We start from the raw sequence: 144,179 nt of genomic DNA, 5'->3' as shown, positions 1-144,179 counted from the left end.
GCTGAAAAACAAATCCCATGATTCATTTCAATTGTGATGTTTTGTGTTTCCTAATGAGCGATGGATCATTAACTACATCATTACTTCCATACACGAAATCCATTATATCAGCAATCATGTTTCTGCAACTGCTGAAATACCTGAAATGTTCTGCCGGTGATTTCGATCTAATATCATTTCAGGGTGTCCGTCATATCTCTCCCGTGTGGCTTAGGATAAATCTATTGTATTGCATATGCATTGTGTTTTTCACACTGCATCTGTTTTTGTTTTTTTCATGCACGACACAAAAGCCCATTTTGCAGTGCAGATCCTGCTAAGCTCACCTCACGTGGTTTCCCCCTCTCTTTTAAATGACCCCTCGTCGCCAAAACACATCCAGCTGGAAGCTGATCAATCCACAACGCTGAAGACGAGATGACATTACGGGTAAGGGAAACGCAACCTGCTTACCTGCAAACAAACTCAGGTTTGATTACTGTGTCAAGTGGGAGGCAAGTATTTCAAGATTTACCGATGCTGACATGTGCTTGAGCACTTAGCGAAAAGGTGCTGATGCAATTAAGCCACTTTGTGGTGTGGCATGATCTTTAGTTTGAATAATTTAAGCCAGAGGCAGGTTCAGATGATAAATATTTGATTTAAAGCTGCTCACCTTTTACACTTATAAGATGGCAACAGGATTTTACTCTTCTGCATAGCTCACTCTGCAAGCTAAACTAATGATGCTTTAATTATTTTCCATGCTGCCGCACTCAGAGTAATGAGCACATTGAAATAGCTTCAGTTTTGATCTAAAGAGCACTACATCACTACCTGTGAAGCAGCAGAATTCAGCTTGCTTTCCTTCCCGATGTCATTCAGACGCCTTTAAACAACCAGAGACTTTTGGTGCAGCTCCAAATACACAATTTTATAGCAGAAACTTCACAGATTGGTTGCCGCTCCGAGTGTGCATATATGCTGCATGAAATCTCATGCGTATCTCGAGCGCTGATGAGAATGGGAAGCGTGACGAGTTTTGCAATTCCTTTGAGTTACCCAAGTGGTCCTCACCATGTGGCACCAACCTTTTATGAAAATGGCTCATAATCCAGATAGCAAAGCCTGTGGAACATGGAACAGCAGAGCAGCACATCAAAGTCTCAGATAAAACAGAGACTGGCCAATGGAGCTGCACTGAAACTGCGGATACAAGCCACGGCTCACCTCTTGCTCAGTGGAGACCAATTTTCTCATGTTTTTTATATGTTTATTTTCAATTCTCTATGTCTGGCTGATTTTCGGCAAATATCCCTGTCTATATTACCTATGCCTGAACTGCAAAAAGCAGGATATTGTTAGAGATGTCAGATGGTCTTTATTTGACGACAAAAAAAAAAAAATAGAATGATTTTTGGTGATCTTATTGGGCAATGCATTTTTGCCAAGCATTTTAAGAGCAACAACAAAAAGGATTTCATTCATCAGTAATGGATTTGATCAGTTACTCACAATTCCTGTAAGTTATAGATTAGAAATACAGCTGCATGTTAGATTGTAGCTTCAGGCTCCACGTCTTCATTTCTTTCTTAAATGGCAACAGCCATGCAGTAAACCAAAGGTCTATTAATCCCTGATGAATTCGGAGATGAGATTCCAGAAAGAGAAGCCTGTTATAACTGGACGATTGCAGCTCCCAAGCACCTTGGGTTTCCTGTAAATGCTTTTCATTAGTGTCAGACCGATGCTGATTTTAAATCATTTTGGACATTGTTGGCATTTGCTTTGTAGGGGTTTTAAATTCTACCAACAGGCTCAGGCATTTGCATTATACATGCTTTTTTATAAATATTGAATCAATTGTGCATATTTATAGAATATGCTAAATACCTCAAATATTTCAAAGCACTTAGTGTGACTACTGAGCTATTTTTTTGGGTATATATTCTCATCATAATTGTTTGTAAATCGCTGATCAGTTTTCAATATCCTATTATATAATGCATTCCAACAAAAAGCCTGTTCACATCAACTATGATAACAATGGTTACAATAAATAAATAGTTATAAAAACCTGTTAAACTATTAAAACAGCTTCTTCGTGTAAAAGTATTAACAGCCAGACATTAAAGAGCTCAAAAATTTAAAGTGGCAAATAACAAAAGTGCAGTAAATTTAATATGAAGAGAACAATATTATTATTATAATATTATATGTTAAAGCTAATTTATCTTCAGAATTATCATTCGTACTGTGCACTGGCCTTAACTAATGAACATTTTCAGAACTTTGGTAAAAGTTTGCTTTAAGCATATTTTGAGGTTATGAAGAAATGGTCTCTAATTCAGTTCACAATGCAATTTTTGCCCAGATTTTCACTATAGCCGACAAGTTTTTATAATCACATCTTGTTCTTTCACATGAGTGATGATCAGTTCACAGATGCCCTTGAAACATTAAGGCATGCTTAATGGATGAGCTGGCAATTACAAATCCTGCAATGTAACATGTCCAGCGAGTCAGTAGGCTAAGTGAAAATCTGGCCCAAAATAATGCAGTGTTTTCTTTTTTTTTTTAAATACTGCCATTAATTTGCAGACCACATAGAGCAGTTGGCAATTCTTCCTATTGTAAAGAGACACAGGTTGTTACCTCCAATAGCTGATTTATCATGCAGTAATAAGACAGTCGTGCAGTGTGAATTCTGCATTTGTGACATTAACACAACATTTGCTCTCTTAAGTTGTTAAATGTTTGTCTTAAAATGTTAATGTAAAAATATTATATATTGCTAATTGAAATATAAAATGTTAAATAATGTTTAGTTACAAGTTCATCTTATGCTTCTATTAAATGAGCTGTTTTTTGTTTAGTTTTTTTGCTGAATTTACCTTAAAAATTGCATATCCATAATATTAATAATAATAGCAACAATTTGACATTTAAAATGGGTAATTAAGAGAACATTCATTAAAATAATTTAATTGCAACATTCACAAAACATTCTCTATATATATATATATATATATATATATATATATATATATATATATATATATATATATATATATATATATATATATGTATATATAGTTGAACATATGTATAGAGTTGAAGTCAGAATTATGAGCCCCTTTTAAGCTATATATTTTTCCATAGTCTACAGAGCAAACCATCATTATAAAATAACTTGCCTAATTTCCCTAACCTGCATAGTTAACCTAATGAACTTAGTTAAACCTTTAAATGTCACTTTAAACTGTATAGATGTGTCTTAAAAATATTTAGTAAAATATTATTTACCGCCATCATGACAAAGATAAAGTAAATCAGTTATTAGTGATGAGTTATTAAAACTATTTATTATTATGTTTGCAAATGTGTTGAAAAAAAAATCTGCTCTCCGTTAAACAGAAAACGGGGAAAAAAGTAAAAAGGGGGCTTTGTTTTTTGCTTGCTATGATCAGCTTTAAAGTGAATGTGACAATGTTTGTATTTTTTGTGTATTTAATTAGTTTGAGGCTTCCTGTCCTGATGGCCTATGTCCAGGATGGAGTGTCATCCTAAAAGGAGAAACCCCACCTGAGGCCAGCAAGTAAGTTGAAGTTCTTACCATGTAAAAATAAATAAATAGATGAATAAGATTTGTTAACGTAATATTTAAAATGACAGTTACAGCTACAAAACTACAAGATATTTTGTTTCACTACAACATAGCTAAGAAAGAAAATTGTGGACCTTGGTAATTCAAAAATATAAATAAACATCATTTTTGGAGTAAAAAAAAAAAACATATACAGGCAACACAAATTTAATTTATGCTCGCAAATAATTACAGCTGTCAATGATAAATAAACGTCTTATGAAATGAAACCATTGGCCTTTGGTGCCAAGGTGGCTTTGATTATGCACAATGTTTTGTTGACATTGTGGGAGAAAACTCCAGCACTTTAGAGTCACACTGATAGCGATTGAAGATTTATGTAAATTTGGCAAGCTGATCGCATTCTGTACTGTACAGGAGACTTGGCACAAAGGAAATCACAATGCACTGTAGAAAAAAAAGCATGTCAAATTACACGAAATAAATTGAAAGCCCACAAAAGGTAAACCCCTTTATAGCGAGGAATCACTCTACTAGAAAATCAATGGTTCAGTAGGTGAAGGTTGAGTAAATGTTGACATATTTGTTGTCAGTTTTGGCTGAACTAGGTCTTTAATGTCTGAATAAATGTTCAGTTTCTTACCACAGACTTCGATGAAATCTTTCAGTACAAAGACTAATTGTGTTGCTTGTGTCTGTGATTTTGACTTAAAGTGACTGCAACTATTGGTGTGGATTTATTGAATCACCAAAAATCAGTTGAGTTGAAAATCCTTTTCAGCAATTATTTGAAGAAATCGCCTACATACAGTATTGAATGGCCAAAAGGTCAAAAATTAACAACACATTTTCTTTTTTGAGTGAACTATCCCTATAAAATCATTATCTTTACACATTTGTTTGCTTGATTTTGTCAGACGCACTCAATTTAAAATTTGAGAACTAAAAAATCAGTGCCCATTTTCCTCTTTCTTTTAAATAGAATCATCAACAGTTAACTCATATCGATCAATGACTCATTCAAGTTTGTTAGTAAAGAAAACCTACGATGTAAACAATTTCACATCTCTCAGGGAGAAAAAAAATACAATTCATAACAATAATAATGGGTCCATCAGAGAAGATAAACAATGCTACAGTATTTACACACCATTTCACTCAAGACCCACAAACACAACCGATTTCTGATTCCAGACGAGTGGTTGAGTTATTATTCCTACACAGAGACAGACACGAGCTAAAACATTATCTGTTTTCAAGCGTGATCTTCTCCCATTTCTCCTTGTTAAAATGCACTCATATGTGAGTGATGGAAAAACACTGAAATGCAAGTGGCTCATCTTAGCTTAACGATAGCCCTTCAATCTAGCTGTCTTGCTATTGGCCAAAATGATTTGTTCATTACACTGTGTATTTTGCTGTCCTCAAGGTTTGAGATCAATTTCCTGTGTGACCGCGATGACAGAGTAGCATTCCATTTCAACCCGCGCTTCACCGAGTCTGATATCATCTGCAACTCTTACATGGCCAACCGTTGGGGTCAGGAGGAGAGATGCAACCACTTCCCCCTCGGCGTAGAGGAGCCTTTCCAGGTGATCAAGAGTCTTTATTGCTAAAATATCATGAATATAATATGAGCGAGGTTGATTAAATAAGCATGGACTCCTTGTCTCTCGGCAGATTGAGATTTACTCCGACAACGACCACTTCCACGTTTACATCGACAAAGCCAAAGTGATGCAGTATAAGCACCGTGTGGAAGACCTAAAGACCATCACTAAACTGCAAGTGGTGAATGACGTCAAGATCTCCTCTCTGGAGATCACTAAAAAACTTTTTTACTGAGTCTGGGCGGTGCATTCAATTGGAGCTCGCTTTATGTTTGTTGAAAGTGCATCAATGTATTTTCGCATTCCTGTTGAAAACCTTTTATTGGTCAAGAGGATCTTCTTGGGTTGATCTGCTAGTAAAGGTGTGATTATCTGTATTGGCATGCCGTATAACTGAACTCTATATTCATTTGAATCTCTGAATAAATGAGAGGTCAATGACAGACTCGTTTTTGATTTGATGAGAGTGTGTTTGGTGACTCAGTATGTTTAAAATTAAATACAAATAAATAGGCTTCCAGCTGACCTCCTGTTTTTTCAGAAAATCGATTCAAAATTATGCAGAGAAGTCAATTCTGAGGAAAATTATTCCAAGAAATCAATACTAATATGCTCATACAAATAGAGTGCTGAAGTTGTGGGGTCAAAAACTGGAAGACTATTGTTCCTGGTTAATTCAACATTTTTGGGGTACATTTATAATTTTCTTTATTATTATTAATATTATTTGTATATAAACAAATAATGAACAATGATCTGTCACGGGAATTAGAGTCATGCTTTTTCACTAACAAAGTTCTTATTCTTATAAAGATCTTGTTCTCGTTTTGTTTGATTTTTACTGTCTTATAGTTAATACAAACTAATTTTTCTAGTTTTCATGAATTATTTTTAATTACCTGAACTTAAATTTTCACAAATTTTTTTAATTACCTCAACTTAATTTTACTAGTTTTCATGAATTATTTTTAATTACCTTAACTTAATTTTTCTAGTTTTCATGAATTATTTTTAATTACCTCAACTTAATTTTTCTAGTTTTATGGCTAAATTTTTGTAGTTAGTGCAACATATTCTAGTTGCCCTAACAAATTTTTTTCTAGTGAAAACAGCTTAATTTTTCTAAATCACGCAACGTAATTTTACTACTTACAACAACTTAATTTTTCTAAATCATGCAACTATTTTTTTCTGGTTGCCCTAACTTAGTTTTTTTTTTTAGTTATCCTTACTTTTTTTATCTAGCTACCTTAACTTATTTTTTTTTAGCTCTTAGAATTTTTTTTTTTTTTTTTAGATCTAGTAACTTAGTATTGATAGTTGCCTTGATTACATTTTTCTGGTTATAGCAACTAATTTTTCTAATTTTTCTAATTACATTTTTCTGGTTATAGCAACTAATTTTTCTAATTTTTCTTCTGGTAAATTTTTTTGTAGTTAGACAAACTTAATTTGCTTAATTACTCTAACTTATTTTTTCTAGGTAGTGCAACAACATTTTTGCAGTATTTGTACTTTAATCTTATCACTCTTTTACTCTTTAGCCTGAATTTAAAATGATAATTCGCCCACAAATTTACACTCAAGTGGTTCTAAATGCTTATGAATTTATCTTTTAAAAGCCTCTACTGACTTTCATAGTAAGAAAACAAAAACAAAAAAAAACATGAAAGTCAATTGCTGTTTTTTTTTTTTTTTTTTTTCAACAATCTAACGTATATGTACCTTTGTGTTGCACAGAAGAAACTCAATCAGGTGTGAATTTTCATTTTTGTGTGAACAACTGTATCCCTTTAAAGTTACATATAAGTAATATATATATATATATATATATATATATATATATATATATATATATATATATATATATATATATATATATATATATATAAATAGTGAAAATGTAAAATACAAAGTAGATCTAGAAGGTTATAGCCATCTCCGGGAAGGAAAATAGCCTTCAAAAATCTTTGAACAGCATGTACAGTGATAAGTAGTTGAAAAATTTCTTCAATCAGCGATAATGTGTTATGTTCTCTTTTTTTGGCTGTGGCTGCTCATGACGTCACAGATGGGTGAGAGTGCAGGCTTGTAGTCTGACAGCCACAGGCAGGCTAAATTTAGCACAAAAAAGAGCAAAGTAACAAGCCCATAACATCATAAGGACACATAATGTAACCTTTTATGTAACCTGAAAAGCCATTAGTTGAAAATACATCCCGTACAATATGACGACATAAAATATTATTTTTAGACTGTATGGGGTAAAGTTTAGCCTAAGTTGTGCCTATACAAATTAACTTTAAATAAATAAACAAATAAATAAATAGACCTTGATTGTGAGCCTAATTTTGGTAAAGATCTGTCATGATTTGTGTCACTGCTTGTGTGACTTTTTTTTTTTTTTTCAAGTCAGACTCATTAACTTTGGACCAGTGTATTGCACAACATGCTGATCAATACCATCACTCTACTATGCTATATTGACTCCAGCTATATTGATCAAATTGTTTGATCTGCTCAGTTGTTTTAGTTGTACAGCTGCTTTGTAAACAAAAGATTTTTTTATTATTATTAGTAGTAGTAGTGGTGGTGGTAGTGGTAGTAGTAGTAGTTGTAGTAGTGGTGGCAGTGGTTGTAGTAGTAGAAGTTGTAGTAGTGGTGATGGTAGTGGTAGTAGTAGTAGAAGTTGTAGTAGTGGTGATGGTAGTGGTAGTAGTAGTAGAAGTTGTAGTAGTGGTGATGGTAGTGGTAGTAGTAGTAGTAGTTGTAGTAGTGGTGATGGTAGTGGTAGTAGTAGTAGTTGTAGTAGTGGTGATGGTTGTAGTAGTAGAAGTTGTAGTAGTGGTGATGGTAGTGGTAGTAGTAGTAGTTGTAGTAGTGGTGGCAGTGGTTGTAGTAGTAGAAGTTGTAGTAGTGGTGATGGTAGTGGTAGTAGTAGTAGAAGTTGTAGTAGTGGTGATGGTAGTGGTAGTAGTAGTAGTAGTTGTAGTAGTGGTGATGGTAGTGGTAGTAGTAGTAGTAGTTGTAGTAGTGGTGATGGTAGTGGTAGTAGTAGTAGTTGTAGTAGTGGTGGCAGTGGTTGTAGTAGTAGTAGTTGTAGTAGTGGTGATGGTAGTGGTAGTAGTAGTAGAAGTTGTAGTAGTGGTGATGGTAGTGGTAGTAGTAGTAGTAGTTGTAGTAGTGTAGTAGTCCCTTTATTCATCTAGGGTCGCCACAGCAGAATTAACCACCAACTTATCCAGCACGTTTTTACGCAGCTGATGCCCTTCCAGCTGCAACCCATCACTGGGAAATATCTACACAAACTCATTCACACACACACTCATGCACTACAGACAATTTAGCCTACCCAATTCACTGCATCACTTTGGACTGTGGACCCAGTGGACACAAACTCCACACAGAAACACCAACTGAGCCTAGGCTCGAACCAGCGACCTTCTTGCTGTGAGGCGACAGCATTACCTACTGTGCCACTGCGTCACCTTTAAATAATTTTGTTCTTGCATTTATTTTTTGGTTGTATTAGTGATTCCAGAAATAAAGACATAGCAATTCATCTTATGGAGGATGTGTGCAGTCAGTGCCCGTACATGCAATTTTTCGGGTGTCCTCTGAGCATTTTAAAAGGATTGTTCTCCCAAAAAAGAACAATTTCTTTACATTTATCCACACTTGTGAATTTATTTGTTCTGTTGAACACAAAACAAAATATTCCCACCAATGTTGGTGAAAAAAACAGCCATTGACTGCCATCATATTTTTTGTTCCTGCTATGAATGTCAGTGAAACTAAATGATGAGTAAATGATGGCAGAATTTACATTTTTAGGTGAACTATGCCTTTAAGTTCTGATTGAAACCCTTGTTTAATGTTCTTTATGCTCCTACTATCACTGGTATAGTACTTCTTTCACATTTCCAGGTCCTTGTATTTACTGATCTTCTCCCTTTCCTTTAGCAGGATGTTTGTATGATCTGGAAGAGCTATATTGATCAACACACACATTTTCTCTTTATTTATTTGTATTTTCTTGTCATGGAGCACTATGTCAGAAAAATCAGCTAGAATGGCTCTATCTGCGACTATTGAAACATCCCACATAATGACGGTATCATTGATAGTAATGACTTTTCTGCTTCATGATCACAGTAATTTTGAGGCACTTGTATTCCTAGATAGTCTGGTGAACATTGCTTGAACATTACTTTGTTGTGTCTAATGGCTTACTCAGACTGTGTGAAGTACAGCGTTCCACAATATGGCTTTATGAGCTCTTCAGACTTATTGTACATGTTTACTTTCTTCTGTTTGATTGAAGATGTTTTCTGGTACTTGGTGTTATGGCTGCGAAAAAACAAAGCATTGGGTCTCTCCTTTTAAACCAGAGCTTTGTATACACTTACATGAATTGTTTGTGTGCCCTTCAGGAGCCCGATTTAGCTTTTCTCAGTGATGATCTTTAATTGGATTAATAACTTCTGCATAATGAGAGTATTTTGCCTTTCCAACATCACAATGTCTCAATAGTCACATAATTATATCTATGCTCAACATGATAATGCTTAGACCCAATGATAGCAGTCTTAAAAGCAGATTCCACTTCTATTAACCATCTCATCTCATGGAATACTGTCTTTAGACATTAGCTTTAGGTTGATGGATGCCTGCAATGGTCTGTAGTTTCCTTGTCTTGCTATCCATCCTCCTAATGTCTGTTCTCAGTCAGTCAATGAGACCAAATATAAGCCACAACTGGAAGAGCTAGGGCATTGACAGTTGTATTACCCTCATTTTCAAAATTAGAGGGCATTTTAGTATGCAAGGCTTCTGGTGTCATTACCTTCAAGTTATTTTGACAACAAGCTCATCTGATTTGACAATATATGCTTGCCTGAATTTGTTTTAGTTCACTGAAGCCTTCCGTTTGGTGAGCAAATAAAAGATTACAACTCAAATTATTATTTTGTGTACAACTACGTAATTACTCCATCCTGGTATCACTCTCTGTTGTTTTATACAAGCTTAATTTCTAACATATTGCATCTGTGTTTTAGTTATTTATTATATGTATAAAAAATTACCTTATGACTATTAATAATATTAAATTAGGAATATTTTATTAGTAATATTGTTGGGTGTTCATGTTTTGTTTTTGTTTTTTTGCCAAGATTATTTTGTATACTGTAAATTATTCTAAAACAGTAAACAACTAGGATTTTAAAACCATTTCATCTCAAATCAATATCTCTCATACCCATGGTTATTTTTCTTGTGAAAAGCTGTGTAATTATAGGAATGGCTTTACTGTATCCCTTAAAAGAACAAATTATTTAGACAATAAAACTGAAACTCCTGGTTTTAGACCACAATAATTCATTAGTATGGTGAAGGGCTTCCTTTTGCAGCCAATACAACATCAGTTTGTCTTGGGAATGACAGATGCAAGTCCTGCACAGTGGCCAAAGGGATTTTGAGTCATCCATCTAGCAGAATAGTGACAGTCACTACGTGATGTTGGTGGAGGAAAACATTTTCTGACTCGCTCCTCCAAAATACCCCAAAATGATCAATAATATTTAGATCTGGTGACTGTGCAGGCCATGAGGTTCTACTTCACTTACAAGTTTATCAAACCACTCTGTCACCAGTCTTGCTGTGTGTATTGATGCATTATCATCCTGATACACAACACTGCCTTCAAGATACAATTTTTGAACCATTGTCCTCCGAACATGGTTCTCCAGAATGGTCTGGTGATCCTTGGCAGTGCTGCACACATCTAGCATAAGTATTGGGGTTATGGAATACAATGATTTTACAGCTCAAACCATCACTGATCCACCCCATGCTACACACTGAGCATGCAACAGTATGAGTGGTAAACCTCTTTGGGGCTTCTCCACATCATAACTCTCTCGTAAATTGGAAAGACAGTGAAGGTGGACTCATCAGAGAAAAATATACATACAAAAATTCACATTTTCCACAGCCCAAGATTTTCACTGCTGGCACCACTGAAACTGATGTTTGGCATTGGCATGAGTGAGCAAAGGTTTGGCTATAGCAGCCGGGCAATCTATAAATTGACCCTGTCGAGCTCCTGACAATGAGTTTTGGTAGAAACAGGAGAACTGAGGAGCACATTTAATTCCGCAGTGAGTTGGGCAGCTGTGGTTTTATTTATTTTTTTGTATACAATCCGGGTTAGCACTGGACATCCCTTTTAGACAGATTCCTTTTGCATCCACAGGTACACCTGTTGGATGTGGTTCGTCCTTCTCAGTGGTATGCTGACATTACTCTGGATATCATGGCTCTTGATACATCACAGAGAATTGCTGTCTTTGTCACAGATGAGCCAGCGAGACGTGTACCAACTAATTATCCTCTTTTGAAATGTCACCCACATGGTTGTGAGAATTGTAAAAATGTGTTATTAAAAGAAATGAAGACTTCAGATGCAAAAACCCTAAATTCCTACACTTAACTCTAAATTCCGTCTGAAATTATTTCTTCTAAAATGAGCCTTTTTGTCAAGCTGCTGTGTTTAGGTTCACTAATGTCACTTTTGTGGCAAATAATAAGAAATTTATTGTCTTTATATACTTTATCTTTACATTGTCTTTAAAGTGAAATAAATCAACATAAACAAAGGAGGCTTGGGAAAAAAAAGTTTAGTTTTGATAGAAAAAAAATCAGATGGCATTTAGAGGTTTTTGCATCTAAACTCTTCATATACTGTTCCATGAACAGGTTGTGTATATTTATTTCTGAGAAGGGTTTAACTACAAAAACCATAGTTTCCAGTGTTGTGTAGAGCTTACAAAAGCCGTGGTTTTTAATCATTGTTAAATTATGTGCTTTATCATTTTATGAATGTGTTGCTTGTTTCTTAGTTTCTGCTATTAAATTCTTTTTTAAATGTAACCATATGGTTTTATTATATTAAAATGCTAATGTTGCTTACTTTTTGCATATAGCCACGCTAGCCTAATATCAAAGTTAAAGGATGTAACAACCCAAACAATTTTGTGTTTAATAGACATCTAATAGACATCAAAATGTAGACAGCTAGCTTGGCTAAAACAAGGCTAAACTTTCGCTGTCAGAGAAAATCTAATAGAGGTCTAAGAATAAAACTAAACTAGTCCTCAAACAGTCAGATTAGACAGACTTTATATGTGTAGTCATTCATTTTCTGTTTATTTGATGACTAGTCTGTTTTGGCCTATTCCTACGTCTGTCAGATTTTCTCTGACAGCCCAAATTTAACCTTGTTTTAGCCAAGAAGACGAAAATGATGATCAACTTCCTGAAGATTTAACAGACAGAAAAATGCAATTAAATAAATGTGCTATTGCTAGTAGACTAATGCCATTATATTTACATAAAAATGAAGATACCGCCCCTTCAAACATATAAATCGAGATCTTCCTCTTCTGTTTGTTTTTTATTCTTCATTTCAATCAGGTCTACTTTATTTTAATGACACGTACTTAAAAAAAATCCGTTCGTTTTGTTAAAAAGTTCTCAATTATCAAACATCGGCGAGTGCAGCTTTAATTGCGCAGTCTCTGCACCTCAGACGAATGAGCAACTGCTCGTATCACATCAGGGATACACGCTTCACCTTCGCCACATCCGCAGACGCTCATTGGAGATGAAGGAGAAACACTGAACACAGCGCGTCCTCTCACTGCACAAGACGAGCGCGCACCTGCTGCTGATGCACGCATATCCTCGGTATGTAGGCTATTTATATTTCTTTCCATCCTCCGTGATTACAAGTGTGTGTTTTTTACATTGCGGACTGAATAAATATAACGATAAATTGCGGAATTGAATAAGCAAAAAGTGATTAAAGTTGCTGAGGCAAACGCGCGGAAAGCTTATATCAGTACATAAAACATCCAGTGCATATCATTTACTGTTTATTCAGCTTGATAAGAGTATTGTGACTCTACAACCTTGAGGTTGCTTTCACGGTTTAATATTGCATGATTTAGAAAGGAAATAAGCAAAAGATAATTATTTGCGACTCCGTTTGCTGAGAGTTCCGTTTTTAATTTCCACTTATACAAAGGCTTGTTTTGATTTTAATTGATGGTTTCTATTGCCAAACTCAAAACTGTCTGAAATGTGAATAATTTAGCAAAATTGTTACCTTGAGCAACATCACACATTATCACACGCAATTTATTCTGCTTAAGCAGCTAATTTATTGTATCAGCGACTGGCTGTGTCTTGCATAATTCACAATTTTATCTTGCATGACAAATGTGGGGATTGTGAAGAAAATTGAAAACGGAAAATTAAAAGATAAGAATTATTTGAAAATATTCATCACTGTCTGGCAGTGGATTTTAAGGCTTACAGTTTAGCCAGTGCAATTGCTGAGATTTCTTGCTATCTAGTAATTTAATTTTCATCCTAATGTGTGTCATGTTTCCGCAGAGGCCGGTTGGCTAAATGATGGATTTCATTACCTCACTCGTTTTGGCTGAAGATGAAGATGCCTTGAGCTTTAGTAATCGACTCTGGGATGTCTGAAGCAGCGTCCGAAGCCTACTACATATCGAAACATCACATAAACCTGCTGAATCTTTAATGGAAACAACAGGAATTATGAATATCACTGCAGGCTTGCTGAAAAAAGAGCTTCTGCTCTCGAACGCCTTTCTGTCCTTGAATGCCTCTTTCCATGGTCTTGAAGACTTCGCAGGTGATGTCTTTCTCCACCAAAGCGGTGAGCTGGAGAGACTGCTGCTGCTGACGATTAAAGAGCCCACCACCATCGCTCTCACAGTGATGTATTCAATATCATTCGTAGTGGGCTTCATTGGAAACCTAATGGCCATCCGAATGCTCACCTGCCAAAAGAGTAAGAGAATGCAGAGCATCAGTGCCACCCGGAGTTTGCTCATCAACCTGGCCGTGTGTGATCTGATGGTGGTTTGCATCTGCATGCCTATCACGCTCGGCCACACCATTTACACCGCTTGGGTGTACGGAGACCTCCTGTGCCGAGCCGTTCCCTTCATCCAGGCTGTGTCCGTGTCAGCGAGTGTCCTCAGTCTGACCGTCATCAGCATCAACAGATATTACAGTGTTCACAGCCCACTGAACTCCCTCTCGTACTTCACCCAGAAGAAGATCTACATCACTATTGTGTGCGTGTGGGTTTTGTCCTCAGCTATTTGTGCTCCTCTGCTCTTCATGATCAAGTTAGACGAGATCCACTTGATCGATATCATCGTGCCCATTTGCAGGGAGCTGTGGCCACAGGCGAGACTCAAGCAAGTCTACAATGTGCTCCTTTTCGTGGCTCTCTACTGCATACCAGTAACATTTAACCTCATCATCAGTTTTTTGACTGGCAGGAAGCTTTGGAGGACTTCTCAACATTTCTCAGACTTTGATCCACACAGCCAGATTGTGCACGCTTCACAGCTGAAGATGCGCAAGAAGATCGCCAAGGTAGTGGTGACTTTGGTCCTCCTGTTCGCCATTTCCTGGCTCCCGCTCTATGTAGCCGACATCCTCATTGACCGCGAGGTTCATCCTCCACACTGGGTTCTGCAAGCTCGTCCTTTCGCACAGTGGTTGGGTCTCACCAACTCCAGTCTCAACCCCATCTGCTATTGCTTCTTAGGAGATCTGTACCGTTCTGCCCGAGCAGTCAGGTCCAGGTATCAGGAGAGGATGCTCTCCGCCCTCAGATCCTCCAGCACTCTTAAACTATCCAGTTTTCTGTCTCTCAAAAAGCAGAAATCTGGCCAGCGAAAAGCCGCCGTGAGTCAGGTGTCAGTGGAGACTCTTTCAGATTGGTGTTCAAACAACAGCCAGATGGTGTCTCTCCAAAGCCTGTCAGAAAAGATAGCATCTACAAGCAATCCCGAGTTATCAAATTTATAGTCAGGATGTCCTGTGCATTATCTGAAAGGATTCAGGTAACTTTAAAGTGATAGTTCACTCTTAGTCTATAGAAGTGGTTCCCAAACTGGGGGGTTGGAGCCAATGACAGGGGGACGCTTGGTGATTTAAAAAAAAAAGTCAAATAAATGTTATTAAACTGTTAGAATGATCATATTTTATCCATAACCCACAGAAGATAAAAATTGTAAAATAGTAAAAATCAACAACATGCAAATTAAAAGCCATCGACCTTTAAAATATATATTTTTTAGGATCAGTGTGTTTACATTAGATTAACAACACAGCAAAAACGTCAGCTGCCGAGGATTGAATTTATAACACCAGGTTAAACTTTCTGACATCTTTATGGCAATCAAATACATTTAAAATATACAGGCCACAACTGAATATTAAGAATGATCTCTGAGTGGCGGTCTCCAAAATTAAACCAAGAATAAACCAGTCTCATTAGTTGAGGTTAATTCATTCATTCATTTTCTTTTCAGTTTAGTCCCTTTTTTAATCCGGGGTCTCCACCGCTAAATGAACGCCTAGTTGAGGTTAATTTATTCATTCATTTTCTTGTCGGCTTAGTCCCTTTATTAATCTGGGGTCGCCACAGCGGAATGAACCGCCAACTTATCCTGCACATTTTTGCGCAGCGGATGCCCTTTCAGCCGCACACCATTAGTTGAGGTTAATATTAAATTAATAAATGACTATAAAAGTTAAATGGTTGTTGGCCTGTTGCACTTTTTTGTGTTGTCAATATGCTCATGTTTATATTGGCGTACTGTTGTGTGCACATTGCTTGTATATTTATAATCATCTGAGAGGAATTTGGGGGTTGAGAGCCACTGGCATTTTTATTTTAGGGGTCATGGGCTGAAAAGTTTGGAAACCCCATGTTCTATAGAAGAAAAGAAGTCATATAAGTTTTGCGTGAGCAAATAATGACAGAACTGTCTCTTTAATTGTTGTAAATCAATTGAAAATGTACTAACTATTTATTCTCTCTCAAAGGGTTCCAAAGCGTTATGAGTTTCTTTATTCTATTGCACACTAACAAGGATATTTTGAAGGAAACACAAATACTGTGGAAGTCAATAGTTACAGGATTCCAGCATTCTTCAAATTATATTTTTTGTGTGTGTTCAACAGAAGAAAGTCAAACAGGTCTGGAACAAGGAAAGATTGAGTAAATGATAACAGAATCTTTGTTTTGGGGTGAGCTCTCCCCTTTAAGACTGTGACCACCATAGACACTGAAATGTTAAAAATGTGGACAATTTGGACTTTTGACCCAACTTGGAAATGTCCAAATTTTCCATAATTTGAAATGTACTCCATTACAAAAAGATCTATTGAAAGGGTTGCAAAATGTTTAAAAGGTTACACAGTTGAAGTCAGAATTATTGGGCCCCCTTTTAATTATTTTGTCTTTTTTAAATATCTGCCAGATAATGTTTAACAGAGAAAGGAAATTTTCCATGTATGTCTGATAATATTTTTTCTCCTGGAGAAAGTCTTATTGGTTTTATTTAGACTTTAAGGTATATATTTTTTCGATAGTCTACAGAGCAAACCATCATTATACAATAACTTATGAACCTAGTTAAGCCTTTAATTGTCACTTTAAGCTGTATTAAAATGTTTTGAAAAATATCTAGTCAAATATTATTTACTGTCATCATGGCAAAGATAAAATAAATCCGTTATTAAAACTATTATGTTTATAAATGTGTTGAAAAAATATCTGCTCTCTGTTAAACAGAATTAGGGGTAAAAATAAATAGGGGCGGGGGGGGGGGGGGGGGGGGGATGGGGGGGCTAATAATTTTGACTTCAACTGTATAAAAAAAAAAAATTATATATATATATTATAGTATATATATATATTGGTCTGTCAACACATCAGTTAGCCGATCAAATTAATATAGGCAGGGTTTACAATTCACAGAAGCAGAGTGCAAATTCCACTGTAAAGTGTTAAAGCGAGGTAAGATTGGACTATTTAATAATAAAAGTGTTAAAGAAGTGCAGGTAAAGAATCTGGTGAAACAAGGAATGTTTCTCATTTTCAACATATTACTCATGCAAAGTTTGAGTGAATGTGTGCAGAATATTCCCAACCAGAATTCAGTCAAAAATTTTCTTCACCAGTCTACTTTCATGTACTATATAAAAGTAAAACATGTTCAAGATGGTTACATCCTTGGTTCAAATACCATAAAAAGGGCACATGACTGTGTGATTCGATGCAGCATCAGCATAGTGTGTGTTTGTATATAAAACCTGCATTGCATCACATCGCATCACATAAATTGTACATGAAAAAAGTAGCTTGATGTAACATGGGGCTTTCTGTAAATAAAACTGTTTTGTGTAGACGTTACTGATTGTACAAAAAATGCTGGGTTAAGGCCTGTTTTCACACAGTTGCAGAAATTTGGTGCAATAAACATTTGAACTTGAATGAAAATCAAATGCAGTTGTTGATCTAATCTCTAATCAACCGATAAGTTTCATGCTTTTGGCCAAAGAAAATGCTGACTTTGTGGCACTACAAATTATTTTGTGACCTGATACTAAATATAAGATGAATCAAGAACTGATTCTTGTTTCTGTAATATTGTATTAAATATCTGATGATAAAAAGTATAGTAAAAACAAAATGTCTTGTAAATACTGTTCTTTTCTTCACTGTGATTTCTGACAGTTGTTAGCCAGGACAGCCAGAGTAACCAAGGTATTTCTGTTTTTCTATAAGCCTATGTTATTTTCTGTAAACCACAGTGCTTGTCCAGTTACCGTAAATTAGGTTCTGAGACCTAAATTCCTTTAAATGGTAACACTTTAGTTTAAATACCAATTCCCACTATTAACTACTGGCTTATGACTTGCCTATTATTAAGATATTGAGTGTTTATTACTTTTTACCCAATAACTAAGCCCAACTATTACCTTACTAACTATTAATAAGCTAAATAGTAGTTTATTGAGATAAAAGACTTTGTTAATGGTTTATTAATAATGGAATTATTCATTTAAATAAAGTATGACCTTTCATATATATCAAAACTTGTTTGCATTTATTGTTTTTAACTCCAAATAAAGCATGAGATTTGTCAGCGAATATAATGAGTGCAGACTATTTTTGTTATGTTTTTCCATAAGCGCTATACTATCTGATAGTACCTCTGCATATTCTTTAAAGGGAATCATGAAAACCATGAGAAGAAATGTGTAAACAGGCCTTTGCTCATAAAAATGCAGGAAAGATTGTATTTTAAATCAGGGGTTTCAAACTGGGATCAAGGTCACCATAACTGCGAACTGAATAATAACTAATATATCAATGATATGACTTCTATTGTGAAGGATGTGGCTTTTGGTGCATATTATATTTAACAAATTTGAAAAACCTATTTAACATACTTAACTGAGTCCTAAAAACATCAGTCAGAAACATTTTAGAGCTTTTCAAATGAAACTATCTTACAGTTACTGTAGAGTGTTTTTATTATTGTTGTGATTCTGTCAATTTCCCCTGCTCTCGGCCATAATGGAGAACCGAAAGGATCGGACAGAATTCTACAACTGAATTATTTTTTCTCTGCTTATTTATGCTGTCTAAACCATGGTGGGATGACACTAAATCATATAGAGAAGGATGAGGTGTAATATTATGACAAAATGAATTTAATACGCAGTATTCTTCTAGATTTGTTATGATTTTGGCAGACTTTAGTACTCTAAACCTTTTGTTTTCTTTGTTCTGACCAATTAGTACAGGCCAAAACATTATTGGTTATAATTAATCAATAAAACATTTCAAGAACGGCAGTAATCAGCAAAATATGCTCAATTTAGAGACATTGTTTACATTCCAACGTGGCCGACGTGTCATGATACAACACTGTAAACAACACTGTAGTGATTGATGATGAGATTAAACATCAGTAACTTTAAACACATTTAGATTTGGTAACATTTAGTAACACTTCACTTAAAGGAGGGTGTTCATAAGACATTATAATTATGGCATTACACATGAATGATATTTTATACATGCTTATGTTGTGACGTCTAATTAAGTGTAATTAGTTCAGTTATGACATTTTGATTTAAGATTGTCTGAAATGTCTTTTTGACAACTAAATACATCACAATATGTCTTTGTATTTGCTGTGACAACTTAACATTACAATACAGCACAACATGTCATAAATCTGTCATTAACATGTGTGTCATGAGGCCATTATAATTGTTCCTTAAACATTTTTTTAAACAAAATTAATTTGTATTTAATAATTTGCCAGTATAATATAATTTTATAAGAGTTTTATTGATATTTAATGATAATTAATAACCTGTTAATGACTAATTCAATTTGCATCACTGTAGTAAAAATATTAATCACACTGTTAACAATTCATGACACACAACACAATTAAAATGCCATCATACAGTATGTATCATGTTATATATATATCAGGGGCATAGATTTAGCATGGACCGAGGGGAAGTGTCCCCATCCACCGCTTACTAAAATGTCCCCACCAATAATTTAATTTGTGCTATCAGTATTAACATAGACATGCAAAAAGGGTTAAATCACATTCTGTTTTTATTAATACTGATAAATGAGACATGTTTCATTTGCCCTATGGCTAAAATAAGCAGAAATCTTTATTAAACTTTTTATTAGTTTATAAACATTCCTTTAACAATACACTATTTCATTTCATTTAATAAATTGTATGAAGAGATGATTAATTAATAACATTTTATTTTAATAGCATTATTATTATATAATTTGGGGGTCTAATTCATCAATGTCAAGAGCAAACCTACGTCCTTTATATATATATATATATATATATACATTTGATTGTTGTTTGTTTTTATTGAGGATTTTTATTTAAATAAAAACAAACTTGCATTGAGTATTATCAAAATAATCTTCTTTCAAATGCCTTGTTTAAAATGAATGCCACTGTTGCTTTTATCCTGCAACTTCAAAGGCATTATTAGCTCATTTGATCAGATGCTTTATTTTGCGAGTCTTCCCTCGCAATTACCATATCTGCGTGATGAACCTTTTGAATCATGAAAACCCCTGCTTTAAATTATGTTGGACATGGGAAAATTGAGTAATTGTACAGTGTGGTACATTGATTTCCAGTGCTTCTGTGCATTATTGTGCATTGTCATTGAAGAAAATATCCTATTTTTTTTCTAACGTGCATGACTAAAATGAAAAACAGGCAGAATGTACAGGTCCTTAAATGCCTTGTGAAGATTCAAAGCAATTCATCTGAATTAAATGTGCTGTGCTTGATTGTGAATGATCATTTGTGCTTGCCTTTTTCAATGGAAACTGACAAGAATCAGAGATGGTTCACTAAGTAGGTCTGCCCTCAGATCTTCTGAAGAGGAGAATATCATGTACTGTACCACATCAAGCACAAATACAGCCTCTTCAATTCTGTTATCGTCACATATTACAAAAGATGGACAAACTGAGAACATATTAGGTTCATCCTGGGGACATATGTGGAATGACGTAGTGGGAAAACTACCATAAAAATATTTAAATAAACTTCCTAGCAGGCACACTGTTGTCAAAATTATGTCAGATTAACATCCAGCATGATGCCAAAAACACGTCAAATTTTGCTAATTGATCTGATGTCAAAACGTTGACATTCGTTTGACATGCACACATGATGCCCCTTTGACCACTAAAATAATACCACAAAAAGTATTATAAAATACGAATAGTTTCATTAACTGGAAAGCCTTAATTACAAATATACACTGAATTTTGTATGTCCAACAAAGCATGTAACTACACTGTAAAAAAATATAAGCCAGTGCACCAACAAAAAAGCATAACTCTTATTTCCTTTTGCTTTTTCCTGTTCACTAAACTTTTAAAAACATCAGCTGCACTGACCTAAAATTATTGTCAGTAGTACAAAAAAAAAAAAAAAAAAAAAAAACATTTAGTTTGGTTAATATAAGATTATTAGTTTTCTGGAGAGGTAAAGTACTCTGTAACAAAGCTTTTTTCAGTTTTCAGTTGTGCCAACTGAACATGTTTTGTCTGCAGAACTGGAATGCCTGAAATTGAGTGAACAAAAAAACATAATCCTGATTTCCTTTCATTTTTTTCTTGTGTACTCAACTTCTGAAAACTTCAATTGCACTGACCTAAAATGTCTGAAGTTGAATGAACCAAAAATTGGAAATAAAAAATAATACATTATCAGAACAAACAAACCTAGTTCAATTAAAAAAATAAAATAAAACAGAAACAAATGTTAACAAAACATTTACTTGACACAGAATAAAACAGGACAGGAGGCAAAACAACAATAACGATAAACATGACAAGGATTAAAACATGGCGGGACAAACACAGGGAAAAACAAGATTCAGGAAAAAGTCTGTGTACGAGATGTCTTTATAGTCCTAGTAATCAGTCCATCATGAGCCTCCAGCTGTGTGTGTGTAATCGGGAGACAAGAAACTAATTCCTCCTGTTGAATTGTTTGAGCATAAAAATTAAATATCAAATACATTTGATTTCTCATTTGAGAACACATTTTGAGTTATTATTTGACTGTTTGAGCATTTGATTTATCATTTGGTTTGTTGTTTTGAAAGTTTGGTGTATTATTTGATCTTTTTTAGCATTTGAATTTTCATTTTGTAAGGAAAAAACTTCCTTATATACAGTTAGGGTCAGAATTATTAACCCCTCTGTTTATAATTTTTTTCTCCAATTTCTGTTTAAAGGAGAAAAGATTTTTGCAACACATTTCTAAACATAATAGTTTTAATAACTCATTTCTAATAACTGATTTTGTTTCAAGGCGACGCAGTGGCGCAGTAGGTAGTGCAAAAAGGTTGCTGGTTCGAGCCTCGGCTGGGTCAGTTGACGTTTCTGTGTGGAGTTTGCATGTTCGCGTGGGTTTCCTCCAGGTGCTCTGGTTTCCCTCATAGTCCAAAGATATGTAGTACAGGTAAATTGGGTAGTCTAAATTGTCCGTAGTGTATGTGTGTGAATGCAAGAGTTTATGGGTGTTTCCCAGTGTTGGGTTGCATCTGGAAAGGCATCTGCTGCGAAAAACATGTCCTGGATAAGTTGGTGGTTCATTCCACTGTGGCGACCCCTGATAAATAAAAGGACTAAGCTGAAGGAAAAAGAATGAATGAATAATTATGTCAATTTGGCATGAAGGTGCCCGCTGCGTTATATCCTCATTCAGACCTTCATACTCTCAACACAAGCTCCATCTTTGCCTTCCACAGACTTGCAATCAAAACACAAGCAATGCACTTGATATTCATGCTAATTCTGATTAGCAACTGTCACATCACTCGATATATGCAGAATAGGGCTTGATTAGCTGATAATACACAGTGGTTTTTCACTTAGATCGAGCGACTGAGAGCAGATTTGGGAGGATGATGAATGATTCTTCTGTTTGGGAGAGATGGAGACCGCAGGCAGTTATTAGCCCGAGCTCAGTGGCACGTCTTTCACTGGAACGGGGTGTAATAGAGTATGAGAGAGCTCTTGGATAAAAAAAATAAATAACACAGGATCAGTGATTATCTGAAAGATAGGAGATGACTATAATCCCTCTATAGGTGCACTGGCATCAGATCTGTTATATATTTGACCTAAAGAAAAATAAATGAGGGTTACAGCTACAACTAAAAGGATCACCAAAATATTTTTTTACAATACATTTGTTATATTTCAGGAGTCTTTGTTGATGTCAATAAAAATATAGCTCTTTATGTTAATTTGGGCATCATAAAAAATGTTAACAGATAAAATTTTGTATTTTAATTGATGAATTTAGTAAAATACAGTACATTTTAATTAGCATAAAAAAATAAACAAATACATTAGAACTGTTGGTAACACTGTAGTTTAGGTCACAATTCATGGTATTAAACCATTAACTAACATGGTATCACTTTAAAATAACAGTAGATGTGTTAATATGTAAACTAAACATTACTTTATTATGAATTAATGATGAGTTAAGGTGTGCGCCAATCATGAACTAACTTTAACTACAACAAGAGTCACATGAGTCCCTGTTTGAATAACGGCTACTTTAATTACTTGTTAATTCATGTTGTTAATTAATGTATTAATTAACATTTATGTTTTAGCTAAATGTAACCAACATGGACTCATGAGCTGTTAATGCTAATGCTGTTAAAGTGTCATGACTTTACTTGGAGGGGCACATCACCATTAGCCCATCCTTAACATGTTGACAGAACACTTTTCTATTGTTATTCAGTGTTATTGCACTAGACAGATGTGAACAAGGAGTTCATATAGTTAAGAATGGGTTAGTAATGATGTACCCCTCTGAGTAAAGTCATGGCCTAATTATAAATATATACCTCATAAGTCACTACCAGCTAAATGAATTATTAATTAGCTGTTTATTAGTTAGTAAGGTATAATTTGGGTTTAGGTTTTGGGTAGGATTAGGGATCTAGAATAGGATCATACTTAATTACAGATATGTCTACTGAGAACATGCGAGTCTTTTAAAGAGAAATCACACACTTCCGCAGTAAAGTGCGTGAAACCACAACATGGTCTAACACAAGAAATACATGGCCAGCAGGGGGCAGTTATGTAACATTGTGAGCACACTGTACTGATGTACAGTACAGTATGTGTGCATGTGAGCTACCTGTAAACGGTGTGAAAACAGTATTATTTATGCAGCTGTGTGTGTTATATTATATAGTTTAACTTAGGGCTGCACGATAACAGTAAAATTGCTAATCACAATTAATTTGCTCAAAATGTTAATCATGATTATTAATGACGATTATTCCTTTGTTTATATGTGTTAGGGATGCCACGGTTCTCAACATAATATTGAACCATACGGTACGACCTCCACGGTTCAATACGTGCTTGTGAATTAAAGTTTTCTCGGTTTTGCGTTTAAATCATTTATGTGCATTTTATATCTCCCCGAATTGACTGTGTGTGCCTCTAAATCCATGAGCTGAGATGAGGAAACTCCTTCCCGCGAGTAAATATCCAATCACTATGCTCTAAAGTTAGGGGGCGCTTGACCATCATTCCACACTTTAACATTGCGAGCGGCGATGAAATGAGGCTGAGGCAACAGTACAAAGAAGCGCCGGCGAAGTGAGGCAACAGTATGAGGAAGCGCCGGCGTCTTTCAAATCTGCGGTGTGAGGACATTTCAGTTTTGCCGGTAAGCATAATGCCAATAAAAGAAAAAACGGTAAACAAAAATAACTGTGTGCAAACATTGTTTTACACATATAACCATGACTGCACATCTGCAGCGCCATAACCCAGCAATATCACTGTCTGAAGACAGAATAGCAGAGAAGGTAATAAAGTCCTCCAAATAGCAATAATCCCACGCTGAATCATTCAAGCAAACATACCCAACTGGTTAAGAGAGACACATAAACATAACAAAGGCAGTGCGGGTGTTTATTTCTAAAGATTTGCAACCGTTTTCGGTGATTGGAGATGCAGGCTTTTGTCATTTTATAAAAGCACTCGATCCGCATTACAGACTACAGTCTCGCATTTTTCCAGCACCGAGATAATTAAGATGGTTTATTTATGCTTACCTAAGTACAAATATGTTTATTTGAAATGGCCAATTTATCTTTATTTACTTCACATGTATGTTTATTTTCAAAGTATAGAATTTTATGTGTGCCCTAGTTTGTACATGGGCTACCAGCATGGGCTACTACCATTTTTTTTTATACAATACACTAGGAACTAGTGAACTTTTCTTGGTTTTTAAGTAAAACAAAATGAGTATTGCAATAAATCGTTTTTATTTTTTTTTCTCTTTAACCTCTTACTGTTCCTATTGCCTATAGGATAAAAAAAACACACGTGTCAAGCCATAAGAATCGAACCGAACCGAAATCCATGTGTTAAAAACCGAGGTATGAATTGAATTGTGGGCTAACTGTATTGTTACATCACTAGTATATATATATATATATATATATATATATATATATATATATATATATATATATATATATATATATATATATATATATGTACTTCTAATGGACAGTTATGTCCTAATAATAGTCAGTTGGTAAACTAGTACTTAACAGCATGAATTGTGGCCTAAACTAAAGTGTTACCGAACTATTATGTGTGTGTGTGTGTGTGTGTGTTGTGCTCTTTACAATGTAGGGGTCAAATATCCACAAATTTTGTGGGGACTATTTTTTTTATTTATTATTTTTTTTTTTGGTCCTCACAAGAAAACTGCTTGTGAATTACACAGAATGAAGTCTTTTTAATATTAAAGAAAAAAAATTTAAAAAATGCAGAATGCTGCTTGTGAGAGTTCATTTAGGTGGATAGATTATAGTCTGTACAGTATAAAACATGTTGCATTTATGTAAAGTCCCTACAAAGATAGCTGTATGTGTTTGTGTGCGTGTGCATGCATGTGTGTGTGTTTTGACACAATTCAGATTTCATATTAACGGTCACTAATGAACGCAGCAAATGTGTGACAATACTCATCATGTGACTGCACAGAGTGCCAGATACTCAAACTAAAGATTGTGTTAGGATCATCTGAAATCATGCAGCTCTCAAACAAACTAAAGACAGAAAATGTAATACTGAAACATTATAAAACTCCTCGCTGGAACTGTTATGCTGATAATGTCATTTCCATGAACAGAATGTTTTTAATTTAAAAGAAAAAGAGGAAGTCGGGGTGTGAGGTGAGATCTGCTTCTGGAATTATCTATAACAAATCAAGAGTGCCACGATATAAATATTTAATCTCAGCAGAGTCTGTGCCGTGTTGTTGTTGTGTATTATTAGAGAGCAATGACTAATTACCCAGCAAATCCTCTATTCTCTAGTCGCTGTCCAACCCATGTGTTGCATTTGTTTATCTCATTTTAATTATGCAGTCCGCTAATTCCATTTACTCAATCTTAGCATGGCTCAAATTAAAAACACAAACAGGCATTCAAATGCATCCTCTGCACACATTATACCTAAGAATGTTATAGAGTTAAACCTGCTTCACATACAAACAACATGTTAAAAAAATGGTAATCATTAATGCTATTAAAAGATTCTGATCAACTGTTTATGTGTGTAAATAATTGAAATAATGGCTAAAAAGTAACACAGACTATTTTTTTTATCAAGTTTAACTTTTTAATTTTCGAAAATGGGCTATATGCAAGAATTATGCATCAAATAGTTTTATATTGAGGAAAACATTTTTAGTATTTTTCTATTATAAATAACATAACTATAAAAATTGGTAAAATATTTTAAATATTGTGTGGTTTTTAATTATTTGTTTTTCTGAACATTAAATTTAGTCACTAGCAAACCAATGTATGCACAATAATAGTATCCCCCCCCCCCCTCCCCCCCCCTGCAACAATATAATAAATCTAAAAACTATGTAGTAATTTCAATTAACCTTCTCAATTTTCTCAATGGCTGAAACAACAGCTTAGATAAAATGGTTTTGAAATTATAGTATGAGGCAGATGCTATGCATTGAATGGACAGTGGAAGCGAGCTCTTACAGTGAGAATATTGGTAAATCTGCTTAAATTATAGGTGAAAATTATATTTACTTGGGGTACTTTTGTAATGCAATAGTGACTGACAAAACATTCATGTATTGGAGGATTAATTAAGATCTATAAAGTCAACAGTTTTAAATGACGTCTTTGAATTGCAGAGTTTGTTCATTCATCTTCATATATCGTCACCTTGGATTTATAAGGTTCTATCTGCGTTCTGAATGATTTTGAGATACTGAGCTTTAAGCGTTTGTATGTGTGTAACATTTGTTTTTTAAATAAAACGTCTTGAAATGTAAACAACTTATGAAAACATCCCATAATGTAAATAAGTTGTCATTTAATAAGAATATGTTAATAACTCAATTTTGACAGAAGTGTCAGATAGAACCTTATAATTCTAAGATTACAATATATATATCAAACAATTTAATGCAGTTTTTTACCGTTTTTTTCTCAGCAGTCCTCTCATTTTTACTATCTGTTTTGTTTTTTCTTTTGTTATTAAGAGGAAGGAGTACAGCATATACAACCAAGCATTTATTAGTTAATTTTAGCTCAGCATTGAGTTAATTGTTTTCGATTAAATTTAAATGACAAAATTAACCAAATGCTGAGTTTGTCCATATCTGCGACAACAAACCCAGCATTTTTAAAATAATATCTTTATGTATTCATCTAAATGATCATCAGTTTCACCTTTACATTTAACCTGTTTAAATCATGCTAAACTATCTTTAATGGTTATCTCTTGCTATATGTCAGTGGGCTCTGATCTACTGAACTGATCATTTTAAACCTGCGGGTATTAAAAAGCTGATTCTCCCAACTGTTTCTACTTGGCCTTTTTCCACATGATGTCAGATGATGGCTGCAGGGATTTGCTGGCATTCAGACAGTCGGCATCAGTGCACTGATGTTAGCTGATGGGGTCTGGCTCTCTGTCATTCCAATAATTCATCCTAGAGGCCTTCAGAGAGGATCAGGAGGGCGGGGGACAAGTTCCTTAGTTAAGGAATTATTATCAGTTTACGAGGAGTTTATATGCTGTCTGAAATTTTCATCGAAAATGAATTTTTTTTTACTTTTAAGACCAGGATAATGACTTATTCTTTGCCATAACAGTGATATTACTAAACATACACACAGGAGCCTGATAAAAATGCTCATTTTAGAGGAAAATGTCAGATGGCATTTAGGGGGTTTTGCATTTAAATATATATGAATACATTAATAACAATGATTTGTTTCTGTAAACAATTGAAAATAATATTCCTCAAGGGGGGTAAGAATGTTAACCCTAGAAAAAATATATATATATATTTTTTCTAATTATTCCAGCCAATAAAACACATAATATAGGCCTCGTTTGATTTGTTTTTTTCTTCAAATATTTGCCAAATTATATTCAATTCAATTCAATTCAGCTTTATTGTATAGCGCTTTTACAATGTAGATTGTGTCAAAGCATCTTCACATAAATGGTCATAGTAACTGGAACAGTTTAGTTCAGTTTTTAGTGTTTCAGTTCAGTTCAGTTTAGCTCAGTTCAGTGTGATTTAAAGTCATTACTGAGAGTTCAAACACTGAAGAGCAAATTCATCGATGCGCAGCTCTACCAATCCTGAACCATGCGAGCCAGTTGCGACAGCGGAGAGGGAAAAAAAACTTCATCTGATAGGAGTGAAGAAAAAAACCTTGAGAGAACCAGACTCAGTTGGGAACGACCATTTTAATTTCTCCGCTGGCCAAAAGTCTTGTACAGAGCTTCAGTCACCGTGGTGGAGGCTTATATCTTATATGTTTTATTTTGATTGGAATATATATATATATATATATATATATATATATATATATATATATATATATATATATATATATATATATATATATATATATATATATATATATATATATATATTTAATTATTTTAGGATTAATCTTATTACCCCCCTTGAGGATTTTTTTTTTCAGATTGTCTACAGAACAAACCATTGTTATACAATGAACTTGCCTTGCTGGTTCAAGCCCCAGCTGGGCCAGTTAGCGTTTCTGAGTGAAGTTTGTATGCTCTTCCTGTGTTTGTATGGGTTTCCTCCGGGTGCTCCGGTTTTCCCCACATGTCCAAAGATATGCGCTATGAGTGAATTGGGTTATTATTGGGTTGGAAAGCTAAATTGACCCTAGTGTATATGTGAATAAGAGTGTGTGGGTGTTTCCCATTGATGGGTTGCAGCTGGAAGGGTATCCACTGTGAAAGACATGTGCTGGATAAGTTGGTTCATTTTGCTGTAGTGACCCCAGATTAATAAAAGGACCAAACTAAAAAGACAATGAATGAATAGTACGTCCTGTCATAATTTCTGTTATCAAAAATTAGTTATTAAAATTCTTATATTTTAAAATGTGTTGACAAAATCTTCTTTCTGTTAAACAGAAATTGGTGGACAAAATATACATATATAATAATAATAATAACTCAAACTTTAATTTACTTGATATGCTAAATGAAAACATTAAGGATGTTTTCACACCGATAGGTCGTTTGCTTTGCTCTGAAACAGAGATTTATGTTACATTGTTATAATTTCTTCTTGGTTAAGTTCAGGTGATTTTCCAATCAAACCAAAATTTGTCACATACAAGTAAACGTTCACGTCATTTGTCACAGCACTCCAGTTTGTGTTCGGTTCATAGTTCAGTTCAGTTCATAGTCCAGTTCAAATCAGTCACCTGTCATAATGAATAGACATCAGCCATGGGCTTATTGTGGCTTTCTTTGTAATGAGATGGGGGAAATGTTTTCAATGTAAATCTCATTTCCTGCATTTACATCAATTTAAGGACTATGGTGATGCAAAATACAGAACATTATTAAGTTCACCAAATAAACTTTTATTTTAAACTAACTTGAAATGTAATAAATATATATACATTTAAAAAGTTTCTGAACACAGACACATGCAGATTATCTTCGTTGTGCTCAGTTCTGTTCTATACACTCCCATGTGGCAATGATTATTTTTTTTTAAATCATTAAAAACATTTTGACACAAATGAGATTTTGAAAAGTAGAAATTCTGTAGTAAAAGATGTAGAATTTAGTAAAAGTTCCAAAGAGTGCAACACTTGCTCTACAACTTATGAACTTGCATTCATTCCTTTAAAACAATGACATTTTAGCCAACTTTAATGACACAAAGCTTGATCTGCGATGAAGGTATTGAAGCTTTTAAAGGTTCGTGTATGCAGAGCAAGTGTTGAAACCCTTATGCATTTTTTCATGAGCAGAAATCTCAGAAGTTCAAAGAAATCTTTTGATGTGGAAACCTTTTTAACATTATAAATAGCTTTACTGTCCCTTTTGATCAAATTAGAGACAGTTGAAATGTAAAAGGAAAGCTTATTCAAAAATGAACATTTTCTGTCACTCTCAGGTCATTCAGTAGAAGATTACAGATGTTTGACTTTCAAATACTTGGTATCTATTGACTTGCATTTTACCAAGGAACCACACTTTCAAATTAAAATCTTATCTAACATTTTCTATGAAGTCCATGCTTATAACGAATAATAGTTATTTAAATAACGCATTAAGACACAGCAAGACATATACTGTAATGACAGTTAAAGGTAAATTTATAATATTATTAATACTTATTAGGCACATGTTCATAACACATGGATTTATAAGTATTATTCAGTCATGATTGCATGTAAAGTACACATGAACTAGAAGCTGTGACTGTTTTTTGTTTTTGTTTTTTTCGTATTGTGACGCAGTTTTCTTAGAGAAGTGGACTATCAAATGAGAAAACAGTGGGTATGGCTTTTTTTTATTTATTATTATTTATTGCGAGCTGAATAAATGTAAAGTAAGCATTTCATTCAGAAAGATGGAGAAAAGTGTTTGGGAAGAGTTAATACAACCTAACAGACTCCTCCTGCTCACTATTTCTGCTTGTTGTCAAAACTGACAGTTGGAGGCGTGGTTAAATATAGGCCCAAGACCTAAGATATATGTAATCTGACAATTTAACTGAAAAACAAACATTTTCAGATTTCAATTAATGACATGCACAGATGAATTGTTCATCACAAAACTAGCAAGGTGAGCTAACAAAATCATAAGGTTAGTTTTGATTTCATGTGAACTTTGAGTAAATACATGATACAATGTTCCACATGAAGATAAGCTCATTATTGTTTGTTAGTTTGTTTGTTTGTTTACATTTGGGCAATGCACAATAATCAACAGTACTGTAAAATGTGACAGAATTAGAATAAAATAAAAAATAGAAAGTATAACACAAAATAAAAATGATAAAAAAAAAAAAAAAATATATATATATATATATATATATATATATATATATATATATATATATATATATATATATATATATATATATATAAACACAAGAGACAAGGAGGCAGCACAGTGACGCAGTGGGTAGCACAATTGCCTCACAGCAAGAAGGACGCTGGTTTGAGCCTTGGCTGGGTCAGTTGGCATTCCTGTGTGGAGTTTGCATGTTCTCCCCATGTTAGCGTGGGTTTCCTCTAGGTGCTCCATGCCCCCACAGTCCAAACACTTCTGATACAGGTGAATTGAATAAGCTAAATTGTCCGTAGTGTATGTGTGTGAATGAGTGTGTATGGATTCATCCCAGTGATGGGTTGTAGCTGGAAGGGCATCCACTGCGTAAAATATATGCTGGATAAGTTGGCGGTTCATTCCGCTGTGGCGACTCCAAATTACAAAAAAAGGACTAAACTGAAAATGAATAAATTAATGAATGAAGGCACATGGAGATAAAGCTAAAAATGATTATGCATTCATGGTTTATTGCAAATATGACTGATTTTTTTTACTTGTACCTTTAAACCTAAATTCATTCATTCATTTTCTTGTCGGCTTAGTCCCTTTATTAATCTGGTAGAACGAAATGACAACCTACACAGCACGTTTTTTACTCAGCGGAGGCCCTTCCAGCCGTAACCCATCTCTGGGAAACATCCACAAATACTCATTCACACATACTGATACACTACGGACAATTTAGCCTACCCAATTCACCTGTACCGCATGTCTTTGGACTGTGGGGGAGACCGGAGCACCAGGAGAAAACCTACACGAACACAGGGAGAACATGCAAACTCCACACAGAAACGCCAATTGAACCAGCAGAAAGTCATATGAGTTCGGGAACAAGTGGAGACAAAGTAGATGATGACAGAATGTTCATTTTTTGGGGGGTAAACCTTTCCTCTAATGTATCCTTGCTATAAAAAATAAATAATTTCTTTGAACTTATTGAGCTGGTAGCATATATAAGGAATAAAGGGTCACAGCCGCCTGCACTCTCTTCAACATAAGAGTGGAAGAAAGCCCTTGAAAAGCTTTCAGCAGTAGTCATATCAAATACCCTTAAACATGCATTTAGAAACTGCATTAACATTATTCAGATGCATTCAGATGTATTCCTACAAACAACAAAAGAGTTCCAAAGCTATCATTCAATGAAATACATCAAACATGTTGTATAGAAACTCTGATTTTAAATAAATGTATTGAACAAAGACTAGATTGTGGACATAATGGGAGTCTCTAGTGGCTCCATTCTTTACCTCATCATCATCATCATCATCATCATCATGTTGGATTGACCTCTATTGATCCATCCAGCAACAATCAGTTCAACGGATAATAAATCCTCCTCGTTCAATGTGCAAAAGTCACTTCTATGACTCATTTTAACCTTGATTTCACTTCAATTAACCCCACTGAGTCCATACATATAATTATAGACATTCACACGTCATCCATACAATTTCATCCACCAAATTACATTCAATACCATTCATTTGCAAAGAAGATATCTGCCAGAAGTGTAAGCTCATGCATGAACATGCTTTGAAAAAATTATACTTTGAACTATATATCAGCAATATATCAACAAATTATTGTTAACGTGATAATGATAAATGCAATAACTTAATTTTATGTACCAAGCATTTGTTTGCTACATAGGCAGTTTATCTAAATGTGACCAATCAGATAGGACCTTTACAATCTTTATCCCCACCTAGGTGCTGTTAGGTGAACATAAACCTCAAAATAAATATTAATACCAAGAGAATAGAGAGGTAAATGACCAAAATCTGAATTTTCTCCAAGATTTTGAGTCATTCGTGGTGTTTTACAGTCTAAATGTTTGCGCATGGGAAATCATTTTTTAATATATAATTAGCACAGAAAAATATCTATTAAAGGTGCAGTAGGTGATCTGGCAGAATGCTAGCATTAGCATGATAGCTTAGAACACTGAACACTGCTGGGTGAAACAAAGTCTGGAAAGCTGACCAGCCCCAGAGAAGACTTGGAGGCATTCTTAAAAGAAACCCACAATGACATCTTCAGAAACCAGGCCCTGGATGCTAACCCAGACATTGAAATCATTGATACACCTGTAAAGGAGCTCAACATCAGCGAACCCTCCTGGAAGGAAATCCAACAAGTGGTTAAAAGGCCAGGTCAGGTTCTGCCCCCGGACCAAGTTTCATACCCTATAAGGCACAGGTGTCAAACTCAGTTCCAAAAGGGCCGCAGCTCTGCACAGTTTAGTTCCAACCCTAATTAAACAAACCTGATCAAACTAATTGAGTCCTTCAGGCTTGTTTGAAACCTACGGGTAAGTGTGTTGGAGCAGGGTTGGAACTAAACTGTGCAGGACTTCAGCCCTCCAGGAATTAAGTTTGACACCCCTGCTATAAGGTATATAAGAAGTGCCCAATGCTCCTGCGGAGGTTATGGAAGCTGTTCCAGATAATCTGGAGGAAGGGCAACATTGGGAAAGGGCAGAGTGCTTCTTTGTACCAAAAGATGAGAACTCCTCAACCATAGACCAAATTAGAACAATCTTACTGCTAAGTGTAGAATGCAAGATCTTCTTCTAAAAGGGTGACCTCATACATGACTGAGAATGGATGCATTGACACTGCTATACAGAAAGGTGGAATCCCCGGCTTCTCTGGATGTCTGGAACACACTGGTGTTCTTAGCCAGATGATTCAGGAGACCAAGGCCAGCAACGGCAAGCTGACCGTTGTTTGGCTGGACTTGGCTAATGCCTACGGGTCAGTCCCTCACGCCCTCATCCATGTGGCACTAGACCATTACCTTATCCCTCAGCACATCAAGGGGTTGATCATCAGTTACTTTGGCGGAATCCAGCTACGATTCAAGACAAGCCAATTCACCACCAAGTGGCAAAACCTGGAAAAAAGGGATCGTAACTGGATGTACAATCTCCCCCTCCTCTTCATCATGGGAATGTACCTCAAAATAACAGGAAGGAAGCCCGAGGCTCAAAAATGCAATCGGGTATCCAACAACCCCCAATCAGAGGTTACATGGACGACCTAACTACTCTGGACCACATGGCAACGTGGGCCAGAACGAGATTTAAGCCAAATAAATCCAGGTACATAGTGACCAAGAAAGGTAAACTGACAAACAGAGTCATGCTGCATGTGCAAGGGGAAGTGATTCCATCGATAAAGGAAAATTCAATTAGGTGCCTCAGGAAGTGGTTCGATGATTCACTTAATAACAGGAACAACATAAGCAGTACAGAGAAGCAAACAGAGGAATGGTTGAGGAAGTTTAAAAAATCAGGGCTCCCAGGTAAGTTTAAAGCATGGCTTTACCAACATGGATTGCTGCCAAGACTCATGTGGCTTTTCACAGTGTATGAAGTTCCCATGACAAGCGTATAAGGAGTGAAGAAAAAGATCAAGCACCTCTGGAGGTGGCTGGGAATCCCTCCAAGCTTCACTTCAGTAGGCCTTTATATTCCATCAGGGCAGCTCCAACTTCCTCTGTCATCCGTGGTGGAGGCATTTAAGGCAAACTGCATGCTCATAATGACATACAGAGACTCCCAGGATGAACAAGTCAGGCAGGCAGGTATCCTTACAAGATCAGGATGCAAGTAGGCAGCTGACTCATCTATTGCACAAGCTGAAAGTATGTTGAAGCTACGTGAAAACATGGGGACACCATGCACAGGAAGACAGGGTCATGGAACATCCCATATTCAGCATTGAAGGAAGGCGGAATCCAAGGATAGAAGGGCTATGATCCAGGAGAAGGTACGGAACCTGTAGGAGGAAGGGCGAAGGGCAAGGGCAGTGGAGCTAGCATCCCAGGGAGCATGACCAAGTGGGACCTACCCAAGAAGAAGATCACATGGGTAAATCTGTGGAGATTGGAACCTTTCCACATCTCATTCATGTTAAGATCAGTGTATGACACCCTCCCAACCCCCACAAACTTGCACAAGTGGGGCTTAAGAGAAGACCCATTGTGCAAGCTGTGTGGGGAGAGGGGAACCATGGCACACATCCTGTCAGGGTGTAAAATAGCACTCACCCAAGGGAGATACAATTGGCACCATGACAAGGTGCTCATGACACTCGCTAACACCCTGGAGCAAGAGAGACGCAAGAAACACCAACCACACGGGAGAGCAACACCAGAAATCAAGTTTTTAAGAGCTGATCAAAAGCCACCAACCACAGCAACAACATGAACCAATCTGCTACATAAGACCCAATCATGGGAAATGAAGGTAGACCTGAGGAAAAGACTGCAATTTCCCCCGGTTGTCCAGACAACCCAGAGGACAAAATGAAGTACTGTGGTCTGCAGAGGCAAAGAGGATCATTCTCTTTGAACTTACAGTCCCAAGGGAAAAGGGTTGTGAGCAAGCGTTTTTAGAGGAAGAGTGCCAAATACCAGGACCTCTTGCATGACTGCAGGGAGAAAGGTTGGCAGGCAAGGCACTTCCCAGTCGAGGTCAGCTGTAGAGGATTTCCTGCCCAGTCAGTATGGAGGATGTTTACAGCCATTGAGGTGATGGGGAGGGAGAGAAAGATAACTGTTCGCAGTATGGTGGAGGCAGAAGAGAGAGCTTCTTGCTGGTTATGGAGCAGGAGAGAGGAGCTTAGCTGGAAGTCAGGGGGAGTTGATGGGCAGTGATTTGGCTACCACTGCTGACTCACCAATGTTGAGGGTGTTGCAGCTTAGGGTTGAAACATCCAATGATCATTGGGTACCGCCTGATGACATCAGCTCCTCCTGTCCAAGGCTACATTCACCAAAAGTGAATAAAGGAGAAGCATCTTTGGATGCAATTGTAATTAGAAATTTTACAACCATCCCCTGCCATCCAAAGCCACGAAGATGCTGTAAAAAATACTCCATGAACTTGAAAATAGCCGATCTTTTGGCGGACGATTTCAGTGGCTGAACAACACCACCATCCATATAAACCCATTCATAAACAACAACACAATCTACATAAACTTTGTGTGGCTAAAATTGTTTTAAAACATCTAAAGAAAATACTTTAGCCATGGTGTCATCCTTCAGGTCGTTGTTTAAACTGCAAAACGTCATTGCCCTGCAGTGTCCAAAAGTAACTCTGATATTGATTCAGGGTTTAGAAAAGTTGATGCTGCATTTTTGGCAAAAGCCCTTTCAGAAATCTTTTTTTCATGCATTCAAGGCCACATTTGTTTTTCAGAACGAAGTTTAGGTTGATGCAGAGTTTGCCAGATGACGTCTCTCTCTGTGGTAGATGTGTGTTTTACGTGTGTGCGCCAGTGACATATCTGTTTGCTTAAAGAAGCTGCACAGAAATTTTAATTTAAATTCGTTGACAGGCAGTCTGAGATATCTGTCGTAATTGAGTTATTTTTGAATCTGACAATATTTAACTGGATGAACAATTTTTAAGTTTTATGTCTTATCCAGAATATAAAAATACATATAAATACATTTACATCCTTTACTTTAATCATTACTATTGGAATGTGAAAACTTTCAACCAACACAACAAAAAAATGTTTCTGAAGACGATCACCTACTTCACCTTTAACTGTTTCTTTTTGTAGTTACAAAAAAAAAAAAAAAGATTTCTGATAAAACAGCAGTCATATCATAAGAAAGAAAGTAATCACAACACTCAAAAACAATATTGCATGTGACATATTTGCCCAGTATCGTGCTGCCCTTTAAATCAACCTAATAGAAGTAACTGTCATTTATTGCAGCTAAGTATTTTTGCTTTTCTCAAAGTATGATTTAACTTTGGTTCAAAGTTTTAAATTAAATTTAATCTAAATCAAAAAAAATATGTATTGTGGTCAAGAATAAAAAAAAACTTTTCTCTTTTAATATAGAAAAAGAGATTGTACTTTAAAGTTACTTATTATTATTGTTATTATTAATTCAATTATTTTTCTTCGGCTTAGTCTTCGGCTTCTTTCCCATTAGTCCCATGCAACCCATTTCTGGGAAACACTCATTCAAACACATACACTACAGCCAATTTAGTTCATTCAATTCACCTATAACGCATGTCTTTGCTCTTTGGACTGTAGGAGAAACCGGAGCACCTGTAGGAAATCCATGCCAATACGGGGAGAACATGCAAACCCACTAGTATTTTGCAGTATGGCCATAAATGTGAGGTAAGATGGCAATCAAACTCATTATAAACAAAACTGAATGACCCATAAGCAGTATCTTTTTTTTCATGTGGTCATATGACATAAAAATCAGTTTGTTTATTTGTTTGGTTTTTTTTTTTTTGCTTAAAGCGTGATTAAATGAAACAGTTTAAAATCAGAAACCATGATTTTTCCACAATCCAATATAAAAATTTACAAGAAAATGAAATGCACAGCAGTTACACCATATTTCGTGTGGCTTGAATGCATTCTCATTGATGCACTGTAAATAATTCTGGATTCCACACAATTCCTTCATGTTGTACTAACACAAATTGATTAAGTTTGTTTAATTTCTTTTTTACAAATTTAAGTAGATTAAACATAAAACAATTAAGTTAATTTAGTTATATTATGCTATTAAGTTGATTCAGCTCATTTCAAATGAGTAGTTTAAAAAAGCTGCAATTTTATTATTATTTGTTTATTATTATTATTATTTTTTTATTTTTTTTATTTTTTTTTTTTTGAGTGTGATCTGTCCACTCTTTTCCACAAAAATACACAAGATAAATAACGGCAACAACATAGAGCTCATTTGTACTAATTCTGTGCTCCATGTATGCCCTTACAGGACATTGCACTCTATATGCATGAGCTTTTGTATCATATCCATCAGTGGTATCATTATATACAGCTAATACAGATACTCCAGGAGTAGATCCCTAGAGCTCCTCTGCTTTGATCCATTAGTTGTGTCATATCAACTGGTGGCCACAAATCCTCTCAAGATGTCAAAGGAAAGACCGGTGGGAGAATAAATATACTAGGGGATGGAAGCCGCAGGATATATAGTTAGGTAAAGATTGGGCTTCTGGTATATTTGGATTCAGTCAGGTGACTGATGACTTCATCTGACTGAGATGACCTGAATCTCCAGGCTGAATCATATCTGGAGCGATAAATCAGAAGTAATGCAGTTTAAGTGCTGTTGAGTGAGATTTGAAGTTTGGATGAGCTCTTCATGATGAGAGATCAATTAAAGCCCTGCAGTTTTTCTGAAGGATGTCATGTCATGTGTTATAGATGGAGCGTATGTGAAATCCATTTAGAGACGAGACCTTTAGGCTTTGTTATTTTTGGGGTCAATGACAAATGAAAAGGTCAGGGATGAGAGGGATGGGGGAAGGCATCTTTGATTTTTGAAACTTGTGTTGTGAAGAGTTATTTTTTCTTTTTAAATGTTTTGCAAATTATGTTTAACAGAACAAATATATATATATATATATATATATATATATATATATATATATATATAAAGATGTTATTTCTTATATGTTTTCTTCGTGGAGAAAGTCCAATTGAATTGAATTGAATTTTTGTATGACAGATTTTAAACAAATTGTTAAAAATTACAAGTATTGCATACATTTTAAAATAAACCGTCAAGGATAAAAATACAATAAAGCCCTGGGCTTGTTTCCATTGTGGTCCTCTCTGTTAAAAAATAAAAGTATGGCTGCAAAGTAAAGTTAATCCGTAAAACAAACACTACCTACACATTTTAAAACAGGAGCGAAATTATTCACAATACAATAACATAAAAAACATTATCATCCACCATGCAAACTAACCATCATCATCTGGTGTATAAACAACACACTACACTTTTAAATTTAAATAAACAAATATTAAAATTATAACCCCTAATAGTATAAGAATGCTGTTGCCTCACCATTTAATAACCACATTATTAAACGTTTCATATTTCTTTTAGTTTGGCTGAAGAAACATTTTAAAATAATTTACAAGTACACTAAAAATGAACAGTTGCAACTGCTGTAGTTTTACAGCACAATTGCAATTGTTAATTTACAATGCACTTGTAAATTTTACAGTATTACTGGGAACCAAAATTGTCAGTAATACTTTAAATTTTACAGATTTTTTTACAGTGTAATTAAGCCTTTAAATTGCATTTTAAGCTGTATACTAGATCTTACAAAATAGCTAGGTAAATATTACATACTGCCATCATGGCAAAGACAAAAGAAATTATGTTTAAAATTTTGTTTAAAAAATTATTTTCGATAAACATTTGGGAAATATTTGAAAAAGAATAAAAATTTTACTATGTTAATAATAATTTTGCCTTTAATAGGATGATGTTAAAAAATGATACAATACATGATATAAAAAAAACCTCATGGTGTTGTAGCAATTAACAACAACATCTCCTTACATTTTTAATCATGTTTGTTTCATTTATTTGTAATATTTAATGTTTTATTTATTGGAGCATTTTGACATGATTTTTCAGTATATTTGAATATATTATTAATGTTTTGCAAAACATTTCTTTTTTATTGTGTTCAAGTGGAGAAAAGTAATATATTATGGTGCATAATCAGTCATTCATTCATTCATTCATTCATTTTCTTTTCGGCTTAGTCCCTTTATTAATCTGGGGTCGCCACAGCGGAATGAACCGCCAACTTATCCAGCATATGTTTTACACAGCGAATGCCCTTCCAGCTACAACCAATCACTGGGAAACACCCATACACTCTCATTCACATGTCTTTAGACTGTGGGGGAAACCGGAGCACCCAGAGGAAACCCACACGAATGCGGGGAGAACAGGCAAACTCCACACAGAAATGCCAACTAACCCAGCTGAGGCTCAAACCAGCAACCTTCTTGCTGTGAGGTGACAGCACTACCTACTGTGCCACCGCATTGCCGGTGTAATCAAGTAAAATAATTTTCAGATAAACAATTTTAGGAATGATTACATTTTTTTGTAATGTTATGCTAAACTACATTAAACAAAAGCTGTTCTTTATTTTTTACAATATGACAGCTCATTCTGACCTCTGTTTACCTTTTAACCCCTAAAACATCATTATATCCCTTTAACTGCCTGCTCTAGCAAATGGTTGACCATATCTTAACTGTTTCAATTAATGACTGTTAAAGTCATTTAAAGAATGACTGTTTTAAATAATGGTTTGCACACTCAGCATTGTTAGTCTACAAAAAAACAAACAAACATAATTCTGTTGCACTACTTGATGTTGTTGATTTTAGTCTTAGTGTGAAAAAACAAGAAAATCTGAAATATTTTATGGCATACTTTAGTATTCAAACATGTTTTATTTTGATTATGTTTTTAAATAAATCGGTCCTACAATTCATATGTTCGGATGTTTTATAGTATGTGTATTACTTTCGGTACTTTTACCAAAATACGACATATCTATCATTTGGTAGAGGTTGATATTTTAGAAATTATGGGATGTGTTAAAAAGAAAAATCCATTAAGTGTGTTAACAAGTGACATTAGGAGTTAAGAAATGCAATGCAATTTTTTTTTCTTGGTGGGGCAGTTGAAGGGTTAAAAAGGTCTCATAAATAGATAAATAAATAAATAAGATCTGTATCACCATCGTTTTAAGCATAAATAGCATTTCTAGAGACCTTCAAAAGAAAATGATTGTCACATCACTGACCCCACTGCTGTAGACACGATTTCAGCATTTTTTAGAAAGCTGTTGCACCGCCGTCAAAAAGCATGTTTACAGGACACTTATGTCCTGTGGAGACAGCAAAGTGACAAGAACTCCATCAGCTCCTCTGCAGCTCTGACTTCAGTGCCATGGCAGATGTGTGATGGCTTTAAAGAGTGAGAGAGAGAGAGTGCATGTAAACATCTGCAATCATCTCCTGGGGTTATTTATCAGGAGACATGCCAGCTGGCCTTGTCAAAAATAAAGAAATAAATCATAAAAAAAAAAAAAAATAAATAAATAACTAACTGCAAGGTCAGCTAACATGCACCTTTATGTAAGCAAAGCAACATTCACATATAGAAAATCTTCCTTTAACTTTATCATTTGTTTGCATTATTTCAATACTGTTATCAAATTTGCTTTAAAGTTTGGTTTAGATTTAGCTTATTTTATTGATTGTTTGTCAGTTTAAGCTTTTCTTTTGTCAGCACATTTCTTTTTAGTTTTTATACATTTAGGTCCAGTCTTAGTTTGAGTCATTTTAGTTCAGCAGATTGACAGGCAGATTGGTGCAGTGGCAGCAGCAATGCGGTCGATTTACTGATCCGTTGTGGTAAAGAAGGAGCTGAGCCGAAAGGCAAAGCTCTCGATTTACTGGTCAATCTATGTTTCTACTCTCACCTATAGTCATGAGCTTTGGGTCATGACTGAAAGAACAAGATCTCGGATACAATCGGGCGAAATCAGTTTCCTTCACAGGGTGAACCTTTATGGATAGAGTGAGGAGCTCTGTCACACGGGAGGAGCTTGGAGTAGAGCCGCTGCAACTCCACATCAAGAGAAGTCAGCTGAGGTGGCTCGGGCATCTGTTTCGAAAGCCTTTTGGATGCCTAGGGAGGTGTTCCAGATATGTCCCACCTGGAGGAGGCCTTGGGGAAGACCTAAGACATGCTGGAGGGCCTATGAATGCCTTGGGATCCCCCCGGAGGAGCTAGAGGAAGTGTCTGGGGAGAGAGAAGTCTGGGGTTCCTTCTGTACCCGCTGCTGTCCCCGCGACCCGGCCCCGGAAAAGTGGCAGAAAATGAATGAATGAATGAATATGTTGTCAACCAAAGTTCGATGTTTGGACAGTTCACATTAACTCTTGTTCAAACCTCTAGTAACATATGTCAAATAATAGATTGACCAAACTCTGATTCCAAAACCACAGAAATGCAACTTGAATAAAAGACAAGACATGGCTGGTTCGAGCCCCGGTTGGGTCAGTTGGCTTTTCTGTGTGGAGTTTGCATGTTCTCCCCGTGTTCACTTGTGTTTTCTCCTGGTGCTCCGGTTTCCCCCACAAGTTCAAAGACAAGCGCTATAGGTGAATTGTGGCGACCCCTGATTAATAAAAGGACTAAGCCGAAAAGAAAATGAATAAAATAAAACTAAACTAAATAATAAAAGTAAAATACATACTAGTCCTGAGTAGTTAGTTTCCATATTTGATCCTTGGTTTACTTGAACAGCAGATAAGAGTGAGTGACTTAAAGCAAATACTCAAGGAACTGCAGTCCATATTATCAACACCTCCAGACAGCAATTCTAGGCTTAGCTTAGCTTAAAACTGGATGTGGTTCACAAAAAAAAAAAAAAAAAGTGATTACATTCGAAGTAGGGCATGACAGTTTGATGATTTACCTTGGATGTGAGCAAGACTGTATGCCATGTAAATGCACTGCAATCAGAGCAACAATGAGCACCTTGCAATCAGCTTTTTCAGCATAAGAGGCAGTTTGCAAGCCATGCAATGCACATAAAGTAAACGCAAGTGTAGTTTACTTTCATACTAGCACTACATAAATAAATTCAAAACCCGATATTTGTTTTCTGCCATGCATTGTTGATGACTGCAAATGCACTATGGTTCAATGGAATTAACTTAATATGATTCTGCAATCTCAAAAACTGCAAGGCACTCAAATATGAAAAACAAATAGTTCTACAAATTAAGTTTTTATAACATTAGAAACCATACCTTTTGGGATGGACCAACCAAGGTGCAAATATAGTCTTATTTGTGCATCTCATGAAAACTGACCCTTTCAATAGATCTCAATCAGAGTTTCACCATATTTCATTTTTCAATCGCCTCTAATTACCACTTCTCCAGTCTCAAGTAGCTCTTTTTTTATATCCGATGGCACAAACAAGGTAGCATAGTATTAGGTGCTCTGTATAAAGCAAAGCCACAGTTTGGCAAGCCTCCAAGGTTAGCAAAAACAAGTAAACAAGATCACAGGCTATTTTTTGAATAGATGTCAGTAGAAGAAAGTCCAAAGACATGCGGCACAGACGAACTGGATGAAGAAAAATGGAGGGGGTTGCATTACTTACTGTACCCTCAAGGGCAGGAAGGGCATCAACCGGTAAAACATGTGGCTGAAGGAAAGTGAGTGAATTAAGTCATGCTTTTTTGGGTGTTAAATAAAAGCACACATACCATAGGTTGACTACCACTAGTTATAATGGCTGCATGGTTCATGTAAATACTCTTATAAATTTTGCATCTGAATGTGAAACTCCTACAAATGCATATGCAACATAATAATTTTGTTCTGCATGTCTTTTGTAAAATAGCAATTTTTATTTATTTATTCATTTATTTATTTATTTCTTCACTTATTTATTCAATGATTTATGTAACAGAATAAGCTTTTGCCTGTTCAATCTGTATGTTATTACAATCCTTTGCCGTGTACACTCATGCTTTTTTTAAACAACATTTTAGAATAAAACCGCTCCATTTCCAGACTGGTGTTTTATTGCATTTCAGAATAATTGTCCATCCGCACTATACAACCTAAGACATGTTACATGACCTTTCTCACTCACTGTGAAAAGTGGGCACTGTGAACATTGGAAAACTTTTTCACACTCATGTGGGCATTCACACATTTCACCAGCATCTGTACTTCAAGGCTACCACTTGGGTAATGACCATACGAGTGAGGCTTGACAAATCAGGGAACAATATGAAATAGTCCAGAGGACTAGTCACACCTCCCTTTTTAGGTCTGTATTTCAGTCTGTCTACCTGAAATGCAACACCATCGCTTCCAAACTGAAAACAGGGTCTTTAGCATTCTTAAAGGTCTCGTAAGTATTAAAATGTATATTTATTTTAGAGGTTACTTTCAGTCTGTTAGTTTTAAGGATATCTATTAGCCAGATCACTCCAAAACAGTAACAAAATTCGTTTTATGAAGATATAAAACATGTAAAGCTTGCACTTTGTCATTTACACCTAAATCGATCATCGATTAGCTTCACATCATCTCATACTACATTTTTTATCAAATCTTAACAAATCAAATACTCTCTAACATCTGAAATGCCCCACCCCTTTCAAGATGATTCTCATTTGATGCACTTGAGCTCAACCGCTCTCACTGGCAGAGCTATGATAAAACAAAACAATATTTTTTAAAAAGGGGAGGAGCTACTCTATGTCCCACCCTCTCCACATTTTTTCAGTTGAAATTACGTCAAACATTGAATAAAAAGTGCACATTTCAAAGCACTTCACGGGTTCTTTAAACAGCTGTTATTCACATGCGAAGAAGCCACAGTAGTTAAGTTTCAGTTTAGTTTGCACCAATTCAGGGTTTTAAGTACCATAAACGTAGCTCAGCTGCTACATAATATCATGTCAACAAAGAGTGGTAAAGTCAAGCTCTCATGTTACCTAAAACTCAGGTTTGGTGCAAACTAAACTGAAAGTTAAAGGGAACCTATTTTAACCCTTTTTTAAGATTTAGGTTTGTCTTTTGTGTCTTCAGAACGTCTGTAAAGTTTCAGCTCAAAACACCCATCAGATTATTTATTATGGCTTTCAGAATATGAGAAATTTCTGCAGCAGTGAACACAATACTGTTTTTGTTGCCTTTGCCTTTAATGCTAGTTCTCCCCGTCCACTGTTCCCACATGCCTGTCAGAGTTTTTATTATTTTTTAATTTATGCTTTGAACAACACGCAACAATTTAGTGAACAAAATAATGCCAGGGTCATAGAAGGTAAATAATAATAACTGCACAAAACTAAATAAAACAAACACAAACAAGAGTATACATAATTAAATGAAATTCTTACTATCACAAACAAGCCGGACCTTTACATTAATCAAAAATTTGAAACTACATCACAAATGGACAGTTTTTAGGGTGCTTTCACACCTAGACTTTTGTTTCTGAACCTGTCTCGTTTCCCCAGTTAGCGCGGTTTGTTTGGCATATGTGAAACCAGCAACCGTACTCGAATCTGTGCCAAATCAATCGGTCTGAGATTGCCTGAATAAGGTGGTCTCGGCTCAATTGAAATGAACTCTGGAGCTGATCGATTGTAGTGACAAAGCAAAACGATCCGCGCCCGGCTATATCACAGTGTGTTATGGATATAGGCATATATGGCTATATGAAGAGGGAATTATAGAGTAGGGTGGGATGTCATTTCTACCGGTAAATGTGTGTTTCATGTTAAATACGAAAGTGAAAGCATGCTGAACGATTACCAAGAGCTGTTTATCCGTTAGGAACATTAACCGAGCTGCAGTCTAGCCAAGGTGCTGTGCATGAGAGAGTCTTACCTCTGATTTATAACTGGTGACGATGTCTGTGGGCGTCGCCATTTAAAATGAAAGCGCAGCTTTCCGCTTATAATGTCTTATTGCTCATCGACATAAATTAAAATAAGGACGCATGACAGCTGAGCGGGACTCGGCCAAAAAAACCATGAAAATCTGACCAATGTAAGAAGAGTAAACTCACATGACTTGATTTAGCTTATTTGGTCCTTTTAGAAACTTTGCCGTGTGAAAGCGAACCGCACCAAGAACAAAGAGCAACATTTGTAACAATTTTAATCCCTGTTTTGGAACAACTGAATCAATTCACAGGTGTGAAAGCACCCTAAATGACCTTTCTATTAGCACTATGGTGAATAGTACAAATGTATTTTTTTAGTTCCTTATAAAACATTTTTTTGTTGTTGTTGGAAAATTTAAACATGAATATGAAACTTGATCAACAAATTAAATATGTCAATAACAAAAATGTCGTTATTCAAATTACCATAATTAAAATATCCAAAAATTACAATTAAAAAAAAAAGTACCTTTTTCAATAAAAACAGAAGCATCATACCAAAGACTTTTAACATGATGTGGGGTGCAGTTTCCAAATGCAAAGAACGAAAAGAGCGATTTATCCTTTTTAAATTTACTGAGGAAATGTTATGTACCTGTCAAGAGTGTCTCAATCTTTGCCTCGACTGCGTCAGATAAACAATACAATGACAGACATTAAGGAAGCAGATCTCACGTAACGTTTGTGAAAAATACTACAGTAAGAATTTTCCCACTTATTATTACCTGATGTATTTGTTGTGGAGTTAATTCAAGCCTTTCTGCAATGATGAGTCACACACAATGTCATTACAAAGTTCACGCACACACAAAGCACTTGTTTATCTTTGCACTGTTTTTGCACGGTAAATATGACAGGATATATATTAATATCCACTGCTGTATGGATATGTTAATGTACAAAATAATCCTAATTTAAAGTCCACAAACCAGAATTGAAGCGCCTTCTTTTATAATTGTACTGACATGCGGCTGTGGTGATGAAGTAAAGATGGTAAAATCGCGGGTAAACTCGTTCTTGATCACATTTGATGATGATTGATGATTACAGAGAGCTGAACAGATCTTTTAATCCCGGTTGCTTTGCGGGCTTTTATCTTGTGGAGTTGATTATACATGTTACTCGGAAGACATGTTAATATGTGGCTGTCAATCAAATTGGTGGGCGGGGAAACCACACTCCTACATCACGTTCGAGTAAACGGCACCTAAGAAAACATTAGCAAACTGAGAGAAGCTGTTCAGAAAGGTCTTACATAGAAATGATTTAGCCACATTTTATGCAAATTACTTACATAATAATGTTACTTGTTTATATATGGAACAATATAGTTTTATAGTTCTATAGGAAAATGTTTTCCCACACGCTGCCAGCAGCTAAAATTACACTTGTTGTGACATTAACATTTACCAGGCCCTTTTCAGCTGATCTAATTCTAATTCAATAAAAGAGCAGATCTTTGCTAGACACCACTGATTTCATTGTGAAGGAAAAACGTGATTGGCCAGACTTCATGCCCTCAGTCCACACGACCTATAAGCAGACCATTTCCATTAGCATTTCTCATTAAAGTTCTGTTGAAAATTATCATTCTGACATGCACGGACATCACCGACTTTAAAAAAAAGTGTCCACATTCATTAAAGAGAAAACCCTAAAGCTCAAGACAAAAATGGAGAGGCAGGAAATGAATTGGCAGTTCTGATTTAATTAAGAAGGCAAGCATATCATTTTGATGTTCCTGAAATTAAAATGGCAATCACTTCACAAAACCCTTGGCAGGCATCTCATCTTCTGTTTAATCTGCAAGGTCTGCTTGGTGGCGGGAGTGAAATAGATCTAATTGGCCTTGGTGTTCGAATCATGGTGAGATGTTTTTATTCTTGTCAATCCCAAATCACTTTCATACTTGATTCAAATTTGCCTTTGTGCAACTAAAGTTATTAAGTTCACCAAGACAAATGTGACCCTGTACCACTATTCACAATTGAGGAAATGGAGCTTTATACATCAATGGAAAGCTTTTTTAATTGTTCAACTTTTAGATGATGGGACAATATTAGGTCGACAGACAATTATTTTAAAATATGAAACCTGAGGGTGCAAAAAATATTGAGAAAATTGCCTTTAAAGTTGTCTAAATTAAATTCTTAGCTTCATATTGCTAAAAAAATAAGATTAAATATATTTAAGGTCTAACTTTTTTTGGCATAAAAGAAAAAATGTATAATTTTTATTTGTACAATGTAATTTTTGGCTATTCCTGCCAATATACCAATCCAAATCATGACCAAAATAAAGGTCTAAGGTTACAAATTTGACCGTTTTATGTAGGCTTAAAGGTAGAATGTTTTCTGCCTAAAGCGCTTAGAAGTTATGTTGGATCTTAATGTTGAATCAGATTAAATCTAGAAATCTAAAGTGCAAATTACTGAAACAGAGAGACACTAGATTACTAGGAGTTTCTAACTGTACTGCTAATGAGTTGTGTGATGTTGGTAAAGAGTTACCAGGATGTACTGTGTGGTCTTAAAGGATCCACGTGGGTCTAAAAACCCAAGGTCCAACCAAAGTAGACTTGGATCCAAAATTTCAATGAGAAAGTTATACAGTAAAGGTTAAAGTAAAAATAACCTGCAAAGTTATTAAATGTAATGGGGTTACAGTGAGCATCAGTATTAAACAGTGCCAGACCAAATCAGCTAAATCAGACAGAACAAAGCAAATCCAATTTGAACCACTTGTTTTCATCAGCTAAGCCACAGAAAATATTACTCTACAATAGATATGTACAATTAGAAATAACTTCTACCTACCAGTAAGGGAAGCCAATAAAATAGTGAAATAATAGCCTAAAAAAGTAAATAAATGAAAGTAATGGAGCAGTGCCCAATCAGTCAGCAAGGCACCAGGATGTTTCCTTACTGACTGCGACTACTGTTTATGTTAAGGTCCAGATAGGTTTGAAAAATAAATACTGTTGGTTTGCACTCAAGTTTAACACTGCGTCCCATAGTTATACGTATGTCCTAAAATATGTACATTTTTGTTCTGGAAAAGCACATTCTTTTGAGTGTGTAGCAAAAGAGTATTTACTTTCTGGGACATAATAATTTTTTTTTTTATTCTATTTAGGACGCATAGGCGCATTTGGATGCAGCATAAGTTTATTAGATCTATCTCGGGTAGGTGTATTTTTTACATTTTTATTCATTTATGCATGTGAGCTTCAGGTAAGAATGGTTCTGGTTGATTTGGAGTGAGTGACAAAATATAGATGGGATGCATGGTATTTTGGACAGAGTGAAGTCAAAGTTCTGTTGATGAATGAATTGCGGTGAAAAAATATTTATTTTTTATTACTTTTGTCTATTTTTTTTATTAGAAAAAATGTTTAGACTAACAACAGATTAATCAACCTCTTGCTTGTACCATGTATTAACCAAATATACTTATTTTTTCCTACCATGTTGCATATTATGGAACATTTCGTAGAAGGAACTTCAAACAAGATGAAAATAGCAAAGAATAAAAATAGTGCAGAGGGGCCTTGTTCCAGACTTCCTGCCACAAGAAGTCTAAACGTGTTTACTGTCACAAGGAGCTGGATGTTTGTAGAAATATAATGAAAGTGCACTTAACTGTTCAGTTCTGGTATGTGAAGAAAGGTTGCTGAAAGAGGAAGTATGTTTGGGTACAAGAGCCAAAGGACAGCAGAATGATTGACAAGTAGCGCTACACCAAAACTCCTTAATATCAGCTGTGTATAAATGCTGGAGTTCTTTTATTGCATTGGTGTAACAAAACCCAGAGCTCTGTCTTCGAATTATTCATTTGTATCTAATAAATAACTAATATTTTTGACGTTAAAGAAAATCCTCTCCTGACCTTTTTTATTGAACACGCATCAAATTGACTAGATATTCCAACAGAAATGTATGTCTCTGAATAAATCCGGTCAGTCAGTAATTTAGTGACCCGTTCAAAGATTCGGTCATCTGCTTGAATGAATAAATCACCCATTTGAACAAATGTCACTTCAATGATAATAGTAATCATCAAAATATATAATATAAAATAACATAAATTTGACATGATGACAGATTTAATGAAGGTCAAAAGCCTTCCTTTTAAAAAAAATATTGTCGCAAAGACCAGCTAGTGAAGTGCTGTGCAGGTAAACCTCACTCCTCTGACCTCTAAAAGGTGCTCTAGCGACAGACGCTAAAGGCTATGGTCTTTAGCCTCCTTGTTAGAGCATTCGACTCCCATGCAAAGAATCAGAGGTTCGATCCCAGCTCAGACCGGGTTGGGTGCAGTAGGACTCGTTGATTACATGTGGGGGCTCGTAAGGGATAGGAGTGAGGTTTAGGGGGGTGAATACAATGGAGGCCAGCTAGCAAAATGCTATGCAGGTAAACCTTACTACAAGGCCATGATCATTAGCCTCCTTGTTTGAGCAATCAACTTCTATGAGGAGAGACGCCAGTTCAATTCCAGCTCAGAGCGTGTTGGGTGAAGTTGGACCGGTGCATTACAATAATAAAAATAAAACTATCAATAAAAAGATGCTATGAAAAGTTCTTCAAAAGCAGCTTGGTATGTTGAATAGGGTCGGTATGTTGCTTTTAACAGTTGTTACGCAATTGCTAGTACAAATCACATTAGCGTGTTTCAAATGGATCCGATACTGGATATATAGACAGTTGATTGCGTAATTCAAATGTACCTTATGTATCTGCAGCAAATAATCAGTCAGATTTCTAGAAACCAAAGCAGTTTTGTGAATCCAGGAACAGAAATGGCTCTGGAGGCCTAATTAATAGAATAAATATTGATTTTTTTTAGGCTATATAGCACAGTGTTCGTTTAAGCAGATAACAGACTGTTTTAATTAATTTTATTTACTTTTTTAGCCTGTGAATGAAAACAACTTGAAAAATTCTGCTGCATTTATCTTCTCTTCCACATATCTGTAGGGTCTGTAGCCTAAGATAAAACGCTGCGGCTCCGCATACAAATCATCTATAAATTGTGATTCCTGTCTTTGTTGACTACTGCAAATCGCACTATAATGCTAACATCTGTCCCATTACTAGCGTAATCGCAAAACACAGCAAATAAGGCACTCGCACCTCTTCGTGTCAGTGACTAGATATTTCTAATTTGCTAAAAGCCTACAGCTAGAACAAAAAATAACAGTAACACTTTCGTTCATGACATCCCTTCCAATTTGTATTAACAGCTGTAAGTGATGTTGACGGATGGGCACAAATATTGATCATATTTGTGTTGGAATAAAGGGTGAGAAAACCCTGTCTTGTCTAAACCTTTCATGGAGGGCTTTCTAAAGGAAAAAGAAAAGCTCAGTCCATCTGTGACCACACCGTTCCACACACCGATCTTTCCTGTCTGCGTCAGCACTTTGCTAATACCTACAAAACATAAAAGAAGCCTAAAAATACCAAAGTGAGTCTGAACAGCTTTCCTATTAGGTATATTATAGTACAACACTGCACATATAGGTTATCAATGGGTATTGGGGAATCTTTCAAAAAGATAATGTAGGTTTAGAGCAAGAATGACTGAACGCTGTCATCACATGGCCAGATTGTGAGGACTTTAAGTGATTGTTTTGGCTTGTTCCTTTAACATGCAGTGAATCTGTGTACTTCTGTGCCATCTAGTGGTTATGAAGCATTCAACATAACATTCTGTAATATTTTAATGCCTTAGTGATGCACAATGCATAACACGTTATTTAAGAATTTATTTTTACCTGTATCAAGTTCACACTAAATATATAGTTTAAAAATATGATGTATTCTACATTTACTCAAACTCAAAACTAGGCCCACACAATCTGTGCGTGCAGAAATCTGCAGAATTCCACAGCCCATCATTGAGTATATTTATTTAGTTGTGTGTAAATTATATATTAATTCAGTTTTTAAATTAATTTCAGTAATATTATTGTCTAATATGAAAATGCTTGTATGATTTATTTACAATAGATTTTGTAAAGTAATATTTTCTGTCTTTTACTAGATATATTAAATGAGAGACTTGCTTTGTTTACTAAATAAGTGAATCTAATTGGATTTGAGTTGCAAACATTAAATAAAAGCAAAAATATATATATTATTTTTTTTATTTTACATATTAAGTTTCTTGTTAAGATACTCCTGAAATAATTCCTCATAAATCCACAGATTTTTGACAAAATTGTGTGCAGAAATAGAAAAAAGAAAAAGAAAAAAAAAAGTCAGCAGATTCTGTCTGGCTTTACTTAAAACTCACTTAAACTAGTTTAAGGCATCTCTAACTTCTGTATACTTCAAGAAAATTCTATTAAAGAAATTAGAGCTTCATCTACATTGAGTTTAAAAAAAAAAAAAATCTGTCAAAACCTATCTCTTCTTTTTTTTTTTTTTTTAGGACTCACTTTTACATTTATTTTTATTATTTAAATTTTATTGCAGCTTATTTTGTCCTGTCTCTCCAGTTGTTTATTATTGTTGCCATGTGTTGTTAAGCACTTTGATCAACATTCATCTTGTTTTAAAGCACTATATAAAATTTAAATTTATGAAAGTATTTTCACTAATTAGTTTTGATGGATGTTTTTCGCTTTTGCTGAATTATTTTGAACGGAGTTGTATTTTAAAAGTTAAATGAGATATCATGTTACCCTGATGAAAGCAAGTGTTGCCGAAATGCGTATGTGCAGTTTTAAAGAATAGCCATGTTAATAAATAATACAAAATAATAATTCCTTATACACCTTTTTAGAGCTTTTCTGGATACATTTTGGAAAGAATCTCCTCATCCATCACAAGGCACATAAAGGCTTTTCAAATTGTTTTATATTATTTTGTTTTCTTCATAAATGCCTTATTCAAAGAGCAGAAACATGTTAATTACCCCTGAACTTTTGGGTTGAATATGTTTTTAAAAGACATCTTTTAATGTAGTGATAAGCATACTGATACTTTTCTGCCAGGACATTGTCAGACTTTGCAAAAGCACAACTTCAATATAAACCAGACCATGAAACATAAATCAGTGTAAACTAAATGTTTATTTAGAGTCAGGTTATTATATAGTCAAAACCAAAATTACTAACTTAACATTTACATTTACATTTAGTCATTTAGCAGATGCTTTTATCCAAAGCGACTTACAAATGAGGACAAGGAAGCAATTTACACAACTAAGAGCAACAATGAATAAGTGCTATAGGCAAGTTTCAGGTCTGTAAAGTCTAAGAAGGGAAGTATTAGTAGTATTAGGAATTTATTTATTTTTTATTTTTTTTAACTCCCCTAGCAAATTCTTTTGCTTTTAATCAATCCGCAAGATGTCGTTGTTGTTTTTTTTTTTTTTTTTTTTTTTGTTTTTTTTTGGCTCTGGAGGCCTAATTAATAGAATATTGATTTTGACACAAAAATCAGTTTAAACCAATGTGCTTTTAGAGTCAAGTTGTTACATATAATCTTGTGAAGGTCGCAGGCAAGATTATCGGTTTTAACCAAACTGGTCCTATGGTAATTTACCGTAATTGTTTTAAAGAGAGCTCATGGTATCTTATGCACAGCGGATCACCCATTGTATTCTGCGTTTCAGCCTCTGCCATCAGGACGTCTTTTTAGGTTTCCTGTATGCAGGAAAAATAGAATGAAAAATTATTTTATAATAGTGGCTATTAGGACATTAAAGGAGTCAGGCGGGGAGGGAGATGCATCTAAAAAATATTGTGTGTTGTTTGGCAATATTTTGGTTATGTGTACATGGAACTTTGCCTGTGTTATTGCACCTTGCAGCAATTTTAGTTTCCTTAAATGGGAAAATAAAGTTGAGTCCGAGTCAGTCAAGACAATGAAATAGCCCTCAAATACTTTTAATCAACAAACAAGATTTATTTTATTTTTTTTTTTGTCAGGAAATGCCACAAGCATCTTCCAAAATATAAGACAATGTACAAGAAGCATCTTTGTGGAAAAAAATATCTCTCAGGTTTTGTTAACATTTTAACAAAATCTTAATGTTAGCATTTGCAGGGGTATGAATAATTTTAACCTTCACCGAATATTCTAATTATTATAATAAGTTTTATACATCGATAGAAAAAATAAAAACAGAGAATAAAGACAGATGAAGAGTTACAGTGTTTGCACCATGCATTAAACTTGAATTTAATGCAGTGCTTTTTGTCTGGTCTGAGACTCACTTAATATCGTATATCAGGCACAGTAACGATCAGTTTTTAAATGTGGCAATTTTGTAATGGAAAGACAGTTCACAGATAATAATCAGTCCGATTTCCAGAAACCAAGGCAGTGAATCCAGGAACAGAAAGGTCTCTGGAGGTCTAACTAATAGAATAAACATTGATTTTGAACATAAATCAGTATAAACCAAATGTGTATTTAGTGTCAGGTTGTTACAGTTAAGACCAAGAAGTTATTCATACCCCTAATAAATTATTTTACATTTAATCAATCACCAAGATTTATTTATTTATTTATTTATTTATTTATTTATTTATTTATTTATTTATTTATTTATTCATTTATTTTTATTTTTTATTTTTTGTTTAAATACCACAGGTATAATAACAAATATAATAACATGATGCGAGACATGGGACGATTACTGTTTTCAAGGTATACCCTGGTTTGGAAAAGTCAAGGTTTTATAACCGCCAAAGTTTTCTGTAATACCGTTCCTAAGGTATGTAACAGTATCTCCAGTGGAAAAGATATCCAAAGATGCAGTTTTAAATTGTAATAAATTCAGTGTTTTTGAAACTAATGAAGACAGCAAAAATCAACAATTATTTAGCCATTTAGCCTGTTCCAAAATATTATAAACGTTACTCAAAATAAAATATATTGTGTTTAAAGGGGAAAAAGGTGTTGTTGTTTTTTTTTACTCAAACATTTATAAAGAATGTATTTTAGAGCAGTAATCACAATACCATGAAACCGTGATATTTTTATCTAAGGTTATCATACCGTCAGAATCTTATACCGGCCCATGCCAAGATGATGAACAAGAGAAACTATTGTGGAATAAAAGGTTTCTAAGCTTTTACTTACATTTGAACAACAATTTAATGTCAGAATTTGCTAAATAATTTAACCATGACTGAATATCTCATACATCAACAGATAAAATAAAGACAGAAGAAGAGCTTACAGTGTTTGCACCATGCATTAAACTTTATTGACCTTTTTTTCTCTTTTGAACTTCAAAGCATTAAATAATACTGTAATAAATAAAATAAGAGCTATGTACATTGCCCAAAGGGGGAAACAAGGCAAAACTCAAGAACACATTTTTAGACTAAAACCTGATTTAATGTGACAAAGATTTCCCTTTTGCTTTCAGCATGATGTCCCGACAAATATTTCATGCAGCTAAGAAATTCCTATGACTGAAAGTAGAACTTAAAATTGGCATCAAAACAATCACAAAACAATAACACTTTTTTTGTACAATGTGGCACCAAAGACAGAAACCAACAGCATAGGCAACTGCACGTGTCTTTTTTAAACCTGTGATTTATATACTGTGTATATAAAAAAAATGCAAACAATGCTTAACCAATTGAACCAACGTAACAATTCTGAACAGCACAGCCACAACTGTGGCACACATTAAAAAAATTGAATCTTTCCTATGATGCAACACGTTAGCATTACTCTTTATTTATTGGTTTTCTTTTAAGCAGGAGCTTTAACTGCAAGTCAGAGAGCTGCTTTACAAAAATACTTTGTGTAAACTTTTCTCCAAAGGCACTGCTACCAAATGGGCCAAACAGTGCACCGATTCAAAATGGTGGTGTCCGGGAAAGGCCAGGCTGAAATGTGGCGTCTCATTCTCTCCGACCCCTCACTTTCACAACAATCATGCTACACTTGTGCTCCACAGTATAATTCCATACAACAATATACAATCCATCTTCCTAAATCCTCCCGCCTCTCATGCCTAAAGGAGTTTTATACATGTGATCCAATGTGCAAAATGCAGCACAAAAACACGATGAGGGAAAGCTAAAAGAAACACTTTCTCGGTTAAGAAATACCATAAAAATAATCAGGATAAACCCTTAAATACTTTTTTTTTTTTTTTGCACATGCCCACTTTCAACTCACAGCTAGAGCAGAAACTACAATATAAACTAAATGACATTTGTGAACTAAGCAACACCAAACAACTCTTGCTAAGAACGAATTATAAATACCCTGTGCCTGCAATGATATTCCTATCAATTTGCAAAAAGCCTAATAGATCAAAAAACAATGAATTTAGTTTGCTACAGTATTTTGTGAGTGATGCATATTTATGAAGGACCTCAAGGCATGCATGCTAACATCTATAGCATGCTGCAGATCAGAGGACGCGAGTCCCTGCTACACACTTATAGAAGAAAAGGATCAAAATGATGAAAGGCAAGACTTCTCTACACAAGAACAGGCCATAATCGGAATACTTCAGTCTCTGTTACAAAGAAATATCTTTTTGATGTCAGCTACTCCATTTACTTGCTTCACTGCAGAACACTGACAATTTTGTGCAATATAGAGACCGTGAACTACTTTAAAAGGTTGCAACAATCCAGGAGGAAAAATAGGGAAACATAAAAACTGAGGTTTCTCTGTCACAAAAGACACAAATGCCTTAAAAAGAAAGAAAGAAATCGCTGTGAGCGCAGCAGCAGATCCCTTTATGATTGTAATAAAAATATGTAAAACTTCTGCTTGCATTTCAAAATGTATATCTAGCTTTTTTTCCGAGGACAAAAAAAGTGCCTTCACTTTTCACATTTAATTGTAAAAGGTTACAAAAATATTCTAAAATACTCTAATATGTGCACTTGCTAAATGTACAATACTTTTTTTTTAAACTCTTATTTTGTATTTTGGTGGTTGTTTAGCTAAAACAACTTAAAATGAAAGGACAATGGTGTTTTGCTGGGATTATCACATACTAAAACAATACATAATAACACTGGTGAGCATACCTGTCAACACTGAGATGTGAAAATAAGGGATAACCTAAAAAAAAAAACAACAACAAAAAAAAAACAGAAATTTCCCAAATTACTAATTCTGTTCATCTGGAGCAGTTTCATTGTGAATAAAGAGTTGAAATGGTCAGTAATAATTTAATCAATCTGATTACAGAGCAGCGAATGAATCCCTCATTTAGATTTTTTTGGTTTGATTACATTAAATGACAGAAGTGTCACATTAATAAAATGCACAGATCTAAAAATGAAAGCTTATTTGACTACTTCCTTACATATTATGCTTATTTAAGACTAAATTTGTTGTTTAAATGAAAACCTACCAAGATCGACATGTTTAGATATTATTATTATTATTATTTGTATATGTCTGTTACCCAAAACCTAGAGAGTCTAATTATTGCCACTCTTCATAGAAAGATTAAAAACACAGGAGAAATACGGGAAAATACCTTTACAGGATGATAGCGGGATAGAACTGTAAAATACAGAAGAATCCAGGAAAAGCAGGAGGGTTGACAGGTATGCTGGTGAGGTGAGTTTGTTTCTTTCAAACACTGTTCAGAATATCAATAAAAAGTAAATTGTGCAGGTTTCATTGAGTAGATAACCATTAAAATCTCTCTCTCTCAATTTTCCTTGAGGTCTGTACAAATAATAGTAACACACTTGGGGGAAATGGACTGAGCAAATGTAACCTGTGTGCAAGGAATGTATATTCACTACTGTATCGCTTTGAATGCCCACAAAGACCAAAAGACTCTTTCACAGGACTCGATGCACTGAACAGTGCAACAAAAGTGCAGCCAATGACTGCTTTTCACACTTTTTACTGTGCCAAGAGTTGTCTCCTGCATTGAAATCTTCATCTAGACCATGTTTTGAGCCTATTACATGTGCTGTAAGATCATAGCAATGCTCATTAGCTAACAGCATCACAAGGTCTTCAATCCTTCACTACTGACTATCATGAGCTTTGATGTCAAAGGCAGCAGACCAAGAAAAAACATCCAAAACCCATTTCACTGTTTTTAAGAGCCCTTCAAAAATAAAAAGCAGGCACTGGTACAACATATAATCAAATATTTGCAAAACATCGATACTTTTGTACGGACATGATGTGGTGGGGGGAAAAATGTTCTCATTCACTTCCTCATCACTGTCAAATCAGTTGTTTAATCATTTAAGTTAAATCATTGCCACATTATATTCACAAAATGTCTTGCTTTTTCAATTTGGTTCATATCGTAGAACTCATTTTCTAATTTGTTTTTTTATTTGAAATATGGTCACATTTTTCTCATTTATTCCCTCGTTTTACTCATATTTTCCTAGTTTTGATTAAACCACAGGCATGAGTGATTTCAATGTCTTGTGTTTTCTGTATACCATCTGCACTGTGACTGGCTCAATCAGTTCCACTTTGTTTTTATACAGGGCTGTGTGAAATATATGGATTCTTTGATATCACTTTATCACCAATTTAACAAAACATGGAGGACAAAAGAATCTCTGTCACATCCCGTGTAGACAGCATCCAAATATCTTGCCCTGGGTAGATCCTGCGACAACACAATGACCCTGCAAAGCCACTTTAGCTATAAAATATATATATATAAAATATATAAAATAATAATAATAATAATAATAATAATAATAATAATATTAATGTTCAGTTTTTTATTATTATTATTATTATTATTATTTTAGACAATGGTTTTATAAAACCGTTTTGAATTACAAAGCAGTTTTATTTCTTAACCTGTAATATAGACATATGCTGATATTCAATAATTCAATACATTGTGATAATAAATCTGCATAATATTGTGGGCACTATAAAGTTTAAATAATAATTCACAGTATTTTGAAGTGCTTTTTAAGAAATAAGAATATTAACACTGTTTGCAGAAGTGCTTACAACAGCAGCAAACACTTGAAAACTTCATTGGTTCGCTGAATGGTTCAAACATTTTCACTTGTTATGATGTTTCACATCTATTCATGCTGAAATACAGTTTAAAAGTTCTGGGACTATTTATTGGGCTAATGTTAACTATCATTTAGTAAACATCAGTTAATTTAAATAAACTCCACATAAAAAGTACAAGAGCTTTTATTAATCGTATGTAATGTTAATTTTAATGCCTAATGCCTTGAAATTGTAATCTGATTACAAGTCTTAACTGTTTCATTAAGTGTGGTTAATAAAATTTAAAAATTAACATTTTAAATGAAATATTAAATATTAATATCAGTCATTATATTACTGATATTGAACCAAATCCATATGAAAAATAATCAAATCACCACATTGGTCACAACACCTAGTTCTACTTTACGTTCTCACTTTACAAAGTAAGCCAAGAAAAGCTCAGATCATGTCACTGGCTTGCACATACTTATTTATAATTATAATAATAGCGTCGCGTGATCGACGTGACTCATGGCATTAGCCTTGTGTGCAGTCATGCATTTATACTTCTGCATGCTGTTTGTGTTGCTCTGCAATAACACTTCCAAAACGCTAGCTGGCAGTAGGCTTTTATGTTCCTCTGTGTCCAGTTACATCACTGGTGTTTTGTTTTTTCCTGATTGCTACCTTAATGTACAAGTGGCTAACTGCGGGAACTGGCAGACGTGCAACAACTTTAATCATAAGGTAAACACATAAGTCTCCATCTGGACCTCCTTCACAGGACTCGACACTTGTAAACACTCGCTCCACTGGGCTCGATCACACTTGTCACAGCTGCCCAAGCTTACCAATAACAGAGCTTGCACTACGCATCGTTGCGACATGTAGTTAAATTTTTTGAGAGGTGCGCATCAGCGTTAGCATCAGCCATGGCAAGGGCTATGCGAAGGCTGTGCCGGACCATACGCGTGCGCTTGACGCAAAAGTATAAATCAGCCTTTAACAAGCATTGTGTAGAGAGAGGTTCCCTGTGAGGTTTTTGTCTCAGAGTTTTTCATTTAATTACTTTGATTTGATTTGAACCACATTAAAATAGACATCATATGAGTGCAAAATGGCTTCAACTAAACTTAAATGAGTAAACTGTGGCCATGATTTAACTATGAGGGAGGGAATGAATAATTTGTAAACATATTCTAAATTCATGGTTATAATAACTTTTTTTCCACGTCACGTTCAGGAGGGCACTGCACTTTTGAATGGCAAACAATGGAGAAAGCAATGTCTGCAATTACAGAACCTATCTGGAGGAGCTAACTGGATCAATCTAACTAATCTAACATTGACCCTTCGAACTGGAGTCATGTGAAAGAGCCTTCATTAACAGCATCATGTGAAAGAGCCGCACATTAAGAACCAGGCAGCAGGAACTCCTATTGCCCCTGTTGATTGTGCTGTGAGAATCGTTTCAGCACCCTGATAAAGTTGATGATCAATGCATTACTCATGTAAAAGCTTCTCTGGTTTGGAATATCCAAACAGTTTAAAGTCAGCTTCATAGAGCCTGTACAGCTCTTTTCTGGTTTCTAAAGGTATGTTGGCGAACCAGTCCTGCTCCCAACTGCTGACCGTTCTGTTGCGATGGCTTTCTGGGAACTCGACGATATTGTCTACGCGGAGAATACGCAACAAGTGCTCAGCGTCCTCATCCAAAGTCTCCAGCTTCCCCACGAAATCATAATTTATCTGGCAGGGATGGCACAAACGGTACATTTGTCTCCAGTGCTCGTTGAAAGGCATCTCTTTCTCAGTGCTAGGATCCAATAAATACTGAACGAAATTTGAGAAAGACGGTCGAATTCCTGCGGCAAAGGCGTCCACTACTGATGCCGGTGGATCGGTGTAATTGCTGTATTTTTTTAGCATGACATGAGCGAATCTCTTGTAGAAGTCTTCGTTCTCTTGTTCGAATTTGTTGCGATAGGCAGAAATCAGTCGTACAAAAGGGTCCCGCACAAACAAAAACTTGGTGTATTTCTTGAGCTTGATTTTCATGAGGTGCCGTGAAAACTTTCCATAGCGCTTCCAGAACTTGTTGAAGGTGAAGTGCAGGCTACTGTTGTGGATGAGCTCCTGAGGAACATCTAGAGGGTCTTGGTAGGGCACACCATCCACTAGCAGGCTCTCACTCAGCACAATCATAATGCGCTTCCAGTTTGTGCAGGCCACCTTGGGAACGTAACAGTAGATAATCCCATGCCTGTCGTCCACGATGAGGTGATCCAACTCTTTATTGGGAATGTCGTCAAAAGTTCTGTTCTTTCCGGGGAAGTCAAAGACGCTTTTGTTGCCGCACACATCCTGGATCAGCTGCTTTCTATTTTCCTGCTTTTGCTTTTTCTCAGGATCAATGGGGGACAGATGGATCTTCCACTCTCGTCTCGGGACAAATTTCTCATCTGATTTCTCAGAGGACTGATTGTGAGGTTCTCCAGGAGGGGGTTCTCCTCGCACCTGTTCTGTAGGGTCTGCGGTTCCTTCTAGAAACTGGTTGACAAATGCATCTATGTCCGTCAAGAACGAGCTCTCCTTGTCTTCCTCTACTTTCTTTTCAGGCCCACGACGGCCCTGTGGAGAGAGGCGTGACGGATGGGGTCCGGAGATGGTAGTGTGCAAGTAAAAATTAGAGGCCCCCACATCATCCCAGTATATGATTATAAGAAGGATCATGAAGACGGCACCCACAATCATGAAAATGCGGAATAACCTTGACTTTCCCATTTTGGTAGATTTTGATTGAGAAAGAGCCATTCTCACCTCAACTCCATTATACAAGCGACTGCCCAGACTGCATTCATCATTCTCTGAAGTAAAAGGAAACAAATCAGAAAAGGGAAGTCAAGACTGTGGCTGACATATGTGGCACAATCTTGTGGTTCTCATTACACAACAGACAACTAACATTTTAGATTCTCTTTATATGATAAAGCATTCAAACTTCCTTCTGACTGGTTAATCATGACTGAGCATTCTATTTTAGTATAATAAAAAACTATATTTCATCACTTACCATGAAAACACAGTGGTGCTGTGTCAATTTAAATTGTTAGCTTAAAAAGCTAGAATAAAATAAAACACACATATTTTACCTCAATTTAAATTCAATGCTAATTGCTCATTTTAGGTGGTAAGAGTTGACAGATTTCACCAGAAATTGAGGAACATATGACCGTCTCTGATCATCTCTCTCACCTTTTTGTTTTTTCAGGTGAAGACAAAATTTCATCTAGTAGAAAACATTAGACATGTTTAAAATGTTGAGGCAAAATTAGATCACGTTATATCATCAATATTTTGTGTGTTTCATAAAAACAAGGCACATGATCATACCTGAGGTGGCTGTTATTCTCAGTCGTTTTGTAGCAAATGAAGCTACATTTACACTGTTGGTTCAAATAAGATTATATGCGTATACAAATGGAATCTTATGTAAACAACTTACTGTCCAAACTCTGAATCATATGGAGCCAGATCAGTCTCATAAAAGTTTTACAAAATAATTAATAAATTCATAACATAATTTATAAAAACACAAATCCAATTCAGAATAGACCCTTTACTCATTTCCTGGTTTCTCAGTAGCAGAAGTAGTCATTGTTAGGTAAACTTAGAGTTGAGCTAATTGGAGAATACAGCAATTTTTTTTTTTTTTTACAATTGTATTTGCTGAAATAAAAGAAAAACTCCATGATGGTGTTAAGACTGATGACGGCAACCAGACGACAGAATAACATCAAATTTACTCACAGCCCCATAAAAACATTAGAAACACCTCACCTAAGTGATAATTACTTTTTTTTTTTTTATTTGACACAAAGGTGATATAATACATTCATAAATACAGATAAGTTCTAATGTCTTTTTTCGAAAATCTAATTACTAAAATCTTTCAAGGATTTAAGATTATGATGACCGTTAAATGCGTCATAATAGTCTTGTGAAAGGGTCCATTTCAAAATCCAAGTAGTAAATTCAAAACACAGTTTATCAATACATAAATCTAATTTGTAAATTAAAAAAACTGTTCATAAATACACAAATATAATTTGTAAAGTTAAAAAACTGTTCATAAATACACAAGTCTAATTTGTAAATTCAGAACAATTCATAAATACACAAATCTAATTCAGAATTTCAAAATCAAATTCATAATTCAAAACACAATTCATAAATATACAGACTCAATTAATTTGGGCAAATGTTTATTCCTTTTACTTGTGAATTCACAAATTGGTTTTGTGCATCTATGAATTTACATATTGGATTTTGTACATATGAATTGTGCTGTTACTTTTGAGACTGATCTGGCTCCATAGCATCACAATTGTTAAAAACTTAATTTTGCATCCTGAGGTGCACTTTTTCTTTCCCGAACATCTGAATTGGATTTCTGACAATGGTACTGTGTTGGTATACATATTATACATTTTAAAAAAATTCAGAAACAATGTTTGCAATGCAGACACTATCTTACAAAATAACATGTTTCCTTTGTGCTGGATGACGTCTCCTTAAGCAGCAGCAGAAATATATAATGCTAGCATGTGCAGCTTCATTTCCTGCTACCATCTTCAGTGGCCTAATTATTCTTAGAGCTTTATAGACCACAGACAAGCAACTTATTGTAACTTTCCACTCAACTTACAGCAAAAACACTCAGCATGTTTTCCTAAAATAGTGTTTGATTATTTTACATTTTATGTAGTGTGAGTCAAAAATTAACAGTACCCAAATGTTGTGCAACAGATTTCCAGAAATATGACTTAAATATTATTATAAACCACATATGATTGTAGATTCTCCTTGGATTAAAACAAAAGGCAGAGAATCTGAAGGAGATTTTTAGGTGGAAAGTGATTTTTAAAACTGTGTAGTATTTTCTAGCCTTAAAGAGAATGTGCTAATTTAAAAATAGAAACGTGGAAATCCTTTAATTTACTCACCCCTCAGGCTAAGGCTGCACGATATATTGTTTCAGCATTGATATCGCAATGTGTGCATCTGCAATAGTCACATCGCAGGATATGCAATGTTGGTTTGGATTATAGTTGATCAGCACCACAGTTAAGAATGCCTGAGAATTGTTGGGTAACTTCAAAGTGTAACTAAAACAGAGTGAAAATGTATCATTTGCATGTGTTTTGAAAGCATTTCAAGAGAGATTGAAGCATTTGGGGAGAAAAAGAACAACATTTGTAACTTTGAAGAAACAATAATTCTTCTTTTTATTAATACAATAAAGTCTATACATTGCTATTTAACATTTTACAATTGATTTGAATATTCTGTACTTGAATTCTGTTTGACACTCCAGAAAACCATAACGCTGTTTGTTTTACTTTTTTCTTTGCTCTATTACCACCTCAGAAAAAAAAAAGTGTCTCTCCATGTACCACCATAATGACCAATATTGAAATACAGTAGCGTAGTAGGCCTTATTAAGCAGCTAAAGCTCTGCAGAGTTCAAAAACCAGGCAGATTAATTACTATTATTATGAATACTTATTATTGTGAAACACTTTAACCATTATAAATAGTTTGAACATTAACACTGTACTGTGCTTACAGGAAAAAAATAAATAAAATGTCAACATTTAAATTAAAATGTGCTTTTAAAAGTTAATAAAAAAATAGCTCTGTTCTTAAAAAGTAAAAAAAGAAAACTTCTGTGCGTAAATGTAAAGTATTATCATAAAGCAGCTTATTCATCAAAACCTGCAAATGTTCCTTGGACCTTATAAATATAGGCTGTATGCCATCATATTCATATATAAACTCTTTTGAAATCTAAACATTAGTGTGTATTTTAAATATACCATTTGAATTTAAATATTTAATTTAGAAATTAGACCTGCTCACTGAGCATAAGAGTAGGCTTTGTGTGCCAGAAAAGCAGGTGATTAAACTAAACCCATCAACATTGGGATTATATATAAATACGGGATGTGCCCCCAACAACCGTTACAAATATGGGGAGGAAATTAGCTTCAAATGATAGAATACATTAGAAAAATTTTAATAAAATAAAAGGTTTATCCTTTTAAAATCAATTTGCTGATCACATCGGTGTTAGTATACGCATTAAAGGGTTAAAGCGTGTTTATTTTTTACTTTAATTATTCAGTGATTCCTCTGCGTACCACTAGAAGGAAGCCTGTGTACCACTGTTTGACAACCACTGCTCTATTGTATACATTGTTGCTTGCAATTTGTTTATTTTTTGTCCATGATTCATTCCCCAACAAAACCACCATAATCAGTCTAAATTCAAGATTTCTTCCCCAAAATAGTGCTATTGAACCATCTGTTAAAACTGCATTCATATCGCTATACATATCGCATAAAGATATTGCAATGTCTGATTTTATTAAATATTGTGCAGCCCTACCACAGACCATCTAAAATGTGGGTGACTTTCTTTCTTCAGTGCAACATTTATTGTTTTGAGTGCATACAGTACAAAATGTAACAATGATGTAATAACAACAATGTAAAGTTTCCAGCATAAAACATTTGTTTGGCTTTATAAGACCTCTGTGTGTCCTCATTTATTTTGTTTTGCCTATACTTTTTATGACTCTCAGAGTGTAGGTGGTCATTGAGCTGGATTTTATGAATCACCAAGGACCACTTTCAACTAAAATTCTTCTTTTATGTTCCACTTAGGGGGGGGGGGGGGGGGGGGGGGGGTATGGGAGACATATTGGATGGCCTGGGTGCAAATAAATTACTTGTCTATTATTTGTCCATTCACATGGGCTCAATTATTTTATATTTTTTTGTGATTTTCTTACCAAGTCTACAGACTTCTCCATCTCTTACAGATTTGCTACATTGCAGTGTATAGTATGCGGTCTTTGCAGATCTTTTACTTAAGGTAAACATTTGAACATTCATGCACATATTTATCTGGGAAATATCAGTCAGGCAGCTGTTATCACAAAATAAACTCAGGCAGGGTTTGTTTAACCATAATAACTGGCTCGACTGAACATTATCCCTTACATAATGTAGAGGGATTTTTAGTTTAAACAGATTTATTTAGTAAGTAATGTAACCCCTACCAAGAGTTACTCCGCCACAGGGCTTTTAGATGACCCAGAAAATGTTTACAGGGCACTCACAGAATAACACAAAGACATCAAATATTAATGTGATTATTATCTTACTTACAGGAAAGTGCAGGGGGAGAATATGAACACATATTACACAGGAAACCAACAGCAATTTCCACCAATCATAGTATTGTTGAAGAACAACCATCTGGTGAAAACTGGCGTGTGACAGAAACCAAGGCACTGATAACTCATAACTATTGGCTCATTTGGTGAATGGCGTCACGGCACAACAGAATGATGATGCTACTACAAACAAAATATGCGTGCGTAGTAGCGTGGCGTAATAATCATTCAAAAATACTGACGTAAATGCAAACGCCTGCGGATTTTTTTTTTTTTTTTTTTGATTTATGGTCATGTGTGTGTACACATATACAGAAATCCAGGTCAATTGTTATTATTCCAAGGACTGAAATATATACAAAGCGGCTACACATTTGCCATGCTCTCGTGCTCATTTCAAAGGCAAAGGCGACCCCTCACATTCAGCTGGACACAATGCAGCTCTTTGACACCATCTCTGACTGTGGGAGGAAGCTGCAAACATTCGAGCTTATCCGCGAAAACTACGAGCGAGCCATTCATGTATAGATGCCCCTTTTCCTTTCTGCTGATTTCCGTTAAACCGGAAGATGATTGCTTTTCCACTGACAATACGAAGACATCAAATCAGATCTAGAGCAAGTGCAAAGACGTGCCTTACGCCACTTTTTTGTTCCATAGGAAGTCATGAAGCTACTCGTGCCAGGTATTTTCTTTTTTCGCTCGGCTGTGATTCGAGCACACACATTTAAACGAGTATTATGTTCCATGTGATATGGTCGAAATGAATGTGTAACGTGTCAAATCATGGCTGTAATGATCGTGGTCTCACCTCATAGCATGAGTCTGATTTCTCGGCAGGCAGGCAGACGGCGTCAGCTGAGGAGGGATGTGCGCGGGGTGTTGACACAGCAGCGCTTCAGTGCTCCGCGCACATCTCGCGAGATTTCCCAGCGAACGCGAGATTCTGCGTAACGTTTACATTATTGATGACTTCTGTCAGCATATACTCTCACTTTTAAGAAGTGTGTTCTTCACTCGTTCTTTTTAAATATACATAAGAACATGATTGCATTTTGAAAGGTGCCACAGAATATTGTAGGGGATAAACTATTTACTACAACTATTAAGGGATAGTTCACTGAAAAAGGAAAAGTGTTTCATCATTTAATCACCCTTGTTTGCCTTTTGTCTGTTAAACACGAAGACGTTTTGAAAAAAAGTTGAAAACCTGTGACCATTGACTTCCATATTATTTTATTTTCCGATTATGGGTGCCAATGGTTGTTTTCAACAGAATAAAGAAAGTGGAGGGAAGTAAACTGAGTAAATTTTCTTTTTTGGGTGAACTATCCCTTTAAATAACATTTTTTGACAATATGTAACAGTTAAAAGTAAGAATAAAATAAATGCAAACAAAATAAAACGTGAGTTAGTAAATAGTATGTCATAGGAATTGAAATGGTCGATATAAGACTTAAAAAATTGCAAGAAACTAAATGTATAGAGCAACAGGATTTAAATGATCAATAGCAGACAAGAGGTTTTCAAAATAAACAGTAGTCCGCATTTGAAATGGATCAAAAAAGTTCCTCAGAAATGTTCTAATCTAAGGCAAGAATGGGAATTATAGGACAACTTCGATGAAAGGTTTTGATAGACCTCAAATATTGACTACAGTATTTCCTACTGTGTGTGGAGACAAAAAGATAACTGGAAAAACTTCAATCAATGTCAAAGTTATTCATCTTTAACACAATTTGTTCCCAATCCAAGTCCTCGGAATCCCCGCTCTGCACATTTTTTATGTCTTCCTTACTTAACGCATCAGATTCAAATGACCAACTTGTTAATGGCAAGATTCATGAACTGAGCCTTGCGTGTCACATACAAAACATACAAAATGTGCAGGGCAGAAAGTCCAGAGGATCAGAATTGGAACCAACTACCAATTATGGGAATTTCATCCAATTAAAAAAAAAAAAATGTGTTTTGATCATTGATGTGTATTAAAATAATATACATGCATACATACATAGATACAAACACATTTTAAACTAATTGGTAAATATATAAGGTCTGAAAGTGAGACCCTTTGTATGGATTTCATAGCAGTTTTAGTAAAAATGGCTGAAGTGCAACAACTGATACAGTATTACAAACTATATAAATGCAGCACAAACATGTGTTATTCCTGTCTGAAATAAGCTCATCTTAAAGTTAAACAAGACAAAACTGACTAATTATACATTACAAAACATTTGCAACCGTAAGCATCCTGTCAGCTTGCTTCAACAGAAGAAAAAAAAAAAAAACACAACAAAAGTTTGGATTTCAGTTAAACTTTATTCCCTTGTTGTGCATTTAATATCAGGTAATCTGAATGGAGGAGGATACAGACCACTGTAGTGCCATTTTCGCACACTAGAGTACAAGTTTGCCTTTGGGAAAACCTTAGGAAATGAAATGTTTTCCTTCAGTGAGATGATGTAAAAACAGTTTATGGCATATTGTGCCATGGTGACACCCTTTTGATGAGGTAGATCAACCGACGGCAGGAACAAGAACGTGTTATGATCAGATCCACCGAGAGCAGGCCAGAATGATGTTGGCAGGGCGGTTCCTCTCAGAGCTGGATGATTTTTGTTATTAAAAAGCAGCAGTCAACAGTGGCACAAAATTCTCCTTCCCCAGTGACCAGTATTAAAAGGCACTTGACTGATGATAACAAGGAATTCTCTTATAGGGTGATCCCTCAATTTTTTCTCCAATGCTTGTCCACACTCCAGTAAAAACGAATTCTGAAGATAACAAAACATCAGGTCAGTATTACCGTGCCAAGGTATGTCAAAGATGTGCCATAACACTGCACACATTACCTGCTGTTGCAATTACAGATCTCCGATGGGAATAATTTCTTCATTGATGAAAAACTCAATGGTCTCTTCCTCCCAGTCATCAACATTGCTGTCCAGCTCATCAGTGTCCACGCCTAGAAAGCATAGAAAAATCCATTGAGGACTAAAATCCCATTCAACATATGTACACCTCTAAGAAAGGGCCGCTACAAACATAACATTTTTCACATGGAACTGATCACAAATGTCCAGCTGAAACGCACTACCATTTCCAACTGATATCAACATGTTCAAATGCATCTCATGACCACCTGTGTTTGAATTTTGTCAAGATATTTTATTATTTCGTCACTTTCTGCTTCACCTTTACAAAAGCAATCTGTATTTTGCACGTTTCATCCAGTCACAAGTAAGACTAAGACCATCATGAATGAAATTTCTGAATTATACAGGGCTAAACACTATGGATTCTTTTCTAATGACCCAGTTAGGCTAGTTAAAAAGATTTGTACCTGCTTTAAAAAAAATTTAATAATAATAATAATAATAAAATGAAGTTATTTCTTAGCTGTATACATAAAAAAATGTGCAAAACAATCAAACACTAGTCGTACACAAACCTTTTTTTAACTAAATTATATATTTTTTAAATGTATTTAGCTAGGGTGAGTAACAACAAGGTTGCATAACTAAAAATTAAACTGACTGCAACTGAGTATAATGATCAAGATTAGATCAAGAAACTGCAATTAGGCAACGTGGAATAATCACAAAAAACCTGATCTAGAGAAAAGAGAAGTGCACTGAAACCCTGTGCTTTCTGAGCAAGCTGCTGATGGATGAATTAAACTCGACATTGGACATCATTACCTCCTCTGAGTTCGAGGCGGAGAGGTCTCTGCTCCTGGTACATGTCCATGGCTCTCTTGCGGTGCTTGCGATACTCCTCCATCATGGTACGTCTCTTGTCCACCAGTTCCTATAAAGCACAAGACACTCAAATCTAAAGAGGACCACTCAACTTGAAAATGTGTGCATCCTAGTGTGGTAAAAATAAAAATAATCATTTGAAAGTAATAATAAAGATGCATACCTTTGAAGCCTTGGACTGGCTGAGACGATCTTTCTGCTCAAAGATCTTGGAGTATTTCTTCAAGTCCTTCTTAATGAGCTGTGGGATTAGAAAGGCGAGGAGGGATTAGAGTCGACAGTGAAGGGAGCTGAGGAAGTAATGAGAGTGACCCTGCGTCTGACCCCTCAGCTCACCTTTATCTGCTCTTGAGTCAGGAGAGAGGGCGGACGAGGCCTCCATAGCAGCTGGCAGAAACGCTCCTTGTTGTTCTTCTGCAGCAGGCGACCCTGGAACGTCCACAGCCAGAAGGCATTGTCCACCTATAGCAAAACAAGAAACATTTGATTTACAATACCTAAATCTTTTACATTTAATTTGATTTTTAACGTGCAATTTGATCCTGTCATTTTTCAGCATCATTACTCCATTCTTCATCACAAGATCCCTCAGAAATCCTTCTAATAAGCTTAACTGATGTTCAGGAAATATATATCATCATAAAACGTGAAAAGGAAGTGCACCTTAATGTGGTGCAATTGCAAGTAGGTTATTTGATTAATGGAAAGCCTTTTATTTATAACACATTTTGCAACACGGCAAATGTCTTTATATTTAATTCATTTAATGGATGCCTAGCAAACAAATGCTCTTCTTAAAACACCTTACTGAATTTTAAAACAATGTATAACAATCATTTGACGACATATAAAGGGTTAAATACAGTTTATTTTTTATAAGGCACTCATTGAAATACTAATTTGTTTCTAGTAGGTTTTATAAGACTTCTATTATTTATATAATCAATGTTAATAAAGTAACTTTATATGGTTCTTTACCTGATAAAGATCACAGTGAAAGCCCCAAAACACAAATCAAATGTCATTATAAGTCTCTCTAATCTATTCTATGTTTATTTTTATTTTACCAAACAAATCAGAATAAATGCACTTGAACGATGTTGAAACATTATTTAAATAATATTTTGACATTTTATTTTAATTTCAATAATACAATATTTTAATCTACATTACTTACTGCTTTGTCTATTTTGCATTTCTATCTCTATAAAATAGATTGTAAGATTAATTTGATGCAAACAGCAAAAAGGGAAATATCGTCTTGAACAAATTTTCATTTGGACCATATTAAAATCACCTTGTGACTCCACCAAGAGACAGATGTCACGACGAATCGTCCAGTGGGGTCCCACTCCACATCTGAAGCCATGTAATGCTCGGCGATGTTCATCATGGTGCAGTCTGAAGTGTCCACAAAAGCAAGAGCTCCATTCATGCTATTGAGTGAAACATAAGAAAAGCACAAGTTAAAAAAAAAACAATCTAAAACCTGAAACATTAATACAGCAGAGTATATATTGTAAACAGACCTCCTCAGTCCAGCCAAGACCAAAAACTGCCCCTGGGGACTCCAAAAGATGCTGTTTGCCTGTTGCTTGTCGAACATTTCTAAAAACAACACATTTTTGGTTTCATATTCTGAAAATTTGACATTTATTAAGAAAAATCCATTAAAAATCACTCACTAATTAGGTCGATTTTTCCATTGCTCTTCACATGGTAGAATGATGAATTGATTCTAGGAGATTCTCCATGTAGCACAGCAAATTTGCTTCCATTTGGCTCCCAAGCAAAGGCAATAATGCTGTCTGTAAGATGAAGCATTGGTAGGTAAAGACAGTAATAAAAAGAAAAACACCTCTAAATTCTTAACAAAAAAATCCCCTTTTTACCTTTCATCTCCACCACATCAACAGGTACCTGCTTCTCTCTCATCCTGAAGATCTCAAAGTTGGTGACAACACCCTGAAGTAGAAAAGTAGAAATTGAGAAAATCCCTTTTTATTTTAGTGTAGCCTGAAAGTGCACTTTCAAGGCTGCTCTCATACCTGTGTTCCTTTGGGTGTTCGATCCACCTTCACACAGAGATAGTCTCCATTCTTCTGCCAGTGAAGTTTGCAGTCTACAACATTAAACAGGTTGCGGACTCTCATCTCATTCCTAGATGGAAACTGCATGAGCGTTACTCTTGCTGGGATGTCCTTATCCTCAGGGACCCAGAATGCAATGATGTTATCACCAGGTGACCAGGAGAAATCCCTGTGGAAATGAGAAAAAAAAAGTCATCAGTGCAATCACAAAAAGTTATTAGTGTAACTCTCAGGAGGCTTTTTTTAAGGTAACTTTGTAAAAGTTCCAAGTTTTATTTTTATTTTTTAAATACTTTTACTTAACAAGCATGCATAAAAACATCAAAAGTGAAAAAAATGTTTAACAAAAAAATCTGAAACATTATTCCTGAACAATTATAAATGCCTTAAATCATATTTGATACTATATAAAACACCCAAAAATACAAATATTTATGCCTTTAATTGTTTAATATTACTCACTTAATTCCGTTTATCTTCAAACTCTTCTTCTCCAAAAGACCCATCGACTAGAAAAGAAACAATTTTCGATTGAGAATCCTCAGAGATCAGCTGTTTAAATAACAATCTCATGTCTAAACCATAAGAGACTTACTGGAGTCTCGTAGATGCTCAGCATGTCTTGGGTCATTCGGGCGAAGAATTTCCCATCTGGACTCCACCTGAAGACAACAGGTTTCCGCGTAAGTTATTATATTCTAGTTCAAATGTACTCAAATCAGGAACATGTGCTACGAAATTCGACTAAGGTCACACTTACTTGAAAATTGGCCAGTGGGCAGAGCTTTCACAGTGAAAGCCTCTTTTCTTCTGTCCTGTGAGAACATCCCAGATAATGATGGCCTGTGGGTCGTCTTTAGTGTCCATAAGAGGGCTGAATGTAACAACATACCTGCAAAAAAAAAAAAAAAAAAAGGATAACATTAAAAAAGGTTTACTAACCTGAAATAAAAATTACTAATTTGACTGTAATAGAAAATGATGCACTGAAAATGCCCTACTAGTTAAATCAAGTAGTAACAAGGATGATTTATTAGTCATTACTTGGTTATTTTGAATTATCGTTATGAAAGGATGACCAGGATTATGACTGTTAACTAATGTTATCACTAACGATGTTAACCATTAGTCAACTTCTCATTTGATGCTCATTTACTCAACCTCAACTGAACCACTGAAAACATCCCGCAGAAGATTGGCTATTTTCAAGTTCGTGGAGTACCGATTACAGCATCCATAATATAATCGGTTAAGTAGACCTGAGCATTTGTTTAATTGTTCAAGTAAAAAAAAAATGAAAACAAGCAATGTACGAGAATCAGCGAGCACAATTGAAAATGACACTCATTGTCTTGGTAACATAAATGTAAAAGGATGACAGGATATTTCTGTTTTTAGCACTCATTTTTACTGATGTAATTTTTATTTAGTTTAACAACAAAACACAAGTAAATGAGCTCTTCCGATCAGCTATTCAGCTTTACTGAGGCGAAGTTTGATTTATATTCACACATTTGTTCATTTTTGAACATTGACAGCCTGTGACACAGTTTTGGGGAAATTTAAATCCTGCAACCGCTGGCCGGTCAACAACTATGCTTGATAAAGTTTGTGTCCATAGAGTTTTCTAACTAGTGAATGACATGATCTAGTGTTATATCTAATCAGTGCGCGTTTGCAAGTTCATAACTTAAGGAGGCGTGGCTTTGGACGGCAGGGGTCGTAAAATTTCTATGCTATTATGCTAATGCTAGCATTCTGGCAGATGACCTACTGCATCTTTAAGGTGAACTCTGAGAACTTTGTCCTATGTCACCATTTTTCAAAAATGGCTTTTTCATATAGAATTTGATTTTTTTTTTGCTAGAAAGTAAAATTGTTTCCTGTGAGGTTTGGGTTGAGGATAGGGTGATAGTACGTACAGTATAGAAACAAAAACATATGGAATGTTTATTTGAGTCTAAATCAGGGAGCAAAATGTGTTAAAATACAAACATGAGGCCATTTCTAAACAGGAGAACATGACATACCTCTCACAGGGAGAGAAGTCAATGAGCTGAACCCCCTGATGACTGAACCTCTGGATCTGCTTGAACTTCTCCCCACCCCACAGAGCGATGCCTCTCTGATGGAATGTAGCCAGATACGTGCCTTTCGGAGACCAGCGCACGTATGTCTCAGTCCAGCGCTACAAGTAAGATACAAAGAAAAATACTGATTGTCAGAGCATGCACGTCCACAATATCTATATATTCTTACAGATGAATGATAGTCTTCTATAACATTACACTTAACTCACCGCTCTCTCCTCCACTTCAATAGGCTCCTTGACATCATTGGCGAATATGCCCGTTCTTTCACCAGAGTCATAGATAACGCTGTACTGATCACGACAGTCAGGATCCTCCATCCAGTGGCGCAGATTACCCTGTAAAAGAAACACCAAATATTAACATTCATTAATTTTTGTAATAAAAGATTTTCAGTAGGTTATGACGACAATGACAATCAAAAATATTATTAAACTCACAAAATCTTTAAATGGCTGCTTTTCAGGAGCTTCCCACTCATCACAGATTGACATGTACCTATGTGGATAAAAGACTTTAGATTAGTGATCAGTTGATTATTAATGCATCACCTGATTTTCTCTTCCATGTTATTGTATGTGCCACATTTTTGCATGTATAGCAAAGTATGTAGGGCTGCAGCATCACAATGTATGCATCTGCAAGTCACATCACAAGGTATCAGGCAGGAATCCCAAATGACAATGCACCATCGGTCAGGGGTGCGTTTCCCAAACAACGACGTAACTCGCAGCTGAACTATCATAGTACGTTGCATCGTTTGGGAAAAGAACGATGTCGTGACAAATATTTCCCAAAACTCGTGGTTTCTCTGTCGCAGATCCATCGCTTGAACCACGTTAGTTTTAACATAAAACGCCCATAATGATGCTCTAAACAGGGTGGAGTAACTACATCTTTAGAGAAAAACTCAAATTCTTTGTGCCAATTATATTGTTTTATACACACATGCATTTAAAATAAAATCCAATATTAGAGTTGGAAAAAACATGCACTTGTTTTTCATTTTTACTGAAATCTACATAAATGTATATGTAATATACATTAAAATTCATGTATTAAATGCATAAATTCTGCTTTTAAATAATAGGTCTCCCACAGCTTTCGTCATGAGGCTGTGTTCAAAATTATATCAATATTTTCAAAATGCACTGCGAAGGTAGCACATTTGTAAACATGAAGATCGCTAAAACTGAACCGTAAAAATAGTTAGAAAGCAAATTACACCTAAGAGAGATGACCTTAATGTTTTTTTTTATTTTTAACAATACCAACTTTTAATATTAGAATGTTCTAAATGAATAGCGCATAGGGGGATAAGTGGGAATAGAACACAGCCAGGAACTATGTTTCTAACTACAGCTCCAGACAGTGAGACTTTTCATTTGTACATTTTGTTAATGCCTGTTGCTGTGCAAACATTCTAACAGATTAAATGCATTTTGTTTACAGATTATAGAATATGTAACATATTTTAAATTGGATTATGCTCTGTCCCTGAATACTGTCAAGACTGCCCAGAAAACAAGCAATGTTTCTTTTACTTCGGTCTTTGTTTTATTCCATTAATTTATGATTTGTAATTTGATATTATTTATATGCAGAGTTACTCCTCTGCAAAATCACCCCAGTCATTCAAAAATAAAACATTCTTTTCTAAATAAAGATATCCTGTCAAATTGTTTTCATATTGCAATAAACATAGAATCTAACATTGTAGCGTCAGTTATTTCCAACATCATGCAGTCCAAGTAGTATGCTTTATTTAAAAGGAAAGTTCACCCAAAAATAACATAAATTCTCACCATTTACTCTCCCTCATGTGGTTCCAACTCTACAGGAGTTTATTTTTCGAACATAAAATATATTTTAAAAATGTTGGATAATGGTAGCCAATGCCTTCCATAGTGAAACAAAAATACAAGTCAATGACTACCAGTTTTCAGCTTTTTGCAATATATCTTCATTTTTGTTCATCAGAAGAAAGAAGCTGAAATATTTGCTTAAAGCAAAAGAAAGGCGACAATTGGGGTGAAATATCCCAAAAGGTATCAAAAAATTACATTTTAATATTAATCTATTAAATATTAATAGATTTTTTTAATACTGATATCAGCATCTGCACAGCCCTGATATATTTCAAGCTAAATTGAGAGACGAACTGATCTGCCCTAAATGAAGTTTGAGGCATTAGAAACAGCTTGCCAAAATGCATTCTGGAAATGATAGACAATACTGAGTATAAATTATACAACACTGTAAAGGTTCTTTCATTAAAGCAACCTATTGCAGTACACTACTGCAGACCCTAAAAGATAACTTACTTGTCAAAGTCAGTGAACAGATTGACACGGAAGGTGTGCTGCTTGTCCAGCTTGTAGCCATCAGCGTTTTTTACCGCTTCATGAGCGTGACTTGGTGCAGAATACTCTAGGAAAATGTACCTGTAATGATAAAGCATGGAAAATTATTATAGACAAGTTTATATCTATAGCACATTTTATACTCAGTGGTTATTCAAAGTGTTTTACATAAACAGGAATAAAAGTATAAGAAAATAAAATCAACAAAGAATAAATAGGTTTTAAAAGAATGAAAAAGAAGACATAATAGTGCGATCTGTCAATACGTCCTATAATCCATAGAAAATATATACAACATTGCAAACATGCCATTAATAACTAGTACACATATACACTTTAAAACCTTAACAGAAACCTAAAAACTAATACAGATAGTTTGTGCTCAACTCATTTTATTAGACCATAAAAAAAATGTAAGGTTTGTGCCACAGCTGCCCTCTTTTTTTCTGTAATGGTTAAACCACCAATACATTTAAGCCTTTTAGTCACACACAGTAGTACTTGTAACGTCAAATTAAAATAATTGTTATCTGAGAACTTCCAAATTTACAAGAAAGACTTGAAAGCATATGTTTAAAAAAAAAAAAAGAAGCACATTAAGACCATTTATCGAGATGCCCAATAGCAGTTAATTACTTGCAGATTTCAATATGAAGATAATAAGATATGAAGAAAGATAAGTTATATTTGTGCAATGTTACAGTTTTCTGCAAATGCAGTTTGTGTTTTGCTAATAAACATTATTGGTTTTTAGTTAGTTTTAATGGCATTTGACAGATTACTTAAATATTTGTTTTCTTTTATAATAAAGTGTCTAATGAATTTAAGAGATAGTTCAAGCAATATGAAAATGCTGTAATTTACTCGAGCACCAGAGAAGAAAATGTCTTGAGGAATGTTGGAACCAGCAAGCCATAGAATCCCATAAAAACGTTCATACTACGGATATCATTGGTTAGTTTCCAACATTCGTCCAAACAATTTTAGAAAAAATAAAAACAAGCATTTAGAACCAACTTCACAGTGACTAAATGTTGATGCTTGGGTGAACTACCCTTACGTATTGCATCAATTATTGATTAAATGTCACCAATGGTGCATCCCTACATCCCAAAACGCACCAAGCAGACCCAAACATACCCCTTGGTCTTTCCATCTGCGTCAGGGTAGAACTCATTGGTGATTTTGCCAAACTTTGAGAAGATCTTGTGAATGACGTTCTTGAGCTTTTCCAGGCGATCAGGTCCGACCTGAGGCACATTATCAACCACGATGACTGAGTCGATGCCGTCAGCCTCCTGCGGTTTGTCCCTGAGAACATCCCCCAGCAGCTCTGAATGACCAGAAAACACACAGATAGAGTTAGTACAGTTAGCACAACAGCATTTGTTAAAGCAAAACGGCAGTACAATGACGTTTCTGAAGCCAAAAGCATAACAGCTGCTGACTCTATGCTGTTACGACACTAACGTTAGTCTATTTCCCTAAAGCTACTGCTAAGATGCTTTTGTCTAGTTCGCGCACATGCTGGACTTAAAGAGAAGCTTTGACTAACATAAAACGGCATTAACTGTGAAACAGCGTAGTTTATCAGCTTGAAAGATTGACACACAAATAAACCAAAGGATTTTTGTGTTAGCTCGTGGCTGACATGCTGAGCTATGGGGTTTAGTGTGAGACTGGGATCGGCAGGCGCGCTAAAGCAGGCCTCTCTCTCACCCTGATCACTGATGTCATCGTCGAAGTCCTCCGGATCACTGAACGAAGGCTCTTCTTCATCGTCATACTCCATTTCGGCCTCCATGTTCTCCGTATCTCGCATTTAGAGATCGGTTGCTGTGGGTCTGTGCTGGTTAGAAGGTGGTGGTGAATTTCACAGCAGTAATCCAGATATTTTACTCACTCGGCCATGTGCAAAGCAGCCGGCGCCAACCACTGCGAGCGAGAGAAGGACCGTACCATGTGCGCGGAGAGCACCTCAGGGCTCTGTTGGAGCGTTAGGATTCATGTACAGCATAATTGAAGGAAAAGGATAAAAATTTGCTTCATTGGCAGATTATGTGAGCTTAACACTTTTATGATATTTGGTTAAATTGTATACAATGTGTAGTTTTGTTGTGGAATATGACATGGCAGACCCCTTTTAAGTGAACTTGGTCTCGTCTTCTGCTTATCGCTCTCTGAACTTCCTGTTCATGTGACAAGAACCTCCCGTACAAGAGCGCGCAATGTTACCATCAGTTCTATTGTCCATCTCTGGCGACAGACAGACAGACAGACAGACAGACAGACAGACAGACAGACAGATAGATAGATAGATAGATAGACAATAACACTAAGTTAATAACAATCAAAACATTTCTATACTATTATAAAATATGCAAACTTAAAGGCACAATATGTACAATTTTTCTATTAAAATTAAATTCATGTCTTTTTCTTTAGCTCTTTTACAACGTAGACAGTGTCAAAGCAGCTTTACCTAGATAGAAGTTTTAGTAGATTGAAACTCTAAATCCAGTTTTCAGAGTTGAGGTTCAATTTATTTCAGTTCAGTGTGGTTTAAATTTCACTGTTGAAAGTCCAAACACTGAAGAGCAAATGTCCCAAGCCAAGCAAGCCAGTGGCAAGAAAAAAAACTTTACCAATTGATGAAAGTGAAGAAAAAAAAACCTTGAAAGAAACTAGGCTCAATTGGGCATGACCATGGCCAAACTTCCTGTGCAGAGCTGCAGTCTAGGCGCCAGATGCTGGAGAATGCTGAACGTCCATTATGTAGAACTGCAGGTGTGAGTAGGTCACCGGCGGGTGCTTAGGCTAACCCACAGGACCAATGTGAAGGCTCTTCTGTCACTGGGGTCTTTCAGGAATCAGTCTTTTGCTCTCTATGACTGCCGCAGCGTCAGCTCAGGATTCGGCCTGGTCCAGGATTATAAAGACCTTGGCATCATTTCTAGGATCGCATTAATGGTGCTGCAAAATATCTAGGCGCCTCGGGATAAGAATCCCCAGGTGAAAACAGAGAATGAAGAAAATAATGTGCTATAAATGAAATGTCCAGTACCACCTTTTTGACTTTTGTACTTGCAGTATACCAAATGTTTTGAAGAATGTTCAAACCCAGAGAAATCCACAATTTTACTCTCATGGACCTGCCATGCTTATGACATGAATCACCATCATACACCTTCAATAGTGTTTAAATAGTGTTTCATAGGACCAAACAGAACCTATTTAAAACAGAACCCTAAATGTACATAATTTGATAAAACCACTACTACTTCCCATGCTGTTTGTGTGCTGCGCATCGCTCATCTCTCATCAACAATTGCTTCAGCTCTTATTTCATTACTACAGCTTTCAGTTTTATGCCTCATTCACACTAGCATCGGCTTTGTAGCTGCCCATCGCTCTGCTCTGGGTGACAATTGAGATGCTAGTGTGTTCCCACTTTGAGGTTGCTTAGGTAACTTTTTAGGTAACACTAAATATAAATGGAATCAGTACATAAAATGCTTAATTACAAAGATGATCAAGAAAAAAGTGTGTTCTCTGTCATTGCAGCAATTATCAGCTGCAGAAGCAGGTCTGTGTAGGTCTACAACACAGAGAATACAACCAGCCTCTGCAGGAGAGGGCAGTGGGGATTTTTTTGATACTATCATTTAGAAAACGTTTCGTTTCCTCCTAGCCATTCTTTGATATTATTATTCCATCTTCTTGTTGGTCTTCCTACTCGCTGTTTCCAATTTCTGCTTTTTTCAATCCTTTTACTCTGATTAATCTTTTTTTTTTTCTCCAATGCTGCATAAACCCGGACAGACCCAATTTACAATCCTCAATAACATCGCAAATAGTCTTTCCTCGTCTCAGATTTGTTTTGGATTCTTTCATTTGTTCTGTTTTTATGATCAAATTTTCAGGATCCATCTCATTTCAAAAACCGTCTATTTTGCGATGTTTTTCTCAGTGTCAGATTTTTGTCCATTATAGGTTCACTTTATTTTTGTAATGAGTAAAATCATAATTACCTAAAAAATTATTAAAACTCATTTTATCGTTTACTGTTTCTAATCTTTCCTAGTACTGTATATAGAAACCATTGTTTAAATCTTCTCTTAGGTCCCTCAAACATCATTAAACTAATTATAACATTAGCATATGGAACCCCCGATAATGGGCTCTGTGCACAGCTAGTGTTTCCAGCCAACGATAAACTTCCAGTGAAAGGTTTATGTGACTTTTCAATTTCATAAGGTTCCTTTACAGCATCGATGTTGTAATGTATAACCAGTAGGTATTTATTTAGTTGAATACAGAATACAGGGGTAGATGAACATTTTCATATTTTAAAGATAAAGTGGAGAAAGTGGAATTTAATGCTTCTTATTGTCAGGTCTGATACCCACTTTATTTAAAATCTATCAGGCAGAGAAGGTCACTGATTTTTAAAGAAATCAGATCTTAAAATTGGTTTTTGTAATGAAAAGACAGCTCACCAGCACTGGCTGTGCATGCATTCATTCATTCATTCATTCATTCATTCATTCATTCATTCATTCATTCATTCATTCATTCATTCATTCTTTTTCTTTTCAGCTAAGTCCCTTTATTAAACGAACCACCAACATATCCAGCATGTTTGTACACAGCGGATGCCCTTCCAGCCGCAACCCATCTCTGGGAAACATCCATACACACTCATTCACAGTCATACACTACGGACAATTTAGCCTACCCAATTTCACTTGTGCCACTTGTCTTTGGACTGTGGGGGAAACCGGAGCACCAGGAGAAAACCCACACGAACGCAGACAGAATATGCAAATTCCACACAGAAACGCCAACTGACCCAGCCAAGGCTTGAACCAGCAACCTTCTTGCTGTGTGGCTGTGCATACATCCTATTGTAAATAAAAAAATAAATAAAAAAATACATGCCCTTATTTTCTAATTGTCATAATCCTATGAAACCATTCGATAATTTGTGCTCAAAATGTGCCGAGTTTTCATTTCAGAAATCAGATGACCTCTAAGACTCTGTGACTGATTAATTTATATAATAAATACATTTGCAGCTCATCAGTTGCACTCAAAATGTACCAAAAATATGCAAAAATTCAAAAATATATGTTGTTTAGACTTAAATATTTGATAATCAAAATATTTGAATTATTTAATAAAATATTTTAACTCTCAAAAACTGAACCTTCTAGCTACTATATGCAAATTTAGGAATAGGAATAGGTCGATATAAGATTCTGATGGTATGAAAATCTTGATTAAAAATGTCACAGTTTCACAGTATTGTGATCACTGCAATAAAATATTCTTAATAAATATCTGGGTTAAAAAAAAATGTTTTTTCCTATTGAACAGAATATTTCTTTTATTTTAAGAAACATAAAAAATTGGAGCATTAAACAGGTCAGGCTCAATATTTAAATACATCATTGACGTCTGATATCTTTGTAAGTTTACAAAATACAGATTTCTTGAAAAGAACTTGAAAAGGCATCCTTAGATATCTTTCTTTGGATTTAAAGTAAGTAAGCCACTCCACTGTTCAGGTGCATATAGCACATAGAATGCACATAGCAGCATTGGATGTTGGTTTATAAGCAATTTGTTTCTCAAATATTTGCTGAATCGTGGGCTGACTAGTAGCTTTTGATGTGGAGGGGTTTTTTTTTCTGCTGGAGATACTGTTGCCCTAAAAACTATTATTTCAAAAAACATTTACATATACCTTACAAACGGTAGAAAATATTTATGGTTTTAAAATCTTGACTTTTCCAAAACACTGTACAGCTTGTAAACGGTTATCGTCTCATGCCTATATAGGAAATATTTTCTATTTCAGTAAAGCTTTTCTTCCAAGACATGCGTTCATGGGTTGTAAGCATATAGGGATTTTTTTTTTTTTTAAATCATAGTATTTTGTATTTTCCTTTCTTTTTATTAATGTACATTATTTTGGTAGCTGTACCTGTACTCATTAATCTTGAACTGTAAATGAATGTAACACAGATCCATCCACAGTACATGCTGTACATTTTTAATGACATCCCATGTAAATCGGCTAGAAGGGTAAAGCCTGGTAATGATCTGAAAATGGGACTCTTTAATCTTTAGGGCAGCTGGAAACATTACGAGAGAGTAATGCTTCAAACACATCCTCAGGGCATCGCAGCGATACACAGTTTACGTCTAGTTCATTACTAAAGCCTTAAGAAGCTCTTTGGTTTGGATGTTTTCCAGCTGATTACATTGATTGACAATGACCTGTGGCAGTCCTGCAGAAACACAAGGAAACTATTAGACATAATAGGAGACCATTATGCATTAGGCAGTGGTTTATAAAGGAAATTATTTTAATAAATGATACTGTGGACCTAAACCATAATTCACTGTCTAATGCGTTGTATAACTGATTACATGTAATCAAGATGATGTAATCAGATTCAAAGAATGATTAGCTATTGTAATTAATTTAGGTAATTTATAGGTTATTCTTTTATATATATATATATATATATATATATATATATATATATATATATATATATATATATATATATATATATATATATATATATACATGCACACACAATTTTTGTCATGTTGTATTTTATATTAACATGTAAACTAATTGTGATTTTAAAAAATAAGTAATAAACAGAAAAGTAAAAGTAGGTCAAAAGTAATCCAAATGTAATAAAAATACATTTCCTAAAAATAAGTAATTACATTACTGAAAACAGTTCGGTTATAATTTTATTTTATCGTGGAATTTATGATACATAGTTAATTTTAAGAACATAATGTTCAAAAAAACAACATTTACATCAAATAAAAAATATTTAGTAACATATAATCATTTATTTATTATTTATTCATTTATTTATTTACATCTTGATTTCCACCTATCTGAATATACCAATACTATTTTATAGAAGTTGTTTACTTTACGTTTGATACATGTCATGTCTCCTTGATGAAAAAGTTTTAATTTCTTCATAGCCATATATTACTAATAACACCAAAGGCAAATTCTTCTTCTTCGTACAAACAAAACGAAGATTATACATTAAATCTTTGAGAAACACAATGCATTTACATATATTCTGTTTCTATTTCATTTCCTATAATGTAGATCAGGGGTTCCCAAACTTTTTATCTCGTTACCCCTAAAATAATTATTCCAGTGATTCGCAACCCTTCCCCCTCCCCATCCTCGGAGGTGGTAATAAACATACAAGCATTGCTCAAAATGGTGCACACACACCAACAGGCCAATATCAACACAAGCATATTGACAACACAAAAAAAGTGCAACAGTCTAACAATCATAATATTATTTTTTGTCATTTATTCATTTGTTTATTTTAATATTAACCTCATATAATGAGACTGGTGGGCATTATATATAGTTTACTGCACAAGCCTATTATTGGTTTAATTTTGGAGACCACATGAATATCATGTTTTATCTTATCTCTCTAGTTTATTTTTAATGTACATGAGTGCGGTAAAGGTTTACCATGGTGCTGTAAAATCAATCTGCTGCAATATTAAATAATACCATTATTATTAGTAGTATAACATAAATAACCCAGGGGTCGGATGTAACTAGTAAATACTTTTTTTAACTACAGTAGGTTATGGATAAAATTTGGTAAATCTAATTGTTTAATCAAGTTTAATTAAGTCTTTTATATTTCCAAGTGAACTCTCTTCCACATTGGGAACGACTGATGTAGATAATGCGAAATATAAACTGGTGTCCTCTACACATATCCAGTAGGTGGCGCTCTTGTTGCAAGCACCTCAAATTTTTATCATGAGCTGGTGAGAGATTTCCCAGTAATACAAGAGTCAGATGATTTGTTCTGTCTGGACAAACTCTAGCCATCTGCATAATGATTGGTGCCCTTCTAGCGATGTTTTTGCAGTTGTGATTAGATTACTAACAGTAATGTTCCCTCAGGCGCATCTTTTCCAGCTAATGCTTGAACTGACATTTTCCCCTCACTCCTTAATCTCGGAAAAATCACTGCTGGATGTGTATTTGAAAGCTCGACACAAGCCTTGCAGGCAGATTGCAATAAAGGGCAGAATGAAACATTGTTAAATAGTCTGCCAACGACTGCTGCCCTTGTATATTACTAAATATCAGCATTCAATTTTGAAGTGCAATGAAAGGCAGCCTGGAGCAAAAGTAAGTATAACACAAGTCATGAGTTTTACCTCACGCAAATAAGCCATGCTTGGCACAGAAAGGGCACTCTGTGCTTCGACTTTATCTTCTTCCTCGAGCTTTATTTGTCGAAGGTTACATGGGGAATATTTGTTTAGATGTCTTACCATAATAGGGCCTCTTTGTTCTTCGTCGAACATCAGATCCCTCACAGGAAAGGAACAAGTTCTCAGTGACTCTTATATGACAATAAAGCCCAAAATAGCTGGCTACAAAGACGGGTGGCGTATTTGTGAAAAAAAGATGCGTCCAAGTTAAAATGGTGCTTACTGAGCACAAGCCCCAGTTGGTGGTACCGTTTCCTCAGCCACTTAACTCTTGCATAACCCCTGTTTATTTGTCTCTGTTTGAACTTGTTCCCAAAGCCATGCATGCGCAGGAAATGCAGCGTGTGGGGACACTTTTCTTTTTTAGTTGGAAAAGCAGCACTTTTAAGCTTTGCTGAGATGTTAGAAAGCTGAAAACTAGACGATATTAAAGTTTAGAGACCAACTTTTGGCTTGAGAACATTTTAAAAGCTGTTCAGTTGAATCCATTTTAAAATTGGACGCTAAAAAACAATCAGTCAATGTTACAGAATGTTTTAGAATGTTTTCTATGTTTTAGAATTAGCATGTTAATGTGTTGCATATGTTCTGGTCTGTTTTAGCCCTACTGAAAAAACAACCTAAACCAACCTAGGTTGGTTAGCTGTTTTTAGCTGATCAAACAGCTTGGTTTTAGAGGGGTTCGTGCCATTTCCAGGCTGGTTTCCAGCCATATGACTGAGCTGGTCTGGCCAGGAGATGACCAGCTAAAACCAGCTTGAACAGCCTAGCCAGGCTGGGTGCCCAGCCAAAACCAGCTATATCCAGCTTAAATCAGGCTGGTCAAGCTGGTTTTAGCCGGTCAGACTGGAAAAGGCTGCAAACCTGCAAAACCCCTTTAAAACCAGGCTGGTCTTCCAGCTAAAACCAGCCAACCAGCTTATGCTGTTTTTTTTCAGCAGGGAGGACAGTTGCCCTGTTTTGTTTTGAAACATTGCTAGCGATTTCATTTTATTAACATATTTTAGCCTTAGCTTGCATGTTTTTCCTGCTAAAAATATTTAAAACATTACACACTATCAGTTTTTAACTATTTCAACAAAGTGCATTGTGATGAAGCCGAAAATGAATTTTAATTTTAAATTTATATATATATATATATATATATATATATATATATATATATATATATATATATATATATATATATATATAAAATTATTATCATTATTATTACATCTTTTCAAAGTAATTTAAAGAGATATATACTAACTATTGACATCCACAATACTGAAAACAAATACTGTATGAGCAGGCTTTAATCATTTAAGTTCCCTGAAATGGCTGGCCATCTATGAAAACAAGTGAATAATAGGTAATGCAGAGAATCTCAATGAGAAATCGCTTTAACATTAGTTCAGCTCTCAACAGGATAAAAAGCTGTCGCTTGACACAGTGTTTTGATGAAGTTTAAGGTAAACAAACACTTCCTGCTCATTTTTGACTGCTGTAACTTTCCTAAAGTTTAAGTGTAACTTGTAATCTTATGTCATGTGTCATTGGTATACTCTAAATTTGATCACCTTGCTTACTGAAAACACTTTTCAACAAGCATGGTATAGCCACAACTTATGTTGTTAATAATGAAAAATCTATTGTAAAAGGTCAATTTTCTTTCTCCTATATATATATATATATATATATATATATATATATATATATATATATATATATATATATATATATATATATATATATATATATATAACATGATATTTTGATACAGTGCATATTCAATCATATAATATGCAAAACAACCCTTAAGTATAACTCATGGTTTTATTGTATTTTTACAGTTCTTATTTACAAAACACTCATATTGCAGTTTATCTGAAATTTCACACTTTTTACAGTCAATCACTGGATACATTAAACATTGGGAAACAAATATGAAAGTGGAAAAGAAGTACAGTGAAACTCTGAAAGGAGTGTTGAAGCAGACATCCTGTTAACAGTGGCACTCATGAGATCCATACAGGGACAAAAACACCAGAGCAGCAAATGTAACATAAATACTGTAGTTTTTAAATCACCTTCAGTAGACTAAAACCACGACTGGAAACAGTTACTATCTCCATAGATTACTATCCTCCAAAAAAAATACTCATATCAAAATAATTACATGCTTATCTTAATTGTAAATTTGAATAACCTTTATACTTATGTCTGTTTCTTTTTTGCCGTTAAACTCTCCCAATAGATTTATGGTCCTAAAAACAGAAACAAGAATAAACACAGCCTTGAGTTAAAGAATTTAGTCTGTTTCTTTATGCACCGGAGAGCTTCCAGTAAATGCACATGTTTTGCTCCCAATGGGAAGAGTTGTCAGGGACAAAGGTTTAGGGTGTGTCCAATATCTCAGATCAAATGCCTTCCTGCCAACATGGCACTGCGGTGATTAGGAGGAAGGATAAAATTTAAATACCTTTAGGGCATAGAGAAACATTGTCAATGTTGTTTTGGAATAAAAAATGAGGCACAGTGTCCATTGCGGCACACATAAAAATGCAAGAAGAGCTTGATGCTCTTGTTAGAACTATTTGATAACATATCTCACACTTTCCCAAAGCCTAAAACGATGGCACAAAACAAAAGTCTAACAAGTAACACCTGCATTGAAACGGAAACTACTCGCCCAGGCCAGATCCCAAAACCAGATCTGTGGAAAAGTAACCTCAAGAAACTCTCCTCAGCACTGGCAGGCATCAAAGGGAAGCCACTTCTCACCCTGTTCATGTAAAGACTGTAACATGGGCGCAACAAATTGGGGGCTCGTCCGGGATCACAACATAGGACCTCCCACAGCAACAAAATCTAAAAGCAAAACAAACAGCTGTTCACAGCTGCCATTCATCAAGATCTGAAGAATAAAGGTTATTGCACACTGAATCCATAATTTTTGCATGTTAAAAAATAAATTCGACCTCACGTTGAATCAATCGCATTAACACACAGCCTCCGAAACTTTCGTCCGCTATAAAAAAATTTGAATCGGGTTTGATTTTTTTTCTGCTTTTCTCATTTGAAAAAGCGTTTTTAGAGGTGTTTTGACAGTTCAAAGCCATCGTACAAGCGAAAAGCTAAATACAGAATGCCGACATTTGAGCTACAGATAACTTTATGACAAACACAGTGCATAAAATAAAGACAGAATGTAGCGGACTGTTGAGAATCCTGGATTCAGTAACTGGCACACCTCTGCCCTGCTGCTGTTTGGTGTGTGTGTGTGTTCATACATTCGACGTACTGCTCATAAACATTATAATAGAAAGCATGGTGTGCTTTCGGTCCGTTGCTTTGACACATCAACGCGGCTGCCATCTATTATAATGTCCATAGTACTGCCAGTCTCTGTTCAGGATTTGTTTACCAATGTGAATGTGTGAAGTATCGCAAGCAATGTATCAAAATTCCACTGATTTCCTGAAATAAAGTTTGAGATAAATAAATTAATTCCGGGATAATCCAGCGCAGCTCTTTGACAATGAGCTGAACCCTCCTTACTCTTGATGCAGAATTGGATGAACGCAATATGTGGCCTATTCTTCTCTCTTTTTCTACTTTGGAGAAGAGAGGCGAACAAAGTATCACTGCTTTAATTGACTTGGAAATGTTTTGTGTTTTTTCGTAATGGATTATTTAATACGTATCATACTCAATGTGCAAGGTTTGTATATGTGACGAATATTTCGCATATGAATATGAAAAACGAACGCATACAAAAATTTCAGAATTCAGTGTGCAAAGAAGGGAGGAAGAAATTAAACCTTTACATCTGTTGATAGACCAACTGAACAGCATCAGATTGACTCCCTCTTGTAAAGTACACAGATTGTATAAACATTGGCTTAACAATATATGATTACTCATATAGTATATATTCAGCGCAATCATGACATTTAAAGAAAACCATTAATGCGCTGTTCATCGTAAGTTAGTGGTGTTAGGCATAACCAGTGATTTGACCCTACTCTATATTTCAAAGCTTGTAGCTTAACGTGAAGAGACACATGAAAAGCAGAGGAGACACATACAAAAGCCGCTGTTCATTCTATGTACAAAAACCCTGCTTAGTTGTTAATGAGAAATTTGCATGTCATCTATAATTTATAGATAAAGCAAAATGTGATTTAAATGTTAGAATATATCAACAATAAATCTGTCGAGTGACATGAAAGTAATGTTTGTTCAAGCTGGATGTTCAGTGCAGGTTTGCTAGTTGTTTGTAGTATGTTATTTGGGAAATGAGCCAGTGTAAAGTTCGAGTTTATCCTTGAGACAAGTGGTGAAAATATGCTAAATTGACGGATTAACCGAATTTTAATACCCTTAAAAGTTCCACCATCAATGGTGTCTTCAAACATCCTGTTACACAGGAAAAATTGCAAATGAGTGATGGCGAAGAAAGATTTGTGTCATTTTCTTGGATATGAATGCCATCTCTTGGATATAACTGACTGGAGTATAATCTCGCACTATGACTTTCTCACGCACAGTGATCAAAATGTTTTTTCCAAAAGTAATTTCCTCCCGAAATATGACTGAAAATGAACTCAAACAATGGTAGAAACCAATCAAAAAGTCACTGCAACATTATGTCCTTAAGGTTCTCCTGAAGAATGGTGTCTTTGACGGCATGGAAGACGAAGCGAATGTTCTCAGTGTCAATGGCAGTGGTGAAGTGGTGGAAAAGTGGCTTGATGCGGTTGCGACGTTTGCGGTTGAAGCACTGCACCAGATAGGCCTGCACGTCCACCAGTCGGTGAGGGTCTCCCCGAAAGTCGGAAAAGTGCTTGCAAATGCTGACCTTGCGTACCTTTTCCACCAGAAGGTCCATCTTGTTGAGGAAGAGGATTATGGAAACGTTGGAAAAGAGCTTGTTGTTGACTATGGTCTCAAAGATGTTCATGGACTCCACCAGGCGGTTGGTGCGACGGTCCTCCATCAGCACCTGGTCATATTCGCTGGAGGACACCATGAAGAGGATGGAGGTGATGCCGTCAAAGCACTGAAACCATTTCTGCCTTTGAGAGCGCTGGCCTCCCACATCTACCATCTTAAAAGGGATCTTCTTAATGACAAAATCATGCTCCACAATTCCCTTGGTGGCCTTCCGGGCCAGTAAGATGTCCTGTCGACTCGGCACATAACTCTGGAAAAAAAGGTTGAGAAAATGTAATCAATTGCAAATACATTTTTTGCCACTAGATAGCATTTTTTAGCTCAAATGTAATCGAACAGCCTCAAAAAACCATCTATTGTCCAATACAACGTAATCCTTATACATACAGGATGCAGAATGGAATTTTAAACTAGGGCTTAAACACTTTAAACTGTCTGTAATTGGTTGGAAAAACACTCTTGTTCTTTTAACCCAAACACAGTTTTTGGCAAGGGTTTGTACAAAAAGTTTGAGCAAAAATGAAAGCTCTTTACTGTGGTGTTGTTAGTTTGTAAACTAATTATAATAATTTTGCAATATTAGATTGAAAGATCAGATAAAGCCCATACATACCCTCACCTATGGCCCCTTTCCACTGAGTGGTATGGTACGGTACGATAAGCTTTTATGGCTGTTTCCACTGTCAAACGGTACCTAAAAACGAATTTCATACCACTTTTTGGGTACCCTTTACAAAAGGTACTTAGCACAACAAAAGGGTACCAAATGGCAGAGCTAGATGTGCAGCTGACTATTATTGGTTAATAGAGATACGCTACTTACGCATACACAAGCAGAATTAAAAGAAACGAAGTCCTATTTTTAAATACACAGCCGAGACATTACACCGTATTAATATTAACAAATAATAACAAGCCATGATCGACCCAAGCTCAAACAAACCTTATCGTCGTCTTGATGAACATCCACAAGTCCAAGAAGTACAAAATCTGCCGTGTCCTGTTTTTGTTTTACGAGGCTGCCTAAAAGTGTGATCGCTTTCTCTTTTACTCTAGAGAGCTCGCGATCGCATCTATATTTGAAATAACGAACTTCTTGAGCTCATGATAACAAAATGCTCGTGATTATTGAAGTGCTTCTGACATCCAATCATGAAAGTGAAGCACGAAAAAACAAAGGAGAAGCTGGAAAAAACAGTAAATGATTCTTTCAGCAACCTAAAACATGAACACACTGCCATGTTTAACTATTATCATCACCTTTTAGACTATTATGAACTCGGAATGACGGAATTAGTTTCAAACAGAGGCTACATGTGCTGATAAAGATTAAAGATACAGATGAAAGGTTTGCACTGACTGTAGGCTATATGCTGTGTGTTTTTGAACTTAAATAAGGACTAAATATATCCTGTGTGTAGTTGTAATTAGCTGTAATTAGTAATTAGCTGTAATTAGTTGTAATAAGCATATAGGAGACTGTAAGGGTCTGAGTGTATTCGTATATGTTGCATTTATTAATATATTTTATATAATTGCAGACATTATAGTAGGTTATTGGTACCCTTTTGGCAGTGGAAACGGAAGCCTGATAAAGGTGACTGGTACCTACCCATATCGTACTGTAACAGTCAGTGGAAACGGGCCACTAGAGATTCAATGAAAATGCTTTACAGTTACCAGGCATATTTTCATCTCATTAAAGACAAATCATTTTAATGTGGAACATTTCTTCGACATTCAAAAGGAAAATAAAAAGCTCTTCTATCCAAATATTTTGTGTATTCAATACAAAGAGGTGTTTGCTATTCTAAACCTTAAAATGAAAACGCAGCGACTCATCATACCTGATTTGAATAGCTCCATAGAGAAGTATTTGATTCAAGAGCGTCAGCCCATTGCCCATTTACACCATTTAATGGTGATCAGTATGAAAGAGCATTACAACATAATGGCTATACTTTTTGCAAACGTAATCGTTCAGATATTTGTTACTTTTTTGCAGTCAAATAAGAGATGTTTCCCAGGCAATATTTTGTCATAAATACACAATCCTTAACGAAAATTGACGCAAGGGTAGAGAAAATGATCTTGGAAGCAGTTTTTACATCCCACCCAAAAGAATCTGTTTTGTCATTGGCCTTGGTTTCCATGCGCACACAAAACACTTCCAGGCCTTTTTTTTAATCACTCATCTGAGACACACTATGTGCTCTTGGCAACCTTGACCAATATCAGTCTTAAAGTGAGCTTTTTACTTTCATTTTTTCAAGCCTCTGGTTTTCAACGCCCCCAACTTAACTGTTGGGAAACATTATTCTGTCAAGCTCTCTTCCCGGATAATTATCATTGCTTATCTAATAGATAAATCATTATGAAAACTTGAAACAATAATATACCATGAAGAATTGGCACAAATAAATAATGCTGTGTTATCATGACTCACCAGTTGGCCAATCCGATCCAAGTTGTCCAGGAAATATTTCACTGATTCACTCTGTAAAAAAAAAAGCAGTTTTACTTCATGCATAGAACAAGAACACATTTATAACTGAATTAAATAAAGCAGGATGGAAAAACTCATTAAAGTCACATTACTGAATTTAAGGTTTCTAAAGGGGTCACACAGCGGATGCGACGCGCCACGCCACACAGCGCCATAAATTTTAGAATTCTAAGCAAAGATATCCATAAGTGCACGCACACTGGCTCTGCAAGTCGGCGACTGTTACTTTCAACTGTTATGTGTGCACCGTGTTGCTATGCTAAGCAGCGCATCCGTTGTGCGGTAAATTTAAAATCAGTGATATTTTTGGAAAGAAATTTATATTTTTATTCAAACATGGAACTTAATCAAAAGTGACAGATGTTCATCATTTTAAAAGATGCCTATTTCAATTAAATACTGTATTTTTTAACTTTCAGTTTATCAAAAACTGTTTCTGAAGGATTGCGTGACACTGCCCAGGTAGCAAAGAATTATGGCCCAGATTTGGCATAAAGCTGGCACAGCAGGCATTCATCTGTCACTGGCCTATAGCATGTGGGCCAAACATGGACTGGAATTGGCAGAGGTGGCACTAACTTTAAGCAGCACACAACATTTGCCACTGGCTTGCATAGTTCAGGACTTGTAGAGCTGGCAATTGATGGATTATTCTTCAGTGTTTGGACTCCCAGCGATGAATATTAAACTGAACTGAACTTAAACTCTGAAAACTGAACTACACTGTTTCAATTCACTATAATCTTCTACGTGAAGCTGCTTTGACACAATCTACATTGTAAAAGCGCTATACAAATAAAGATAAATTGAATTGAATAGAATTGAATTGAATGTGGGCCACGTAAGTTTGGCCTATCTTGACCCACATTTAAAATATATAAAAATAGTTTTTTAGTAAAGAAAAAAAATTTACCAATCAGGTTACTTCTAGAAAAAGCATGCCCTTACTGTACAATGTTTCATGGGTTTATCAATTTCATTGCAGTCGTGACACACTAACTTATTTGGCCCAGATCAGGGCCAGTTATAGGTTATTATTTTGGCTGAGACTTGACCCAGATATTGGCCACACTGTTAAAAAAAAAAATCTGTAATTTTACGGTTTATTGCCGGCAGCTGGGGTGCTGGAAAAAACGTAAAATAAGGACCGTTAAATTACAGAAATTTACTGTAAAATAATGGAAATTAAATTACAGAAATTTACTTAAATTTCAATTTTGGGTAAATTTCATTCAACCATCATTCAGGTTGAAATTTAATTCAACCTGAATCCCTAAATCTTTGTAATTCAAGCACTCCAGCTGTCGGAAATAAACCGTAAAATTACGAATTATTTTTTACAGTGCATGTTTGGCCCATGTCTGGAAGCCAGACTTGATCCAGTCATGTAACGTAAATTCACTGCAGCATGTGGGCCAAGCAAAATCTGATTGTGAGGCCAGAGAAATTTTGCTATTTGCCTGAAGTAATGCTGAAAATTCTGCTTTACACTACAGGAATACGTTACATTTGAAAATACACTGCTTGTTAAGTTGTGATGCATAAAATACTGTTTCAACTGTTATTTCAACTTATAGAGTAATAGTCATTTATAACAGATGACAGATTAGTCATATCACACATTCTAGCAAAACGGTTTCTGGAATTACTGCAACTTGGACATAAATATTTTAATGATTTATAAAAGATGAATCACTGTCTGAGCTTTAGAGATTAGGCAAGGAATGTAAACATTAAGGTCAATATTTTAGTATTACAACACACTGTGAGCAAATATTACTATGTGTTGTTCGCTTTTGGCATCTGAAAAAGCATTTGGATGTAAAATAATACTATAAATAATACTATAAAATAATAGTTTTTGATTTGATAGACATACTGTATACTTGAAAATTCATAATATCTCTGTATTTACTCTATGTATTAGCTTTGGGTTTGAGCAACATGGTTATATTTCTTTTATTGGGATAACATTTTCATAATAATAAATATAATATAGTAAATTCATAGTGTAATGTGACAGGGACGCTGGACAAAGGGATGCAGATTCAAATGCAAGGTTTATTAGCAGGATGATCCGGCAAGCAACAGTCAACAAAGGAGCAAACCGATGTATACAGAAGCAATCCAGAGTCATGGTTGATAAACAGGCAGATGGTCAAAAAGGCAGGCAGCAGGCAACCGTTTGAGATGTGAAATTTAATTTAATTATTGCAACAAATATGTCGAAGCGCAAGTACGACCCCGAATATGTAAAAGACTTAAAGCCTCAGTGTCATATGTAGAGAGGTGCTCTCAAAAGAGAGCATAAAACCTTCTAAATAAAAGCAACCTTTAGAAACCAAAAAACATGTTTTATTGACAGTTTATTATTAACAGTTTTTGTCGTTTTTACTTTGTAATATTTCTATAATTTTTCCCATTTTGTTAAATGACAGCAATAAAATATTGTTTATTTGTAAGTCTTGGTGAATTTCTTATGATTTATCTGTCACTATTGTTTATGTTAACAAATAAATACAAATTAAGTATTTATGATGGCTTACTTAAACTGTATTATAGTTCCTAAAAATTTGGGTCGCGGCTTGATGACCATGTAAAAATGTGGGTTCCATGGCCAAACCAGTTGAGAACCCCTGATCTAAATCAAACAAAAGGAGGTTCAGAGGTAAATAATGCTCTTTGGATACTTTTTTAAGTATGCAAAATCATGAGTCCAAAGCATTTGAAAAAATATTTCTTTCTCACTTCTTTTTCGAATGCATTAGACTGATGATTTTGGAAAACAAAAATAAGTTTTACTCAAACACAACTCTAAATTGTAGCTATATGTTTATGTAATTATGAGCTAAAAATCTAATATTCAAAATAATATTAGATAATACAGTTGAAGTCAAAATTATTAGCCCTGTATTTTTTTACTTTCTCAAATATTTCCCAAATGATGTTCAACAGAGCAAGAATTTTTTCACAGTATGTCTGATAATGTTTTTTTCGTCTGGAGAAAGTTTTATTTGTTTAATTTCGGTTAGAATAAAAGCAGTTTTTATTTTTTTTTTAAGTCATTTTAAGGTTACATTTATTCACAATAGTTTTTTTGATTGTCCACCAAACAAACCATCATTATACAATGACTTGCCTAATTAATCTAATTCACCTAGTTAAGCCTTTAAATGTCACTTTAAGCTGTATAGAAGTGTCTTAAAATATCTAGTAAAATATTAAGTACTGTCATCATGGCAAAGATAAAATAAATTTAAAGTTATTAAAAATATTTTTAAAACTATTATGTTTAAAAATGTGTTCTTCTCTCCGTTAAATAGAAATTGAGGAACAAATATACAAGTGGGTATAACTCAGGAGGGCTAATAATTCAGACCTAAACTGTACACATACTCTTACAAAGCCCAAACTAGTTTATCCATCTACTTCAACTAAAGCAGGATGAAAAACAGAAAACACATTTTGAGTGTCTGATTTGCTCTCGACTTTAAAACTGCATTTCAACAATTTTAAAAAGACAAACGGGCCAACGTGACCCCAAAAGCTGTTCTAATTCAGGCATGGAAAGTCTAAAAGTAACAGGATGTTCCTATCTTTGTCTGAGAATGACGCGGGTCACTCATACCACACATTTGCCCGTCAGCAGAAACTCCAGTCAACTCTCAAACGCGAACGCTTTTACACATAATGCCCATAATCTCCTGTTACTCCGTAAAGTGGGAGTCAGATGAAAAATCATTCTGAAGTATCGCTCCCTTGGACCAATATTCGGTTAAGTGCACATTACCACATTTTACAGTCGTGAGCACACATTGCATTAGGATCTGTTTACATTACAGAACACTGTCCGTAATAAATGGATCCTATAATCTCCAAATATTACAAAAGAACAGGCACATGGATGCTTTTCTCAGACTTTCACTCCTAAAACTGCAGAAGATTCAGGTCAGAGTTCAGAGACCGATCCATAAATAAAGCTGACGGATTAAACGTCTGAAGCTCAGGGTGATTGGTGTCAGGGCGGCATGTTCACACTGCTCTCTCTTCCAAAAATCAATTATGTCTGCTGCCTTCATAAGCCACAATCTGCTGATTATTGCATTTGTTGTCCAATATCTGGAGTTCTGTCAAAGGAGAGACACTGCAGACAAAAACACCATCAATTTTTGGGCTTTTGACTGTTGATAAAGTATTTCTTGAATCAGATGAAGAAAAGCAACAATCCAAAATTCACTTATAAGTATGTTTTATATATAAAACAAACACTTACAAGTGAACTGTGTACTTTTTTTACTTTATTTATTTGGCCTTTTTGCCTTTATTAGATAGGACAGTATTGAGACAGGAAGCGAAGTGAGAGAGATAGGGTAGGGAAATGTCATCAAGCCGGGATTCGAACTCGCGACGCCCTCATGTGCAATTGCACCATATGTCAGCGCGCTAACCACTAGGCTATTGTTGGTTTGAATTAATGGCTTGTTTCTACAGTTTTAATCAACTATGTTTTCCAAGGATATTTGTCCCCAGAATTTGTTCATACATAACTTGCCTGAGCATATATACATTTTATTCTAGCAAATAGGTATTTTTTTATTATTAATCGTGTATTATTTTCTGTTTGTTTGCAGTATTTTCTGAATTACACAGTAGGGCTGTACAATTAATCGGAAAGTAATCAAAATATACAGCTTATTTTCTACTTTTAATATGAAAAACATATAACTAAAATTAAAAATAAAATTAAATAATTGAATTTTTGTATCCAAAAGTGCAAGTTATTTATTTTCACTTTTTCTATAAGAAAAAAGTGACTGTTCGATTTAGGCAGTGTGTGTTTTAATTTCAGTTGTTCAACGTTGATGTTCAGTAAATAGATAGTAGATAGTCTGTGTTTCCTTCAGTTATTTTAAAGTCAAGTAATGCAACCTTCATTCCAAAATTTCTCACTTGTAATATGTGAGCATATTTACAGTGCAAAACTTGTCCATGAACTATGAGGGCAAAAAAAAAAATTATCGTTCAATAATCGTAATCGAGTTAAAATGTTTAACTAATCGAGATTTAGATTTTAGTTCAAAACACCCAGTCCTAATACAGAGAGATAAAAAATTCCCTCTATTAAAACTGTAACATGTAAAAAAAGAAATAAACAGGAATGTCAGGTACCACTGTAGTTTCCATTTCATTTTATGTATTTTACAACAAGGGAACTAATTTATCAAGACTGTAAATGTACCCAAATTAGCCCAAATACTAGCTTCATTGGTAGTCCCTTTGCCACATGTTAAAGGCCGCTTGTTAGGTTGTGACGTATAGAACGCTGTTTTCATTACTCGTTTGAATTGATAAAATATTCCTTTATGACGAATTCATATCACACATTAAATTGAATTCTATTTAAAATCATAGTGAATACAACAGACTCTGACTCGCTGCATCACAGACTCCAGTATTTGAACAATTTATAAAAAATGTATCACTTTCTGGCCTTTGGATTTTAGGCATGGATATAGTAGAGTTAAAGTCAGAATTATTAGCCCCCTTTGATTTCTTTTCTTTTATTTTAAATATTTCCCAAATTATGCTTAACAGAGCATGGAAATTTTCACATTATGTCTGATAATGTTTTTTTCTTCTGGAGAAAGTCTTATTTGTTTTATTTCGGCAAGAATAAAAGGAGTTTTAAAAATTTTTAAAAACATTTTAAGGTCAAAATTATTAGCCCCTTTAGGCTATATATTTTTTGTTAATCTACAGAACAAACCATCATTACACAATAACTTGCCTAATTACCCTAACCTGACCAGTTAACCTTAACCTAGTTAAGCCTTTAAAAGTCACTTTAATCTGTATAGAAGTGTCTTGAAAAAATATCTAGTAAGATATTATTTACTGTCATCATGGCAAATATAAAATAAATCAGCTATTAGAAATGAGTTATTTAAACTATTATGTTAAGAAATGTGTTGAAAAAATCTGCTCTCTGTTAAACAGAAATTGGGGAAAAAATTATGGGGCTAATAATTCTGAATTTAACTGCAAAATATTGCAATCATGATTTTCCAAAAGTATTACATTGCCTTGTAAAGGTTTATTATTATCATTTGTTAAGTCTCATACATTTTGATAAAGCGATTGGACCCGGAAGCCACCTTTGCGTGATGTCACGCTTAACAAGCAGGTATCAATAAAAATACAAATTCAAACTATAAACAAAGCTCAAATGGACAACAAAAAACAACCACAGAATCAACAATAGCAAGAAAAAACTAGCATTCGCAATGTCTAACAGATTCTGAAGAGATTGTGGTATCAAACTATGGATGCTATGCACTAAAAGAAAAACAAGCTTGACCAAAATAAGCCTAACTACCAATTTTCTCTATTAACTATAGTGGCTTAATTGTACTTAAAAAGTATATTCTGCATGATTTAATTTTACATTTTTAATCCTAACCAATTCAACTATTAATAAGTAGCAAAATAAGATATTATTTAAATAAAAGTCATAATTAATACTTTATACATTTCGAGAATTGTATCTTAAAGGGCACCTATTTTAACCCTTTTTTAAAGATTTAAGATTTAAGTCTTTTGCGTCTCCAAAATGTGTCTGTAAAGTATCAACTCAAAACATCATCAGATGGTTTATTATATCTATTTTAGAATATTGGAATTGAAAACAATGTAGATGTTTTTGCTGCCTGCGCCTTTAATGCCAATTCTACCCACACACTGTTCCCACATGCGTGTCTCTGTCTCCTTCTCCATCAGATAAACAGTGCAGTGACAGACATGAAGGGAGCGGATCTCGCGTAACGTTTGTGAGAAATACTACAGTAAGAACTTTCCTAATGATTATTTAATGTATTTGTTGTGGAGTTAATTCAAGCCTTTCTGCAACGATGAGTCGCACACAATGTCGTTACGAAGTTCATGCACATACACATAAACACACACACACAACGAGAACATTTAACTTTGCACTGTTTTTGCACGGGAAATGTGACAGGATACACATTAATATCCACTGCTGTATGGATATCCGTTATGTTGATGTTCAAAATAAACCTGATTTAACGTCCACAAACTAGGATTGAATCATCTTCTTGTATAATTGTACTGACATGCAGCTGTGGTGATAAAGACAATAAAATCGCTGTAATTCATTACAAACATGCACTGTTTTACAACGTTTTAAACTTGCAAAACTCATTCTTGATCACATTTGAGGATGATTGATGATCACAGCAAGCTGAACAGATCTTTTAAGCCCAGTTGCTTTGTGCACGTACTGTCTTGTTGATGTGATTATACGCGTTACTACAGAGACATGTTAATATGTGGCTGTAAATCAGTTCGGTGGGTAGGGAAACCACACTTCTATGTCATGTTGCGGTGGGCTTCAAAATGGAAGGCATTTGGATCATATTTTAATGTCAGGAAATTAAAAAAAGGAGACTTATTGTGTTTATATCACCCCAATATGACTGTGGACACACTATACCTACACACAGTTCTTTCCAAACAGCTTACAAAAGATTTTCATCATAGGTGCCTTTTAAAATAAACTGTTACCAAATTTTTTACTTGACTTCATTGAATGTTCAGATTTGGAAATGCCTTCACATTTAAATATAACATTTTAGAAAACTTGAAATACAAAACAAAAAATAAAATGTTTGACATTCCCATTGTAATCAATCAACTGGGGTAGTAAGATGATAACTGCTAGTTAATTTTTAAGCCGATTCACCTGCAGTGTCTTGTCTGAACCGAACAGACTCCCTATAGAATGAGTCAATAGACAGATGAACTAAATTGCTGTGTTGAGCATTATTTCCTGACTGAGTTGTTTTCACGCTGGCTTTTGGATGGCAGACACTGCGGCCTTGGCGTTTCAGTGAACATTGTCTGGAAAAGCAAATTGTGTCCTCTAGTTTTGTGTGTGTTTCACAAAGGGCCCCGGCCTGGACCATGTTCCCTACAGGAAACAGCTGTGTGTGAAAACAGGGGATTAGCAGAACAGCACAGGCCCACTAAAACAGACTAAAGCCCAACACCCCAACACGCACACACATACACACACGCATACACTTACGCACTGCATCAGTATAAGGGTTTAATGTAACACAGACAGGAAATCACATAGATTTCTGATAGCAGCGCTGGGATATCTGCCACGCTTTACAATATGAATACATACAATAATTACATTGCGCTTTTGTGTTCCTTTAAAAAAGTTATTCTTTAAATAAGTAAAATATTTTCGTTAAATATTTTATACTATTTTGCATGTTATTCAAATATATATGGACAATATCTAAACAATATACACTTATTTACAGTAAAAATATAAAAAGGAATTGTATTTTTTGTTAATTTAAAAAGTCACATAATTTAAACAAACTAAAACATATTGAGGCGTCACTGTGGCTCAGTGGTTAGCACTGTCACCTCACAGCAAGAAAGTTGCTGATTCGAGTCCCTGCTGTATCAGTTGACATTTCTGTGTGGAGTTTGCATGTTCTCCCTGTCTCCGCGTGGGTTTGCTCCGGGTGCTCCGGTTTGCCCCACAATTCCAAAGTGATATAGGTGAATTGGGTAAACTAAATTGGCCGTAGTGTATGTGTGTGAATGAGCGTATATGGGTGTTTCCCAGTGGGTTGTGGCTGGAAGGGCATCTGCTGCGTTAAACATATGCCGGAATAGTTTGTGGTTCATTTCGCTGTGGCGATCCCTAATAAATAGGGGACTAAGCCGAAGAAAAAACGAATAAATGAATGAATGAATGCAACATCATTCATGACATGAATCTAGAACTAACTCTCGTAAAAATATCTAGTTTCTATTTAGTTATTATAAATTGCAATAGTGAACCCATTATAAATAATAATAATAATAATAATAATAATAAAATTACAGTAAAAACTCGACAAAACAAAAAAACTAAAGAATAAAAAAATGATGTAGAAACTAACAAAAAAACGAAACACTTCTGGGACAAATTTAAAAAAAAATGTATATGCCAAAGCCATGTTGTACATTGCCAGCAATCTGAAAGCCTGGATGTCCCCATCAAATAAATACTAAAAATAAATAAATAAATAAAAACATTAATTATTATATATTAATACAATTACTGATAATTCTGTGAAGCTAAATACAGTTAGATTAACCCAAAACCAATCAAGCAAAAACAAAAAATTAAAAGTTAAACTCAACTTTAAAAACACATTAAAAGTTAAAACAAATTTAACTTATAGGGACATAAAATATATAGATAAATGTTTTACACTGTAGGATTTAAAAGACTCAAATCTAATTATTAAACCCTACAGTTTAACAAAGTTACTTTTATAGACATTTTAGTTGTTTTAAATAATATGATGTGTAAGTGATAATATCCCTTAAACTGCCTGCTCTACCTAATGTTTTTACTGTTTTAAATAATGGCTGTTAAAGTCATTTAAAGATTGGCTGAGAATTCACACAGAGAATTGTTGGTTAACAAAATAATCAGACAAACATAATCCTGTTGCACTACTACACTTGATTTGGGTTTTATTGTAAAAAGAAAGAAAAAAAAAAAAGGTATACTTGATGATTTAGTATTCAAAAATGTTTTATATATATTAATTCCGGTACTATTACCATAAACCGACATAGCAACCATTTGGTAAAGGCTGATATTTTAGAAATTAATGTATGTGTTGAAAAATAATGCATTGAGTGTGTTAACTAGAAAGGAGTTAAGAAATACAATCTAAACAATTTTTTCTTGGTGGGGCAGTTAAGGGAATATATAAATGAATCTGTAAAATAACAGAAAATATCACTTTAAATTATTAAAAATGAAGAAAGATAAAAAAAAATTTAAGGTACCATAATGTGATTCAAAAGTAGGGCTGGGACTGGCCGTTTAATCGAAAAGTAATTGAAAAAGACATTCAGAACCTATAATCGATCTAACTTATCCAGGTCAAAACTTGTCGGAGGGCAAAAAATCTAAATAAATAAAATAATCATTCATTAATTTTAATTGAGTCCAAATGTTCAATTAATCAAGATTTTACAGTGTACTTTGTGGCCAAAAATGTTACTTATGCAAGTGCTTAGTACAAAGTAAAAATCTATAAGTTGAGTAAGTAAAATTAGCATTTTTATAAAGAATTAAGTCAACTTAAAAGTTCCAAGTTACAATTAGGTTCACTTACATTGTTTTAAGTAAAGTCAACTTGTTGCTTTTAAGGCAATTGTTTTCTTCGCTTAAAGAAACAATTCACCTTTAACAGTGTAGCAAATACACCGAACATAAAGTATGATGTCAGAAGCTGCAGTAGAGCAGAGAATTGTCAACTGACCCCAATCTGACCTCTGATTGGTCCGTGCCACACACAGCCAAACACACTGAAGCTTATTGGCCAATCAAGTTCCAATCTCCCTCCTCCCTCAATCTGAGCTCAATGTGCGCATGATGGCCTGTTGAGAGTGTGGGAAAAAGCTCCGCCACGGCCACAACTTCAGCACAACGGAGGAAACTGTGCCCATGGGTATTTGTGCAGTGATTGAGCACGGCCATGTACAGAGGCCTTAACCCTTCACTTCCCAGGCGCTACAGTCCTCTTCAAATAAACACAAACCAGATCCAATTAAATGCACACGACCCTTGACTCTATAAGGAACTGAGGCAAATGCCTTGAAGGAAAACATGTTTAAGAAAAAACCTAAAACTGAATTAGTCTCTCCGTTTAGTCCGTTTCGTAAGAAGCTCATGTGAACAAATGTTTTTCTGGAGCTCGGGCGAGTCTGTCAGGGATTGTTTTCACCTCACACTTTGTTATATCTGACAGTAAAGTCTTCCTCGGTGGTGAGCGGAGATGTTTAAGTGGTGTTGAACTGCCAGATCCAGCAGCTGTGCTTTGCTTTGCTTTGTTGGTGGATTACTGATCCACGGTGACTGAGAACAGACACATCAGCCCGTGTTTTCATTTTTCTCTCTGTAGGAAACCGCTTGTGTCGAAACCTGAAATGCAGCTGTATGTTCCTGTTTTTTCCAAGAAATGTTGTTTGGCTGGTTCAAAGGAATGGTTTCGTTTTAACTCATTCTTATTTCATTCCAAACTTTTGTTTAAAAAAAAACTGATACAAATAAAGACATTTATCAGAAAGTAAAAAAAAAAGCATGTATGCAAATGACTTGCAGAAATGGGTGTAAAAGCAAAAGATCTATATCAGTAGGTGAAGTTTGTTCCTCGTGACTGTCGACATTGGCTTGCTTGGTTTGGGACTTGTGAAGCTGTGCGTTGATGGATTTGCTCAGTGTTTGGACTTTCAGAAGTGAAATTTAAACTTAACTGAAATGAACTAAACTAAAATGAATTAAACTCTGAAAACTGGACTGACCCAGTTTCAATCTACAAGAACTTCTATCTATGTTAAGCTGCTTTAACACAATCTACATTGTAAAAGCGCTATAGAAATAAAGATGAATTTAAATTGAATTGAATTCAATTTAAAGCAAAATAATAGATTTATTTAATGAACAGAGGGTCTCCATTATATAATAGTATCATTTTTGGTGCTTCATTTTAGTATCACTAAGAAACTACTGTAGTTTTTATTTATAGTTTGAGTTTTCATTTTTATTTTAGTTAATGTTTTTGGTCTTATTAATTTATTTATTTGTATGGCAACATATTTTTGTATTTATTTTGATCTAGCTCTTTTTTATTTATTTTATTTCAATTTGTAAGTTAAAAGAAATGCAAATGACAATTATTGGGGAGCAACTAGGTTTCCAACTCCAACTAAGTTTAGTTTATTATTTTGTAGTATATGTTTTGTCATTTATATATTTGATATATACTTTTTAGTTTTACAATAATTTTATTAGTATGGCTTATACTTTTGCTTCAATTTAACCCTTTATTGCAAACAATCACACTGGTGTGATTAGACAGTTAAGTGTGTCGCATAGTCAGCAGCTAAATTAAAATCTGTTTTACTGCAATTGCCAGGGGAAAACAAGCTCAGTGTGATTTATCAGTGATTTCAAATTAATAATGTTTATATTAGGCTTCAGACATTTAAATAAACATAAGCACATGCAAATTATAATACTTATGCTTCGTAAAATAGTTTTTTAAACATAGTTGATGAATTAATATGTTGTAAAATCCAGTTGCTTAGATAGATCTAATAGATCTAATATATTCAATATTAAGCTGTTTAAATGATGAAATACACATTCTAACATATATTTCTGAATCTGAATATCTATTAGATGTATTAGATAGATCTATTAGATTATTTAATAGATATTTCACAAAGTAATTAAGTTGTTTATTGATATTTCCAGAAAAAAGGAAAAAGAAACAAAAGACAATATTGTCAGTGCTTTTATGTTAGAAAATTTGTGCATCACCATAGAAACTTTAATGTGATGCATTCAATATAATGGGTCACATTAAAAAAAAAACTATTAGATATTTCACAAAAAAAAAAAACTAGGATGTTTATCTATATAAATTTGGAGAAAAGGGGAAAAAGAAACAAGACAATATCATCAGGGCTGCAGTGTGTCATAAAATTAGTGCATGGGCAAAGAAATGTTAAATAATGGGTCACAATAAAAGCTGGGCTCAGTAGGAGTGTTTATAATCCTGACACATGTACACAGGGCCTAAAACATAACTATTCACTGATTAAATTAATTTTAAAATGTTTTATATAACTACCAAATCCAATTACACACAATTTGCCAGTGTTAAATTAAGACCCAGCCCATTCAGAAAATGTTGAGCTTTAACATTCTACAAAACTTCTCCTTTATGAAAGAAAGAATGTAAATAATGCTATAAATATCACCTCCAAAAAATCTAAGAATTGAAATTAATTTCTGGTCATTTAAGAGAGAAAATGATGATGTCCACCCTCGCCTTAGTAAATATCACACTGTGTAAATAATCCTCGCGCAGAACAAACAGAGCTAGATTTCCCGGCTCTTGGAGTGGGATTGCCTGTTTGGTTTGGATGCGAGCAGAGAACTCATATTAATCCCCCACATGGAGCTCCTTCACCTCCAGAACTTGACTGAACCTCGGCCTGCTCCCACACTGTTGATCTGGCTGTAACCAAACACCTTGCCTTTCATCTTTGCGGACAGACACATATTATGATTTTTGACTTTGGAGGAGACCAGTAGAAGGAAAATGGATGAATGTCAGGAACTCTGAAAACAGTTCAGAGACTCGCATTATGCCAGAGGTATGTTAACAATAACATGAGCTGAACTTCTAGAAATATAAAAAACGAAAGTTGTGCAGCTCAATGCTGAAATACAGACCACTTCAAAGATTGTATTTGCAATTGTTACAGCCCATGCTCACTGGACCCAGCAGACACAAAACATAATAAGACGTTAATATTAGGTTAGATTTAGATCACCAGCATCTTAAGACAACATTATTTTAACGTCCAATATGACGTTGAAATTAGGTTTTGTTGGACCAAAATCAATGTCGAACCAACATCTTAAACCAACGTCATACTGACGTCAAATACTGACTTTTTTTTGTCAGGTATGGCAGCTAAAATATGCCGGTAATGTCCACACACCGACAAGCTGTAACATTATTAGATGTTGATATTTGGTTGATTTTAGGTTGCGTTGGAAGGTAACCAAAATGCAACGTCTGTCCAACATTAGATATTGATGTCGACCTGATGTTGGGTTCTGACGTCAACTCGATTTTAATTTCAAACAAACTGCAACGTCCCACGACGTTGGGGTACAACGTCAATCTGACATCATGTTGACAGCCTGTGCCTGCTGGGGAAATACGTGTCTCAGATTACATTCATTCATTCATTTTCTTGTCGGCTTAGTCCCTTTGTTAATCCTTTATTAAGTCCTGTTAAGTTTAGTCCTAACATCAATTAGAATAGACACACCTGAAGCAGCAAATCATGTTCTTTTAGGTATACTAGAAATTTCCAGGCAGGTGTGTTGAAGGAAGATGGAGCTAAAGTTTGCAGGACACTGGCGAGTTTGGGCACGCCTGATTTAGAACAAGAAATAACAGCTGACTAAATAACATATGGATAGAGTCTCTCTTAAAATTATTATAAACAAATTTAATACGCACATTTTGATAAAAATGGCAAAACTAAAGCACTGCACTTCACTTTTGTGCTTTGCATGGTTCAGTATGAAAATACTCTCATCACAATACATGTACAGATTAGAACATAGGGTATTTTCAGATGTAAAATATAAGTGTGACACTTTAATTTAATCATTTTGTTAATCATTTAAATCAGTTTTGAAAAGTTCACAATACAATTTTTTATTATTATTTCGTAAATATTTACAGCTGAAGTCAGAATTATTAGCCCCCTTGAATTATTAGCCCCTTTTTTCTTTTTTCCCCAATTTCTGTTTAACTGAGAGAAGATTTTTTCAACACACTTCTAAGCATTATAGTTTTAATCATATTTTTAATTTATAATAACTGATTTATTTTATCTTTGCCATAATGACAGTAAATAATATTTTACTAGATATTTTTCAAGAGACTTCTATACAGCTTACAGTAAAAAAATAAAAATAATTAGCTTAAAGGGGCTAATAATTTGGACCTTAAAATGGTTTATAAAAAATGGAAATCTGCTTTTTTTCTAGCCGAAATAAAACAAATAAGACTTTCGCCAGAAGAAAAAAATATTATCAGACATACTGTGAACATTTCCTTGCTCTGTTAAACATCATTTAAGGAATATTTTAAAAAAGTAAAAAAAATCAAAGGGGAGCTAATAATTCTGACTTCAACTGTGTATAATGCTGAATCAAGTTGAAAGATTTTTATATACCCACATTTAATTCATTATATGTACATTTTATATACAAAAAACACTTTTGCATAATTATTTTGATGCAGACACCTAAATCATCCGTCTTGACTTTCTAGAAACTTTTTTCCATAAATGTGCTTTGATCATTGTAAAGTGATGTCAATGAAGACACATCCAACTAATTACCATAGAAAGTGTTGACTGTTTTTAATTATGTGGTCAAACACAATTGTTATTGTATATTTAAATTACTATTTTATACATTCTTTGGTCTTCGGTCACAAGATACTTATTTACTCTCTGTCCCTAAAGTGCGGACTGAGATGCGAAAAAAGGCTTTTAAGTACGCAGCACCTTTTGCTTGGAATAATCTGCAAACACAGTTGCAGTTCAAAGACTTGATTTTACTACATTCTTTTAAAAAGACTATAAAAGTTTCAGAAGTTGAAACACAGGTTTGTAGATGTTTTGAATAGTTGTCAGTGTGATTCATGTTTGTCATGTTTCATGCTTTAAATTGTTTTTTGTTTGTTGTCTGCTGGACTCATGTGACTTGTGTACTGCGTGATCTTGGCCAGGACGCTCTTGTAAAAGAGATTTTTAAACTCAATGTGTCTTTCCTGGTAAAATAAAGGTTATAATAATAATAATAATAATAATATTTCTTACAATTTTATTTATTTATTCATTATCTATTGTTTATTTATATTTGTAAGGTTGGAAAAACATAGTAAACTGAGACATATAACAAAAATTCCTAATTCATGAGTGTTTTTAAAAGAATAGCCAAAAATACATTGTTTAAACCAAAATAATAAATCTTTTCTTTTATGCCAAAAATGTTTAGAATATGAAATAAATATTATTTTTGATTATTAATATGTATTAATAATAACTTATTTTGCACAAAATAAAGTCAATGTTCTCAATATTTTTTGACCCTCAGAATCCAGCTTTTCAAATAGTTGGTTTGACTGTGTTTGTACTGATTTCCTCACAAGTTTCTACAGTCCTCGTGTCACGATGTCCTCAGCTCAGTTCAAGTGAACTGTGACCATGACCTCAGCAGCAAACTCAGTCTGTCAAGTCCTTTATAATGTGAGAAAGTGTAAAAAGCGTGAGACTAAGAGTCGAGCGGCGTGTTTGTTCCTCCTCCGGCACCCAGCGGACATTTCCCTCTTTTCTCTCCTGTGTCTGAATCAGTTCAGCTCATATCTTATCCATTCGCCTAATGGTGGCCCCTCTGGGAGACTGACCCTCGACAGGCTTTGAAACAAACCACTGACGGGTGGAATAAAAACAGAGTGGGAGATAAAAAAAAAATAGTCAAGAAAAACAGTGTGGGTGTATGACGTTTTCAACAACAGCCAAACATCCAAGGACAAGGCTGCCTGTAAAGTCAGTTTTTCCTCTCCCAGTTTTCGATGCTCCCCTTGGGTCTGCTTTCAATAAGAACAGCCCACTCTCCATCTGTTTCACAAGGGCTCAAAACTTCATTTCTACACTAATCCTCACACATTTCTCATGGACATGAAAGTGACATTGACTTGTGTCTTGAGTTTTATTACACATTCAGATAAAGCAAAATAAATTAGTTCAATGTCTGTAAAAACCCTTAATTTCCAGAGAACAATAGTGATGTTGAAACTTAAATTTATTGCACTTTGTATATACTTGTTATACTCTTGTATATCATTATTAATACCACAAAATGTTTCTGTTTTAATCATAACAGTGAAAGTAAAACTTTCAGCTTCAAATGCAATAAGTCACTTATTTTTAATTCAACTTCCTTCTGAGGTGTTGTGCTACTGCTTTAAAATTTCAGATATTGTTGCAAAAAAACAACAACTTGATATTATATAATTAAGCAATATCAAAACAGTAGAAAAACTGTTTTTTATTAACACATGCATGGTTGCAAACTTGACATTCACTGTAAACCCTGCACTGCAACAAATTGCTTTTTTTTACTTACAAATATTTAAAAGTTCTTAAATCAAGAAGCATTTTCTAGACAAGCAAAACATATTGTCTTGTTTTAAAAAATAATATGCCAAAATGAAGTGATGTCCAACCTAAAATCAACCAAATATCAATGTCTAATCATGTTACACCTTGACGTTGTGTGGGTTTTACCACTATGACATCTGTCAGACGTTGGATCACTTTCAACACAACCTAAAATCAACCAAATATCAATGTAATTTGACATCGTTATTGGACGTCAAAATAACGTTGTCCATAGACGCTGGATAGTGGTTAAATGCTTATCATATGTAGACTATATAGCATATGTTAATATTTCTATACAGTTATTAGCAAACATAATTCAGCTTATTCTCAACCTAGAGAAACCTCAGGCTTTCCGCCGCAACACAATTGCAATCCTACAATACATAAAACTCACAAAAACATAAAAAATAGACAACTAAACACTAACACATCTCATATTATGAAATCATTGTGCAAAAAATCCTTGTGTTTTCATTGTATTTTTACTTGAGTAGATTTTTAGTGCTGTTTTGATACATTTACTGCACTGTTATCCTTCAACTTGCAGTCGTTGCTTTGACTTTTTCTTGTCTACGGTGACTGGCTTTAGAATGATCAGTCCCTGATGATAATCAAATCCTGAATATAAACTTTACATCAGATAGACCGACCTCAAGACACAGAAGCTTTATAAATGCTGCAAAAACGTCGTGTGGAAGCATTGGCAGTATCCAAGAAGATGCAAAATCATTACATGCAATGGATGAGAGACTGTTTAGACCGCATGTCACTGATGACTGAAATCATACTGTATGATTACTGAAATGACCAAATGGCCTTAAACAACAACTAAATACACTACAGAATGCTACGTTTTCAAATGCATGCATTTACACTTACAAACCGCCTTAAAAGAAAACGACACTGGTATAAGCTACATTTTTCATTTGCAGGGTGTGTAATGTAATGTAACATGTATTTATATAGTGCATTTATTGTGTATGGCCATACACCCAAAGCGCTTCACAGTTGTGAGGGCGGTCTCCTCACACCACCACCAGTGTGTAGCATCCACTTGGATGATGTGACAGCAGCCACAGGACAACACCTTCATTATACTGGGGCATTAGGATTCACACACATCCCAGGTTGATGCCCCCTGCTGGCCTCACTAACACCACTTCCAACTGCAATCTAGTTTTTCCCATGTGGTCTCTCATCCAGGTACTGACCAGGCTCAGTCCCAGGGCCGGAGTGGGACTCCTTTTCAGCCCTGGAGTTTCAAGCCTCAGACCGGCCCACCTCAGTTCACGACTGACTATATTAAAATAAGGTCATTTCCAATTCAGTTTCTAATTACACTATCACGTCTTTTTTTGAGAAAACAGCTGCTTTATAACTTAAAATGTTCAACAACTTTAACAGTATTATATGTCTTAACAATAAAAAAATAAATAAATACATAACATACTCAGACGAGGATCAAACCCGGGTCGGCAGCGTCGTACTCTAACGTGCTATCCACTGGACCACAAGAGCTGTATATTGAAGAGTGACTCATAAAATAATGAATAAGAAGACTGTGGTCAAGTAAATAAATTAATTAATTTAAAAAGTGTGACTGCTGAGAGCAACAGATTCTGGAGCTAGGGACACCGGCCCTCGCGGCCAAAAAACGGACCGGGATTTCTCCCGGTCCTCCCGATTAGCCAATCCGGGCCTGCTCACTCCTGTTTAGCTTCAGTGAGTAACCAGACTTGGGCTGCAGGGTGATATGGCTGTGGCAATATATAGATATAAGGTTTAATCAGTTTCAGAGTGTAACACCACTCATTTCTCTGATTACATCTAGAAGGGCTACTTCGACTAGTATTTAGAACAGATACTTTTACTCTACTTGCACTACATTTTTTTGGCCAAGTAATGATACTTTTAGTTGAGGATGATTTTTCAGGACTCTTTCCACCACTGGTGTTTGGACTGAAAACTACCTGCGGCCGCACAAACCTTTCATTTTCATTATAAGGAGTGAAACAACTTTGATAAGCCACTTAGGCTTATAATCTTAAGCCTTGGAATGTCAAGGCAATGGAAGTGTTTGTCATGGCCATATCAAACCTCAGCAATGCCTGTTGGAGTACTTTGACTAAGTTGTACTATAATGGCCTAGATAGGGCAGACAGACAGATAGGACACTGGAGAAGCAGGCCAAAATGAGCATGCATTTATCGCTCCTGACAGTCTGTCTGAGATAGCGCATGACAGATGACAGGGCAGGCGCAGAAATATGGCTGAATGCACTGGTGACACCTTTCAGAGTCAGAAACCATTCTGGCCTGTCACTTCCATTACGCCTCCTGAGAAATGAGGGGTTATGGTGGTGTTTGAGAGGAAATGACGTTCAGAAAAAGCTGGAAGAATGGGGATGTAGCAATGATGGGAAGCAGTTGAGTTTAGTGCTGTTTGAGATGGAGGATTAAAGGTTTGTAAATTATCTTTTTCAACAACAACAACAAAAAATGTGTTTCTTATGTGTAAATTTATTTTAGGTAGTTGCCCTGCTCTTTAAATAAATGCAAATGATTGAAAGCACAAACAGTTTTCATTTCTTTCTCAGTGTTCAGTTTAGTAATGTAATAAGATTAAAACATTGCTTCCTATTGCTCAAGAACATTTGACATGAACAATTGTATAAATAGCGTTTTGCCAATGCATATTTTTTGTATTGGACATTTTTATTACTATAACATTGCTTTTCATATTTTATATGTGAAATAGGGCACTGTGACTGTAATAATAATTACTTTAAAAACAACGGGTTTACCCTTTTTTAAGTTAACTAATCACTTTGTACATTGTAGATAAATGTTTAATGCAAAGATTTTGTGCAATAAATGAACAATTTTTGGTAAATCATTAGATTGATGGTTAGAGAGCTGGATTTGTGATCCAAAGGTCGCAGGTTTGAGTCTGGTCAGTCACCTGTTCCACTAGTGTGCTCACGGGTGTGCATCAATTTGGATTAAAGTGTGTGCTAAATGTAAATGTTATATTAAAATATATTCATATTAAAATGTAAGTATAGTTTCATGAACATCTTGTAGTAGCGTTGATGCCATTGATGCACAAAAAAGTAAGCGACATAAAGGGTATGTGCATCCATTAAATGAAAACAGAAAGAATTATGGTGAGTTTGCTCTTTTTATTCAGCAAAGGTAAAGCTGAGATGAGATGAGGAAAGGAATTTTGCATACTTCAGAACCTGAGCCACATGGTTTGGCGACCTTTTAGGAAGAGCATCACTATATACAAATACCAGCTTGTCAAAGAAAACAGACCAATGGTAGTTCAAAGGTGCTTAGGAACCAATTTGTTAGTTTTGCCTGGATTTTGTTCTGAATTATGTGATTTCGTTTATTTTTCTTTTATTTGGTTTCAAGTATATAAAGACCTTAAGTATTTGCTACATGAAAAATCTACTTAATTTTATACATTGTGTTAATTGCCAATTCATAATTATTTGTGACATTTACTAGCAATTTTATAGAGAATTACAGATTATAGACTATTATAAAGAATTTAATAAAGCATTTTTAACTGCAATAACAACAATTAAACAATGAGAACATTCTTATATTATTTATTTGAATAAATAACAAAAAACTTTACTACACTAAAGATTAATGATTAATTTATTTTTGTGAACTACATTACATAACCTTTTCCAATTATTTGAGAGTAAAAATATTATCCAAACATTTTAATAATGAGACTTACCCAAACTTCCTTCTGGAAGAAATCCCTAATCTATTCATCTCAGAATAACACAACCAGCATCAAAGTTCATCACCAAAAATACAGTTGTGTTCAGTTGGGGGAAAAATCAGTGTGCCTTACATAACAGTTCTCTAAATATAGTGAAATCTACGTGTCTATTTTCATCTTATTTCCTGATGCCCTAAACAAAGGAAGCAATCTAATTGCATTGAAGCTATTTTTACAGTTGGCTATGTGAAACTATACTATGAAAATTAAACAAAATTGTGGTTTAATAGAAACATTAAGGTCATGAAGCAATTTAGTAACAAAGCTATTCATCTAATGTCTACATCAGCCTCAAAAAAAGGGGAAAATACAAAAAAAAAAAAAAGCCTGAGGAATGAATAAAACATTTTTCTGGAAGTGATCTAGGCAAGCATCTCGGCCAAAACTCACAAAACATCTGGCCACAGCGCATTCATCAATCTTGCTACTACCGATTAACCGCAGTAATTAACCGTAACTCTCTCTGAACCATGAATGACATTGTGTCTGGGTTTCCTCCATTTATTCACTTCTCATACACTTCAAACCGAATGTCCCAGTTCAGTGTCCATTTCCCAGCTGTGTGAATAAGTCTGGCTCTGTTCCGGGGTGGAGCGTGTTACTCGTTGGTCTGGACTCAAATGAGCAACAATGGGGCATTATTTAGCCTGGCCACAGCCAGAGGAGGGGCATCGGTTCTGCTCTATGCTGCACACACTCTTACACGGATTTACTGTAATTACAGAGTGTGTAAAAACCAGGCAACTATTGACTAAGCACACTCGGCTCCAGCAGCCACAAATGCTCAGCAGTAATCACAGCCACATCCGCTGAAGGAAGAAGCCAGACTGATTCAATAAGACGAGTGGATTGAAAAAAAAGTGCAAAGTCTAGGGATACAAGTTAAGATATTGCACAGCAAAAATGGAAGATATACTCAACGAGGGCTATGTGAAACACTGTTTTTGTTCCAAAAGCATTTAAAGGCATAGTACACCAGGAAATAAAATCTTTGTCATGATTTATTCTGCCAAAGTATTCAAGGGATGGCTTTGTAAGGTTAATTTCTTATTTACATAATGAAAATATTTGCTTTGTATTAAGCTAAAAGTTTCTTAAAAGCAACTTTCTAAAGCCCTTTTTACACACAAACACTGTACGCTAACTTTACTTTTACTGTCATTTTAAGGCAACAGGTTTACCCACTTTTTAAAGAAAAAATTATCATTTTAAAAGCAACAACTTTTTTTAAAGTGGCCTATAATGAAAATCTGGGAATACCAAGGCATAGTAGAATAATACAAGATTAGTATATGGAAATGGACATATTGTGAGCCTCAGACACCTCTGTTTCCTCGTTTTCATGTAAATCCCACGATTGTAAAACCACGATGGACAAGTGGCCAATCAGAAGACAGAACAAACTGTGATGAGACTCACAGGCCATGCCCTCCACATTTGCATGTATGCCTAATTTAGGTTGTTTATCCGAACCTGACGAGCAGTCATGTCATCAAGCTCTGAGATCATAAAAAAAGCTCTGAGATCATTAATATGCATGCCTCATGCTGCGTTTGATAAGCAACAACGTTTGCTAGTGAGACAACAATTATACATTTTCACCCTTAGTTATTTTTAAGCGTATATTTCACTTGCTGTGTGAAGCATGTGCAACTTTTATTTTAAAAACATGAGGCCAATTTGTTTACTCTGCGTTACTGGAAAAAGACAGCACAAGGCATGTTCAAACTGGCCTCAGGATGCAAAATGCAACATTTACAGATAATACATATATTAACTGTTCTATTGTATCTTCTGGTTGTTATCGTGTTTATTGTGAAATTTGAAGCGCATGTTTCAACAAACACGTCTAGACAGATGAATCATGTCAAATATCTCAGCTCAACTGTCATCTGTTCATACAGAGGTTAATAATAATACCTGGCAGTGTTTTCTTTGACTTCAGCTTCAAAATGCAACACCATACATCTCTATTGCTCTCTTTTGTTAACTTTAATTATGATTTAGCCTTTATCCACAGTAGATCTGAGATTAAATAGGTTAACGTTACTCTAAATGGGTTTATATTTGTCCCATTTCAGCGTACATCATGCTGTGTGTGTGTCTGTCTGTAAGAGTGGCAGGTCGGAGCAGAGCTTGTTAATATTCACAACACAAACCATATATGTTCAATCATGGACCTTCTGATTTTATGGGCATTTTATCTTATAAAACCGTTTCTGGATTTTTTGTAACTTAACAAAGCCATAAACCTACTAACATTTTGTGAAATAAATGAATCATTTTAAATAATTCATTGGAATGAATATAATGCTCATTTTTATGCTGACCTAAACATTTTCTATGGAGTGTTCAGTATTGGCCAACCAATAAGATTAATACTTTCCGTCAAACTAACCTATACATCTCCAGGGGTTCAACACATGTCTTATTAAGTGAACAAAGTGTTTTTGTAGCAGAAATATTTTACATTTTTAAATAAACCTACATATAGGCAAGGTAAAATACTTCATGCAAAACAGCAGCTCAGACATTCTTCAAAACATCTCTTAGATTTTTCCAAAAGAATGTAAGTTGACTTGAGTACAGTCTGTGTGAAAAGGAACCGGAAGTTGCTCCGACTTCTATTTCAGAATGTTGATATACTTCCAACTGAAACAGAATACTGACTAGGGGCAGGGCTTTCTTTTTTTAAACATTATTCTCCCATAGCCAACTAACGGTAAGAAGGGCATGGTTAAGAATATTGTGGCCAGGAAAGAACCCCCACTCCAAATGCTGAAGCAAATGGTCAAGTTTGATTGAAGATTACCAAACAAAACTTCTTTCTCAGTAGATTACCTTATAGATTAACCAGCAATGATTATAGATTATCTAAAGAATAACAATGTGCACTAGCAAAATAAACACTGCAAATTTCGAGTTCACACTGACTATTCCTTTAACAAGCCTGTAGAAAACACGTGGAGTTGTCCGTAGCGCCTGACAGGAGTTGTGCTTGTGTTTGTGTTGTGCTGATGTCTCGGCTGGCTGTGTTATTGGGGAGGTGGACTGCTCTCTGGAGATCTCTGCCGCAGCTGCTCAGGAATGTGAGCTGTTCTGCTTATCTCCAGCTCTTCTGAGGACGGCTTATGTTCTGCTATAAGCCATCGCTCCCAGTCCGCTCAGTAAACAAATACACCCTTCCTCTGTATGGATTCACTTTATATATTTTGGATTGGCCCTCTAAGACCATCAAACAATTCAAATGGGCCCCACATTTACAGAGTGGAAACAGAACAACAGAGTGAGGCAGGTCCAGGCCGGGCGAGACCTCCAGGAGGCATCGTAAACTATTAAAGATCATCTTTAAAATTGTTGTTTCTGGGTAACTACACGCAGCATGGTGGCTCTGTCCGCTGCCAGGAATCTTGTGCTGAAAAAGAGGGCTAACAGAACGCTTACCAGGACCTATCTTGTTTTCAGCCATGAGGAATTTAAGACACATCCCAGCAACATCAATCTCCCTGAGGAATGTTGAATGCCGCCCAGCTCTTGGGCAGCGGCGGGGGTATCTTTCTTGGGTCACGAACTGAGATGTACTTACGGGTTTGTGAAACCTGAAAAATGTCTTCATTTCGGCTCTTTGTGTACACGAGATAACAAGCTCACTAATGGAATGTTTGAGCACATTTAATGATGTTCTGGGTGGTTTTATGTGCCGGAGCTCACAGGACAAGCCACGTTGTCCTTTGGGAAGGTTTTGTGTGTAAATGACACCAGTCTTCTCCCCTCCTGCTCTTGCACAATTTCACAAAGAGGCATCATTACTCCTGCTGTAGATCCTCTCATTGGCAAAAATCCCAGCAAGATTCCCTTTGAGGCTGAGGCAGCTTTTCAGGGATGAAATATGACTGGGTTTTCGCTTGAGAAACATTGACATTGAGCAAACATATCTTGTCCTTTGACAAAGCTCGCACATAGGTGCTACAAAACACTGAGGTAGAATAGCTAAAATGTCTCCATTCATCAAATCCTGACTATCGCTGGGGCTAAAATCTATCAATGTGATGCTTACAATTATGTACTCAGGGTAAAAATGTAAAAAAAAGTGAGTATAAGATATATACACTTACCGGCCACTTTATTAGGTACACCTTACTAGTTCGAGGTTGGACCCACTTTTCCCTTCAGAACTGAACTGCGTTAATCCTTTGTGGCATAGATTAAACAAGGTTCTAAAAATATTCCTCAGTGACTTTGACTTGATAGCATCACCAATTGCTGAACATTTGTTGGCTAAACATCCATGATACGAATCTCCCATTCTACCTCACTCCAAAGGTGCTCTATTAGATTGAGATCTGGTGATTGTGGAGGCCATTTGGGTACAGTGAACTCATTGTCATGTTTATGAAACCAGTCTAAGAAGATTCATGCTTTATGACAGCGTTATGCTACTGGAAGTAGCCATCAGATTATGGGTACACTGTGGTCATAAAGGGATGGACATGGTCGGCAACAATACTCAGGTAGGCTGTGGCATTAACATGATGCTCAGTTGGTACTAATGGACAAAAAGTGTGCCAAGAAAATATCCCCCACACTATTACACCACAACCAGCAGCCTGAACCTTGATACAAGGCAGGATGGATCTCTGCTTTCAAGTTTTTGACGCTAAATTCCATACCGTCCTAATGTCCCAGCAGAAATCGAGACTCAACAGACCAGGCAACATTTTTTCAGTCTTCTGTTTTGCAATTTTGATGAGCCTGTGCAAATTGTAGCCTCAGTTTCCTGTTCTTAGCTGACAGGAGTGGCACCCAGCATGGTTTTCTGCTGCTGTAGCCCATCCACCTCAAGGTTCAACATTTTATGCATTCAGAGATGCTCCTCTGCATACCTCGGCTGAAACGAGTGGTTATTTAAGTTGCTGTTGTCTTTCTATCAGCTCAAACCAGCCTGGCCATTCTCCTCGGACCTCTGACATCAACAAGACATTTTCGCCCACAAAACTGCCACTCATTGTATATTTTCCATTTTTTGGATCATTCTCTGTAAACCCTAGAGATGGTTGTGCATGAAAATCCAAGCAGATCAGCAGTTTCTGAAATACTCAGACCAGCCCGTCTGGCACTAACAACCATGCCACATTCAGTCACTTAAATTACATTTCTTCCCCATTCTGATGCTCGATTTGAACTGTAGCAGATCATCTTGACCATGTCTACATGCCTAAATTCATTGCATTGCTGCCATGTGCGCTAACATGCAGATGGACAGGTGTACCTAATAAAGTGGCCATTAAGTGTATTTTTACATATGGTAAATATACTGGATAGTCTCGAACATATAATTTATCATTAAGAAGTTGTCAGATTACACATATTTTAGGAATTGGGTGTGGCTTACATATTTAACCACGCCTCCAACTGTCATTTTTGACAAAAAAACAGAAATGATGAGGATGAGGTGTCTGTTTGGTTGTAATAACTCTCCCTAAACTCTTTTCCCATATTTCGGAATGAAATATTACTTTTTACATCTATTCAGCCCACAGTTGACAAAAAAAGCCATGCCCACTGTTTTCTCATTTAATATTCTGTTTCTCTAGGAACTGTGTCACGATACAAATAAAAAAGCTCACAGCGTCCGGTTTATGTGAACTTTAAAGTTAAGTTAAATGTTTTTAAATGTGACATTTTTGTCTTTAAGTTCTTCAGTCTAATTATTTTTTTTGAAATGGACAAATTACAATTCACAATTTGTTTTTTATTTCTTAACCAAAAATGGCTTCCATAAATTAGATTTCCAAATCAAAAGGGAAAAAAAAAACATTGATACTTTGCATCAACTAAATAAAAACTGATCAAACCTATATACTCATACCGCAGAGATCCACCCTTTGAAAATGTCTACATGAAGATTATGGTGAGTTCGTCAGAAAGGAATTCATGATGACTATGACTCAACTGTGGTAAAGCTGCATTGCACAAACAGATCTCTGGCCTGAGATTTACTATGGTTTCATGGAGGGGCAGCAGCATCAGCCTTCAACAATACAGCAATGCAGACTTCCTGTCCATGAACTCTCCACAGCCTTCAAGAAAAAGCAGCATTTGTGTCCAATCACAATATGAGCAGGGCCACATATACCCGTAACAGCAAGTCTTGAGATTCTGGCAGACTTACTGACAATGGAGCCATTCCATTTTCTTTGTTTTTTGTACTTTAATGTGCTAGTCTAACTCAAATTAAAGCCAGTTTTACTTTAAAAGTTCTCATATATGCAAGTAGAATGAAATTACATCCCAGCATAAATCATGTGACTCAACCGCTAATCTCAAATCACACCAATTTATCAAGATCCATTGCAGCCAACTCAATACAACCCCTTGACATTCAAGCCTTCAGATTTTAGACACTAATTTAGTGTTGATACTATCAAAACTTATCTATGAGGCGCCGTGTATGATTTAAATCAAACTTTGCTTATCAACACATACATAAAACACATGCGTATACACCGATTTACTTCCCTTTAAACTGAAACAACTTCCTTTTACACTGAGAATTCATGCACATACACATATAAAACCACTTGCACTTATGTATATACACAACTAATGTGTATATGTTTGTAAATCTTATTTTGAATGTTTGCATGAGTGTTTTTAGGCAGTTTATGCACGCATTGAGTTTATATTCATATGTATAAGCTTATGCATAGTTTAAGTTTATATGTATATGCGAGTGTGTATAGGTGTGTTTGCATATAGCGAGTTCACATAGATGTGCATGTGTAAATATGGGTGTTTATGCAAGTATCGGGTTTATATGTATGTGCGTGTGTATGTGGGAGTATGCATGCATCAAGTTTATATGTATTGTTTTGAACATCCAATAGTGAAGCTCAGGGGTGTCCAAACTCGGTCCTGGAGGGCTGGTGTTCTGCATAGTTTAGCTCCAACTTCCTTCAACACACCTGACTGGAAGTTTCTTGTATACCCAAAACAAAAAGAGCTTGATTAGCTGGTTCAGGTGGGTTTAATTGGGGTTGGAGCAAAAATATGCAGGACATCGGCCCTATAGGACTGATTTTGGACACCCCTGGTACGGATGTTTATGCAAATAATTTATAGGTGTATATGCAGGTTTTTTTAATGGTTATGTGTGTTGATAAGCACAAAGCATAAGTTGATAAGCATAAGTTTAATTAAAATCTTACACAGCATTCCATACATATCTTTGTTTCTCATGGTCAATGTCAATGTTTCTCCCTAAAGAGATTTTCTAAACGTGAAGAACAGAAGGACCTCCCTCACACCAATCTTCCCAAGAGCGAAAGAAATGGTGTGGACAGTATTGTAATCTGAGCCAAGTTTCTCACGAAAAGAGCATAACCTCTACAAGCTTACATAAAACATGGGGATCAATTTCTTCAGCAAGACTTGAGATGACAAAGCAAGCGTCTTAAGCTTTCTTGGAAGAAGAACATCTGTTCATCCATACAAAGAGTCAGAAAGTAATCCAGTATCAAAATGCAAGTCAGAAAAAGAGTTTCCGGTCACATTACTCAGGCACTCTATGTAAATTTCATAGCAGGACTGGTCGAAAAGAGACTTTCTGTAAGGGAAAAAAGAGAGCAGCATTTCCACAGGGACACTTTTGTTTGGAGTAGAAATAAAGACTTGTAGGACAGGGTTAATTCTGGGTTTCTGGCCAATAGGGAACAGGAGTTACTCAGTCGGGACAGGCTGAGCCCTGTAATGTCCTCCCACTCACAGGCTTCTGAATGAACGCACAAACAAACAGGCCTTCACAGAGTAGAGAGAACAAAAGGGACTGAGGGAGGCAGAGGCACCAACCCTTTGGACCAGACGGCCATCTAAACGCAAAGACCTTCACAGGGTCACAAACTCAGGTCACAAATCAAGAGGAAAAACAGCTGGTTCAAAGTCTGCAGACGTCACACATGTTTCATTAAGGCAAACATTTGCAAATAATAGCTTTAAAAATGCCAGAAGTACATTTAAAATGCTTATGTTCCTTGATTCCAAGAGAAAGACTCTAAGGGTGTGTTTATTTTGCTGACACCCAGTCATTTCTAAGATTAAACCTAAAGACAAATAAAGAAACAAACAAAAAGATACATATTTTGCAAAGGAGCTTACCAAACACCCAAAATAACATTGTGTGCTGGTCTGAACATGTATGTACATGCACACTTTTATCAGTTGAAATCTTATGAAGAACTTGCTCAAAATAAAATGCTTAAAACATACAAAACAATGTCGGGAATGACCCTGTAATGCACATAAACAAGATCTGCTCCTAGGACACACTGTATTGAACTGTAATGTGCAAAATTGTGACTATGATGACAAACAATTTACTATTTTTTTTTATTGCTGTATGACCTTTAACATAATGTCATTTTTTATTTGTTTAAATGTCTTTGACTAGGTGATTTTAGTTAACAGAAACAAAAACTAAGACTAAAACTTTTGGTCCAATTTGTTAATTGGAAATACATTTATTTAAAAATCCCTATAAATGAAAAACTAAAACTAAACTAAACCAGCAACAGTCACTGAAAAACTAACTGAAACAAAATTTGCAAAAATAAATCATCGCTTTTAGAATTCCCAAACACTTTTCTATAATGGAAAATTTATAGGATATAACAGTACATGGCAATTTTCAACCAGACACATCCCACAAGCACATGATTATATGCAAAAGCTAATTTTATATATGAACATAAAACATGTTTTCTATCTTTACACAGCGGATGCTCTTCCAGCCGCATGTAGACATGTTTAACTACATACACAAGAGTATGATCCTTATATGAAGAAGCTTGTTTAAATTCTTAATAGTTTTTATTTTTATTTATTGCTTTGGATTCATTGTTTATTCAGACAATCATTTTCTTTTTAATGCTAAGATCAAGAGTCAGTATTGGCTGTACAAACATAAATCTTTACTTTGGTCAACACTGCATGTGTTATGTTAACTCTGCTAAACTAGAATCACTTACCCACTCACTTTCATTAGCTTTACCAGAGATTGCCACAGCAGAATGAATCACCAATTACTCTGTCAATTGTTTCACATAGCGGATGCCCTTCTTGCTGCAACCCAGCACTGATAGAACAATCTTCAGAGCTAGGAAACACACACACTCCCCTATTCACGCATGAGCAATTCCATGCAAATCGTCACCTTAGAATTATAAGGTTCTATCTGACATTTTCGTCAAAATTTAGTAATTGACATATTCTTATTAAATGACAACTTATTTACATTATGGGATGTTTTTTTATAAGTTGTTTACATTTTAAGACTTTTTTATTTCTAAAAACAAATGTTACACGCATACTGTTTGCTATGGAATGCAAAAACTTTGAAGCTCAATATCTCAAAATCATTCAGAACGCAGATAGAATCTTATAAATCTAAGGTGACGAAATGTCAACCTTGCCATGAAAAAATGTAAGTTTTCACCAAAACAAAGTAACCGTTTCTACATTTTTTTGTGTAAGCAAGTATTTTACAGTACTTTAAAATACTCAAAAATGTCTCTGTCAGTGTTTTCAAACTATTATATTTGATTTACCAAAGTCACACAAGTGGCAGTTTCACATCTGTCACATCCATAACGTAAAAGTGTCATCCATAACAAAGCTTTTTCCTCATAATTGCCAAAAAAAAAAAAGTCAAATAAAATAAAATTAATCATGTTTGTTCTATAGAGAGCCAACTCTTATTTTTTTGATTAGCACTGTTTCTTTTGGCTTGTGCAGTTTAATTTAAAGAATGTCCACAAAGTATGTTGTATACTGCAAACTTTTTTGTCATCCATAAAGCATGATTATTTCCCTCTTTTAAAATATAAAAAAAATATTCACAGACTGATATTTTTCTGATCCCTTAACTCTGTGGTTAGTTGTTCTGGAAAACATAAACAGGTGTTTTAATATAATGTTAACAGACTTTCCTGTCAATTTATGTTTTGAATTTTAACTGCAAATGTCACATCTATAATGCTGGAATTGCTCACATACATCAATACACTACGGCCAGTTTAGTTTATCCAATTCACCTATACCGCATGTGTTTGGACTGTGGGGGAAATTGGAGCACCTTGAGGAAACCCACGCTAACTAGGGTACAAGGGAACAACCTTCTTGCCATGAGGTGGGTTTGCTTTGAGACTTTGCTACCCCTGAACTAGAACTACTAAAACTGAAGTTCAAGAGTTCGCCCTTGCCGATGATTGATTATAAAGTGTGTTTGGCATCCCGGAAGAGAGCCCTGAGCTTGTAAGATCGGGGCTCCCTCCCGTTGCAGGGCGAGAGGGGAGTCTGAGCTCAGGTAGGTCTTGAGAACTCCCCTGCTTGTTTATGAATTGGCTATAAAGATTGTTTGCGGAATTCATTGCTTGCCTAAAATGACAATTTAATTTGTCAATTTATTTATGTTACATGTTTTGGACTGTGGGAGGAAACCGGAGTGCCCAGGGAAAACCCATGCAAACACGCGGAGGAAATGCAAACTCCGCACAGAAATGCCAACCCAGCCAGGTAAGGTCTGAGCCAGTGACATTCTTGCTGTGAGGCAATGATGCTAACCATTGGCCTCCCTGCTGCCCAGATAAGAAAAAAGGGGAGGGGATTCTTCAAGACGAAGATGGTTAAGGTAAGATGCTTTGGTTATTTATAGTGATTTAGGAATCGTCTGATTGGTGGATCGTGTGTTAGCTAACGAGGACCAGCTGCTATCAATCATAAGCGCGTACTCCTCTCGAAATTAGTTTATAAAAAAACTTCAACTAAATATACTAAAACTGAATGTGTTCACAAAATAATGAATTAACAAAAAAAAAATAAACATTAATGAAACAAACTAAAACTCAACTGAAATGTACAGCAAATTTAAAAATAAAAATGAAATAAAAACTTATTTAAATCTTGGCTTTTGGTCTGAATTGATATTTCAGTCAAACACTTTTCAGAGATATTACAACAGCGTTGTTGCCATCGTCAATTCTAAAATCTGATCCTACTTTTTAAAATTTTTTAATTACTTTTTTTATTCTACATTTTGTCTTCCTGCTTATAGATTTCACCACTGAACTAAAAGTTATTCAACCAATTCATTATTCAACCAGTAATCCAACCGAATTATTATTCTTTAATATTATTGTAATGACATAATATTGTAATAACAAGTTTTAATATGTTTGAGTGTCTGATAGGGCTCTTTACAATCCTCTGTTTGCCAGTCTGAAATGTAGTTTTAACAGCAGAACATTACAAGTGAATTGTCTTTTTGGATGACCTTAAACAAGACCGGCTGTGTTTAATTACAGTAGCAAGGGCTGATGATGTAAACCCAATTGTGAAGAGGAAACAAAAAGGCAGAGGGCGGAGCTCTGTCACCAGATGAGCTCATCACATGAGAGACAAAGACAGAAACTGATTTAGCAGATTACAGACGTCTGTACTTAACCTTCAAATTTACCATGACTTGAGTGAAGGGTCAGGCCTAAGAAGGAAGCAAAGTATATTTTAAAATCTATTTTTATCTGTTAAAAGACTAACGAAGTAAAAAAACTCATGCATGAAGAGAAATTTGTGCCATTTCCTCACAGGTTTCCTCATTGCCTATCCTATCATCTATCCTGCTCCACTGACCTAGATCTTCAGGACTCTGAGCAAAGCTTAAAAATTTATAAACATCCAGAGGTACAGTGACAGGGATATGCATGTGAATCGCATCGCTCCAGTGCACAGTCGGAGTGATTAAAGTTTGAGAGACTCCTGTGCACAGCTTCTGAACTCATTAAAGTCCTGTGGCAACGTCCATGCTGAGATGAGATGCACATAAATAAGTCAAGCTTCCTCTGCTTTTCTGCACTCAGCAGGTTTAATTAAGGTCTCCCAGTGTCTACCTTTAATAGCTAAGCCAACCATTTCCATCTAACTGACACTGGAATATTGCTGTATTTCCCGTACCTTCTTGGCCATCAGTTGGTAGAAGTTGTACGCTTCATTCCAGGGAACATGCATACTAGTAAAATGCAGAGCTTTATTGGTCAGTAAGGATATAATTTAAAATTCAGTGGGTAGGGGTAGCACAATCGTCTCACAGCAAGAAGGTCACTGGTTCGAGCCTCGGCTGGCTCAGTTAGCATTTCTGTGTGGAGTTTACATGTTTTCCCCATGTTTGCATGGGTTTTCTCCAGGTGCTCCAGTTACCCCCACAACTCTAAAGACGTGGTATATGTGTGTGATTGAGTGTGTATGGGTGTTTCCAAGTGATGGGTTGCAGCTGGAAATGCATTCGCTATGTAAAATGTTGCTGGATAAGTTGGTGGATGAATGAATATGTAAATTTTGCTGCAAGTTTGTGCATACGCATAACAAACAAAGGCATAGTTTGGTGATGCAGTGACTGAGTGTGGAATCATGTGAGTTGTCATCTTCATTACATCCTATGGGAGTTCTGCAGAAATCATGTTCATGGATGAGATAAAATGTAAAAACTGTATTATCATGGAAGCAGAGTAAAGCTAAAAGCTATCAAAAGAAAACAAGACCACTGAAGCAATTGCTGATGAGAATCGAACATGACACAGCAGAGCTTTTATTATGCCACAGTCAACCATTTCTGGTTTTCCTGTCGTGATCGGGTGAGAAAAAATCTGCGAAATTTTATCATACTAATGACATTTTATGGTTCTTTTATAATGGAGTCTAAAATAGTGCTCAGCATCTCTGGAATGGGTTTGAAGATTCCTCAAAACATTTGGGATAATGTAAGCACACAAGTTCTATAACTTATTATTAGTGTTTTTTATTTTAGTAAATACAAATCTTACATACGGCGACAAGGTGGCTCAGTGGTTAGCACTGTCGCCTCACAGTTCGAGTCCAGGCTGGGCCAGTTGGTGTTTCTGTGTGAAGTTTGTTTGTTCTCTTTATGTTGACATGGGTTTCCCCTATAGTGAAAAGACATGCGCTATAGGTGACTTCAGGTAATTAAATTAGCAGTAGTGTATGTGTGTGCATGAAAGTGTATAGGTGTTTCCCAGTGCAGGGTTGCGGCTGGAAGGGCATCCGCTGCGTAAAACATATGCTGGAATAGTTGGTGGTTCATTCCGCTATGGCGACCCTTGATAAATAATGAGACTAAGCCAAAGGAAAATGGATAAATGAAATCTTACATATTTTGCCTTTAATCTATTCATCATTGTATGAATACACAGTTCTGTTCATAAACTCTTTGTACATCATAGTACATAAGATGTTATGCTTTTGTGATTAAATTAAAACTACAGAGAAAAATATCATTGTAAAATACTATTACATATTTTCGAAATGTTTTAAATTTCCCAAATTAAATATTTTCTTGTTTTAGGAACATATTTTAAATGTTTTAAATTATCTTTTTTTTCTGAGACGACAAATATGTTTATTCAACAGCTGTTATTCCAGTTTTCAATTTTACATAATGCTTCAGAAGCTGTTTTAATATGGTAAATCTGTGCTTACTTTTTAATTAACAACCATAATGTAATAGATGTGCTTTAAGTATAAGTATAGATGTGTACTTATAAATCTATAAGTAGTAGATGTGCTTTAAAAACTTTAAGTTTTTAGCATTCTTTAAGGAGATTAAAATGCAAAAGTAAAGCATTTATCTGAAACCGTTTTAAAAACAGGCGGTTCATTCCGCTGTGGTGAAGCCTGATAAAAATAATTTAATGAATGACTTTTAGCAACATTTTTGACCCTTTTGATTAGTTTAATTATAGCAATAATTTTATTGACCAAAAATTGTGTAAAGGCGGCATGGTGGCTCAGTGGTTAGCATTGTTGCCTCACAGAAAGATGGTAACTGGTTCGAGCTGGGCCAGTTGGCATTTCTGTGCATGTACTCCCTGTGTTTCCTCTGGGTGCTCCGGACCCCACAATGCAAAGACATGCGATATAGGTGAATCGAATAAATTAAATTGTTTGTAGTGTATGTGTGAATAAGTGTGTAGGGGTGTTTCCCAATACTGGGTTGCGGCTGGAAGGGCATCAGCTACATAAAACATATGCTGGAAAAGTTGGTGGTTTAATCCACTGTGGTGATCTCTGAAACAAAGACTAGGCCAAAGGAAAATGAATTAATGAAAATGGTTTGTAGATAAATGAACATATACATATATGCACTATTTATTTATTTTATTTACAAACTATTTAGTTATTATTATTTTGATAATATATTTTTTCCAAATAATACAATGAAATAATATCATTATTCACTCCAAACATCCGTCAGTTTTATACTGCCAACTACGGAGTTCATCCATGAACTATCACCACTGTGCCTTCAAGCAGTGTACTTACTCCATGTAAACAATAGATTATATGTTTTATGAGAACACCCATTGCCAACTACCCATAGAGCCATGTGGCGCTTCCCATGAACAGTAAGAGTATCCAGATGGCACAGTTTGTACGGAAATGTATTGTGATTACACTCACCAACTGAAACTCACTCCGTCGACCGTAGGCTTCCTGGATGCCGCTATCATTCCAGAGTGCCTGCAGGGCTGGGACGTACAGCTGAAAGGTGCAGGGTTCCACAGCCATGCCTGCTTTGTTTTCGAAGGACATAACAAACATGCCATGCTTTTCGTTTTCAGAGTTCTGCCAGGAAATGCCAAGTTTGTCTCGGGCATCCACCAGTACCCGCATGCCCTTTAAGAAAAGATAGGAGAGAGGCAGAGTAGTTAATATCTTAATGTTTGTTTGTGTATAAAAGTGTGTAACTACAGAAGGTTGTGTTCACTATAGCTGAGCTTCTATAAATGGAAGTGAGACAAAGCAATTATTTTGGAGACAAAACAAAGATAAGAGCAATGTCTTCACCTACGGCAAGCTTTAAACAAGCTCAAACATCTGTCTCAGTAAATTCTTCCGGGTCAGCTTCAAACCTGTTATAAAGTTATATTTAAAGGCACGGAATATGATTGTGAATATTCCTATTCAAAACAAACAAAGGTGTTTTTTGATGATGCTGTGACTGAGTGTGGAATCATGGGAGTTGACATCTTCATTGCATCCTACTTGACTCCTACAGAAATCATGTTCATGGACAAGTGTTAAAAATATATTATCATGGTAATATGATGCGAAGTAAGATTTTCTAAGAAGAATTTCTGAGATGGAAGACCAGCATGACACAGGATGAAAGCAGTGGAGCTTTTATTATGTGACCAGATCGTGTTAGCAAGAAGCAGTGCTGTTTTATCATCTGAAATATACTTTAGTCAAAATTAGAAGCGCATCATCACCTTTCAGCAGAAGCGCAAGCTTAACTAGTGCTCAAAGCAAACAATGATCGCGACGTCCTAACGATGTTTGTGCTGCCTATTCAAGGATGAGAGTGAAGAGAGGGGGAGGTTGGGGCATAGACGAAAGTGAAGCGGATGGGGGGCTGAGGGTCGCAAACGAAAGTAAAGAGTCTATTTTGGGCACGGTTGGCAGGGGGGTGATGTGATTGGGGTGGTGTTGTCGCGAGCAAAAAGGAAAAAGGGGGTGGGGGTGGAGGGGCGGGTCTACTTGTGGCCCCTTGCAGATGACGCCCAGGGAGATCACCAGCAAACTTGTCCTACAACAATTGAACAACACCCGACTTTTTTTGACCCACTTCAAATGCTGACTACTGGATTTTATATTTCTTTTATTCTTTTTTTTTATTAAAACATTTTTGATGTTTCCCTGTTTACTATACAACCAAAGCAAAAATTGAGGGTGTGCAACATTGCTAGTTAAAATAGCTTATTTCTCTGGATTTGAACATTCTTTAAAACATTTGGAACAATTTATGTACATAATTCAGCAATATATATATATATATATATATATATATATATATATATATATATATATATATATATATATATATATATAAAAAACACTGATCTAAAAAAAACTTTTCAAATCCTGCCTTTAAAAGTTAGTTTACCCAAAAGTATTTTTTTTTTGTTTGTTCCCCAGATTACTTTTTTATTGTCAGTTGAACATTAAAGCAATATTTTAGCTGAAACTGTTTTCAAAATATGCAAGTTAATGGCTACCAGACTTTTAAAGTTAATCAATGCATATACAAGCAAACAAAATTAATTCCCATGGCTCCTGAAGCAAAGCATTTGGTACGTGAAGAAAGACCATTGTTAAAAATATTTAACCAACAAAAACATCTAGGATGCCCTGACTTTGAGAAATTTAAGAGCAATATAAGAGTGCAAACTTTTCCATTAGGTTACAAATGACTAGTCTATGAAAAAGTATTTCGAATACAGTCATAAGGCTAAACTACAGGTGTCAAACTCAGTTCGTGGAGGGCCCGCAGCTCTGCACAGTTTGGTTACAAATCCTAACACCAGCTAATCATATCACAAGTAATTATCTTTAGAACTCTCAAGGTCCACATTAATATATGAATATACAGTAGTCGACATTCAAAATGGATCAAAAAAGATTTTTAAAATCATCCTAGGGCAAGAATGAGTGTTGATCAATAGATTTAGAACAACTTTGAAGAAAGGTTTTGATCCACTTGAAATGTTGACTACTGTATATATTTCATAATTGCATGTTAGGATGAATAAACTAGGCATGGGTCGATATAAGATTCTGATGGTATGGAATGACCTTGGACAAAAATATGCCGGTTTCACAGTCTTTTTTTCAGGGTTTTTACCTTAATTGGATAGGACAGTAGAGAAAATGGACAGGAAAGTGTGGGGAGCAGAGAGAGGGGAAAGATCAGTATAGGACCATTAGGCGGGACTCAAACTCGGGTCGCTGTGAGTACTGGAGTGCATGTGTCAATGTACTTTCCACTACACCATTGGCACTGTCATGATTACTGCTCTTAAATATATTCTTTTTAAATGTCTGGGTAAAAAACAAAAAAAAAATTTCCCCTTTGAACACAGTAAATTTTATTTTGGGAAACATTTTAAATATTTTGGAGCAGTAAACATGTCAGTCAATTCAAATGAATCATTGATTTCTGCTGCCTTTCTTACTAAAAAACTTATTTCTTTACCATTTTGGATATCTTTCCTGCTGGAGATACTGTTGTTCTAAAAAAAAAAAAAAGTAAAATTTAAAAAAAAAGTAAATAAAAAAATCACACATATACCATAGGAACAATATGGTAAAAAAATTTGTTTAAAAACCTTGACTTTTCCAAACCACTGTATACCTTCCCATGCCTAGTGTTCACATGAATATTTTAATTTGATTGAGCTGCTGTTAATGCAGAGCGACACAAAAATGTGCATGTCATCAATGTGACAGAATATTCATGAAGATTTTCTAATCCCTTGTCCCATCTTATTGTGCAAGATTCTGGCCCAACCAATAAGAGTTGTGCTTTCAGTCACATTCCCAGAGCTACTGCTGTTACATAAAACACCACTGTCAGTTGAAACAACTTAGAGACAAATCTTAAGTGTGCTTGTACTGAATTTGGGAGAAGCTCAGAATGCTGCCGCTCATGCATGACATGTATATCCAAAAGAGAAGATTTGTGCCTGAAACACTCCACTTTGAAGCCAAAAACGAAAACATCTCCAGAAAATGCACTGAAACTAAACTTCCGTGATGAGCCTCCTCACTTCCAAGCATAACACCAAAACACAAGACCCTGAACTGAGCCTTTGGCAGAAACCAGGAGGGCTCTGTGGAAGAGCAGAAATATCATGAGACGCTTTGTAAATGTAACATAAGGCCATTGGCTATTATTGATTATGACTGCAGTTTCAACCGAGGCTGAATCCTGCTTCTACAGCACATATCAGCCTTCTTTTGTTGCACTTGAAATAACATCCTGAAGTTCAGATTCCCAGAAGGGGGTCCTGGTCCTCTTGTACTCTGTTGAGACATGTATGAATCATAAAAACTAGCACTTAAACATGCCCTGGGCAAGAGTATGCTATAGTAATTAGAGCTCACAGCCAGATTCAGTCTCAGAAGAAGATAAAGGGTCCCTCAGGCACAGGTGCTTTGTGAGATTTGACCTAGCAACCCAGACAAGTCAGTTTAAAGCCATTCCATCACGGTAGGTCAATGGGTTAAGCGTAAAGGCAATGAAGACTGCTATTCTGTCTGCATGTGCAAGGGATTTGTATATCAACTTGAGAAACATGCACAGCAAACCAATAAAACAGCGGGGCAGCGAGAGGAAATGAATGTGGTACAGTCCTGTTAGTCTGCTTGTCTCCATTCAGTCCAGAGATTCCACCTCCTCCCGAATCCCAAGATTCCCAAAGCTATCAAACAGTTCACAAATGTAAACAGTTGTTCGTGCTTAAGGCCTCCCTGCTGGTTCTGGTTCACGCTCTTAACAGTGTGCTTTGCTCCAGGGTAGTCAGGGTACTTTTCTAGGGGCCAAACTCAGTCACACTTCAACCCCCCAATACCAACCCATCCATCTCTGACCTTTCACCCACTTCTGGCCAACACTATCTGGGAAGCATAGTAATATCCTCCTGTCCTCCTTGGCTGGATCCGCTGACACAGTTAGGGCAAAAGAGACAAGGCAAGAGAGACGAGGCAGCTTTATCGCAGCAGAGAGGTCAGTTGCAGGGCTTCCAATCTCTTCCTGAGTTGTGGCAAAGTCCCAAAAATAGCTCTGAAAACCACCAAAACCTCACCTCACTATGAGCAAGACTCCTAGCGTTTCTGAAAAGCCTCCTGAAAAACAAGCTCTTCGGGTTTGTTTTGAATGGCATCTTCCAAAGAGGTTTGTGTTTTAAGTCTTTAGCAAAAAGCCACAGACTTTTCCATAAGATTTTGAAGTCTACATCAGACAATTAGTGATATTCCCTTTGCTGTTTGTTGAAAATGAGGAGTGGGGGATTTCCTGAATGTTCAATCAACAAAGAGCAGATTTGAAATTCAGGGATCTTAGCTTGTCTCGAGAGACTGGGCTGACAGTGAATCTCAACGGTGGGCTCTCATCTGACATGCATTAGACAGGCCCTGCGTGTCAGGCGCAGTAATTGCTCCAGTGGTGGTAATGGCAGTGCTGTGATTTCGCAGCGTAAGCAAATGTGGGTAGCGGTCCAGGCACCCGCTCACGGGTTCCCCACCGCTGAGCAACCACAGCTAAATCAGCAACAACTCCTTCGCCATAAACAAGCCGCCTGTGAAGGAGCCTCCCAAGACTCCGGTCACAGAGGAACTCTCAGATTTATCATGCAGGAAGATGGGCTTGATATATGCTTGCTCCCTGTGTCACCCCTCAGCCACTTCCTGTACCTCCCCCGCAAACATCTTGCAAGCAGGACGTATGAGTTTCGGGATTTCTGTGAGGTACAGTTCCTTGGTAACATGCTATTTTATCCACACTCTCATTAGGATGACAGAGCAAAACGCATTCTGGCTGAATACCACAACTATTTTCTCAAGGATGTAGTAAACAGAGGAAATGCTCCACTGCCTATGGTGTCCTGTTGCACAAGTGAGCGTTTCAACAGGGAAACTGAGCCTTGGAGGTTCGAAGTGAGAGGTACGAGAAGCCAAACAGAGGTCAGATCTTATCGTGGCCTTATATGCCGTGTCAGTCTCAGGTCAGTCTTTATATCACACTCCGATCAAAGATAGCTTTCTAAACGTAAAGACTTAACTGAAAAAGAGTAGACAGATAGCTACTGATCGAAGAAGTAATAAATTCCCAGACATAAATTACTCAACGTGGGTTAACAACAAGGCAGGAATCTTATCTGAACATAAACTTGTTTAGCTTTTGTAGTGCATCAGATTTCTATATTAGCTTACATATAGCGTGAAAAACCATGGGGTGGGACTTTATTCGTCTAATTATGGATAGGATCATTGAATCAACTAATCAAATCTTGTACAAAATCCCCAGGGACAGCACTATAGGATTTAATTGAATTTAGATTAAAGTTTGCCTTTAAAATTCAACGTTTGTAAAAACATTTACACCCTCCGTAGATCATCTCCAAAAAGCTGTCTTAACACCCAAAAGGCATTACTGGAAGGATCTGGAAGACGTTGAGAGCAATATCTCCTGGACCTTTGCCACTGTAAAGTGGCTGAAACGAAGATAACGTTATCTTTAAAATAACCAATAATTTAATCAGCACGTAGGCTGAGATTTGCTCACGCGACTGTTAACCTCTGGGATTGATTGTACTAGTTTTTTTTCCACCCCTGAGGAAAAATATGGGTTGGGGTTACTCCAAATTGGTATCGTTGAAAAAACATAAGCAACACTGTCATCATCCTAAACCTTCAGAGGGATGGGCTGAACAGCAGGGTGATGACAAACGGTCAGAGGGGAGATGATGGCACGAATGAATCGCCATTGTTTGCAGCATTCGATGTCTGTGCACCGAGTAGAGGCATTTCCTCTGGCTCTGTGGACTGTGCGATACCAAGTGCCCGTAGAGACCACCATTGTGGAGCTATTCCAGACTGACCTTGACTTCACTGCTGACAAACAAGGTCTCCAGTAGATTGAGTTCTCAATCCATTTCACACATCTTTAGACTGTGAAGTAAAATGTGATCACATGATTTCCTTTTACAGGTTATTGTCCTACAAAGACGTTTGCCCCAGTAATAAGCAACTGCTTTATGTACTGTTTTACTCATTTACATAAAGGAAACTTGGCTAACAACTTTACATAAATATTCATACCAATTCTGTAGTGTATTTATGCTTCCTAAAAGAGATGTCTGAGTGTATTTTACATAAAACCTATACGTAAAAAATTGCCATAATGACATATTTAGATTTCAAAAGCACTGAAAAGTGAATACCTGTTGATACCTGTTTGTAAATGACCTAATACTTATACCTTTAAACTATAGCGATCACATGAAATGCTCTATGGAAAAAACCTGAAATGTTACTGGGGTTTATAACAAGACTTTTGAACTTTTATGAATTTGACATTTTAAATTCATTGAAATAATGAAGTTTTACTGTAATTATTGTCAATGAAGTTACCATATATGGTTCTTTGCCTAATAATGGCTTGAAATAACCTTAACTAAGCTTACAGAAAGGATGGTAATTGCCAGGGGTGGTGCAAATTGGGAGAAAAAAAGGGAAAGACTGCATAGAGCCAAAAGGTTTGAAGAGACCACAGTGAAGTCTAAGTGGAACTAAAATATGTTTCTTACAAAGGGGAGCGATATTAGCCCCTTTCACACATCAGTCTAAAATCAGTCAAGTTTGGAGAAGGAAAAATCATGGTTCGGAGTTACATTTAGTATAGGGGCGTGCGAAAGATCTGCACAGCAGATGGCAACATCAACAGTCTGAGGTATCAAGACATTTGTGCTGCCCATTAAATTACAAACCACAGGAGAGGGCAGATTCTTCAGCAGGATTTCACTCCTTCTCTGACTTCAGCCTCCACATCAAAGTTCTTAAAAGCAAAAAAGGTTAACGGTTCTCCAGGATTGGCCAGCCCAGTCCCCAGAAGTTAAGATTATTGAGCATGTCTGGGGTAAGATGAAGGAGGAGGCATTGAAAGTGAATCCAAAGACTCTTGATGAACTCTGGGAGGCCTGCAAGTCCTTCTTTGCCATTCCAGATGACTTTATTAATAAGCTATTTGAGTCATTGCAGAGATATATGGATGCAGTCCTCCAAGCTCATGGGAGTTATACACAATATTAATCCTTTTTCCATTGCACCATGACTTTACGTATATTCTATACTTTATTTCTGTTAAGTGACAAGACTTTTGTCTAAGCAAAGTCAGACCTCCTAATTAAATAACTAAAAATCAAGGCATGATCATATTTTATTTTGGTAAAATAAGCGTATTTTAGAGGCCTTTGACTTTCATATTAGCCACTTCTGATACCAAATGATCAACTAGAATTATTATTATAGAATAGTTATTATTTGTTGTTCCTAAAACTTGGATAGACGATAAGACTTTTGCCAGGTAGTGTACAGTAATATGCAAGCATGATGTCACCTTTCATACTAAATCATCATTTTGTAATTTACATAGAGACAATATTCTCTTTAAATATTTTTAATGCACTTTGAAGACTATTTTCAGATGTTTTTGTTTTAAGGTGCACAAAATGTTTGTCTTGGAGTCTTGTAAATGAAATGTGTTTTAGTTGTGTAAACAATGCCTAAGTTTTTAAAGTGTTTCATGAGCCTCAAAGATGCATTTGACAACTACAGTTAATAAAACTGTGGTGACTGGTGACGAGAAGCAATGATAAACCTTTCAGACACACAAAACAAACTTCAGGCACATTCTTTACGGCCATTTGCTCTTTTCACTTGACTGGCAGGGCAGTGAGTGGACCGTGTAATCAGTGCCAACACATACATTTAGGCAGTTTAGTGCGGTTACTCATAAAGCTCACTTTAAGTTCTTGTATACGCTAAGATGCCCCAGATCACAGACCTCAACATTTGCCTCTGAACCAAATAAAAGAGATCAGAACTACATTCTAATGTTTTCCTCAGCTCACTGGTCACATTGTGTGGTGAAGAGGTCTTATTGGAAAATAAACTGAGGTGACATCATGTTCACAAAGAAAGCTCAGTTCTGCTTTTTTCCCTGGGTCCTCCATGGGGTTAGAAGAAGATCTGATCACAATCAGTCCCCAGTCAAACAAAACAAATCTTTTAACTCAGCCTCAGTCATTTCCCTGTGCAACATGGGCTCCGGGAGTCACTCTTGTTCTGAAAACTATTAACAAAAGCTTCAGTACTTCTCCTTGTTTGTGGGAAAGATCCATAATGTGGTGTTTTATCATTCAAACAAGGGGGCCTATTGTGCAAAAATCACTTTTATGAGGCATTTAAACATATTTGTATGGCAACAGTCTGTGAACATAACCAGCTTCTAATGTTAAAATTTTAGCAATTTAGTTTTTTTTTTTATAATTACACTTCATAAAAACAGTCTGCAGAAACACTTTGATTGACATTCTCCCATTTGTATATGTCATCAGAGAGAGAAGCCCCGCCCATTAGTGCATGGTCTCTCCCTCATTAGCATAGAATGTTGCTATTGTTTTTTAATCCAATAATATCCATTTGCAGGCCTGCAGAACCACACACGGTTTAGGCACACACAATCTAGGACACACAATTTAGGCAAACCATATATGGTTACGACGGATGTTAATGCTATTAACGTCTTTTTGAACATCGTCATCGATTTATTTTGATATATATGGTTAATAAATATTGTACACAATAAACAATAGTGTTTCATTTACTTTATTTCATAAATATTGTGGGGAGCATTGTTTCCGATCGCCTTTCAATATAATAGACTAAACATTTATTATACTTTTAATCAGTCATTATAGCCGATCAGTCATTATTATCTAACAATTATATGGCAGATACCCGTTTGCTGGTCTTTTTAGAGAGTCACTTTTAAAGAGAGTCTCATCTCATGAATGCAATCGCATTTGCGTTTAAAGCGACAGTCACTGAAATGGCACAATTAGGATCAAAGCCTAAAAGGGGCACTTAAATAGAGTAATAAAACATTATTTGTGTGGTATTTTGAGTTGAAGCCTCATATACACACTCTAAGAACATCAGAGACTTTACATCTTGTAAAAAGGGGCATAATAGGCACGCTTTAAAGGGCAGGAATCATGGGGATGGAAGATGTGGAGCTCTCCAAGCACTGACGCTCTGAGAAACTTGACCTTATATAAAGCTAATCTGAGCCAAACCTCTGATCTGGCAGCACTGTTTTTGACCAAACTGTGGGTAAGATAACAAACCTAGCAATTGAATATTTATCATTGCAGTATCTCACTGAATAAATGAGCATGCCATTTTGCTAGAATGCAGACATATTTATGGTAATCATTTGAGCAGGAAAAATGGCATATCAGGGTGTCCACGATAAAGAAAAAAAAAATGTAATCTTCTTGTTCTCATTGCTTTGAAAAGGAAACATTAACTATCTTTACACCTTGAGAACATTAATATATCTGAGTACACAAATGGTGCTTTTCTTACAGCATGTTTGTAGTGAATAGTTTGTAATAAAAGGAGACATCCTTATATTTGCAGAAAGAAACCCTGTAGAGTACTGAATAGCTATCATATTTGGTCTCAAATATACTGCATTATCAAACTCATAATGGTGTATTTTTTTAAACTATCTCATCTGTTGAAATAATACTAGCGAACTGCAGAGTTTGTGCTAACCTATCCATATCTCTGTGATCAAATGCCTTTTCTTTCCGCTGGCATTTTCATTGTGCCTCTTCACCTTTGTGTATTACTCCACCCACATACAAGCAGAGAGACGCTACAGTTTGACAAATATTCCTGCTGTTAGGCAACATAATGTACTTTTGAGGCTATTTTGGTCGAGAATGTAGTTGTTTAGATTGCAACTATGCAGTTAATTTACAAGGATAGTGCCTATTTTAAAATATTTATGATTTCTGAGAGACAGCTCGTCGGTGTCCATTAGTCAAAGACGGTTGACGTTGTCTATTAAAACTGAAGATTAAAACTTAGAAGATTTAAACTGTTAAGCGCGGATAAAAAGCTGAAAAACTGAAGCGTCACGGTTTTAAGGTGGACCGAATAGAGCCAATAAGAAGCTGCGAAAAAGAAGTTGGATTCAGCCTCGTCTCTCCTTAACGCAAACACAACACATGTCTGGTAGTGACTGTGCTGTTTTTTTGGGGGGTTAATTATTGTGATATTGTAACGGTCGCTTAATGTTTGTTATGCATTGTTTATAAATGTCATATCTTCTTTAAGAGGACCTAGAGGAAATAGTTTCTGTCTCCTTTTTTTCATTCCTGTCTAAGGGTAACCCTAACCGCTTGTGCGCGCAAACCGCACACCTACATTGGAAATAACAAACTTGAGCGAACTCTAAAAAAAAAAAAAAGATGCAATATGCATACATCATTTGCAATCTCCAGCAGTTGTTCTTCTTGCACAGACATGTTGGATTCACCTGATTATTGACAAATGGGTTGCAGATTCGTTTCTTGGCAGTTCGTGAGTCCTTTACTGGGCCTTTTCCTCTTAAAAAAGAAACTTTCCAAAGACGTCTGTTTCTTACTCATTTTGCTGCTTGTATGTTAAACTTGTGGACTCAAGTGACCAAGATGTAAGCGAGAAAATATGGTCATTTTTCAAAATAAAAGTTAATTAAACAATTAATGATTTCTTGTGTGGCCTGGTACCAATTGATCCTGGGACTGATATGAGTATAATGTAAATGATCTGTATAAATCAGCTCATCTAACTTAAATTAAAGTATGAAAACATACAACAAGACAATGCACAATACAGGTTTTTTTAACAACAAAAGTCTACTACTGCTCATTTAGCACAGACATATTGAACGGCATTAAACAAGTGTTAGATCTTCTCAATCTCTTACGTAGAAGTAATCTGTAATTATCCCATATCCTGCGCTATCAGCGGCTAATCTCAAAGGCTTCACTGTGATCTCATCAGAAGCCACCAGTAAACTTCCCCACACACATGTGAAACTAAGTAAAAGATTAAGAGAGGAAGACACAAAGATAGATACAGAAAATAACAGAAGTCCTCTGTGTCATTTCAAGACATCCAGACACGTGAGCTCAGAAAGCACATGAGCTGATCACAGTGATAAGTCAGACAGTCTCTCCGTTCATAACAGAGTGAGGGATGAACCTAGACAAAAACAAAGCGACTCAATGTACTGCTAATTGTAAGGCCTGCTATGCTTAATCTTGTGGTAATTCTAGTCCAAAAAATTCAAGATGCATTACTGATTTAAAAACTAGAGGCCTGCAAAAAAAAAAAAAAAAAAAAACATTGTTTGTCTGCAACTGCTATGACCCCCAGGCCTACTATCTCACACACAGTCACACATTCTGGCAGGAATTTTCTCTCCTTTCCCGGTAACTCAGAGCTGTGAGTCAAGCCACTGTTAATAAACACAGGCATCTTAAATAGACAGAAATTACCCAAGAATAATACCCCAGGGTTTTAGTTTTGTGGTAAAACAACTACCACATGACTAACACCAAAATGAATTAGCCAGATGCATAAAATGAAAACAACATTTTCACATGGTCTTAGTCTAGGTAAACTGATCTAGACGTTTAGATGTATTGTAGATTAATTAAAGAAATGGTTTGATGAAAGCAACATACAGTGCTCAGCATATACGAGTACACCCCTCCCAAATCTCTCTTTTAAATTCATATTTAAATAGGAAGCTGTTCAATATTATATTTGTGCATATACATTAGATAAGTCATTACTGAAGCCAAATCTAGAGCTTATCTAACAAAATACGATAACGATCCAAAAATTAGTACGCCAAATTTATGTTATAGAAAAATATTAAATACAAATTTAAAAAATAGGAAAAATCAAGAAGCAAAAAAAATGTGAAAAATGTAGTTGAAATTTTGTAGGTTGCAATTATTTTTTGCAATATTTAGCTTGAATTTAATTGTATTATTTTTCAATTTCTAAATATGTTTGGTGACTAAAATATTATTTTAATAAATGTCTGTTTAATAAATCTGTTTTGTTTAAATGCACCAAAATACAATGCCTCTATTCACTGAGAAATGGATACAAATATTCATTTTCAAAATGAAGTGTACTCAATTATGCTAAGCACTGCATGCTTGACTGTACGAATGACCATGTGTTGCATTTTTTCTGGGACATTTCATATTTCAGCTCTATTTTGTTTGTGTCCTCCTGACAGAGAGAGAAAAAAAAGCTTTGCCCCAGATCACATTATTCTAAAAATGTCTTAAGCTGCATGGGTATATTTGTAGGAATGGCCAATAATACACTGGATGAGTCAAAAATTTACATTTTACTTTTATGCCAACACAACATTTATTAGAATATTAAATGAAGATCATGTTCAATGAAGACATGGGTTTGCTCCTGTCAATATATCAAAACTAAATTGCTAGTCAGTGAAATAGATTGCTAAGAACACAATTTGCAAAACTCTAAAGGCAAATTTCTGTTTTTATTTTCAGATATTGTCCTATACTAACAAATCACACATTGGTGAAAAGCGTATTTAGTTTTCATATGATGTATAATTCTTCTCGATTTCCAAAAATTGACAATTAAGTAATGAAATAATCAATTAATTCTGTGGTACAGAGTCACAACTTTTTTACTGCTCTGTGATAAAGCGAGTAGTCTCCTGTCATGGAAGAACAGTTAAAGTAGTGACTAAGGTAGCCAATCTTTCAGCCAAGCAGTCCCTAAGGCTAACATACGGTGACCCAGTATTGCACAACACAATGACATTTCAAAAAGCAACCAGTAAACTCATAACACAATGAAATTAAGATCACAACACAGCGACATTAAGATCACAACACACAAGCATTTCAGAAAGCAAACACTCAGAGAGCAAACGCAACAGAAATGCTGTCTCAAGTTTCGTTTCTAAACGTTCGAATGAATCAAAACCGACATTTTTTTCAGGATGCCCAAGCTAATGCACACTTGAAAGAAACGAGATCACGACACCAACATCATTTAAAGGCGTTTAAGGCATTATAATCCTCTAAGCATGTATAATGATTTGTCAGATCGAGCAGGTCTTCTGAAGTAATTCACAACTTGGTCTTGATGACGAATCACCTCCAGAAATGACAGCGACTCTTTGTTTACAGATTATGGGCATTTTAGTAATTGCTGTGATGTGCTGTGCATTTGACAGGACTGTACCTCACGTTCGTTTCATACAGATTACAAAACCAAAAAACTTTTGTGTTCAAGTGTAGTTGGTTCATTCAAAAAGTTCAGATTTCAAGCTTCACGTGGATATATTTCTCGTGTCTGTGAAGCAAGTATTCACTGAAATTCCAGTGTGTTTGTTGACCACCAAACTGTCATAAAAGCACACGTCTGGTCCGAGCTTCTCCCCTGGAGAAACATCATTCTATAGCAATCAATGATTGGCTGCTGTACAAGTAGGCGGGGCTTCATTCGCCATATTGACCGTTACACTTTTCCTCATCCAAAACTATACGAGTGACATGCTTTGTGTATTCTATAGCTAGATCTTTGGCGCATCTCACGGGTGTTTGTTCATTTCGCTAACTTTGCAGATGAGTGCCCTAAGGTAAAACCCGCCTCTTGCTCCTTGGCAGCAATGTATTGTGATACATTTTTAGTGGCTTCTAGAGATAATCACTGTTTCAGTGTAACTCGCCATTCGACAAGTGAAAAAAGAAGACGTATTATGTGTTTCACTGCTATCTAGTGGTTGGGAGCATTTCCGTTGTGTTGTGAGTTTAATGTTTGCTTTTTTGCAAAACTGCGAGGCAGCGAAAAGTTAACTGTGCTATAGCGAGGGGCCACTGTACTAATGTAAACCATTTTGCTACAAATGCGTACTGTAACTTTTTCAAAAGATGCCACCAGAGTGACAGCTCTCGTACCATTACTTCTGAGACGGAAAGTGTGAAGAACAAAAGAGCATGAGCGCATGGAGGACAGAGTCAGACATGAAGATGCTTTCCTACTAGTTATAGCACTAAAAAATGTGAATGAATTTCAGAGGATGTTTACAAGAACAGTAATACACCTCCTGAAATGTAAATGTAACTGCTAAATTTGTGTTTTAACATTGAAAACAGTTTGAAAACAATCTCACCTAACACTGTACTTTCACTTCAAAGAGGCTATTCAGTATTTATAACTTATTTGTTAGCAGGGCATTTCTACATGTTCACTGTATTTTGTTAGTTGTTAGTTATGTTTTGTTTACTGTACAGTATGTTTGAGTTTTTTAACATTTAAAAAAAAAAATTTATCACTGACTTCAGCTTCTGATACAGCTTATTTAGCAGTTTGTGTGGGCTACATGTGATTTTAGTTCATGTGAGCTTTTTCTGGCGGCTGAAGCACAGAGTTTGGGGAAGTATTAATTACTGTTGTTTGCAAAAAATGTGTGTGAGAGAGAGAGAGAGAGAGAGAGAGAGAGAGATTTTCATTTGTATGAAGCATTGTTTGTTTTACTTATTCGGACTAAAGTGTGTCACAACAGGAAACAGGCCAGTTTAGGCAAGGAAACTTGGCCTTGATGACCTTGGAATAACTAAATCATGACGGCATAATTTGCATTGCATCTACATATTCTGCATATGTGAAACACGAAAATGCTAGTGTTTAGTTGTATATAATAGAATTAATATTTGGACAATGGACATAGTTTACCAGTTCATCAATCCTGAAAAGAGAATGTTTATAAATATATAATATTACTATATAATATTATTATTTTAGCAAATTTGACATGCTCATGTCTGGATTAGTGCTAATCAACAGTGCAAACTTCCATAGGTAGCATTTCAAAATGTCTACCCATCCATCATCTATTTGTTTTATTTCATATTTTATTAATTGATATAAAAAACTTTAGAAATCATGTCAGATCTTTTATTTTTAATCGTCTAATACTTATGTAGGCTACTCAACTCATTCTTTTACAAATTGTTTATCCTTTTGTTTCGTCAAACTTATTGACTATATTATCTTATTGATCAGCTAATTGTGTAGGCTATTTATAGACCAAAATGAAAAGGAAGCCGCAGCAAAGTAAAAAAAAAATTTTAAGAAACAAAACAGACAAGTAAGGTGTCAGAAACTACTGTACCACAGCAACAAAAAAAGTAAAGCAAACTGTCACGATTGACAAATCGTTACCTTGATGACATTCTCAAAGATGGTATCCCTGAAGTCGAGCAGCGCTTTCTGGTCAAACTCTTTTCCGTGGATGATCCTCATCTGCTTGAGGAATGTGGACTTGCCGCTCTCTCCGGCGCCCAGCAGCAGGATCTTCACCAGCCGTCGTATGGAGCGCCGCTCGCGCTTCAGCATCGAGTCGATCTCGCGACTGCGCCGCTTCGCCTCGCGCTCCCGGTTCACGTCCCGCTCGCGGGTGCGATCTTTCCCGGTACTCCTGTCATCGTGAGCGGCCTCAGCGGGCAGTAAACACCGGCTCAGGGTGCGCACCACGCCAGCCATCCTGTCCAGCTTTAACACGGTCAGTTATCACCTGATCTACTCATTAAAGTGCCAAAGAACTTTATCTTTCGGATAAAATCTACTCAGCTCATCTGTCTACAAGTGTTAACAATTTAAAGAGACACTAAATGAGTAAAACCGAATCACCGCGGACACTTTCCTCCATTATTCTAAAGGCATTTGTTGAGGAAAGCTGAATAGAGATCCTTTCCACAGCAAAGCGACCACCACTGCTGTCCGCTAAAAAAACTTTAAAGAAATTATACAAACAAATCCACTGTTCGTGACAGTACAATAAAAATCAAGCGATAAATATGGTCAGGAAATGTTAATTCGCTGAAAAACGCATTCCTTTACATACTGGTAGTCCCAAAAGTTCATTCTGGAGGAGCGCGAGCGACTTTCTGATGTTTCCACTCAGTTCTGGGAAGTTTCTTTGACTGAGCGACTGACGCCCCTGTTGAGCGCGTGGCCGGCAGGGGGCGCGAGCGCGCGAGAAGGGTGTTTGTTCGGACATGAAGGGGGATTCCAGTCCGTGTCACAAATGTCGTTGTTACACAGTGGCCCCTGGCTGTCTGTCTGTTATCTACTTCTGTCTGCGAGGCGGTGACAGTTTTACATGAGGAAAAGTGCTGATAACTTTAATAATAAGCATAAAACATTTTACAAAACAAATGAGAATTCCCTCCTTCTACTCCTGTAAATCTACTAACATGCCAGCCTAGCTGTTGAAAAGGTAATTCATACTCATTCTTAGTCTTGAATGCTTAATCTTCATGACAAACAAATTCAAACACACCTCATTACTTAGTCAGGTGAATGTCATATGATATAATTAGCCTTTATTTATTTATTTTCTTTCCTGTCATAGAGCTAAAGCAGGCCACAACTATAGATTTGGTCATCTTCAATAAATCAATCCAGTCACTGATACACAAACTCCTTATAAACTGATAAACTGGCCATTTTTAGTTTATTCATTTATTCATTTTCTGTTGAATTAGTCCCTATTTCAGAGGTCCCACATTCTTCTTCTTCTTCTTCTTCGTATTATTATTATTATTATTATTATTATTATTATTATTATTATCGTTGTTGTTGCTATTTATTGTTATAATTATTATTATTTATATAATTATTATTATGTATTAAGGGCATTTCTATCTATCTATCTATCTATCTCTATCTATCTATCTATCTATCTATTCATCTATCTATCTATCTATCTATCTATCTATCTATCTATCTATCTATCTATCTATCTATCTATCTATCTATCTATCTATCTATCTATCTATCTATCTATCTATCTGTCTGTCTGTCTGTCTGTCTGTCTGTCTGTCTGTCTGTCTGTCTGTCTGCCTGCCTGCCTGTCTGCCTGTCTGTCTGTCTGTCTATCTATCTGTCTATCTATTTATCTGCAGTCCTGGGGAAAGGGGTTGTTTTTTTTCTCAAAATGTGGACTTTTTGCAGTTATTTACTTCATTTTCCTTTTAATTATATTTAAATACTCCAATAAGTGACATTTTAATCACTATCTGTAGTTGGATTAGCTTGTAGTATCCTCCATTTTCGATGTACCTTTAAATGTAAATATTTCCTAAAGATTTATAATAAACAAATATTAAAAAGAGCTTCACAATTTTCTTCTAGCCTCTCTTAAAATTCATTTAACAACAACAGCCTAATTA

At 35.5% G+C, this 144,179-nt stretch overlaps 5 protein-coding genes across 5 annotated transcripts; 2 read left to right on the top strand and 3 right to left on the bottom strand.

Moving 5' to 3' along the window:
* The first annotated feature begins 380 nt into the window (after positions 1-380).
* Positions 381-5,639, top strand: grifin (galectin-related inter-fiber protein). The gene is given in 4 exon segments (NM_001003430.1): positions 381-429; positions 3,498-3,577; positions 5,016-5,178; positions 5,267-5,639. Coding segments are annotated over 4 exon segments (420 nt in total). The 5' UTR covers positions 381-417; the 3' UTR covers positions 5,432-5,639.
* A 7,146-nt stretch (positions 5,640-12,785) lies between these two features.
* LOC101883165 (QRFP-like peptide receptor) lies at positions 12,786-16,901 on the top strand. The gene is made up of 2 exons (XM_005164186.6): positions 12,786-12,945; positions 13,657-16,901. Exon 2 carries the CDS (start codon positions 13,810-13,812, stop codon positions 15,115-15,117), a length of 1,308 nt encoding a protein of 435 aa, XP_005164243.2. The 5' UTR covers positions 12,786-12,945; positions 13,657-13,809; the 3' UTR covers positions 15,118-16,901.
* A 43,003-nt stretch (positions 16,902-59,904) lies between these two features.
* On the bottom strand, positions 59,905-61,280 carry chst12a (carbohydrate (chondroitin 4) sulfotransferase 12a). Its single transcript, NM_213547.2, is given in 1 exon segment — positions 59,905-61,280. A coding segment is annotated over 1 exon segment (1,311 nt). The 5' UTR covers positions 61,241-61,280; the 3' UTR covers positions 59,905-59,929.
* A 6,695-nt stretch (positions 61,281-67,975) lies between these two features.
* eif3ba (eukaryotic translation initiation factor 3, subunit Ba) lies at positions 67,976-77,932 on the bottom strand. Its single transcript, NM_001290093.1, is given in 19 exon segments — positions 67,976-68,450; positions 68,529-68,641; positions 69,378-69,486; positions 69,601-69,678; positions 69,774-69,899; positions 70,735-70,873; positions 70,967-71,045; positions 71,123-71,245; positions 71,330-71,402; positions 71,486-71,696; positions 71,990-72,036; positions 72,123-72,189; positions 72,288-72,419; positions 73,558-73,715; positions 73,827-73,955; positions 74,058-74,115; positions 75,942-76,061; positions 77,121-77,313; positions 77,700-77,932. Coding segments are annotated over 18 exon segments (2,046 nt in total). The 5' UTR covers positions 77,803-77,932; the 3' UTR covers positions 67,976-68,450; positions 68,529-68,540.
* Positions 77,933-86,086: 8,154 nt separating this feature from the next.
* On the bottom strand, positions 86,087-142,895 carry gna12a (guanine nucleotide binding protein (G protein) alpha 12a). Its single transcript, NM_001013277.2, is given in 4 exon segments — positions 86,087-89,478; positions 91,675-91,725; positions 126,937-127,152; positions 142,168-142,895. Coding segments are annotated over 4 exon segments (1,158 nt in total). The 5' UTR covers positions 142,489-142,895; the 3' UTR covers positions 86,087-88,908.
* Positions 142,896-144,179: the final 1,284 nt, after the last annotated feature.

Source organism: Danio rerio, chromosome 3 (assembly GCF_049306965.1).
Source record: "Danio rerio strain Tuebingen ecotype United States chromosome 3, GRCz12tu, whole genome shotgun sequence".
Taxonomy (NCBI): Eukaryota; Metazoa; Chordata; class Actinopteri; order Cypriniformes; family Danionidae; genus Danio; species Danio rerio.
Note: the sequence above shows the minus strand (reverse complement) of the source record. Positions and strands in the feature narration are given on the sequence as shown.

Coding starts and splice junctions, on each gene's coding strand:
- LOC101883165 (XM_005164186.6), top strand. CDS start 13,810: ATGGAAACAACAGGAATTATGAATATCACTGCAGGCTTGCTGAAAAAA.